Raw genomic sequence first — 115,008 nt, forward strand, 5'->3', positions numbered from 1 at the left:
ATCCTGTTTCTCTCAGGAAAAGCACAGGTCTTGTGCCATTGGAAGTCTGAGGAAGAGGAAGCACGCTCCATGCAAAAGGCTATCTCGCCCGTGTGGAACTCTTTCACAGGATTCAAGACAGCATGTTTTTATTCCAAACTGTAAGCTGCCATGTGGCATTTGTATAACAGAAGACAGGAGAGCTGTCTTTTCTATTATAGTACTGCCCTCGGAACATATAAAAGTCCTACTTTACCACAGCGACTAGAGGAACAAACCTCCAGGTGAGGCCTGCAGTTTTCCTGGAATTACATCTGATCTCCATGCTATAAAATCTGGGAGAAATGGAAGTCCTAGAGCAGCTAAAGAGAAGGAACGCTCCAGGACTTCCATTTTTTCTCCTAGAACACCTACAGGGTCACTGTCACTGCATGCCACTCATCAGCCAACCGTATAAACAAACGGTAGGCAAATCTATCAGCCTGCCAGCTGATCATGCACAATGGGGTTCATTTAAATCCATAGATTCAGGTGGGTAGCCATGTTAGTCTGAAGAAGGAGAATGAAGTTTGAGCCCAGGGGCACTTTTACAACCAACACAGTTTAATTCTGGGCATAAGCTTTCACGTGCATCCACACTTCTGAAGAATACCCAGTATAATATAATGGGTTCAAGATGGTAGTGATCATATTTCAGTACAGCATAGTATAGGGCTGCACTCTAAGACTGCCCACTGGGCCAACTTATATACACTTCAAGGTTCCCATGCTAGCATGCCATTGGATCATTCACATCAAAGGGCTGTGATTGGAGCAGGGCAGCCAGTATTTGGATCCTGCTGCCCATTGTTCCTGAGTCCCCAAGCTCAGTCCTTATGGCTCCAATGAGCCAGGCAGGAACACACATAAAAAGTCTTCACTTGGGTCCACATACACAACACCCAGAATAAAACTTTGCTAGTCTTAAAGGTGCTACTGGGCTTAAACTTCGTTCTTCAAGCAAAACTCAATTATTCAACAGGGCTTTTAAATACAGATAGCTATTTGCCATAGCTATCAGTGTGCCATAGCACGTGTTTACAAACGATGTTTTGGTGTAAGGATAGGGAGTGTGGGCTGTACTAATGTGTAGAGTTTGTACTTCTTCACCCAACGAGTAATTAACATGTGGAATTCACTGTCACAGGAAACGGTGGTGGCTACAACTGTAGATAGCTTCAAGAGGGGATTGGATAAACATATGGAGCAGAGGTCCATCAGCGGCTATTAGCCACAAATTATTGATGGAGCACTCAGTCTGGGGCATTGATGCTCTGTCTTCTCGCTGCTTGGGAGCAACAGTGGGAGGGCTTCTGGAATTCTGGCCCCACTGGTGGACCTCCTGATGTACCTGGTTTTTGGCCACTGTGTGACACAAAGTGTTGGACTGGATGGACCATTGGCCTGATCCAACATGGCTTCTCTAATGTACTGTCCATTGATGTAAGCATGATCCTACTATGTAATTCAGCACCGTTCAATAATGCTTATGCTCTGTTTCAGATTTTTGTAGTCCAAACCCTACTGCATTGTTCATTAGATGTCCCACCCTGTTGATTGTACCTGACTTACACTGTGTCATCTGTCCCAAGAATCAGTGAGAAAGGCGATGTATAAATAATGTCAATTAAATAGTTATGGTATTACAGGGCTTTTTTTAAAAAGCAGAAACTCATTTGCATATTAGGCTACACCCCCCCTGATGTGTAGTCAATCCTCCAAGAGCTTACAGGGTTCTTAGTACAGGGTCTACTGCATGCTCTTGGAGTATTGGCTACATCAGGGGTGTTTGGCCTCATATGCAAAGGAGTTCCTGCTACAAAAAAAGCCCTGGTATTGAATGTGATTGTTGCAGTGGAGCAGCCTGTCCTCCATCAATCTGTCTAATCCCCCTTTAAGCCCATTTCAGGTCTGGAAGAAGTTATCCGTTGCAGAACAAACACATCCAAAGTCCTGTACACAAAATGAATCTTCCCCTTCTGTGCAAGTTTAAAATAAATTTTCCCCCTACAGCACTCTCTAGGCACTATCACAACTTTGATTCCATACCCATGAACACAGATACGGCTGGAAATCCCAGTTCTTCCTGTATGTGTGCAAAGTAAGAGGTGGGGAAAATTCCACCCTTTCACTAAATAAATACTTCCATTGAGAAAATATACAGGAGCCCTGTGGCATCTAAACTGTGAATACTATTTATGAGTCCAAATGTGAAAGTAACATGATCATTCAAGCATGTGCAGGGGGCAGCTAGTCTGTATTATGCGATCTTCTTAATTTTCTTAATCAGTCTTAATTTTCACATTTTTAGCTGTCTAGATCACATGCGTGTGTGTGTGTGTCAGTCTGTTTAATTCTGGCCACTTCATCAACGTTGAGTTTTATGCCGTGCTGCTAGTGCCACCAAGAGGACAAAACTAGTAACTGCAGCTCATCGCCTCTTGAGGACAACAGGTGGTTGAACTTGGAATTTTCGTTTCATTCTTCACAGGTGTTGCAGCACCCAAATGTATGGGCCAAAGCCCAGCAACACAATGGGCACGGGCAAAGTTATTTGCTTGAATTTGCCAGAAGAAATACTTTTTTTGAAACCTCTGCTTTGCATCTGCATGTGTCCCTCAATTTTTTTTTAAAGAAATCTGAATCAAAATGATTTGGAAAATTCCCTCTCTTAAAAATGGCTGGTAGTGTAAATGCCCAAAATGATTAGGAGGTTGGAGCTGCTTTCCTGTGAGGAATGGCTAAAGAATCCGGAGCTTTTTCGGTTCAGGAAAGAGTGGGGGAGGGGGAAATGATCAAGGTTTATAAAATAATGCATGGGGTGAAGAGACCGGACATAAACGTCCCCCCCCCCCTCCATAGATCTCAGAGGCTCAAGTTCTAGAACTGATGAGATTTAGGACAGACAGCAAAGAAATACCCCTTTGCACAAGAACTTGTGGGATTCACTCCTAGTGGATGTAGTGATGACCACAAGTGTAGATAGATCCCAGTAGGCTTCTCTAATGTAGTCTGATGGAATCTGCTTAAAAGCATACGGAAGCTTACATTCTAAATAAAACTTAGTTGGTCTTAAAGGTGCACTTGTCTACTGCTTTGTTTTACAAGTGTAGATGTCTTTAAAAGGGGACTGGAAAAATCCATGGTAGAGAAGTCCATCCATCAATGGCTATTTGATAAGGTGACTAAAGGGAACCTCCACATTCAGAGGCAGCAAACACCTGAAACCCAGTGCCAGAAGGCAACTTTGGGGAAGGCCTCAGCCTCTCTGCCCCACTGGTAGGTCCTGCAGAGCAACTGGTTGGTTGCTGTGTAAAACAGGATGCTGGAGTGGATGGACCAGCAGTCTGATCCAACAGACCTCTTCTTATTCTGTTATGACTCAAGCAATGATTTTGTTTATAATTATTGGATTTTTAAAAGGAAAATCCTGCAGTAGCTACTGGACTACCTTGCACCAATTTGTTCGTATAAGATATACTCAAGGCTTTTTTTGTAGAAAAAGCCCAGCAGGAACTCATTTGGCTATTAGGCCACACCCCTTGACACCAACTCAGCTGGAACTGCATTCCTGTGCATTTCTGCTCAAAAAAGCCCTGGATATACTGACAAGACTGAAGGAGAATATCTCAAAGATGGCAGAGTCTCGTATCAGGTCAGGGAAATGGGGTTACCCTTACATAAAATAGGAATTTCTTCAAGTTTGCTGGGGGGAGGGGGGGGGGACAAACAAACAAAAAAGTGTGTACATTTAAGAGAGAGGAAAACTGTCCTAGTGTCCTATGAAGGCCCGAGCATTTTAGGAAGCCCAGGCTGCAGAGGACAATTGCACAGATTAGTTAAAGGGAGAAAAAAATAGAAGAGGTGAAGAAATTGGCCCCTTTCAGGCTGCCAGGTGCTTACAGTATCCTGGAGAAGCTAATTTAAATCAGTGGTAAATTTTCCAGTTGCTTATATTTCTCATGATGCTTTGTTGGTCCCAACTTCTGGTTTCATTGTAGTATTTTTACGACTGGACTGGGGAGATCCAGTTTCAAGTTCCAAGCCCTGAAATTCATTGAATGCCTTGAGTCTACCTCTTAGCCTATCCTACTTTGCAAAGCTGTTGTGAGCATAAAATAGGGAGTGAGAAAAAAAAAATAACACAATCATGAGCTCCTCAGAAGAAGGCCCATGATTAAAATGCAATAAAACAAGCAATACCACAGAAAACATCATAAACCCATTTTCACTTCAAGATTAGTTATTAGGGTTCGATTCTTGGGATCTAAAATTCTGATCCCTAGAAATGGAGGGTGAGACAGGACTTAGGCCAGAGTTCTGGGTTGCCAACCTCCAGGTGGTTTGAAAAATGCTCAAGCACCGTGTGTAATCAATAATGGCACAAAGACGCTTTGTATGTGCAAGAAGCAGAGTAACACAACATGCAAACTTATATGCAAAATCAAAGAATTCACATCAAATTTCTATTTCAGTTAATTTGTTAAACTTTGAGAAGTATAATATAAAGGCTGAAAAAGCTTCACTCAGTTCATAATATGTGTCATTCCTGTAGTCAGAGGGAATGACCAAAAAGTTTTTCAAAATGGCTGCAGCCTACAGATACTCACAGTGGAAAGTATAACAAATTCACTGACGCTGTAAGACCTGATGAAGAAATGGGACCTCTGTGTCTGCCCTCCCAATTAGGGTTGCCAATCTCCAAGTGGGGGCAGGGGATCCCCCAGTTTGGAGGCCCTCCCCCCCCCCGCTTCAGGGTCATCAGAAAGTGGGGGGGAGAGAGAAACATCTGCTGGGCACTCCATTATTTCCTATGGAGACCGAGTCCCAAAGGGAATAATGGAGAGTTTTTCCACGGGTATCTGGGGCTGTGGGGGAGCTGTTTTTTTGAGGTAGAGGCACCACATTTGCAGCATAGCATCCAACACCTCTCCACAAAAGACCCTCCAAGTTTCAAAAAGATTGGACCGGGGGTCCAATTCTATGAGCCCCCAAAGAACCCAATGGAAGGAAGCCATTTAAAAGTCATGCAGTCCCTTTAAATGTGATGGCCAGAATTCCCTTTGGAGTTCAATCATGCTTGTCACAACTTTGCTCCTGGCCCCACCCACAAATTCTCCTGGCTCCACCCTCAAAGTCCCCAGATATTTCTTGACCCCCAATTATCTTGCACATTTCTCTAAACTTAAGAATATAGATATCTTGTTGCCTTGCAACTCTGCTTTAAACTTAAGAATTTAGATATCTTGTTGCCTTGCAAAGCTCCCTTGTTTTGTTTTATTTGTTTGATTTATATTCCACCCTCCCCACCAAAGCAGGCTCAGGGGATTTTTGAACTAGAAACTTGATGTAAATTCTTTGATACTGCATTTAAGTTTACATATTGTGTTAAACAGCTTCTAGCACAATAATTAAAACAATTTCTTTATGCCAAGAAACTGTTCATTATTGATTACACACAGTGCTTTAGCATTCTTCATAGTCTCCTACACCGTGGTCTTTCCATGTTATTTAAACCTCCAGGTGATGCCTGGAGATCTCCTGGGATTACAACTGATCTCCAGGTGACAGAGATCAGTTCCCCTGGAGAAAATGGCTGCTTTGGAAGGCGGGCTCTATGTATTACACCCCACTGAAGTTCCTCCTCTCCCCAATTCCCAAGGTCCCCAGCAAATTTCCATAGCAAGGTAGGGATTCAAACCTGGGTCTCCCAGATCCTAATCAAACACTAATGCACCAACTAAATCAATGCTGCCTTAGTCACTATCCTTGCTCTGTGACCAGCATGGGCCACAACACAAAGTGCAGGTATGGGATGGTGATTGTAAGACAGAGACCCCCTAAGATAGAAAGAAGTGGGGTGCAAAAACCTTCTCTTCTTCATCTTCTTCTTAGAACCCAACAAGATCTTTATCAGCTGCCCTTCCTCAGATACTCAAATCTTACAGTTCTCCTACGGACCAACATGGCTACCCAACAGAAACCATATTTTGTATCCTTTTGGTTGGCCCTAAGTAAAGATATTGGAAAGAGCCCCGTGGCGCAGTGTGGTAAAGCAGCAGTACTGCATTCTGAGCTCCCTGCTCACGACCTGAGTTCGATCCTGGCAGAAGCTGGGTTCAGGTAGCCGACTCTAGGTTGACTCAGCCTTCATCCTTCTGAGGTCGGTAAAATGAGTACCCAGCTTGCTGGGGAGAAAGTGTAGATGACTGGGGAAGGCAATGGCAAACCATCCTGTAAAAAATCTGCCGTAAAAACGTAGTGAAAGCAATGTCACCCCAGAGTCAGAAATGACTGGTGCTTGCACAGAGGACTTTGTTGTTGTTCAGTCGCACAGTCGAGTCCGACTCTTTGCGACCCCATGGACAAAGTCATGCCAGGCCCTTCTGTCTTCCACCACACTCCAAAGTCTGTTCAAAGCACAGAGGACTACCTTTACTTTTTTTTTTTTAAGTAAAGATATTACATGGCCTTTTTCCTGTTCTGGATTTTGTGTGAGGCCATGAGACTGCTTACTACTTCTTCTTCTCCAGCTCAGTATTTTCCAAAAAAATTGACTTTTTTCCCAATTACCTTGCGGGGAGGATTACAGCTAAGTAGGATGCCTGAAGGGCAACATCAGGCACAGATGGTTTCCACAGTAATTAGACCAGCTAGATGTTTTCAGTTCTTGGTTGGCAAACAGCAGCTGTGAGGTCCCTTACGCTGGTGGCGTCACCCATTCTGCAGCACTCCAATTCACCTTGATTTTGATCACTGCCAAAGGCCTGTTTACATGGGAGAAAGTGCTGGTAGTTTGGCTCCCCCCCCCCTTCCTGCTTCCTTCTGCACATTTGAAGGAAGCAAATAGGGAAAAAAAGTATCATCACTTATAGAAGAACCTGCAAATCAGCATAAATCTGAAGTCACGCTGCATTTTCTTTTCAGATCTGTAGGTGAACAATAAAATCTTTTACACCCACGTTGTTCCATGTGGCACTGTGAGAACTCATAACAGCAAGAAGCACTTATCAGATTTCAACTTGCGAAGGGATATTAAAAGATAATTATCCCTTTTATTTCAATTACACTGAGCACTGGAGAGTCTCTTGCTATGGAAAGATGACAGTCGTAATGGAAGTTAAGGTTTCTCATCAGGTGTCGACTTGGTTTCGAGCTTTATTTAAAAGCTGAAGAATGTTCATTTTCCAGACAGGCAGATGGGGAGTCTTTGCTCACGGCAAAATAATATTTCTTGATCTGATTCTCCATTCGAGATAATTACTAATAAGCAGGCACAAATTCCCTGCACAGATACACATCACACAGTGATCAGGTTGGCTTCCAAGGCACCCTGCTGCACTTCCCAGCTTTTATTTTTGAGAGAGTATATTCTTACCAAAATCGTTTCAAAATACGTGCTGTAGAAAGAGAAGGCCATGTCTCCCGAAGTCTCTGGGGCTGCTGGAATCTCAGAAACCACCACATTAAAACCAGCATGGGGTTATAGGTAGAGTGTCAGGCTAGGATCTGAAAGGTCCAGGTTTGAATCCCAACTCTGCCTTGGAAGCCTGCCGGGTGACCTTGGGTCAGTCTCATGCTCTCAGCCTAAGTTACCTCAGATAATTGTTGTGAGGATGATATATCAAAATGTGGCAGAGGTTTAAATTTTATCACTTTCTTTCATTTTGTTGTTGTGATCTAACATTAAGAGAGCCCTCGAGGCCTGTATGAGAAAGGCCTAGGGGTGCCAACTCCAAGTTGGGCATTTCCCCGGGGATTTGGGAACAGAGTCTGGGTGATGAGCAGCAATCTTGGTGAGGTGTACTGCCACAGAGGACACCCTCTAAAGCAGCCATTTTCCTCAGAACTGATCCCTGTCCCCTCCAGAAGATCTCCAGGCCCCAACTGCAGGTTAGCAACATGTTTTCAGTTTTCCTCTCTCAAGCAATATCCTGACACTTTTGTAAGACTAATGTCCTTTAGGGAAGAACATCTGCTCAAACTAGTGACCTGTGGGATTTTAAAGAAAGGTTACCCAATTTGCTTCTCTCTCTCTACACATGCACTTTTAATGCTGCAACCCCAACCAATTCATTAGCGTCCCTTTGCTTTTAGCAGCTGTTAGAAAGTCTGCCCTACCCTGGATAGCCCAGGCAAGCCTGATCTCATCAGATCTCAGAAGCTAAGCAGAGTCAACTCTGACAAGAACTTAGAAGGGAGACCTCCTTGGAATACAAGAAGACAGCTGCAGATTTATACCTCGCCCTTCTCTCTGAATCAGAGACTCAGAGTGGCTTATAATCTTCTATATCTTCTCCCCCCACAACAGACACCCTGTGAGGAGGGTGGGGCTGAGAGGGCCCTCACAGCAGCTGCCCTTTCAAGGACAACTCCTGCAAGAGCTAACCCAAGGCCATTCCAGCAACTGTAAGTGAAGGAATGGGGAATCAAACCCGGTTCTCCCAGATAAGAGTTCACACACTTAACCACTGCACCAAACTGGCTGGAGGCAGGGGCAAGCTTTATTCAGCCACCTCTCTGAATATCCTCCATGCCTCCCAGTTAGCGCTCAGTCACCAGGGGTCGCCATGACTACCAGGGGCACACACGCTCACATGTGCACGCACATACATGCACATAAAAATACAAAAAAATGGTGGTTGCTATAGAACTGAAATTAGTATGTGCATGCATGTGTGTTAAGTGCCATCAGGTTGCTTCTGACTTATGGCAGCCCCAATGACTGAATGGCATCCAAACCATGCTATCATGGACAGCCCCGGTCAGGTCTTGCAAACTGAGAGCCATGGCTCCTCGATGGAGTCCAACAATCTCACGGTGGGTCTTCCTCTTTTCCTGATGCCTTCAACTTTTCCTAGCCCTGTTGTCTTTTCTGCATGACTCGTCTTCTCATAATGTGACTGAAGTACAATGGCTTCGGTGTAGTCCTTTTAGCTTCTAGGGAGGCCTGATTTAATCTGGAACCAATTTGTCTTATTTGGAGGTCTGCGGTATCCATAACACTCTCCTCCAACACCACATTTCAAATGAGAAAGCGGCAGAGTTTTTATGCAACCCTTAGGCTGCTCTGCAACCCGAACTTGTCGAGTAAAAGTGTTGCCAACTGATGACTTGCAGTTTCTCTGACCACTCTTGCAGCTCTTTGTCTTAAATTAAATTTTTTTGGAAGCGCGACTTGCACCTGTACAGCGGAGTGAGCAAGCCAAGTCATATATTAAAAGTGCACTGTCAGTCCTGTAATCTGGCTAAGAATATAACATTAATGAAGCATCTTGCCACTCTGGAGAAGTATTTCAGTCTCTCTGGAGCCTCCATGGCAGGCAGCAGGCATACAGCCGGGCAATATGATCAGCAACATATCTAATCTTCCATATCTTGTCTGCTGGTCGGCTAGAGCTGAAACGAATGGGTGAAAAAGGGAGGAGAGGGTCCCCTTTGACCCCACCCCCCAAGAGGTTATGCTGGGGATTATGGGACCTGCCTAGATAAAAAAAAAGTTTTGGAGGTGTTGTTAGGAGGATAAAGGTGGTGAACTTAGAACAGGGGTTTCAAACATGTGGCTGTGGTCCAAATCAGGCCCCCCGGGGGGGTCCTATTAGGCTCTTGAGCAAGTCTGCTACCTTTTCCCTCTTGCTTGCTTCCTTCTGCATCACAGCTTGCTTTGCCAGGCTTGCTCAATTGCACAGAAGCTTCAGAGTAAAACCTCTGTTTTCACCATTGGCTGAGGCTCTTCATAAGAACATAAGAGAAGCCATGTTGGATCAGGCCAATGGCCCATCCAGTCCAACACTCTGTGGCCTATATATATATATATATATATATACACACACACACACACACACACTGTGGCTAATAGCCACTGATGGACCTCTACTCCATAATTTTATCCAATCCCCTCTTGAAGCTGGCTATGCTTGTAGCCACCACCACCTCCTGTGGCAGTAAATTCCACATGTTAATCACCCTTTGGGTGAAGAAGTACTTCCTTTGATCCATTTTAACCTGACTGCTCAGCAATTTCATTGAATGCCCACGAGTTTTTGTATTGTTAGAAATGGAGAAAAGTACTTTTTTCTCTACTTTCTCCATCCCATGCATAATCTTGTAAACCTCTATCATGTCACCTCACAGTCGACATTTCTCCAAGCTAAAGAGCCCGAGCGTTTTAACCTTTCTTCATAGGGAAAGTGTTCCAAACCTGTAATCATTCTAGTTGCCCTTTTCTGCACTTTTCCCAATGCTATAATATCCTTTTTGAGGTGCAGTGACCAGAATTGTACACAGTATTCTAAATGAGACCACACCATCAATTTATACAGCGGCATTATTATACTTGCTGATTTGTTTTCAATTCCCTTCCTAATAATTCCCAGCATGGTGTTGGCCTTTTTTATTGCAATCGCACACTGTCTTGACATTTTCAGTGAGTTATCTACCACGACCCCAAGATCTCTCTCTTGGTCAGTCTCTGCCAGTTCACAACCCATCAACTTGTATTTGTAGCTGGGATTCTTGGACCCAATGTGCATTACTTTGCACTTGACCACATTGAACCTCATCTGCCACGTTGATGCCCACTCACCCAGCCTCAACAGATCCCTTTGGAGTGCCTCACAATCCTCTCTGGTTCTCACCACCCTGAACAATTTAGTGTCGTCTGCAAGCTTGGCCACTTCACTGCTTACTCCCAACTCCAAATCATTAATGAACAATTTAAAGAGCATGGGACCCAGTACTGAGCCCTGCGGCACCCCACTGCTTACCGTCCTCCACTGCGAAGACGGCCCATTTATATTCACTCTCTGCTTCCAATTAATTAGCCAGTTTTTGATCCACAAGAGGACCTGTCCTTTTACTCCATGACTCTCGAGCTTACTAAGGAGCCTTTGATGAGGAACTTTATCAGAAGCTTTCTGGAAGTCAAGGTAAACAACATTTATTGGGTCCCCTTTGTCCACATGTTTGTTCACCCCCTCAAAGAACTGTAACAGGTTAATGAGGCAAGATCTTCCTTTACAGAACCCATTTATTTATTTATTTATTTATTTATTTATTTATTTATCCTATGACTTATATCCCGCCCTTCCCATAAAATGGCTCAGGGCGGCTCACAACAAACGATAAAACAATAAACAAAGTGCAAAATTGTTACAATTAAAAAGTCAAAACATTTAAAAACCTTAAAATCTTAACATTAAAACTATACCGTATATTTCACTAAAGTCTGATAAGCTACATTAATCTAGTCAGGCGTAGGCTAGCCGGAAGAGGCTTGTCTTACAGGCCCTGCGGAACTGAGTAAGATCCCGCAGGGCCCTCACCTCTTCCGGCAGCTGGTTCCACCATGTGGGGGCCATTGTAGAAAAGGCCCTGTCTCTGGTTGTCTTGAGACGGACTTCTTTGGGCCCGGGGATGGTGAGAAGGTTTTGCGTCCCAGACCTCAGTACTCTCTGGGGAACGTGTGGGGAGAGTCTTCTTCAATAACTTGTGTTCATCAATGTGCCTACTCATTCTGTCCTTGATAATGGTTTCTACCAACATTCCTGGTATTGAAATCAGACTGACTGGCCTGTAATTTCCCGGGTCTCCTCTGGAACCCTTTTTAAAGATGGGGGTGACATTTGCTACCTTCCAGTCCTCAGGAATGGAAGCATATTTCAATGAAAGATTACATATTTTTGTCAGGCGATCCACAAGTTCAACTTTGCGTTCTTTCAGAACTCTTGGATGTATACCATTCGGACCTGGTGACTTATTAGTTTTTAGTTCGTCAATCAGTTGTAGGACCTCCTCTCTTGTCATCTCAATCTGACTCAGGTCTTCCAACATCCCTTCCAAAATTAGTGGTTCTGGAGCAGGCAAACACTTCTCATTTTTTGCCTGCCTGATCACAGTCTTGCATTTGATTTGCCATAGCCTGTGTTCCTTTTTATTAATCTCACTTGGACTAGCTTTCCACCACTTAAAGGAGTCCTTCTTACCTTTTACAGCTTCCATTACTTTGTTTGTTAACCATGCAGGCATTTTCTTATACCTGTTTGTGCCTTTCCTAACTTGTGGTATATATTTTATCTGAGCTTCTAGTTAAATAGTTTTAAATAGCCTCTAAGCTTCCCCAAGGGTTCTGACTTTCCTTTCAGTTTCCTCTTCACATATCTCCTCATCTCAGAGAATTTACCCCTTTTAGAGTTAAACGTGGTTGTGCTGGTCTTTTGGGGGCAACTCCCTATTTATACAAATGGTCACTGCTCCCAAGCACTTTACATCTCTCACCAAGTCTTGGGCATTACTTAGGACCAAATCCGGGGAGGTTCTGTGACCATCTGATCCATAGCACAGTCATTGAGAGCATCTAGAAACTCAATCTCTTTCTCTCGACCTGAACACGTTTTGACCCAATCAATTTGCAGGTAGTTAAAATCACTTATTATGACACAGTTTTTACGTTTAGCCACTATCTTTAATCCATCCATCATTTTTACATTTAGCCTTCTATCTTTAATCCTTCCTCTTCCCTTGGAGAGGGAGGGGGAGCTTGCTTTGCCAGGCTCTCTCAATCACACAGGAGAACTACAGAGCCAAGCCTCTCTTTCTTCTATTGGCTGAGGCTCCTCCCCCTCCTCATTCCCTGGGGTGGGAGGGAAACAGACTGAGCTTCCTTTGCTCAGTTCCCTCAATCCTATTAGAGAGATACAGAGAAAGCACAAGAAAGAAAGAAAAAAAGAAAGAAAGAAAGAAAGAAAGAAAGAAAGAAAGAAAGAAAGAAAGAAAGAAAGAAAGAAAGAAAGAAAGAAAGAAAGAAAGAAAGAAAGAAAGAAAGAAAGAAAGAAAGAAAGAAAGAACATCTGGGCCCTTTATAAAGTTTGTATCCCTGCTTCCTGGCATTACATTTTGTGACACACATGGCCTGGCCTGACAAGGTCACATTTATGTCAGATCTGACCCTCATAGCAAATGAGTTCCATTATTCAACCCCCCTGTAAGAATTTTGCTGAACTCCTAAGATTTGAAAAATTTCCTAATATTTCCCCCCACAAAAGATGGGAAAATGACGAAAACAGATGGAAATCTTCATCATGCCACTGTAGCCACAAAGGAGAAAGAAATTTAAAAGAAATTTAAAAAGTATGAGGGGAGTAAAGTTTTATTATAACAATTATAATTCAAGAAGCATTTTAATGTAGCTGCTGAGCAGATATAATTTAGTACATCTTCCAGGATTCCTGGCCTGAAGAAAAATTGCTTCCTGACCCTAGAATGGTGAACAGAATTTCCCTGGTCATGTAAGAAAGGGCCATGAGAACTAAGCACTGATGCAATCCTTTCCTCCTTCTCACGATCTGCCTAAATTCACAGAATCAGCATTGCTGTCAGATGGCCATCTAGCCTCTTCTTTAAAACCTCCAAAGATGGAGAGCCGACCACCTCCCAAGGAAGCCTCTTCCACTGAGGAATTGCTCTGTCAGGAAATTCTTCCTAATTTTTAGCCAGAAACACTTTTGATTTAATTTCAACCCGTTGGTTCTAGTCTGACCTTCCGTAGCAACAGAAAACAACTCTGAACCATCCTCTATCTGACAGCCCTTCAAGTACTTGAAGATGGTTATAATATCACCTCTCAGTTAATCCTAGCTTTGGTTTTCACCACACCAAAGATTACCAGGGCCGAGGTCAGACGCACATAAACTGATGAGATGGGCATGGATGAAAGCCAGATGCATGTCGGATTTTATGCAGTTGTCCAAACATCAGCATCTGGCAATGGTCGTTGGCTCGTTCGTGTCCCAAACTGCCACGACTGAGACGCGGACTTTTTTGATAGTACATTAAGTCCGGAATAAGAATACTTCCGACGACTCCTGTGCGTACTTTCTATGTTTGAACGCTCCATTGTAGCCGACTCGTCGCAAGTGCACATCCGCTTCCCTGTGAGAGCCCACTCCAAATGATATCATTGCGCCAGCAATTGTTGACTCAGCCTTCCAACCTTCCGAGGTTGGTAAAATATGCACCCAGCTTGCTGGGGGGGGGGGGGGAAGTATAGATGACTGGGGAAGGCAATGGCAAACCACCCCGTAAAAGGTCTGCCATGAAAACTTTGTGAAAGCAGCGTCACCCCAGAGTCGAAAACGACTGGTGCTTGCACAGGGGACCTTTCCTAAATGAAGGGGGGGGGAGGCAGATCGCCCACCTTTGCTGTCTCCCTGCCAGGGGAGGAGGATGACCCACCTTTGCTGTCTCCCCGCCAGGCGGAGAGACAGCGCCGTGCCCCTTCCATTTAAACACCACGGTGGGGTGTTTAAATGGGGGGGGGGGAGGAAGATCCCCCACCTTTGCTGTCTCCCCGCTAGGCGGAGAGATAGCAAAGAGAACTCCTGGGCTTCCGCTTCCTTTCCGGATGTTTAAATGGGGGGGGGGGGCAGATCGCCCACCTTTTCTGGCACCTTTAAAAAAAAAGCCAAGCACAATATCCCACAGTACTGCGCTTGCGCAAGTGTGGAATGCCATCTCAAAAAACGAGGTCCGGTTGAGACCTCTGATCAACCAACAATGGGACCAACGCTGCTTAGAACTGAAGGATGGAGGGATGTCTGATCAGGAAATTTGTTGTAAAAAAGCTGCGAGGTATAATAGCGACGGGTTAGGAGTGGACTTAATGGTGAGTGTGACCGCGGCCCAGGAGGAGCTGATGTACTGTGGTGGTTATTCATCAGAGTGTTGGACTAGGCCCACAGAGATCCAGGTTCAAATCTCTACCAAACCACAAAACCCACGGGGTGACCTTGGACCAGTCATTTTTTTCTCTCAGCCTAACCTAACTCACAAGTTTGTTTTGAAGACTTGGTGGAGGAAGGGAGAACCACTGACACCACCCAGCGCTCCTTGCAGGAAAGGTGGCACAAAAATGTACTAAACAAACAAATTACCAGAAAGTCTTTCTCTCGCACTCCCTCTTCCTGTTGGCTGGCATCTGAGCTGCCAGCAGGCACCCGGCAAGGGGCTGAATTTTTCTTCAGGGCTGGCAGATCAGGAACCCTAACCTCATTCAAACGGACAGCGCCTAGAACCCTCGAGCGAGAGAGGACTGCAGGGCGCTGGAGAACCAGCAAAGTCTGCTCTCCTGTTAGGATATGAGCCACATTTAATAAGTCAGGAGGTAATAAGCATTTTTAACTACAATATCCCTAGGACAGGGATGCTCTTTGGAAAAGGGGGGGGGGAATTAAGAGATGTTGTCAAAACACAACCAGACTATGAATTAGACTGTCGTATTGTGGCTCATCCATTGGGAAGTTTATTGTCTTGGTGCCTTAAGAAAAAGTGGGATCAGTGTGGGGAGGGAAGAAGGAGAGGGAGAAAAAATAAATTAAAATGTCAGGCATTCATTTGTAAATAGAAAATATGGTGGAATGATTCCTCCGGGCACAGCACGCACTTGCAATGTTTTGATCTGTGGGGGGTGGGGAATCCTTGCAGGAGACAAAGAGCTTCTTATAGGTTAACATTTTTGGAAGACAAGAAAGATTATGCAAATCCCATGACAAAACCAAAGTGTGGAAAATACAACTAATTATGCTGGGGGGGGGGGGATGGCAAAACTGTTCCAGCTGTTAATGGCCTGCACCCACATATCAGAAAAATCACCCAAGTGTAAATACGATAATCTGAATTTCTAATCAACACTTCCCAATTGCATCTGAGGACACTTTTCAAAATAAATTAAGCCTAATTTATCACCCTCTCTCCACCTACAAGGAGGTAGCAAAGCAACACCATGCCGAGCGTTGAAGAACTTGCACTCAAAACATGTCTAATCCGGGTTAGTGTGAACAAGAGTGACTCAAAATATGCCTTTTTAAATGAGGTCTCACAGATAAAGGCAAGCACTGCAGTTCAATGAAATGTCAGGGTACTATCAAGAGGTCGAAGAATGGCAGCTTCAGGAGTGAGATTCTTAGTGCCAGTATGAACTCGGTTAATAGCTGGTTATTTTGGTTACTTGCTGGAATCTGAACACTGGGTCACAAAATTCTGTGACAGCATCCCAGTCCCTCCAATTGAGTCATGATAATTCATGTTACAGCACAGATGGCCAGCTGATGGCTTGCAGAATGGATCCAGGGATCTGGGGACAAGATGTTACCTTTCTCCCTTGCCAGGAGATCTCTAGCCCCATCACCAACCTTCAGGTGGAGACTGGAGATTTCCTTGGAATTACAGTCCATCCACAGACTACATAATTCAGTCATTCATTTATTTAGACGATTTATTCCACTCTTCCTGAAGAAAATGGCTGCTTTGGAAGGCTGCGTTATCCCTCCCCTCCCTAAACCCCACCCTCCCAAGTTCCGTCTTCAATTCTCCAGGTATTTCTAAACCCTATTATTTTGGCAACCCTACTTTAACCTTTTTGTTTCAGGCTTTTAAGCTGAGGGGGGGTGGGTCCATCTTTTTAGCTGGTTTTATGATTTGCACAATGTTTTGCTATACAAATATTTTGTGTGTGTTTTTATTTTCTGTGATTTAATATGGGTTTTTATACGTATGTTGCTGCAGCTCAAAATAACAGACGTAGTTCAAAATCATCTAGCTTGGGGCCCCTCTGCTCAGTGATTCCCTGAAGGAAATGGAAGGTACAGTCCATAACTCTGGGAACAATGTTGGTCCCTCAGTGTTACTAAGAGCCAATGGGGTGCAGCAGTTAAGAATGGTGGACTCTAATCTGGAGAACTGGGTTTGATTCCCCGCTCCCCCTCCACATGAAGCCTGCTGGGTGACCTTGGACCAGTCACAGTTCTCTCAGCCCCACCTATCTCACAAGTTGCCTCTTGTGGGGAAAGGAAGGTAAGGTGATTCTAACCCACTCTGGGACTCCTTAGGATAGAGAAAAGTAAGGTGTAAAAACAAACTCTTCTCCTTTTATCCCTCCCAATCCATTGTTACTTCTTTTGAGGCTGAATTCCTCTATTTTATGAATGTTGAAAGACTAGATTCAGAGAATCATAGAGTTGGAAGGTACCTCCAGGGTCATCTAGTCCAACCCCCTGTACAATGCAGGAAATTCACAGGATTGTAGTAGTTGGTCTCTGCTCTTAATCTGGACGGAATGGAAGTTCTGCTCAGTTTTAGTCATCAGCTTGGACACATACTAACAATATTCCTACCTACCCTCCTGTGGGAGAGCCCAACATGCACCCTGAAATCTTGTTCCTTGGGAAACCCTTCGCCTCATAACAAGATTCCAGGTTGCTGGGAGAAGGCAAGGTAATTGTGCTGGGGGGGGGGGGGGTGGAAACACCATGTGGAAATGTAAATTTGGATCCAAACCAATGAAAGAAATGCTTCTCAAAAGTTGCAAGACTAACTGCATTTTATTGTGACGATGCTTTTGGGCTTGCTTGAGCTCCGTAACTAGATCACATACGAAGCGGCCTTCTGTTTACTGAATCAGACCATCAGTACTCAGACTGGCAGCAGCTCTCCGGGGTTTCACGCAAAGGTCTTTCACATCACTTATTGCTCTAACTGGAGATGCCAGGGGTTGAACCTAAGACCTTCTGCATGCAAAGCAGAATCTCTTCCATTGAGCCGCAGTGAGAGCATGTTTGGTGTAGTGGTTAAGTGCACACTCTTATCTGGGAGAATTGGCTTTGATTCCCCACTCCTCCACGTGCACCTGCTGATGTCACAAGTTCTCGCAGAGCTGTTCTTCTCAAGAGCAGTTTCTGTCAGAGCTCTCAGCTCCACCTACCCCACAGCATGTCTGTTGTGGGAGGGGAAGGAGATTGTAAGTCACTCTGAGACTCTTCAGGTTGCAAAGAGTGGGGTATAAATCCAATTTCTGCTTCTTGGGTGGGGGGAGGTCACACATGAAGCTACCTTATATGGAATCAGACCCTTGGTCCATCAGAGTCAGTATTGTCCACTCAGACTGGTAGCAGCTCTCCAGGGTCTCAGGCTGAGGTCTTCCACATCACCTACTGCAGGGTCCTTTTAAGAGTTGACGCCTGGGATCAAACCAGGGACCTCCTCCATGTCAAGCAGATGCTCTGCCACTGAGGGAGCCATGGCCCTTCCCCAGTGAGTGCTACCCGTCACCATTGGAATACTGCCGCAATTGTCCAGAGGTCCATCAGTGGCTATTAGCCACAGCATATTGTTGGATGTCTGGGGCAAGTGATGCTCTGTATTCTTGGTGATCGAGAGGGGCAACAGGGTGAGGGCTTCTGGTGTCCTGGCCTCACTGATGGACCTCCTGATGGCACCTGGGCTTTTTGGTGTTGGATTGGATGGGCCATCGGCCTGATCTGATATGGCTTCTCTTATGTTCCTATGTCCTTGCTTCCAGCCATTTAAACAGAAACTGTGTAGACCATAGGGAAAGGGGTACAGGTGAGAGGTTCTTGTGATAACCCCAATTTCACTCAGTGACTGTGCATGTGTGAGGACAGCAGTCAAGACTGGCTTGGACACTGTTTCATGTAATCTCAAGCAAAGTCATTTACACCTCCAGGCAAATACTGCCAGTAGGTTAAAATATCAAGCAGTGCAGTACAGACTTTGTCTTTGCTTAAACTGTTGGGCGAGATGACCTTAAACTCTTTTGCACATCTGTCATGGCTCCAATGGCTCTTCAGCTGTCAATGCCAGGTAAAGAGAGCAGAGGGTGGGAAGGGCTGGTGAAGGAACCTGCTTTCTTTCTTCTTCTTTGGATCGTTTCTCAGGAGCAGTTCGAGCTTTCTTCTTAGTAGGGCTTGAGGCCAGGAATGTGGAGATGGAAGAGGTTGATCTAGGAAAGGAGATCCTGAAAGGCTTGAAGGCAAATCTGGGTTTGCCTCTGCTCTTGAATGTGCAAAATGGCTAGGAAATTTATTTACTTTGTCCAAGGATCCTCTGCCTTTCTCCCCAGTAGAGGCCCTAAAGTGACTTACATTGTTCTCATCTCCTGTTTCCTCCTCATTAGGCTGAGAGTGTGTGATTGGCTCAAGGTCACCCAGCAAGATTCTGTGGCAGAGTTGGGATCTGAACCTGGGTCTCCCAGCTCTTAGTCTGACACCGTACCACCCTGCCTATTATTGTCCTGTTGCTCAATAACAGTAAGAATATATATATTTGTATACGTTAGCCATGCAATTGTTTTTAAACTTCCTCAATATTAACTGATTATTTTTGCCTTTTATGTTGGGGAGGTAGAAAAAGTAGCTTACTTGGCAAGCGGGCACTGAAAAGCTTGAATAAGTTTAGAAGCAGGATCTAATTCAAAACATTTGAAAACCACTCACCTCTACCCCATCCTCCTCCTAAGAAACGTTTACTTCCCTTGTTTTATCTGCATGACAACAGTGAGAAGAACGTTATGCTGAGAGACAGTGATTAGACCATCACCTCTGCCCAGTGGGGTTGAAGGCTGAGCAAGGATTTGAATCGAGGTCTGTTTTTAAAATCCAAGATGAAACCCCTACAGCCGGCAACAGGCATGCACGGGAGACTTTGTTTTTGCCCAAACCGCTAAGAGGGACAGCACTTCAGGCCCTGACCTGGGTGGCCCAGGCTAGCTTCATCTAATCAGATCTCAGAACCTCAGCAGGGTCAGCCCCGGCTAGTACTTGGGTGGGAGACCACCAAGGAAGTCCAGGGTTGCTACACAGGCAATGGCAAACTATCTCTGAACACCTCTTGCCTTGAAAACCCCACAAGTTTGCCACGAATTGGATGCAACGATGTCACTTTCCACAACTACAGCAGGTAGCCTACTGCACCGCTCCCATGCAACTGACAACGCTCCACTCCTGAATGCCAGGAACAAAGAGCAAACTGCATAGAAAACAAAAGCAGGGCAGCGTGGGAAGGGTCAGTCATTTGAGGCTGGGCGAGAGACGCAGCAAAATGGGACGCGCTCCATGGTTGGAAGGCGGACAGGGATCGGAGAGGGTTCAAGCCAAACTCAAGAAAAGGCCTTGAAAAGAGTGCAATTACTTCACCTTAGGTGGAAGACAACATGGCATAGCCTGATCTAGTCAGATCTCAGAAGCTAAGCAGGGCTGGTAAGCGGATGGGAGACCACCAAGGAAGGCTCTGCAGAGGAAGGCGACCGCAAACCACCTCTGCTTCTCACCTGCCATGAAAGCAGCCTACTAGGGCCGCCGTAAGTTGGTTGCAACCAGCGTTCTCTCTAAGCTGAGTTGTTGTGAGCTGGCTCACAGTTTTTTTAGCCTCCAGCTCACACATTTTTGTCTTAGCTCAGGAAGGATGGCCTCAGAGTGCGCTAATTTATGCAGTAGTCAAATAGCTTGTTCACATAATGCCAGTAACTCATAAAGTAGAATTTTTGCTCACAAGACTCCACAGTTTAGAAGGAGCATTGGTTGCAACTGGACAGCATTTACATTGGATAAGCATATGGAGCAGGTCCATCTGTGGCTATTAGTCACAGCGTATTGTTGGAACTGTCTGGGGCAGTGATGCTCTGTATTCTTGGTGCTTGTGGGGGGGGGGGCACAGTGGGAAGGCTTCTTGTGTCCTGGCCCCACTGCTGGACCTCCTGATGACACTTGGGTTTTTTGGCCACTGTGTAACAGAGTGCATTGGATGGACTGGACAGGTTGGACTGAATGGGCCATTGGCCTGATCCAACATGGCTTCTCTTATGTTCTTACATATGTGCCTCAGCATGGTGCAGTGGATAGGGAAGGTCAGCATGAGACACACAGGAAAATAAACCAGCAGATGCAGACAGTGCAAATGAAAATTGCATAGAGATTATAATCACTGCAGTGACAATGTACCATTGGTCTTTGGAGGATCAATTAAGCACAACACAGTTTAGGAAAACATGGTATTATACTGTGTTTTATTTGTAAGGAGAAAGACATCAGGAAGTTGCAAAAGACAGAGACAAGAATGGAAATGGAACTTTCAGTAACACCCTGCACCTGAAAAACTGGGAGGAGATAAACCTGTTACTAGTGGAACAGCCAGTACAGAGCCTGCAATGCCGCTTTATCACCTGGCTACAAAACAGCTCATATCCCGTGAACAATGGAGTATTGCTGATGGGGGGAAAGTAGGGCTCATTAAAGTCGTCTTCTAGGAAGCAGTAAAATGTCCTGTTTGTTGGAACCTTCTCAGATTGCATCTTGCCTCATCTACATCAAGTCTGAAGAAAAACTGGGCAAGAAGAGTGTCTGTATGATGGTGGACTCCTGCCTTACTTGTCTGGATCTCCAGCCTATAATTTCCTACCCAAATAGGCAGGGCTTTTTTTTGTAGCAGGAACTCCTTTGCCACAGCCCCTCCCCCCCAAATGTAGCCAATCCTCCTGGGGCCCTGTCCTAAGAGTCCTGTAAGATCTTGGAGGATTGGCTACATCTGGGGTGTGTGGCCTAATATGCAAAGGAGTTCCTGCTACAAAAAAAGCCCTACAAATAGGGCTGATATCAAAGACAGCTGGCTTGACAGATATTGGGTGGTGGTCACACGACCTAGATGCTGGAATCCTGTCTTCTGTTTCTTTACATTTATGATACACATCTCAATTATGAAAATGAAGCAGGAACAAGAAGAATCATTGAATAAAAACACCAGTTGTGAGAAACGGGAACAGGCAGTGATCTTAAAAACTGGTACTTCAAACCACCTCCTCTGCAACAAACAAAGCCGATCTGTATAATGGTTTATTTTTTTCTTATCTATTTCACCTACTTTTGAATTTACAGTTCCCTGGTCAAGCTGTGTGAAACCACATTACAAAGACCTTCCTTTTCAGAGGGAAAGCAGGACTTGCTAGGAATCATACAACTCAGTTGCTTCAGAAATAGTAAGCTGTGTGAGTAATCCAATTGGAAGACTGTTCCTTGGAGCGTTTGGCAGAGCTGTGGGAAGTAAAAATAGACTTGTATGCTTCTGATTTCTCCTCATTTGTAGCAGGTCGCTTGAGGGGCCCAGATGCAATTTTGCTGTCTTTTCCAGAGGAAGACAATGTGCTTCCCTCGACTGCTGCAAGAAAACAACAACAAAGTCAAATAATGTGGATCAGTGGCCAAACTGCACCCTTAAAACTGCACGCATATGTAGACAGATGAGAAATATAAGACTACATTTTAGGGTTGATTTTGACAGGCACTAAGATAGCTTCACATTGCAAAGGCTGTTACAATTTTAACGTAAGTAATAGCAGAATTTTTAAAGTAAAAAAAATACAACCATCATAAATAATTTAAACGTACAAGAACCAAATGGACACCAAAGAGCCAGTTTGGTATAGTGGACTCTTATCTGGGAGAACCGGGTTTGATTCCCTACTCCTCCACTTGCAGCTGCTGGAATGGCCTTGGGTCATCCATAGCTCTTGTTAGGAGTTGTCCTTGAAAGGGTAGCTGCAGTAAGAGCTCTCCCAGCCCCACCTACCTCACAAGGTGTCTGTTGTGTGTGTGTGTGGGGGGGGATGTAAAGGAGATTGTGATCACTCTGGGATTCAGAGTATAGGGCGGGATATAAATCCAGTATCTTCTTCAAAGTTGAACTAAGATGAATCTTTTGACATTTCAATTTTTGTGCATATTAAGCATGGACATTTCCCAACAACAGCGAGAACCCTGTGGAAATATGAACGGTTTCTGGAACAAGGGAGCTATGAGGTTAATGATCTCCAAAGAAACTTTCCAAGTCAGCTGACCAGCTTCAAACTCTTGCTTAAAAATAGGACCCTGCTTATCTCTGCTTAGTGTCACCTACTGTTATGGCTGGTGTCAAGTCTGTCATGGCTAAAGCCAGCAGGAGATGCTCAAGAGTGGTGGCAGCTGTAATCCGCTGGCTCATTCTGATCCTTTAACCTTGGCTAAGGAATGCGGTGTGTTACGGACAGGATCCAATCAGGTTTTTCCCTTGGTGAAAAAAGGAGGACAGGGTCTTCTTTGGCCACCAAAAAGGGAGAAAAGTAGACTATAAATAAATAATAGTTCATACGAAGAGACATCTAATAAACGCAGTGTGGGCTGAAACGCTCAGTATAAAGGGACATCAAATAAGTGATGTACTAGGACTTGCTACAGGGACAAAAGCCATGTGAGACAAGGGTTGCAGCAAGGAGGAGAGGTGGGTGAGATTAAGCCAAAAGGCCTGGCTGGAAGCTAGGTTTCTGCCAGCTTCAACAACTATTCAACTGCGAGTGGTAAACGAAGGACTGCTCCCAACAAGGATGCTGTGCTGCAAAATATACACCAACCTGTGCCCTTGCAGAAGGCAATATTCCTCTTTTCTCCAGAATTAATGTTTGTGGCATCCTTTCCTGTATTTGCATTCGATGGCCCAGGTGTATCTTTAAAAAGAAGAGGGGGGGGGGAAGGGGGAAATGTAAGGACAGAAGAGGTACGTGGCAGGAGATTAAAAGATAAAGCTGCAAGATGTATCCCATTAAAATCAATGGCAAAGCTATATTTCTCTCGTTCGCACATCCTCTATTATTACTTAACTGGATATCCTGCTTTTCTGCCCAAAGGCACTTAAAGCAGCAGGCATGGCGACGGAGAGTAAAGTCACTAAATGCCGCGAAACCACAGACAGTAGGCAACAGGTTCCTATAACCTCTGCATGGCCACAAGATAGTTGCGCTACCTTGGGGGAAGGAATTTCTTTTTTTATAAGCAATGGAATACTGTTGACTGTTTGCAGGGAATATGAACTTTCCCTACAACAGAAGCACAGTTTTGAGGAATGATGCTTGAATCCCTTTGACTAAACCGAAGGTGGGTTCAGCAGTGATTGCATTCGAAGGAATAAAGTTGGATCCTCCCGGCTTTTGTGCTGCTGAAAAAGGGAGGAGGGGACTGACTTTCTCCTGATCGCCACAAAGCCTGTGCTCAAGATCATGGGACTCACGTGGACAAAAGCAATGTTAAGACAAAAGCTAGAATGAGGAAGTGGATTGGGAAAAACTGGGTGGGAAACCAGCACCTGGAAAAGATTACAGTGTGAAATTGCTAAACTTTAGTTCATTCACAAATTCAGACCAGACCCCTCCCACCCAGGGTGGAATAGGGACACAGGATTCGTATCTCATTACAGATGCAAATTTTCTGCTCAGAAGCATTTCTTTCCCTCTCTAATACAGCTGATTACAATTTTGCATTGTTCTTTTGCAACCTGGTTCATTTCTCTGCAATGCTCCTCCCACCTTCAGATTGGGATACATGGACTCTGGCAGCTTTGACTCCTGCAAGTTTATACACCGGAAATCTTGCTGGCCTCTAAAATGCTACCAGACTTGAATCTAGCTCTTCTTCAGCAGACCAGCGTGGCTGCCCTCTGAAAATGCACTGAGAAAGAGGCTCCTTGTCACAGCTCCACAAGACAATCACCTTACCTTCGACAACATCAGATTTCACAATGGTCTCTGCCGCTTTTGATTTCTTGGGTTTCTGAAACAACAGAGGTCAACATAAGGGTATTTTAATGGCTCCAACAATGACAGCATCTTGGGATACACTTGATAATTACAAAGATCTTACATCCTGCTTTATACAAAGGATTTTGTTCCATACACCTACTCTGTGCTTTTCACAGTACTTAGCTAAAAGGTGGTGGGAAGGCCGCTATACACTGCTGGGTGCAGACTGACGGCTTCCTGGAAGTGAGATACAGGGAAGCAACAGGCCCAAGAGGAAGACTCATCCCTTAAGAGCAAAGGGTGCACCTACTCTCTCTAAGTATCCTGTGTTACCTTAGGGAAAAAAGTAAGTTGGGGGACTTGTGACCAATGTTCTCTCTAAGCTGTGGAGTCTTGTGAGCAATTCTACTTTGTGAGCTACTGGCATTAAAGTTGTGAGCTACTGCATAAATTAGTGTGCTCAGGGGCCATCTTTCCTGAGCAGGCTAAGCTAAGACAAAGATGTGTGAGCCAGATGGGATGCATGGGATGGAGAAAGTAGAGAAAGAAGTACTTTTCTCCCTTTCTCACAATACAAGAACTCGTGGGCATTCGATGAAATTGCTGAGCAGACAGGTTAAAACGGATAAAAGGAAGTACTTCTTCACCCAAAGGGTGATTAACATGTGGAATTCACTGCCACAGGAGGTGGTGGTGGCCACAAGTATAGCCACCTTCAAGAAGGGTTTAGATAAAAATATGGAGCACAGGTCCATCAGTGGCTATTAGCCACAGTGTATGTGTGTATATAAAATTTTTTGCCACTGTGTGACACAGAGTGTTGGACTTGATGGGCTGTTGGCCTGATCCAACATGGCTTCTCTTATGTTCAGAGGCTAAAAAAACTGAGCTAGCTCACATGAATTCGTTCTTAGAGGGGACACTGCTTGTGATGGGGCTGAGGATTACATCATTGTTCTGAGAGCATTATTGTCATCTTGTGATTTATGTACGGAATTGAGCTTTAATCTTTTATCATATTATGGTTTAATTCTTAAAATTGTTATATGCTATATGAGCAGCCCTGAGCCCACACGTGGGGTAGGAGAGAATAAAAATCAAATAAATAAACAAATAAATATTCCCCAAATAAGGTTGCCAGGGGTGGGGGAAGGCTTCCCTGGAGCGGAAGGGAAGCCTAGACCATGTTTCTGCCATGGTGATGTCACCTCCAGTGTGGATTGGGAATGATGTTATCATGTTGCCACTGTCATGGTGACATTCTGGTATTTGGCCAAAAACTCTATAGTTAAAAAATGGCTTCTACCATAGAGTTTTTGCCCAAATACCAAAGTACTCCTGCAGTACGACAGTACGTCCAGCGGATTTTTTGTGTTGTGTGTTGGTGTGAAGCACATCAGAAGAGGAGAGGAATAGAAATCGCCTCGGATTCCCGTTCTCCTTCTCTAGGCTTCCCCTGCAATAGCCGCATGTAATCCAGCGCAGTTATTTGTTAACACTGCCTTACTGACCACTCCCAAGCCAACCCATGTCACGATTAAAATCAGCTCGGTCACAGCTACTGGAAGGTGTGACAGGGTGGGTGAGGAGCTAAGAAAGCACCTGGCCGTCACAACTGGCTAGGTCTGCTGGGATGGCACTGTTGAACCTTTTCGTTTATGAGTTCTGCCGCTGGGTTGTGAAGTGGTGGCTGCTGTAATTATTATTTGTATATTGCTGATGGTCACTAGCCAAAATGTCTGTCTTTTGACAGTCTAATGAGCTATAATTTTTATAACTATAAAACCAGAACTCTGCCTCCAAACATCTGTTGATTACATTCATTTTCATTAGGCAAAAGTGTCTGTGGTTCTCCTTGTCTATTGAAGCAGACTGTTGCCAGTGAAAACAAACACTAGGATAAAGTAGGACTTTTCAAGGAGTGTGTGTGGGTAACAGAGTAACTGAAATGTCGAACTGGTCTAATGGAGTGCCTTACCTCCTCTATAGCCTCCATCCTTTCGGCCCCAAGCTTTACACTGCAAAGAGGCGCCCGACGGATTGGGCAAGTATTCCAAAAGAAGAGATAGCTAACCCAACTACAAATACGGGGGTGTATCGGGCCAAGACTTGAAATGACTATTGATGGAAGGTTAAAGCAGAAAGAGCCAAAAGCAGGATGATAGCTGAACATCAACAAGACAAAAGTAATGACTACTGGGGAATTATACAACTTTAAGACAGATGATGAAGAAACAAATTGGTGAAGATTTTCTGTTCCCTGGCTCCATCGTTAACCAAAGGGGAGACTGTAACACAGAAATCATAAGCAGGCCAATACTGGGAAGGACAGCCCCAAAAGAGCTAGAAAAGATTCTTAAGTGTAGGGATAAGAACTGGTGAGCAAGATAATTCATACCCCAGTGCTCCTCGTTACTATGTATAGGTGTAAACATCAGACAATGAAGAAAGCTGAGAGGAAGAAAGTGGATTCACTTGAAATGTGGTGCTGGAGGAGGGTTTATATAGATACAATGGGCCACCAAAAAGACAAACAAGTGGATTCTAGATCAAGCCTGAACTTTCCCTAGAAGCTAAAATGCCTAAACTGAGGCTATTGTACATTGGCCACATTGTGAGAAGAATCACTGGAAGAGATAATCATGCTAGGAAAAGCTGATGGCGGAAGGAAAAGAAGACCCAACATGAGGTGGATTGACTCAGTTAAGGAAGCCACAGCCTTCAGTATGCAAGACTCAACTGAGGCTGCTAACGTTAGGACATTCTGGAGGTCATTCATTCATAGGGTACCACCAAGCAACTTGATGACACTTAACACACATTCTGGGCCTGTGGATGTGCCCCACTTTCTACCCCTGCTCTTCCTTCAGACCCTCAAAAGATAATGTCTAGTAGCTTGGGACCCACATAGATGAAATTGCATGCAGACTGGGGTGGAGAGTCTGCAGTGAAGTGGGAGAAATAGGAGAAAACCCCTGCGCCTCCTTTGTCTGCAGACAGAAATCTGTAAGCAAAGAGGAACAAGGAGGCAATTTTGCTCAACTGCATAAAGACCCTCTGAGCTGCATGGCTTTTTGTCTATGAGGATCCTTTGACTCACAGGAGTTGTCTTTCCAGGGTTCAGTAGGGACTGCTAAGAAAAGAGGAACATGGGGAAAAGTCATATGCTGGCAGCTGACTGAGCACAAATACATTCAGTTGTATCACTGGTTCTCTACAGGTCATGACCCACTTGCTTGCAGGTGGGTTGCAGGAACACACGCAAGGAGACAGACACCCAGCCACACCCTCAGTGGAGCTGACAGGGATGTCCAAATAAAGGTGTCGTGCTTGCCGTACCTACTCCAGTGTGCTGGCAGGTTTACTGGGAAGCCTGGATGTCATTTCGCAGGAGGTCTTCCTGTGAGATATCAGGGCTTCCCCAGTGAATCCTGCCTGTGGTTGGTATGATAACCACTGTCAAAGACTTACAGGTGAGCTGATCTCTGGACAACCACAGTGCCTTGGCCTGACCTGGGAGTCATGGATGTCATCCAATAGAAGTGGCAGTCTTCCTAGATCATGTTTGTAAAGGAAAGTCCTGTCCATCTAAAAAGCCTGTGAATTCTCTCCTGAAGGGATTCAGAGACAAACGGTTGGCATGACCTTTGCAGCACAAACTGCTTACATCTGGAAGAGACAGGAGTCCTACTCTCACCTTGGTCTCCCAATTAACAAATACAAAGGCCTTGAGATTTGCACCTGGGGATGGAGGCGAAATGTCTGCAGTAAGTTTTTTCCCCCTCTCCCTCTTGTAAATCATGTGCTTAGCAACACAGACTGAGACGTCACCTCTCTGGATTCTGATTGGCTTCATGGATCATGGACCTGTCAGAATCGCTGTCCATAAATCTAGTTAGCTTTTGCCCTTCTGTAGCTCAGAGACTAGTTGGCACAAGCAATGCCAGTAGTTTCTCAGCTCAGCCTTGCTCGGCAGCCATCTTGAATCGCTGCTCCCAAGTGGGCTAAGCCTCGCCCCTCGATGTCTCTGAAGACCAAAGCCTCCTTGTTGCTTAATCTAACAGCCTTTAGGTTACACCTGGTAATTTGGAACTTTGTTTTATTATGACAGCTAAGCTGGATAAGCATAGAGTTTGTTATTTTTCTTCCCTCGCAGTCTTATCTTTTTGAAATATTTTTGCACTTTAATAAAATAATTTTAGTTTTATCTTGTGGTGGATTTTTGCCTCCTTTAGCCTCAAAATCTAAGTCCAGAAGCCTTGGACCTTGACCGCCTACTGGATAACATTTTAGTTTTGAGAAACTCAGATTGTAGTCCTACCCCACAGGGCTGACTTTTCTTGTCAACTCCCTGGGAGGCCAGGAGATTTGTCCTTTCATTCCTGTGTCACTGGGAAAAATCACAGAAAGGACTGGAGGCAGATACCTCAGGCTAGAGTGAAAATTAGTTATTATTTTACAAGAGGATACTAAAGGCAGAAGGTGCCCCACTTCAAAAAAGGCTGAGACCAGTGTTCCCTCTAATCCGAGTTAGTGTGAGCTAGCTCACAGTTTTTTAGCCTCCAGCTCACACATTTTTGTCTTCGCTCAGGGAAATGGCCCCAGAGCACACTGATTCATGCAGCAGCTCACAACTTTAAATGCCAGTAGCTCACAAAGTAGAATTTTTGCTCACAGGACTCCATAGCTTAGAGGGAGCACTGGAAACAGCCAGTGGCAGCCTTTCCTGGATTGCACATTTCTCAAAGATGCTATGTAATGTAATATGTAATGCAGGGTGGCATGTACCCTACAAATACAATAATCAAAGATCTGATGAAGTGTATCTGGTGAAGTGTGCATGTACATGAAAGCATATAACCAGCAGTAAATTTTGTTGGTCTTAAAGGTGTCACTGGACCCAAATTTTAATAATCAAAGACTTTATTCTTCCATTAGTTTAAGTAGCCCTCCTGTAGCCTATGGCTCTTCTTCTTGGAAACTTCCGAGACCAAGGCATTAAACTGTGCTGAGCAGAAGGGCAAGAAATTACAAGCCAAATATTTGTCTCTGTTTCTTCCAGCAGATGGCAGCAAAGGATTGAGAAGACTAGCTAGTAAGGGCGGGGAAGACAGGTCTCATCAGGAAAACAACAGAGCGAGAAGGACATTATGTGCTTATTGAGAATTGGACATTTCTACTGCTTCTAGGAATCAGATGGCTGCTTCTGATGTTACACAGCATTCTGAAAGCACGTCTTGGGAAACCAAAAATGGTCCAAGATACACACCTTTGCAAGGTTTGGAAGGACTCAGGTGCAAAATGGAGGAAATAGGAAAATGATAACATCAGAAACAGCTGACAGAATACAAAGTAAAAAGAATTGAGTTATGATGATGATGATGATGATGAGACCTGTCTTCCTGCGCGGACTGCACTGGCTGCCAATCACCTACCGAGTCCAGTACAAAGTGTTGGTTATTACCTTTAAAGCCCTATATGGCCGAGAACCAGCCTACCTAAGGGACCGTCTCTCCCCATATGAACCCCAGAGGGCACTGAGGTCAGTGGGTAAAAATAAAATGACCATCCCTGGGCCGAGAGAGGTCAAACTCCAAAACACCAGAGCACGGGCCTTTTCAGTTGCGGCTCCTGCACTGTGGAACCAGCTTCCGGAGGAAGTGCGGGCCCTGCGAAACCTCGACCAGTTCCGCAGGGCCTGCAAGACCGCCCTTTTCAGACAAGCCTATACTGATATCGACTGCTGAGTTGCTAGGAATAAAAGAACCGCCATCTATAATATTACCATGGAACTATCTAAACTGGCAGAGTCAGCGCCAGAACAGTTTATTGCTGCCAGATACATTTAATGTAACTTAAATTATGTATTTTAACTCAATTAACTGGTTTTTATATGTTTAATTTTTTAATTGTTAAATTTAAAGTTTTATTTATTTATGTTAATGTATGGAATGTTGTTAGCCGCCCTGAGCCGCCTAGGCGGGGAGGGCGGGATATAAATAAAATCTATTATTAATATTATTATTATATTGGAATTATATCCCGCCCTCCACTCCGAATTTCAGAGTCTCAGAGCGACTCACAATCTCCTTTATCTTCCTTCCCCACAACAGACATCCTGTGAAGTGGGTGGGGCTGAGAGGGCTCTCACAGAAGCTGCCCTTTCAAGGACAGAGAGCGGCCTACAATCTCCTTTACCCTCCTCCCCCACGACAGACACCCTGTGAGGTGGGTGAGGCTGAGAGAGCTCTCACAGCAGCTGCCCTTTCAAGGACAGAGAGCGGCCTACAATCTCCTTTACCTTCCTTCCCCCACAACAGACACCCTGTGAGGTGGGTGGGGCTGGAGAGGGCTCTCACAGAAGCTGCCCTTTCAAGGACAGAGAGCGGCCTACAATCTCCTTTACCCTCCTCCCCCACGACAGACACCCTGTGAGGTGGGTGAGGCTGAGAGAGCTCTCACAGCAGCTGCCCTTTCAAGGACAGAGAGCGGCCTACAATCTCCTTTACCTTCCTTCCCCACAACAGACATCCTGTGAAGTGGGTGGGGCTGAGAGGGCTCTCACAACAGCTGTCCTTTCAAGGACAACCTCTGCCAGAGCTATGGCTGACCCAAGGCCATTCCAGCAGGTGCAAGTGGAGGAGTGGGGAATCGAACTCGGTTCTCCCAGAAAAGAGTCTGCACACTTAACCACTACAGCAAACTGGCTCCTACAGAACAGAAAGCGTAGCAGTCAGAATTACAGTCGATAAAAGTCAAGGATGTGCTTTGTGTCTAAAAGCTTCAAAAGGATAAGGGGAAGGGCTGTGGCTCAGTAGCAGAGCACCTGCTTGGCATGCAGAAGGTCCTTGGTTCAATCCCTGCCATGCCCAGTTAAGGATCAAGGAGTAGGTGATGTGAAGACATTCCACCCGACATGATGGAGAGCTGCTGCAAGCCTGAGTAGATAATATCGTCCTTGATGGACCAAGAGTCCACATCAGTACAGAGCAGCTTCTTGTGTGCTTAAGAAAAGCTCTGCTGCTTCAGACCAGTGATCCATCTAGTCCAGCAACCTGTTTCAGGATCAGCGGGCCTGTCTAACTTGTTGACCCTCCAAGTGGGAGGGCGATACTGCGCCCATCCATGTTTTTGCTGCTCAATGGGGGCAGGCAACAAACCTCTCCCCACTCTCGGTGTGGACCCAGAGAAGCAGCAAGCCCAGGAACTTCATTCAGCCCTGCTAGACTGGTACCTTATTACCTCCAGGACAGGTGAGTGATGCTGCTGCTGGGTCATCTCCATCTCCAGGGAGGCACCCAAATCTTCTTGGGGGTAGCAACAGACATTGCCTCTCCCCAAGTGGCTTTCCCCTCAAATAGGAGAAGATGCAACCAGTGCAGTGAGCTAAACTGGTTGAGCTAAACTACTGCAGTGAGCTAAACTACTAAACTCCCACCCCAAAGGAGCCCAGCAGCAGAGTATGCCTGGGGGGCACCTGGCCACCCACGTGGAAACACTGGTTTACTTTAGTACCAGAACAATGAATGCTGCTGCCAGAAACCCACGCTTGTCTGCAGCTCCATTTTCTAAGTGAGGTTTCAAACAGGAACCCAAATTCAAATCTGAAAGAGGATCTTTACAGAAGAAAACTCACACTCCGCAGAATTTTTTAAAAAAACAAAACAAAACCCAAAAGTGTTAAGCAAAAGCGTGTCACAGTAACTGTAATACCGCAACAGTTATTATTACAAAAAGCCTGCTTAGATGACTGGGTTAGGGACAAGAGCAGGAAGAGAGACGTTTCTGGTCTGGAAAAACCAGACAGCGTCAACTTCCTTCCTTTTGAAGAGCTGCAAGTTCTTCTGTCGGACCAGAATGTAGTTGCTGGGCTTAAGCTGAATGGCTTTACGCCATGACAAGGTGATGCTTGGAGCAAGGATGAAAACACACCTGGCTTCAAACACATCTGGCAAGCCACCACAGAGGGCTGGACTAGATAGCCCTTGGTCAGATCCTGCAGCTCAGTACTTATGTACTTCAGAAAGGGGGAGGAGGCTGAGTTCGTGGGCTTCTAGCTATCCAGTCTGGACTGCATATGGGCCAGGTCGAGACCTGAAGACAGGCATCAGCATCCCTGCAAATGATCCTTCTGCCCCACGCTATTACACAGCTTGGACCCAGCTTGAATTGCTTTGCATTTCTGTTAATACATTTTTACCCATCTTGACTGCTAGGAATAGCTGGAAACAGCCAGTGGTAGCCTTTCCTGGCCCAAATGTGGGAAGAGAAGAAGTCAGGGGGTGGGAATTAGGACTGTGCTGGACAGAGCTGGTTCCATCGGAGGCAAGGGGCTGCCCTACCTTCAGTAGTGTTGTTGGGAAGACTTAACAGAATTCCATATTCAGATAGACTCTGTAATTGCGGCAATAACAAAATCAATTCTGTGGGTCATTTTTTTTTTTTACTGTCCCGAATTCTCAAACCTAAGAGCTGAACTGATCTCCCCATTATTTAATCAGGGCTTTGGTCTCTTTAGAAGTGAAATAGTCCTGGTTACTAAGAAATAAAGATAAACAAAACAACTTTGTGTGTGGCGAAATTTCTGGCAGCTGTCGTCCAGTGACATGACAACTTTCTTATTTATTCATTCATTCATTCATTCATTCATTCATTCATTCATTCATTCATTCTATGACTTATATCCCGCCCTTCCCATAAAATGGCTCAGGGCGGCTCACAACAAACGATAAAACAATAAACAGAGTGCAAAGTTATTACATTTTAAAAAGTCGGAGCGTTTAAAAACCTAAAAACCTTAAAATCTTAACATTAAAACTATACGGTATATTTCACTGAAGTCTGATAAGCTACATTTATCTAGTCAGGCGTAGGCTAACCGGAAGAGGCTTGTCTTACAGGCCCTGCGGAACTGAGTAAGATCCCGCAGGGCCCTCACCTCTTCTGGCAGCTGGTTCCACCATGTGGGGGCCATTGTAGAAAAGGCCCCGTCTCTGGTTGTCTTGAGACGGACTTCTTTGGGCCCGGGGATGGTGAGAAGGTTTTGCATCCCAGACCTCAGTACTCTCTGGGGAACGTGTGGGGAGAGACGGTCCTTCAGGTAGGCAGGTCCCAGGCCATATAGGGCTTTAAAGGTAATGACCAGCACCTTGTACCGGACTTGGTATATTATTGGAAGCCAGTGCAGAGCCCGAAGGCCCGGCCGAATGTGCCCCCACCTTGGGAGGCCCAATAACAGCCGGGCCGCGGCATTCTGCACCAGCTGCAATTTCCGGGTCCGGCACAGGAGCAGCCCCATGTAGAGGGCATTGCAGTAATCCAACCTCGAGGTGACCGTGGCATGGATCACTGTTGCTAGGTCGTCGCGGTCCAGGAAGGGGGCCAACTGCCTTGCCCGTCTAAGATGAAAAAACGCGGACTTGGCAGTGGTTGCTATCTGAGCCTCCATCTTTAGGGACGGCCTTTAGGGACGGCTATCTGAGCCTCCATCTTCATAGAGGTAACTGACTATAAATCGACTAAAATAAACTTCTAGGCTCTCCTTTTGCGAGACAAAAGCTTGCTGTCCATAACTCTGGTTGTGAAAGCAGTAAGGAAGAATAAGAATCTGAGCCACAGTGGTAGGGGCAGAGTTGGTTGCTGCTCTTTAGAGGCACTGGCACCGCAGCCATCAACACCAACAACAGAGTTTCACTCAGCAGAGCAGAGGCTTCTGCAGGTGTCAACCCGCAAATGGGGAAAACCAATGACTGCTCGTATGCATGTCATCCCTGTTGTGGTCCTCAGTGCAAGGTTTTGCCAGTTATCGATCCAACAGACTCCTGCACATATGAATGTGGTTAAGATCTCGTTTTAGCCTGAGAGTGGGAGTGGGGAGCCAGAGAGAAGGTTAGTCTGACATGACTTGTTCTGGCTCTTAGTAATCACAGCCGTCCTTCCTGAATGCTCAAGGACTGATTGTTTGATTATTTGTTCTCAAATTTTTCCAGGCATAGATGTCAAGCTGAAAGGTTGGTAGTTACTTGGATCCTTCTTTCCCCCTTTCTTGAAAATCCTTTTTGTTGTTTTTAGCATCTCTCCCTAGCCTAAACTCATACTGAGCTTTAGCTTTCCTAACTTATCCCTGTTAAAATTCATTTTATTTGTTTTAGCCCGTTTTCCAGTCTGTCAAGCTCATCCTGTATCCTCCTGACTTTGCCTTCTACTGTATAATGCTACCCTACCCAATTTAGTATCATTTGCAAATTTAGTAAGCATTTGCCCTATTCATCCATCCAAATTATTTATAAAGATGTTAAACAGACCACACACCCCTGATATAGCCAATCCTCCTGTAGCTTACAATAGGCCCTGTACTAACAACCCTAGTAAGCTTTAGGAAGATTGGCTACAACAGGGTTGTGTGGCCTAATATGCAAAGGCTTTCCTGCTACAAAAAAGCCCTGTTTATATGCCACAGGCAACATACCTTTCCCAATTTGCTCTTCAACCTTCTGTCTTCCATTCTTTTCTTCAGCACTTCTACGTCTTCTTTTGTGCCATTAAGAACAATCACGTCATCTTCTTGAAAAGGAACAGCACACTGTAATAAGAACAAAAATACACAAAGCATGTTTGCGTGGCCTCAGACAACTTCATACTTTATGCTCTTTTTTAAAAAAAGAATATGAATGTAGATTACTGCTTCTAACAGGAAGTTGTCTGGCCCCCTGTGTGGATGATCCATCCACAGATGAACTGGGGGCTTCTACACACTTGGCTGGACTTTCCAGATAAGCTGAATCTTTGAAATGTAACCAAATGAATCCAAACTATCTGGCCTGCTCCAAAAAAGATGGAATGGTGAGAGCTGCTGAGGGTCAGTTAAAGGATAAAAAGATGGGAGGTGAAATCAGCCTACTCAAACCTTTGGAAGTTTAGAGAATCCTGAAGGGGAAATCCTGGGGGAGAGAGTTCCAGATTGATCCTTCCACCATCATTCCTCACAGCCCACTAGAATTTGGTGTAGTGGTTAAGTGCGTGGACTCTCATCTGGGAAAACTGGATTTGATTCCCCACTCCTCCACTTGCAGCTGCTGAAATGGCCTTGGGTTACCCATAGCTCTCACAGAGTCTATCCTTGAAAGGGCAGCTTCTGGGAGAGCTCTCTCAGCCCCACCCACCTCACAGGGTGTCTGTTGTGGGGGAGGAAGGTAAAGGAGATTGTGAGCTGCTCTAAGACTCTTAAGATTCAGAGTGAAGGGTGGGGTAGAGATCCAATATCCTTCTTCTTGTTATCTATTTAACCCAATAAACCACAACTTGTTCAGTTATTAAATTATTCTTTTTTTTTCCTCACATGCTGGTATGTAAGATATTTATAAGCAGTACATTCCAAACACAATAGCACTCAAGTCATATTGAAAAGAATGGAACAGCAGCTAGTCACAACTAACTTTTTTGGGGAAGTCTTAGAATTAATGTTTGAAGCCTCCAAAGAGAAAAGTTTGCAAACTGAATAAATGTATACTTAGGTCTAATTAAAACAAACTTGCTCTCGGGCTTATTTTATTTCTTTCTGGCAGTCAGCAATATATTGTTGCACAGACAATTGAAAACCACCTAGGAAAAGTCCACAGGCATTAAAGGGACACAAAATTCCATTGCAAAAGATCCCCATCCTGAACAACTCCATTGGACAGAATGATAACAGTGTATGAACCTTCCTATGGGGATTCCTAGGATTTTGGGAAATTGGCAATTGGATTTCAGAGTCCTGTAAAGCCACCTAAATAGCAGAAACATAATTTTGCAAGACAAATACATGTATTTTTTTTCCTAAATCTGTATAATGTATATACACTGCAGTCCCCCCCCCTCTGCCCACTATTTGCTCTCTAATCAGAGTTGCTGTAATCATGAGGGGAACAAGCAGGGAGGGCAAGGAAGGATTTTCAAAGCCTGTTCCTGTCCCTAGTAATGGAATCTTTAATTATGTACCAGTTTTAGGGATTATGCTGCGATTGGCCCCATGGAACCTTTACGGTTTGCTTACATCAACTCTTTAGTAGAAGGGCTGTTAATAAGCTGGACTCCTGCTTTGTATGTATGTGTAGCGGAAATTTGATAAGTGGTGAGTCATACAGCCTTCTCCATGAGTCTGCAGAATCCAGGACAGCAGGGGGTTAAATCCTACACAGCATTGTAAATGAAGAACACCTGGGATGGGAGAGCTGTGTAGATAAGCAGCAGGCAACTGTGGAGAGAGGGCAGTGACGGCTTCGGTGATGGCTTCAGTGCCAGATTCAGTGGCAGCTTTGGAAGACGGTGGCTTCCGAAGGCAGAGGGAGAACAACTTCAAGCACAGAAGACAGAAGGGGAGTGAAAAGGCCTCGCAAGGGAGAGGACAAACTTCTAAGCGGTGTACAAGCTGTAGAAAAACACTGCACTCCAGCCTGGTTTCCTGGACAGACTGCTAGCCTCATGAAGTAGACTTTTCTTTCTTCTTATAAAGCTCACCTGGGTGGATGAGGGACATTTTCACTGTTACTCTTTGTTAAAGCTGAATAAAGCTGCATTTCTGGACCACAATTTATTGCTTGTAGGAATCTCTAGAACCATGGGTAATGCAGTATGTATAAGCTTTGTATGTATTTTAGCTCTGGGCCTAATTTTTGTTCATTATAATGGCTTTTAACAACATAATTTTATCATATGTGTTTTGTCAGCTCCCTTAGAACCAACAGAAATTAGAACCGGAACTAAAATACATACAAAGCTTGGAATACCACATTGGGAGCCTAGCTTTTCAAACACCCAGCTATTCACACCAAGTCTTTGAGTTAAATAAGTTTATTGAAAGTGCTGTACTCTTTTCAAGATTCAAAACACACACAATTCAAGAAATCAACAGATACGAGAATGTGATCTATTCAGCTAACAAAACCAATGACAAATTTTAAAAAAAATGACAATAACAAAAACAGTGACAGAAGAATAGATGCTTTTGAGCTGTGTTGCTGGAGAAGAATCTTGAGAGTCCCTTGGACTGCAAGATCAAATCAGTCAGTCCTAAGGGAAATGAACCCTGACTGTTTCCTGGAAGGTCAGATGCTGAAGCTCAAATACTTCGGCCAAAAAATGAGAAGGGAGTACTCACTGGAGAAGACCCTGATGCTGAGAAAGACAGAAGGCAAAAGAAAAAGGGGACAGCAAAAGATGAGATGGCTGGACAGCATTACTGATATAACTAACACAAATTTGAGCAGACTTTGGAGGATGGTGGAAGACAGGAGGGCCTGGCATGACTTTGTCCATGGGGTTGCAAAGAGTCGGACTCAACTGTTGACTGAACAACAACAAACTTCCTAAACAAGCTAAGCAATCCCTTTAACAGACAAGCATGGCTAAACACTCAATCTCTTTTGTAGTAATCAATATCCATGGAGTGATCAATTCCTACTCTACAAGAGTCTTATTGAGGGCTGGTCTTCCTGAAATCCATTCTGTAAGATTCTGATCAAAATGCCCCAATCTGATTTGTTTTAGAAGGAGTTTTTAGAAAGAAACATAGGATGAAATCATATCATTAGAACTAAGAGATAGGATGTTATTATCACTGCTGTTGTATCTTTGGATCACATCCAGTCAAACTGAAGCCAGATGGTGAGGCTGTGGCTCAGTGGCAGAACATCTGCTTGGCATGCAGAAGGTCCCAGGTTCAATCCCCAGCATCTCCAGTTAAAGGATCTGGAGGTAGGTGACGTGAAAGACCTCAGCCAGACCCTGGAGAGCTGCAGCCAGTCAGAGTAGACAATTCTGACTTTGATGGACCAAAGATCTGATTCAGTACAAGGCAGCTTAGCATGTGTTCACTGTGTGACAGGCACAGTAAACCAGTTAATTTATTCACTCCCACAATGGAGGCAAGTTATCAAAGCTACTTTAACCTTATCTGTCCTTACTAATGAGGTCATAAAACTCAATGAGAGGAAAGACTGGAGTTCAGCCAGAGGCTGCATACAGACGCTGTATTAATTTAATTTGATAGAATTTACACCCTGCCTTTCTGCCCTCCTAAGAACCAACAAGGGGGCTGACAAAACACACACGATAAAATTGTGTATTTAAAAACCATTATAACCAACAAAAATTAGAACCAGAGTGAAAATACATACAAAGACATAAAATTCATAATTAAAACGTTGGGTAGGAAGGAGGGATCAGTGAGGGATTGCCAAACGAAACAAAGATGTCTTCACTCGCTGGTGGGACATGGCAGCAGAAGGGGACAGATAAGTCTCCCTGGGGAGAGAGTTGCTGTTGCAATCAAAAAGGCCCTCTTCTCCTGGGCTGCCATTTGCCTAATCTTAGAAAGCAGAGGGCACCTGAACCAGATCCTTGGAAGATGACCAGAGTGGTCAGGTTGGGTTCATAATACTGTATTGACCACAGGGTTCAGGTGAATTAATAATACTGTATCTAAGGTTTATTTAGATCCAGGTGGGTAGCCGTGTTGGTCTGAAGCCATAGAACAAAACAGGAGTCAAGTTGCACCTTTAAGACCAACAAAGTTTTATTCCTAATATAAGCTTTTGTGTGCTTTGTGGAAGCTTACATTCTGAATAAAACTTTGTTGGTCTTAAAGGTGACACTTGACTCCTGCTTTGTTCTAAGATTTATTTATTTATAGTTTATTAGATCTATATCCTATCCTCCCTGCCGAAGCAGGCTCAGGACAACTCACAGGCCAGTTAGCAATATAAAAACATCAATAATAATTCCCTTAGGCTATCGAAGATAGCGGTGGAGCACTTGTGAATCCATATTATCTGATTGCTTTGGTTTACTTGAGCATTTGACCACTAATTGCTTATAAGGACTGATTCTTTTATCAGCTATACAAACAGGAGCTGCTTACATAGACATCAATAATAAAACAGAAGCATATTAATAACAGAAAACAATAAAACATGAAAATTACAGTTGGTGCTACTTTAGTTATATAGATAACTAGGTGGGATCCAGGGGTATCTTCATGATCATGGTTAACATCCAGTGGCTCGGTGATGTTTCCAGCAGGTAGTTTGTACAATCACCCCCTCCAGTTTTATACTCAACGGTTAAATGCAGAGTGGAAAAGTGTAGTCTTGCAGGCCTTTCAGAACTGGGAAAGGTCCTGCAAGGCTTTAACCTCATCCGGGAGTTCGTTCCACCAATAGGGTGCACTAAACTATATAGAAGAATATATGAAATACTGGAATTAATATACCTTGCACTGATTACACAGCAAAAACATGTAACACCTCTTTCCCCCATCCCTGTAGATTGGCTGACTATTACAACTGAGTTGAGGTGGGAGTGGAGGGGAACAAGGCAAAGCCGACCCACTGCAGATCTGACAGCTCTGTGAAACCTGGTGGCCCTCTCCATTGAGCAACTTGGATCACTTCACCTAAAAATCAGAGGGGATTCTCTAATCTGATCTGAACCCCTCTGAATCATACCAGCCATCTTGGAAATGATACATAGGCAATAAAAAAGGAATGAGAAACTGGCCCCGCCCCTACTGCCTCCATTTTAAGAAAATATTCTCATTTGTATGTTGCCAACGCCTGCTTGTGAAATACCTGCAGATTTGGAGAGCGGAACCTAGGAAGGGCAGGGTTTGGAGTACGATGCCACAGAACCCACCTTCTAAAGCAGTCATTTTATCCAGGGGAATTGGTCTCTATCTTCTGGAGATTAGTTGAAATCCCAGAAGACAACCCTGCCTCACCTGGCAACGGAAAACTGAGCTGTGCTGGTGGAGAACTGGCCAGCTGGCAACCCTGCCTGGGGTGGAAAGGATAAGAATGGATGAAGGAAAAAGCTTAAACCCCCCCCCCCCCCAAAAAAAAAAACCCTTGATCCAGCATGGTGTAATGATTAGAATGACAGACTAGAATCTGAGTGGCCACGGTTCAATTTCCCACTCTGCATGAAAGATTGCTAGGTGACTTTGGGCCAGTCCTACCCTCTCAGCCTAACCTACCTCACAGCCATGTTGTGAGGATAAAATAAAGAGAACACTGTAAGCCATTTTGGATCCACACTGGGGAGAAATGGGGACTATGTGAAGTAAAATAAATAAATGTTAAAATAGAGCGGCCCGTATTTGCCGTGGCAGCCAGAGTGAAGGCAACACTAGAACCGTTGCGGCAAAAGCAACAGACAAAAAACCCTGCAATGCCTACCTCTGGTCCAAAGGAAGCAAAGCTAGTGACATCCTGATGGATACAGACATACTATAGGGTAGCATCCACTGAATCCAGTAAATTTCTCTACTTCATCTAACTTTGTCTTCCCAAAATGCATTTCATATCACTATAATGGAAGCAGCTAGGGTTGCCAGTCCCCAGGTCCTAGCGGGGTTTCCCCGTCTCCAAACAGTGATGTCATGGCACAGAATCCCAAATGCAACGATGTCACCACGTTGGGTACATTGCTCGGCTACACTCTGGTTTGAGAGCAAAACTCTACAGTTTGGAGCCAGTTTTACCACAGAGTTTTGCCCCAAAACCAGAGTGTCGCCATGTGATGTCCCTGACATGGTAATATCACTTCCAGGTGATGTCACTTTGGAGACATCCCAGAATGCTCCCCCCGCCCCCAAATCCCCTTGCCAGACAAATGAGGGGACCTGGCAATCCTAGAAGCCACCTCCCACTCCAAACTGAAAATGTTGTTTCTTTGACTTTGAAGATGGGAAATCCCTCTCCCCTTGCTCTTAAATACTTGTCCATGGCATATTAGCTGTCTCTTCCTAAACAAAGAATCTAGATGCCAACCTTCTCCACAACCAGCTTTTGCAAAGATATGAATAAGAACGGGAGAACTCTGGGGATCATGATGAAGTTGATGGGCAACAGATGCAGGATGGACAAAATGAGATTATTCGATAAGCTAATTACAGAATTCAATGCCTGTGGGATGCAGTGGAGGCTGCTAGCATAGATGGCTTTAAAAGGGGGGTTAGACAGAGGAGAGGTCCAAAGGCAATCACTAGCCCACATCGCTGAGGCAATACCAGAGGAAGGTCATGACCTCTTTGCCTTGTTTGTTGGCCGCTGTGCAAAGCAGGATGCTTTACTAAATAGATCATTGTTCAGATCCAGCAGGACGTCTCTTATGTTTATGGGAACTGAGAGGAAGGAATTAATGTCAGGAACTCAGAAATCCCTGTGGCACACAATGCTGTTGTGGAAGGATGGGCCCATCCATGATGCATGGATTGGGGGGGGGGGGGTTGAATCTGCTCAAACTCCAGGTAATGTGAATGAAATGGTGGGGTGGGGGGAGCCAAGATCAGATGTGTCCAGATTTCTCTCTTTGCTGCTTGCTTCTCCTCTGCCTCTGAGCCCCCTCCCATCAGGTCATTCACAGCACTGAGGATCTCTGAAGAACATAAGAACCACCTTGTTGGATCAGATCAGCAGTCCAGTATCCTGTCTCCAACCAGTTCCTCGGGAGAGCCAACAACAGGGTCTAGATGCTAAGGCCTTCCTCTGATGCTGCCTCTTGGCTCTGGGATTCAGAAGATTAGTGTCTCTGAATGTGGAGGTTCCCCTCAGTCACCACAGCTAGTAGCCATTGATAGACATCCTCCATGAATCTACTTAATCCCATTTTAAGCTGTTTATTCCTGTGGCCATCACTGCATCCTCTGGCAGTGAAGTCCACATTTTAGAAGAGGAGGAGGAGACTGGATTTATACCCCACCCTTCACTTGGAGTCTCAGAGCAGCTTACAATCTCCTTTCCTTTCCCTTCCCCACAACAGACATCTAGTATGGTAGGTGGGGCTGGGAGAGCTCTTTTAAGAATTGCTCTGGGAGAACTTGTGGCTAACCCAAGGTCACACCAGCAAATCATGTGGAAGACTGGGGGGGGGGGGATCAAACCCGGTTCTCCCAGATTAGAGTCTGCACTCCTAACTGCTACACCAAACTGACTCTCTATACCAAACTGGCTCTTTTAATCACTCTCTGTGTAAAGAAAGACTATCGTTTTGTCTGTCCTGAACCTATTGCACATAAATTTCACTGGATTCCCTTGAGTTCTAGTGTTTTGAGAGGGGGAAAAAAGTTTCCCTTTGTCAACTCTCTCTACCTCATGCATAATTTTATAAACCTCTATCAGGTCCCCCTTAGTCGTCTCTTTTCTAAACTGAAAAGTCCCAGATTTTTCAGCCTTTCCTAATCAGGAAGGTAATTCAACATGCTAATTATTTGCTGCCTTCCTCTGTACTTTTTCCAGCTCTGCAATGTCTCTTCCTCACAGAGCTTTTAGGATCCATGCGCTGCTTTGTTTACTCTAAATCTTTAAAGCAACTGATGGAGAGTCTGTCATGCCTCATTATGTTTTGCATTATTTATGCCCCTGTCAAGTAACTAAGGACTTATTATGTTTCGGAGGGGTGACAACAGTCTCTGTGTGTGTGTGTTAACCCTTCCACTGCTGGAGTGGGGCTTACCATACCTTTTCAGCATTTTCACCTAGCACAAAGAGGAGGAAGGGACAATAGGAAGCTAGAGTGCATGCTGTCCTGGTAAGATGCTGGGAGTTGTCTATCTCTCTGCTCTTTGACTAAAGCCATCTACCATCTTTGTGAATCTCAAGTCAGAGCCTTCCATCACCTCCTTGGAGGATGTCTGTTGGTTTCTCAAAACCATATTGTTGGGCATTGTAGAAAATGGTATACTGGAACAGATGGGTGCCAAGGTCATCGTTTGCTAAGGGCATCAAAAAAACCTTGGGCCTGCCCTGGTTGGGTTCATCTATGAAGTAAATTTGGATTTGTGGGTCATCATACCAAAGAGTTCAGGGCACATCCTGTATTTGCATGCTTGTAATGTGAGGGAAGCTACAAGAGCTCACCTGCTTTCTGGAGTGATATCTTCTTAGAAAGGATTTATCAGAAAGCTTTCCTGTATTAAAAGGGGATTAGGTTGATTCATGGAGAATGTCTATCAATGGCTACAAGCCACACATAGTGGCTTAGGGGAACCTCCACATTCAGAAGAAGAAGAAGATATTGGATTTATATCCCACTCCGAAGAGTATCAGAGCGGCTCACAATCTCCTTTACCTTCCTCCCCCACAACAAACACCCTGTGAGGTGGGTGGGGCTGGAGAGGGCTCTCCCAGCAGCTGCCCTTTCAAGGACAACCTCTGCCAGAGCTATGGCTAACCCAAGGCCATTCCAGCAGGTGGAAGTGGAGGAGTGGGGAATCAAACCCGGTTCTCCCAGATAAGAGTCCGCACATTTAACCACTACACCAAACTGACTCTCAGAGGCCCCTGATCCTAGAGCCAGGAGGCAACATCAGAGGAAGGCCTTGGCCTCTATGACCTATGGCTGTCCAGAGGAACTGGTTGGTCAATGTGTGAGCCAGAATGCTGGACTAGATGGACCACTGGAAGATCCAGCAGGGCTCTTATGTTCTTACGCTGACCCTTAAAGCTCTGAAGTGCCTTTAAGTGCTTTTTAATCCTTTCCAGATCCCAGATTCAGGAGAATTCTTTTGATTTCAACTATCACCGCAGGAGCACTTTAGACTTATTCATAAAGAAGCTCTTAAATAGAAAGCATTTTCATACACCTGATCTCTCATGTTATTGCTAAGAGGAAGATATTTTCCACATCTGCCTTAAAGGGAGTTCTCATAAAGGGGGTCCCCAAGGCATTCCCATAAAGTAGACAGAGATGAGAGATAGCATCCCCATCGAAGTGCAGCCTCCTGAGACTCTGTACAAAAGGGGACATTAAAAATTAATAGTAAAGTTCTGTTTTTTTGTTGTTCACTGCTCTGCATGTTATAGAAAGGTTTGCTGAAGATGGCAAGGAGGACTGCCATCTGTGGTGGTGGAAAGGGCTGTTAAGACCAGTGGAGGGCGATGCGTGCAGAGGAGGGCAACAAAGATGGTGAGGGGTCTGGAGACCAAGACCTATGAAGAAAGGTTGAAGGAACTGGGCATGTTTAGCCTGGAGAGGAGGCGGCTGAGAGATGATATGATCACCATCTTCAAGTACTTGAAGGGCTGTCATCTAGAGGATGATGTGGCATTGTTTTCTGTGGCCCCAGAAGGTAGGACCAGAACCAATGGGTTGAAATTAAATCAGAAGAGTTTCCGGTTCAACATTAGGAAGAACTTCCTGACCGTTAGAGCAGTTCATCAGTGGAACAGGCTTCCTCAGGAAGTGGTGGGCTCTCCTTCCTTGGAGGTTTTTAAACAGAGGCTAGATAGCACTTGACAGCAATGAAGATCCTGTGAATTTAGGCGGAGGTATTTGTGAGTTTCCTGCATTGTGCAGGGGGTTGGACTAGATGACCCTGGAGGTCCTTCCAACTCTGCATAGCAACCCTGGACTTCCTTGGTGGTCTCCCATCCAAGTACTAACTAGGGCAGACCCCGCTTAGGCTTCTGAGTTCTAAGAAGACTGAACCATCCTGCACCATTCTTGGTGGTCTACTATCCAGCAGCGGCCCTGCTTAGATTCTGAGATCAGACAAGATGAAGTCAGCCTCTGGGCCATCCTTGAGGGTCTCCCACCCAAGCACTAACCAGCGATGACTCTGCTTAGCTTCCGAGCTCTGACAAGACAGGGATAGCCTGATCCATCCAAGTCAGGGATGTTTTGCACCAAGCTTTTAAACACTCACACAAGGATGTTCTTTTTCAAAAGGGCCTTATTCTGCTCACTGCGCTGATTCTTCATTTACTTCATGTATATACTGCTCTTCTCCCCAGTGAAGACTCAAAAGTAGTTGGCCTTGTTCTCTTCGCCTCCACTCTGTCTCCCCAACCACCCTGAGAGGTAGGCTACGCTGACAGTGTGTGACTGGTCTAAAAATAACTCGGCAAGCTTCCATGGCAGAGCAGGGATCTGAACTTGGGTTTCCCATATCATAGGCCATCGCTCTAATTACTACACCACACTGACTCTTTCAGCTTGGCTGAATTGTTGGCTACTTGTTTGTTTGAAGGCCTTAATAGGGAACTGTCCACTTAGCAGTAGGTCTGTCAGCCTAGTGGTTTGTGAGCTGCTTGGATTCTCTTTTGGGAAGTCAGAAAATAACATTCACTTTTTTATCTTGCAGAACCTTCTTTTACCAAGAATCGTCTACTTTGCATTCTATTCTCCTGTGTCTAGCCTTTTCCTCACCAATATTTGCATGAATTACAAACGAAAGCAACACTATCTTGGGACAACAGAGCTGATGGTACCTGTAACCACAGGCACAAGGTAGAGAGAAAATCAGAGATAATCATCACTTAATGGGGCTGGTGTTCTAGCTAATGGTTTTAATTCTGCAGTTTCCTTCCTCCTCCAGCCTCCATAAGCAATTTACTTTCCCCATTACTGGACTGAGGCAACAAGCTGTTACAAAAGACCCGGGAGACTTAAAGGTGCTGAAAGCGCACTTAATCCATTTGCATGTTTCCATTATGGACTTCAGCTTTCAGGCAAAAGCATCTGGCACTGCACTTCTTTCAATCTCCACTTTGGGGCAAACGTCCCTTCTTCCTTGGTGTGCTTTTTTTTCACTCTCCAGAGGACATGTGCAAAATGCTGCCAGGACGGAAAGATCTGCAACCATCAGGAACTTACAGATGACTTGTGTGTGAGGCAGCATGGTCCACCCTACTTGAGGGAGAGGCTGCTGATGCGCACGCCTTGAGAGGTAGAGTCATGCCATTCTGGTGGAGTGATGCAACAGCAACTGTAAGATGTACATTTCCTTGCAGGGAAGGAGAGCAGGGCATGTGAGTATACAAAGGGCCACTTGAAGAATATTGGTTTCAGGTTAGCAGCCTGGATCTTCTTCATAATCTCTGTGCAGGCACTGAGAGCTCACAGAGTTGACCTACCTGGTTGGCAGCTGATGAGACCAGGAGAACAGGAGTTGAACACTGCCCTGGTGAAGGCAGTACTGAGTCTGGGCAGATACCTCAGACCAGGGGTGGCCAAACTTGCTTAACGTAAGAGCCACATAAAATAAACATCAGATGTTTGAGAGCCACAAGACATGAACATCAGATGTTTGGGAGCTGCAAAGCAGGAAGGCAGGAAAATATATAGGGAAGGTGGAAATAAAGCAATTCTCCAAGTGATTTAGAGAGACAAATGCCTTCTCAAAGTCAGCTGATGGGGCAGTGGGGGCTTCGAGAGCCACACAATATGTGGGAAAGGGCCACATGTGGCTCCCGAGCCACACTTTGGCCACCCCTGCCTCAGACATTAATGAAAACCTTCATGAAAACAGATGTCTGAAACCAGGCTGCTGCTCTCCACAAGTCTGGAAGGGCAGAAATTCTGCTGGAGATTGTAGATGCAGCAACCGCCATTACAGAGACAGCTCAAACAATGATTTGGCATGGATGACAAGCCCACTCACGACAAAGGCAAATAATGGTCTATGGCTCACGAACTGTGGAGGCACCAAGCTGTCTTTGAGCACCCAGCCATAGCAAAGGGATTCTAATTCCTTGTGGAAGGGAATGGTCCGATTTTTATCATTTGGTGAAGTGAAGAAACCTGAAGGGGTAATAGGTGGCAGTACTTTTTCAACGTTCAGACACACTGAGGGGGGCATCCAGAGTACAGCCTGAATTCTTAGCAAGGGTGCTTGGTTTCTGGTTATTTACTAAGGGATCTGGGAAAACATCTGATGCTCTGTATCAGAAGATCTGGACTCAGAAGAGTCAACTTCCTCTTCCCTAAAGAAGTAAGAGGAAGGAAGTTTGCAACAATGCAGATGCTGCCTCAGTCAATGAAAAACTGAGCATGATGATATTTCTGGCTCTCAAAGTGCACATCAGCACTTATTTCCTTGTTTCGGACAGGGCCACCTGCAAAATGCTTCCAGGTTAGCTCTAGGAGGTTGTGAACATCACTCTGTTCAGGCATGGAGTCCCATTCGTGTGCCTGAAATCGAGACCATGGAGAATGAGTAGCAAACTTGTCTCACAACTGCAGATAAGGAATTTATATGTGTAATGCTAACAAATTTGCATGGTGCTGCAGGGAGGAAAGCAAGAAGATCCCAGGTGCACCAGGACAGCTACATCATGCATTTATATAGGATTTAAATTTGTTCCAGGTTCAATCACACACACACCCCTCATTTGAGAACTCAATGGACAGCGAGAGATGCTTTCGTTGAGGGAATAAGAAAAGTTTGCATCTGAAATTTGCCTTTGATTTCCATTTTACACATGTCAAAACTGCCACTTCGTGTTGTGGTCACAAACTCAACTGCATCTGTGAACTGACCTCCAGGGCTTCTCTGGTGGAGCCCTGGCACTCAGTCCAATTTCTTTAGTGAAGCCCCGTCAATTAAAACAAACTGGTTTAGGTTTTCAGTTCAGGTGCAGAACTAGAAGAAAAGCAACCAGCAACTGTGTGCAAACCACACAATAAAAGATATAAATCCTATAAAGTCTCTTTGTTGTCTGTTTGAAATAATACCAAAAACACAGAATTACAAAAATGTCGCTAAGGAAAAGGATCCACGAGGCTCAAAAATCAAATGTCCAGAAACTGCTTAGTCCTTTACTCCTCTTGTTCAATTCTCTGTGGAATCCAAATTCCTTGAAAATCCAGGCTCCGGGGATAATTGTCCTTTACGTGCTCGTTGACTTTTGGATCATGTTTTGCATGAGAATGCTTCCTCATAGAGCCAACCTGCTATAGTTTTCCTTTTGACATCAACCACTTGATCACAACTCCATTAGGCACCAGCTCAATCAGCTGAACAAGAGGAGTGAAGGACTAAGCAGTTTCTGGACATTTGATTTTTGAGCCTTGCTGATCCTTTTCCTTAGTGATGTTTTTGTATACTGTGTTTTTGGTATTATTTCAAACAAACAGAGACAACAAAGAGAGACTTTATAGGATTTATATCTTTTATTGTGTGGTTTGTACACAGTTGCTGGTTGCTTTTCTTCTGTTATATACTGTGTTGCCACTTTCTTTGGTAGCAGGTACAGCACTAGGCTACATGGACAGACAAATCCCACAGGAAAGCCTGAGAAGTGAAGGGGGTTGCAGGGACAATGGAAGGGGGTTGTAGCGACAACGAAAGGGGTTGCAGGGAAACTTGCCTGGCTTTAGGGGAACTTTCTTTCCTAACCTCTGTTGTGGTGACCAGCTGGGCAAGGGACATTCATTTTGACTTAGAACCATTTGCACAATCTAGGACCCCTATGCAAAAGACCTGAGAGTAACAACTTTATCCACATTTGCAAACAGAATGCCCAGTACATTAGAGACAAAATCGTTTGTACATTATAGACAAATTGCTGGTGTGGTTTGGTGCCAAAAACCAGGACTTGAATTAGATACAAGCCATGGAAGTGTGGGCCACGCCCAGAAATTTTATAAATATTGTGGCTATTAAATCTCTGATTTGACCCTGATTAAATAGACAGTTTAAGATCTGGGAAGAAAACAGAGAACTGCAGCTGCACAGCAGTTCCTCTTTTTGGGTACCAGTTACGACATCTTGAGGTTAGCTTCAATAGAAAAAAAATGTTTTTCTGAAGGGACTTTTGCAATGTCAAGTGAACCTGGGCTGGGAAAATACTGAGAGGAGTCTATGTTAGGATGTAACAATGGTTAGAGTCAATTACCATATATAGAAGCTAAAGGGGAACATGAAAATAAAGGTAATCAATTAATTATAAGGTAAACTGATATAAGCAAACTGATATATTCATATGTATGAGTGTTGCTATGATGCCAAATAACCAACCAATACTTGCTAAAGTTGTGATTTCTATGTATGAAATAAAAGAGGAAGTACAGAAGAGTATATGTATAGTTTTGAAACCACCCTGCAACAAAGGGGTTCTGGTTTTATTTATTTTTATTTATTTATTTAATCTAATTTATATCCCACCCTCCCATAATGGGCTCAGGGCAGCTAACAACAGTTTAAAAACACAAAGAATATTAAAAACAACATGCAGTAAAATCAATTCCATACATTTTAACCATAAAATCCAAGATGCACGTCGATGTCCCCTCTCACTTATTGCAATAAAGCTTAAAACTCTTTTTCCACTGACCCTGTCCTGTGTGGGTTATTGGCCAAACTCAAAGGGAACACACCTTTGTGTGGTAACACAAGGAAGCCCCACCTGTATTTTTTCTCCCACAAAACTAGCATGATTCCCACATACCCTATTTTGCACAGAAGAGGGAAGAAGAGGGGAGAAGAGGAGAGAAGAGGGGAGAAGAAGAAAGGAGAAAGAAGGAGATGATATTGGAGTTATACCCTGCCCTTCACTCTGAATTTCAGAGTCTCAGAGCAGTTTACAATCTCCTTTACCTTCCTCCCCCACAACAGACACCCTTTGAGGTGGGTGGGGCTGAGAGAGCTCTTACAGGAGCTGCCCTTTCAAGAACAGCTCTGCCAGAACTATGGCTGACGCAAGGCCATTCCAGCAGCTGCAAGTGAAGGAGTGTGGAATCAAACCTGGTTCTCCCAGATATAAAAGTCCGTGCACTTAACCACTACCCCAAACTGGCTTAGCCAAACTTAGCATGTCAGGAAGTGTGGTGCAATATAAGGCATCTGGATGGTGAGTGAGTCAGACCGACACTGACTCATTCCTGTTGTGCATCAGTGCCCAGTGCTAACTTGCATGCATTCCATGGGCCCCAAGCGTGGGAACTGTGTGACTTGAATGGATCAGGTGCATTTGATGAAAACATGCAGTCCTTCAGTGTGTATACCCTAAGCCTATCATAGTGATTCTCTGAACATTTTCAAAGACCTTGAAACTTGAGTTCAAAAATAAGATGTCAAAGCAGAGAACACGGAAATGGTAGCTTGTAAAGCTGATAAACATGAAAGGTTATTAGCTTAGCTGCTGAAGACTAATCCTCACAGTACTGCGGGGGGGGGGGGGGAGGGACACACAGTGGTATGCAGTTACAAACAAGAACACTGAAAAACTGCGGAGGAAACAAACAGGAGTAGAGGTCCATCTGTGGCTATTAGCCACAAAGTATAGAGCAGGAGTGTCAAACATGTGGCCCGGGGGACAGATCAGGCCCTCGGAGGGTTCAGCTCCGTGAGCAAGTCTGCTTTCTTCTCCTTCTCTCTTGCTTCCTTCTTTGTCGCAGCTTGTTTTTCCAGGCTTGCTCAATTGCACAGGAGCTATAGAGCAAAGTCTCTGTTTTCTCCATTGGCTGAGGCTCCTCCTTTGGGGAGGAAGGAGGGGGGAGGGACAGCTTGCTTTGCCAGGCTCTCTCAATTGCACAGCAGAGCTACTGAGCCAAGCCTCTCTTCCTTCTTTTGTCTCAGGCTCCACCCCCTCCTCATTCCCTGGGGAGGGAGGGAAAGAGCCAGAGCTTCCTGTACCCATGTCCCTGGATCCCACAGGAGAGATACCAAATTTTTTAATTGTGTTTGTCTGCGTCCATTATATCTCTGATACCTGGTATTACACTTTATGATACACATGGCCCGGCCCAACAAAGTCTTGTTTATGTCGGATCCAGCCCTCATAACAAAAGAGTTCGACACCCCTGGTATAGAGGGAACACTATGTCTGGGGCAGTGATGTTCTATATTCTTAGTGCGTGGGAGGGGGGGCAACAGCAGGAGGGCTTCTGGAGCTCTGGTCCTGCTGATGGACCTCTTGATGGCCACTGTATGACACAGTGTTGGAGTATACTTGATAATGCAGTTCAGATCTCCCTTTCCTTGTGAGGTGTAAAGTCCCAGGCAAACTTCAAGAGATCAGGTTTTGCTGAAGAAAAAGACTGGAGAGAGGAGGTTCCAAATGTTCACGTGGAGGTGGAGAGACTGGTATATAGACAAGATTGGATGCATGAAACAGCCTCAACCCCATTCACTGCCAATGTCCCAGTCCTTACCAATATAAACTCTTTGCACATGAAATACAAAACCACTTTTTTTTTCTTTTACAGCCATCATCGCAGACTGGGCAAACCAGTTTCAGTCCCTTGTTACCCTGTAGGCAAGTGTGACTCAAGACACATTCTGTACTGACAAAGAGGAGCCAAATTGCCCATTATGCCTTCTAACTGATAAAAGGGGAAGCATCTTTATACAAAGCGGGGTTATGGTTGCATTGGACAGTGGCTAAATAGCTTTCCTACTCCTGATATGATCCAGGAATATAAGGATTTATTGGATCCTTTGTAAAGAAGAAGAAGAATTGCAAATTTATACCCCGCCCTTCTCCCTGAATCAGAGACTCAGAGCAGCTTACAATCTATGTCTTCTCCCCCCATAACAGATACCCTGTGAGGAGGGCAGGGCTGAGAGGGTTCTCACAGCAGCTGCCCTTTCAAGGACAACCTCGGCCAGAGCTATGGCTGACCCAAGGCCATTCCAGCAGGTGCAAAGGGAGAAGTGGGGAATCAAACCCGGTTCTCCCAGATAAGAGTCTGCACACTTAACCACCACGCCAAAATGGCTCTCTTCCATCGAAGGTTCCATCCAAAGAGAAACTCTGTCTCTGTGTTCTATGAATTTATGGGATGTAGCCAGCCTAATTTTATCCTTGGTTGCACTCAGGAGCTATGTCACCGACCAGAAATGCATTCCACTCTAATTTAAAGCTATCAGGTCATTCACTCGCACAACCGTCTGTGGACCAGATTTTCATGAGATATAAGAACAAAGGCAAGTCTAGGCAAGCCCTATCAACGTCAGATCTTGGAAAGAAAACACGGCCGGCCCTGGCAAGTAACTGGAAGGGAGATCTCCAAGAAAATACCAGGGCCAGGACGCGGAGGCAGACATATCAAGCTACTACTCTGAAAAGCATCCTAGCCGCAGTAGGAGGTGCTAGAAGTCACCATGACTTCCAGGCATGCAAGTATATGCGCACGCACACACACACACACACAAAGAAAAAAGAGATACACATACAAAATGTTCAGCAAGGGAAGGAATTAATACAGTGGAAAACAAGGCTGGGGCTACTGTTTGAATATTCATAAACAGTGTAGTACATTTGCCACTACTTTCTAACTTGGCCTATTCTACATCTGTGAAGACATTTTATTTTAGACATCCGCACTCTGCTTTTTAGATTCATAAAAAAAGGATGATTCGGGCAAGATATACTTAATACTCTGACATCTGTACATCTACAAGCATATATTTTTAAGATCTATAGCCAGTACTTAAAAGTAAAGGTGCAAGCACCAGTCGTTTTCGACTCTGTGGTGACGTAGCATTACAACGTTTTCATGGCAGACTTTTTACAGGGTGGTTTGCCATTGCCTTCCCCAGTCATCTACACTTTCCCCTCAGCAAGTTGGGAACTCATTTTACCGACCTCGGAAGGATGGAAGGCTGCGTCAACCTTGAGCCGGCTACCTGAACCAGCACTGGGATCGAACTCAGGTCATGAGCAGAGGGCTACGACTGCAGTACTGCAGCTTTACCCCTCTGTGCCATGGGGCTCAAGCCAGTACTTGGCTCAGTATAAATTAAATCTGGACAGTGCTGTCGGTATAGGGATTCCAAGGCTGGTCGTTTACTTCTTTCTAGGAATGCAACAAGTCCAAAACATTTTGGAATACAGTTTTAAACTGTTCTGCACAAACAACAGGGTACACAATTCCGTCAGAACCATGAGAACTTTAAACCATTTGGAAGACAAAGGAAGTATAACAAGTCTATTTGAGTGTAGCTAAAACGGCTATTGGCTTCTACAGGACAAGGCAAAAAAATACATTTTGAAAGGGCTTTATAAGATCCAAGTTACAGCAATAATGTCAAAGAAAATTTACCCAAGTAAGATAATGGCACATTGGCAGGATCAGTTTACTTAGCTTCCTTAGCTTTTTGGAGCGAGCCATTTCAGAACAATATCAGATTATGCACCCCCCCCCCCTTATGATTTCATCCATGAGAGCTATAATGAGATTCTGGGTTTTGTAATCAATTTATAACCTGATTAAGTAACTTTAATAGTGTATGCACATGGTGAAATATGTACATCTACATGGTGTCCTGTATCCTATGCAGCTTGAACAGATTGTTATCTGATTCAGAGATGGTACATTTTGTACATCATTTTGTACATCATGGAATTAATAGGGTGAGCTTTAATGTTTTACTAATTTTGTTATGTGGGATTTAACCTAATAATTTTGTGGCTATGTCCGACTGCTACATTTCTCATTCCTTATTCATTAAAAAGGGTGACTGAAAAAGCCACTATTACAATCAGTTAAATTCTAAGCTTCCATATGTGGGAATTATCAGCTCATTCAGAATTACTGAGGAAAATAGATGGAGGGGGGTAGCCATGTTGGTCTGAAGCAGAAGAACAAAGTTTGGGTCCAGTTGCACCTTTAAGACAACAGTTTCATTCAAGGTATAAGCTTTTGTGTGTGCACACTCTTCTGCAGACACAATTAAATGGAAGTTACCAACAGTCCATACACATAAGTAGAGGCTGAGCAGTAAATAAGCATACAATATAATGAAAATGTTTAACAGATTCACAGACCAAACAGGAATAACAAGCTTAGTTTATATTGTTACCATGTGTTTGGGTTTAATTTTTCTTTTCGGGGAGGGGGGGACATATTGAAGGAAATATGTCAAAATTGAACATTGATGGGTAGATGTATCCTTAACTGTGGAGTACTGTGTGAGTAATCAACTGAGTAATTACTGTGAGTAATTAACTCATTATGTTCCATCTATCTCCCCTCGAGCATGGAGGCAATTTTACAGCCCCTTGTTCTTTGAAGTGGGGTAACTGCCGGTGTAGAGTTATCTCCCCTGTCCCCAGACCAGAGAAATACATTCCAATATACAGTATGTCACAGAAGTGAGTACATCCCCTCACATTTTGTAAATATTTAAGTATATCTATTCATGTGATAACGCTGAAGAAATGTCACTTGGCTACAATGTAAAGAAGTGAGTCTACAGCTTGTATAGCGGCGTAAATGTGCTGTCCCCTCAAAATTACGCAACACGCAGCCATTAATGTCTAAACTGCTGGTAACAAAAGTGAGTATACCTCTAAGTGATAATGTCCAAATGGGGTCCAAGTAACCGTTTTCCCTCCCTGGTGTCATGTGACTCATTCGTGGTGCAAGGTATCAGGTGTGAAGGGGGAGCAGGTTATCACTCTCACTCCCTCATACTGGTCACTGGAAGTTCCACATGGCACCTCATGGCAATGAACTCTCTGAGGATCTGAAAAAATGAATTGTTGCTCTACATAAAGATGCCTAGGCTATAAGAAGACTGCCAAGACCCTGAAACTGAACTGCAGCACGGTGGCCAAGACCATACAGCGGTTTAACAGGACAGGTTACACTCAGAACAGGCCTTGCCATGGTCGACCAAAGAACTTCAGTGCCTGTGCTCAGCATCATATCCAGAGGTTGGCTTTGGGAAATAGACGTATGAGTGCTGCTAGCATTGCTACAGAGGTTGAAGGGGTGGGGGGTCAGCCTGTCAGTGCTCAGGCATTATGCTGCACGCTGCATCAAATTGTTCTGCAGGGCTGTCATCCCAGAAGGAAGCCTCTTCTAAAGATGATGCATAAGAAAGCCCGCAAACAGTTTGCTGCAGACAAGCAGACTAAGGACATGGACATGGATGGTGTCAAGCGTGGTGGTGGGATTGTCATGGTCTGGGGCTGCATGAGTGCTGCTGGCACTGGGGAGCTACAGTTCATTGAGGGAACCATGAATGCCAACATGTACTGTGACATATTGAAGCAGAGCATGATCCCCTCCCTTTGGAGACTGGGCCGCAGGGCAGTATTCCAACATGACAACGACCCCAAACACACCTCCAAAACGACCAATGCCTTGCTAAAGAAGCTGAGGGTAAAGGTGATGGACTGGCCAAGCATGTCTCCAGGCCTAAACCCTATTAAGCATCTGTGTGGCATCCTGAAACAGAAGGTGGAGGTGCGCAAGGTCTCTAACATCCACCAGCTACGTGATGTCGTCATGGAGGAGTGGAAGAGAACTCCAGTGGCAACCTGTGAAGCTCTGGTGAACTCTATGCCTAAGAGGGTTAAGGCAGTGCTGGAAAATAATGGTGGCCACACAAAATATTGACACTCTGGGCCCCATTTGGACATTATTATTATTATTATTTATTTGATTTATATATCCCGCCCTACCCCACCAAGGCGGGCTCATTATCACTTAGGGGTGTACTCACTTTTGTTGCCAGCAGTTTAGACATTAATGGCTGTGTGTTGCGTAATTTTGAGGGGACAGCACATTTACACTGTTATACAAGCTGTAGACTCACTACTTTACATTGTAGCCAAGTATCATTTCTTCAGTGTTATCACATGAAAAGATATACTTAAATATTTACAAAATGTGAGGGGGTGTACACCCACGTAAGTCCTGAGGCTCCGCGCTGCACGTTGCAGGCATCCTCAACGAAGGGCAGTGAGGAACCTAAGTCCTAGGCTAGGCGAGCTAAGAGATATTGGAGACCCAGCAGATGAGCCAGCTGCCGCCAGCTCTCTAGGCACTATCCCAAAAGTCCCTGGGTCTGCTTCGCTAGTGGCAAAGAGACCTTAGTGTTAAGGGCACTGATTTCCCCCCAAAAGTCCCTGGGTCAGCTTTGCCAGCTGCAAAGCAACCTTAGTGTTAAGGGCACTGATTTCCTCCAAAAAGTCCCTGGGTCAGCTTCACCAGCTGCAAAGTGACCTTAGTGTTAGGGCACTGATTTTCCCCCAAGAAACCAACCCATGTGGTCGCCATGGCTTTCTTTGCAAGAGAAGAGAAAGAACTTTTGCTTAGTTGCAGGAAAAACATCCCTGCAGTCAGCAAGTAGTTTTAAAAATCTCCCCCTCCAAATTCTTAGGGCACCTGAAAAATAGCACATAGGAGCCAGAGAGCATCTTGAAATATGCTGCTAGTTCTTTCTCTTGACTGTGCCTTTAAGAGAATTTAGTGAAAGGAGCAAGAAGCTCTCCCTTAGGGTTAATAATTTGTCCCAGGTCTGAGGAGATAGGCACCCTTCCCAGACGAAAAATTTCCTTTTTGCTTAAGGCCAACTGAGGAAAAGCTCAGGATCTGAGACTTTTAAAAACCTTTTGGTGAACTCAGGACTGCCCCACTAAGGAAAGGTGCAGGGGCAGTGACTTTTGATTGGTTTGGAGGCAGAGGCTAGAGAAAAGCCCCTCCTGAGGAGCCCAGCAATGTGTGCAAGGCCATAAGCCCATGCCACACACATTTGTTAGTGTTTCAGAGGACTAAGAAAGGTCCTGCTACTCCCTCCTTCACTTGTGAGACACACAGAGGTGTCCTGCAAGTTCTTTGCTTCCCAATAGGCAGTAAAGTGCCAGAGAAAGCTCCTGCATCAGTTAATTTTGGTGGCCTGTGGCTAGGCACCTAACAGTGCAGGAAAACCAGCCCTGCAAGTAAGGTAAGAACTTTGAGAGGAACTAAAATGTAAGCCATGGCATTTTTAGCACAGGAAAATAAAGAAGTTCTAAAACTAGAGAAATGGCTAGCCAAGAAAGGAAACAATCCGTGGCTGGCAGGATCTTTTAAGAGCCCCGATCCCTATCAGCTCTTCAGAAGTACTTTCCAAGATCATTGCACAAAGGCCAAGCTTAGTTCTAGCAAGCGAGACCGTTTTGCATCTTGGGGATTATTCACAGCCCTGCAGGATAGCTCAGCTATGATTAAACAGCTACAGGAACAGCTAGCCCAAAAGGAGCAAGGACTAGAACAAACCCTCAAGAATCATGAGACAGAAAAGGAACAATTGTGCAAAAGTAATGAAGTATTTGCCAGAGAGATCATGGAAGAGAGTAATAACTTAGAGTGTGAGCTTCAGCATAAAAGGGAAAAGGTGGACAAGCTTAAGCTTGAGAAACGCGCCTTAACCCTGGCACAACAAGATACTCTGCCAGCCCTAAGACAGGCCCAAACCCAAGTAGCTACACTTGAGCAAGAACTAGAGGAAAGCCAGGCACAAGTCAGAAAATTGCCGAATAGCTGTCTGAGAAAAATCGGAAGGTGCGGGAAGCGGTCAGTCACGAGGCTTGCCAAAGAGAAATAGCTATGCTTAGAAAGAAGTTAGAAGTTAAGAAAACCATGATAGCAACTATCTCGGCGCCTGCTCTCTATGACTTTTTGTCAGACGAGGAGAGTGAAGATGAAGCAGTCGGGAGGGTTAGAGCAGGACAGCCAGCCCCAGCCCGTCTTGTGGTTACTAGAAAAACTACCACCAGGAAACAGGATGGATCCGAGTCTGTAAAGGTAGTGAGGGAAACTAGAGAGTGGCGAGTGGAGGATATTAAATTGGCACATCAGTTCCTTGGCCAATACACCCAAGACACTTCCATTATGTGGATGGCACAAACCTGTAAGGAATACCCGGGGATATCTATCAAGGAACTGAATCAGGTCCTGAAAATGGCCGCCACTGGTCCGGACCAGAAAAAAATAATCCAGGCGATAGAGCGCAGATGCGCTGACGTCCTCACCACCATCTTAGAATGGATGGCTGAAGTAATATCCTACACGTGGGATGGAGATGCCATAAGGCACATCTACTACCACAATGTGCAGAGCCCAGACGAGGCCCCTGCTGCATATTTAACAAGGAAGAAATTCCTAGCAGCAGCAACTAAAATAATTTTACCCAAAGACAGTGGAGAACCAGATTATGAGAATCAAGATTTCATATCTGATGTGATCACAGGTCTCAATATACCCACCCTGGAGTTGTTAGGCATAGCAGCCGTGAGAAAAACCACCTGGAAAGATCTAGAGGCTAATCTCTACCAAGTTGACAAATTTATGTTAAAAAAGAGTCGAATGAAAGCTGACTATGCAAGAAGGGAAATATTTCATGAAGACTACACAGTTAGATTAAATGATTATGAGAAGGAGATAGAAGGGTTCAGGGCTGAGAAACATGAGTACCTAAAAGACAAAAAAAAATCTAACCCACACTCTCCAGGAGGTCAAATGCAGACTGGAGAATGTTTTAAAGCATGCCCAAGTCTCTGAACAGAAAGTTGCTGTTTTAGAAACACAGCTCACTCAGGCACCCTGCTTACTGGAATCAAGAACAAGAGGGGCATGGAGAAGAAAGCCAGAACTGGAAGTTCCAAAACAATGGCCTTGGTTCCAGCTCTTCTTGCCATCCCCAGCTTGCCCCAAGGGTTCCCCTCCACAGGCTTATGCTCCTAGGCAGACACAGTCAGCCTCAGACCAACCCTGTCCTCACTCGGCCCAGCGGACCCCTCGAGACAAAGTCAGAATGGCAGCTTGGTCCCAGCTTAGAGCCACTGGAGCAAACATGAGGCAGTTTGATAAGCAACTCACACATGTGCTGTTAGATGCCCTTTCAGATGCCATGAAGCCACCAGGGCACATGGCTCCCAAAGCCACAGGGTTTGCAGAAAATGGATATAGCTTCCCCAAAGCTACTGCTTTGGAAAATGTTCCCCCAAAAAGAAAAATAGGGAAACTTACAAATCCTACTCAGGAAAAAGATTTAGTAATCAAACAGCTTGCTAAGAAAAATCAGGAACTTCAGCAAAAGTGAGAAGCTAGTATTAAAGAAAAGGAAACTGCCAGTCTCCTGCAACATGTCCTGGAGTCTTGCAGGACCACAGAGAGGAGATATGGCGGGGCAAACCCAGCTGTGCAGCCCCAGACTTCTTTCCCCCATGAAAATGAGAAAACTGTTTCAGTTCTCTTACCCCATAATCATGAAGGAAATGTGGTCTCTGAGCCTATACAGAGTTCCACACTCATGGCGCAAGGTATTCCTTTTAGCAAGGACTTGCTCCAGACACTCCCACATGAGCAAGCTCAGTCCTTTTTGCCAGAAATTTTCTGTCCTTAGCTCATCCCATTTGGGGAGCTTGAAAGCCAGAATTCTGTGGAACTTCAGAGAATGGTAGTCCCACATGGGTAGGCAAGGTTCCTTTGTCTCTGAACCTCCCCTCACCCAAAGGAAAATCTAACTTATAGACTTGAATGTCTCTTAAAACAGAGAGACCTGGCTTTGTAAGGTTTAAAGGTGAGAAAGACATCTTTTCCCTTGACTAAATAAGGAAACATAAAAGCAATGATTTGGAGATCTCCTGGAATCCCAGGAGGATTCCAGCCTGCAGAGTCAGTTTTCTCTGCAAGGTAATGGGAGTTTGATGTAATATCTTCAGTTTAACCCTTTAAAATGCCAGAATCAAGTACCTGAGAGAGGTTGAGCTAGTTTTTGTTAATTCAAAGCACTCAGAGCAAAATGTAAGAAACTGACCATTTTAACTTTCAAATTGGCTGAATGAAAATCTGTGAAACTCCCAAGTTCATCTTTCTCTCTTGCTTATAAAGTCAGAAAATATTTATTGCCTCAGTTCTATGAATCTTAAATGGTATAGCCTCTGAGCTTGTACAGAGTGCCTACAGATTAGCCCAAATAGAGCTGGCTAAAGTATTGCAAATGCTCAGCACTCTTCCATCAGGAAGAAATGCTAATTGTTCTCCCTCTTGCTCAATGGAATCTGTAGCAGTAAAGATTTGATAAGTAACTAAGGCAAAGGAATAGAGTTTTAAATGCATTGCCCTGAGAAATTACATTTTTGTTTATCTCAGGTCTCCTTAAGGTACAAGCAACTCAGTGTCTTTGAGAGAGAGCTTCATTTTCTTATAGACCTATAACTAGCCAGTGGCAAGAAAAACAATAGTTTTTGTTTGCCACCATTCTTGTAAAGAACTTTTTGTCCCAGTATCTTCCAGTGGATTGCTGGCTAGGAAAACTTTTTGCAGAGCCTCAGAAGAGATCAAATTAAGTGTTTGTAACATAAGAGGTTAGATTGAGTCAGATTGAGGTGACAAAAGAGGAGGTCCTACAACTGATAGACAAATTAAAAACTAATAAGTCACCGGGTCCGGATGGCATACATCCGAGAGTTCTGAAAGAACTCAAAGTTGAACTTGTGGATCTTCTAACAAAAATCTGTAATCTTTCATTGAAATCTGCCTCCGTTCCTGAGGACTGGAAGGTAGCAAATGTCACCCCCATCTTTAAAAAAGGTTCCAGAGGAGACCCGGGAAATTACAGGCCAGTCAGTCTGACTTCAATACTGGGAAAGTTGGTAGAAACCATTATCAAGGACAGAATGAGTAGGCACATTGATGAACACGGGTTATTGAGGAAGACTCAGCATGGGTTCTGCAAGGGAAGATCTTGCCTCACTAACCTGTTACATTTCTTTGAGGGGGTGAACAAACATGTGGACAAAGGAGACCCGATAGATGTTGTTTACCTTGACTTCCAGAAAGCTTTTGATAAAGTTCCTCATCAAAGGCTCCTTAGAAAGCTTGAGAGTCATGGAGTAAAAGGACAGGTCCTCTTGTGGATCGGGATATAAATCCAATATCTTCTTCATCAGGGGTTGTCAACTAACTGGCTATTGGCTACTGCACTAGTCCAGCCCTTATGGTCACTGCAGAGCCTCCCCTTTTCTGAGGTCATGTACCAGCTGACCACCTGTCATCCACCCCTGTACCTCCCATCCCCTTAGGGTCTAAGGTAGTCTATTTAACCTCTGACCCAACTCCACTCATGTGTGCTTCTAGCAGTATCCCAATTCCGCTGTCTAGATCCATCACGATTCTAAGGCCAAATTTCGGGTCCCCTCTCCCACGTCCTCTTACGTCGCCATTGGAGCCTTCTTGAAGACTACGATTGATAATTATCACCCTGTTTGTCTATCCATGTGTTGTCTCTATATCTCTCACTATTTTTCTTAGGACTGTATGTATGTTTCATGAGCACATTGCCTTGTATGTGAGTTCTATATTTTTCTGGAATAAATTTTAATTGTTTTACTTAATTAGAGTCCCTAATATTTTTAAGCATTAATTTCGGGCCGTGGAATCCTGGATACACAGGTAAAGGATCCTGATTAAGCCAGGTGCCCACCTGACAATTCCCCAACTTCGTTTTGAGGGCATTTTGGCTTACAGACCGAGGGTCTCATTCAGTATAAGGCAGCTTCATATATTCATGTGTTCAACCCTGCTTAGCTTCTGAAATCTGATGAGATTGGGCTCACCTGGGCTATTCAGGTCATGGTGAAAACCACATACATTTTAATGTGTTTTTGATCTCTACACTACCTTGAGTGCTCTTGCTATCAGGTGGCATGAAAATAATTGCTAATTAACAAAATGTGCAAATCAGACTACAGTCTGCAGCAACAGAGGACGACAAGAGAGGATCAACTCATTCGTTACGGCAGCAGCCTTTATGAAAATGGTGAGAAATGACTGTTGCCGAATCTACAATTTTAGCAAGAACTAGTAATTGTAGGATTTTTTTGGGGGGGGTGTATTGTAGCCTTCCCTCTTCCTCCAATCAGCTCAAAGTAGCACACCAAGGTCTCCCCTTCTCAATTACCTTCTCTTAACTATTCTCTGAAGCAAGTTAGGCAGCCTGAAAGAGAATTACTAACCCAAGGTTGCCAGTTAAGCTTCAAGGCTCAGCAGGGATTTAAACATGCTCTCTCCTCAAAACCCATTTTTTAAAAAGGGTCCTGATTCTCTAAAATGTTCTTCATCCTTTAAGTAACATGGAATGCAGGAACCTCTGGGATTCCACAAGCATACTGCCTATAGCTGACCACAGTGTTCCCTCTAAACTGTGAAGTCTTGTGAGCAAAAATTCTACTACGTGAGCTACTGGCATTAAAGTTGTAAATTACCGTATAAATTAGCTTGCTCTAGGACCATTTTTCCTGAGCTGAGACAAAAATGTGTGAGCCGGAGGCTAAAAAATTGTGAGCTACCTCACACTAACTCAGCCTACAGGGAATACTGCTGCACCAAGGCTTTTTACATTTACTATATTTAGTTGAACAACAGCAATATAATAAAAATACAGTTTTGATATCCTGCACATACACTGTTTTGATTTTTTCCTGCACACAGCTTTATCCAATGGCAGATCTCATATTCATTGTATTTATTGCATTTATACCCTGTGTTTCTCCTGGTGTGGTGGAATGGCTAAGAGCATTGCATTTTAATCTGGAAAACTGGGTTTGATACCCTGCTCCTCCACACAAAGCCTGTTGGGTGACCTTGGACCCATCACAGTTCTCTCAGAACTCTCTCAGTCCCCCCTACCTCACAAGGTGCCTGTTGTGGCAAATGTAATCCCCTTTGAGACTCCTTAAGGTGAAAAAAAGTGGGGTATAAAAAACAACTCTTCTTCTCCCCAATGGGGGCCCACGGCAGCTTACATCATTCTCTTCTCTGCCTTTTTAGCCTTACTACAACATTTGTTTTCTTTTTAGCTTCATTTATATCCCATCTTTTCCCCCAATGGGGTCTCAAAGCAGCTTACATCATTCTCCCCTCCTTCATTTTTATCCTCACCACAAGCCTTTGGAGGTGGGACAAGCTAAAGCTTTGTGACTAGCCACTCAGAGAACTTCCACATCAGAGCAGAGATTTGAATCTGGGTCTTCCAGATCCCTAGGCTGACACTCTAAATCAGGAGACCCCAACCCCCAGGCCGTGGACCGGTACCACTCAGTGGCCTGTTAGCAACCGGGTCATGAGTTGTATAATTATTTCATTATATATTACAATGTAGTAATAATAATAATAATAATAATAATAATAATAATAATAATAATAATAATAATACATTGGATTTATATCCTGCCCTCCACTCTGAATTTCAGAGTCTCAGAGCAGCTCACAATCTCCTTTACCTTCCTCCCCCACAACAGACACCCTGTGAGGTGGGTGGGGCTGAGAGAGCTCTCCCCAGAAGCTGCCCTTTCAAGAACAACTCTGTGATAGCTATGGCTCACCCAAGATCATTCCAGCAGCCATAAGTGGAGGAGTGGGGAATCAAACGCGGTTCTCCCAGATAAGAGTCCGCACACTTAACCACCACACCAAACTAACAGAAATAAAGTGCACAATTGTATCATCCCGAAACCATCGGCCCTGCCCCCCTGTCCCTGGAAAAATTGTCTTCCATAAAACCGGTCCCTGGTGCCAAAAAGGTTGGGGACTGTTGCTCTAAATCACTATACAGCGCACAGGCCCATTTCATCATATAAACCTCTAAAGCCAGCTGCTTCATTGAAATAAAAATAACTTCAGGCACAAAAGAACTATAAACGGTAAAGTGAAATTGTTTAGAATAGTATGAAGGCAAAGACGTCAAATTCCTTTGAATGCTCCATCATTTCTACAATATCCCCAAGGGATCCTTACAACCTGTCATGATGCGGAAAGTTTCAGCAACTGGAGAGTTAAACAAAAAACACAGGATTTCTTCCCCCCACTTCACATTGTTTTCTGTAGGCTGCAAGCAGCCCAGAGGTTAAAGCCATACCAAGACTATTTATAATCAACAGCGATGCCATATCTACAGATCTCCTTTCACTGGTTTCACTGCCTTAAAAGGCTTCCAGAACAAGGACAAAGAAAGAAAATTCCAAAAAACCCAAAAAACAAAAACCCACACATGTTATTTTAAATTATGCCATATGGAATATCACTGCTGCTTAGTTCTAGAACTATGGAATCCAACAGCTTAGGATAACCTGCACTCACCCTATTTTTTAAAATATATTAAATATTAACTAATTTATGAGATAGGAGATTTCAGCATTAGAAACAGAAGAACTGCATTCTAAACACACTTGAAGGGCAAAAGACTGCAATTTCCTCATTTCTTTTGTCTCTCAACATCTGCATTTTCCAATATGCATTTTGAACGTTACATGTATCCTCAAAAGCTATAACCTGCTCTAAAATTCTGAAATTTAAACAAAATGACTGAGGTCTAGTGACTGGCTCCCATGCAAGCTGTGTTGGGTGAGGTTTCTTATTGCCAAAACCTAAAGAAAAGAAGAAGTTTTGCTACATTTTATAAGCAAAGCCCTTGAGACCACCAACCTGTTTTCTTCACCTGCCCAAGTCTATAAGCTTTTCTATCACAGCAAGTTAGAGACTGGGAAAATAGCCTGTAACCATTTACTCATGCATACAACTAAACATTTTGAGAAATTACCAACAGGGCAGCTGGTCACCATTTACACTTCTCATTCATGATTAACAAGGACTTCAACTGAAATTGAAAAACATGGCGTTGCTGCAGGCTCAGGTATTCCCTCTTCCACCTTGAAATGTTTGCTACAGATAGTGCACAGTGATGCCGGATTGATACTCTAGGGCATGACGCCAATGCCATGGCACGGAACCAAGCTCTAAAATGGGTTTGCAAAGCAACAGTTAGAGGCAAAGCAGTAACAAAGGCAGTCCAATTCAGACATCAGGAAACATTATGGTTAGCAAAAACCACAACAAGAAGGGAACTGGCATGTGAAGAGTTGAGGAGGAGGAAGGGAGGTGATAGGCACCAAGCCACAAACAGAAATTGCCTCTGAATTGTGCCACTAGGTGGAGCAGAAGTCCACCAATGGCTCTTAGCCACAAGGTACACAGATGGAACACTATGTCTGGGACAGGAATGCTCTGTATTCTTGGTGCTTGGAGGGGGAAAGCAGTGGAAGGGCTTCTGGAGTTCTGGCCCCACTGGTGGACCCCCTGATGGCATCTGCATTTTGGCCACTGTGTGACACCATCTGTTGGACTGGATAGGCCACTGTCCTGATCCAACATGGCTTCTCTTATGTTCTTTTATATATGCACACCTGCATGAATTTCATGCAAATTTCCTATATGAAAGAGCTTTCAATGTAGTAAAATCAGAATACCTGGGTTGGTGCTTAGATTCATCATGAACGAGACTGCTGGTAAATTCAGCCCAATGCTATCTATTTATTTATGCATTTCAGTCCACTCCAGTACCCCTCCAATGCTCCCATCTGGTACCTTTGCAGTACAAACTGACACCAGGTAACCTTTCTATGTAAGCAACAAGCAGAACACAGGCAGTGGCCGTGATTGAGACTGTAATCCATGAATGCCCAGCCTGCAAATTCCTTTAACTGGCTACCAAGGATACCAAAGTATTACATGAATGGCGTCCATCAAACATTGTAGGAAGCAACAGAAGATGCCACTTTCATGTAGCAAAGGTTCCCAAACACAATCCTTACCCATCTTAAAGTGGGAGAACCAAGGGCAGGAAAAATGGCAGGAACTTGCTAAAGTCTGAACAAAATAATGATTGCGCATAGCAGCACGGCTTGCAATATGGTGTCTTGTGCCAGTGGCACTCCATGAGCGGAGAGCTGAGCTTTCTAGCAAACTTCAATGTGGTGACACCTCATGTCCTGCCGTGGCCTGACCTTGGACTGCAGTTCTTGCCGGCTCTCTGTCCAAACCCCTCCCTTTTGTTTCTTCCTCTCTGGGCGGTTTACAGCACACAGCAGAGGCACATTGTTATTTGTCAAGGCCATTTTCGAAGGGCTGCTTTTAAGTCCCCAAAGGGACAATGCTGATGTGATGCAGAGGTTGCTGCTAGAGTTGAACCCATAAAGAAACGACGACAACAACAAATAGGGTGATCTCCACTGTTGAGCAATCAGCTGTTGTTGCTCATGATTTCCAGAACTCTTGACTTGGGGAAACAGCAGGCTAGCTAATCAAATCTCAGGCAAACAATGCTGGTAACAAATGAAAAGTGGTTTCCACCCCTTAACGTCGTTGGTCTTAAAGGTGCCACTGGACTCCAGCTTTGTTCTTCCACCCCTTAAGGTGACGTGTCTCCCTTCAGTGGGTCAGAGGAATCTTAAAAGCAGAAGCAGCATTTTGCAAACTTTCTGTACTGAAACTACTACATTTGTTACCCCTCAACGCCCTCTCCTCTCAAGCTCTTCAGTGACAGTGTTCTATGACATCAGAGCCGTTGTGTTCTTCCCTTTTTAATTATCCTTTGCAACAGGGCATTCCTGCCTCCGTGTGACACGGCCCCTGCTCGCCCTACAGCAGCCAGCCATCTCCCCCCATCTCCCTGGCTCTTAACTCTCACAACAGGGTACATAAAGTCCATTATGCTAATCTATTCTTGGCTCCATTAGTCCCTTGGCAGCAGCCCGTGATCTCCTGAGCTGGCATGTCTCTGCCCTGCTCAGAAACTCATGCTCCTGGTTTCACAAAGCTTCCTCCTCCCTCCTCCTTTTCCTTCCTCTCTCCGAAAGGCTGCTGTGATGCCAGAGCGGAGCATTTTACGGACTCAAAGCAGGCGCTTGGGGCTCCGGTGAAGAAGATGCTTGTTTCTCTGTGTATGTTTACACAGTAAGCCGATCCCTTATGAGCTTCTAAGTAAACATCCTATTGGGACTGGTTTTCTTGCTGTTTTTTATTCAGCCCGCACAGGCAGACCCATGCAGGGACGAGATGACTAATGCAGAGATAGGAGCCGATGGCAAAATGGATGCATCGCCCAGCTAGTACTCTATGGGAAGGATTTCGACACCATGAATTGGGGGAAAGGGCAGTCTCCTTTGCTGAAGCCCGGGACATGCCAGTAAGGACTGAGCAGATTTTATCTTTTGTTTCGTTGACTCCATTGATAGCCTGACCTTCTCAGGAGAGCCAAGGTAGGTTTATAACATGATGTCTTTTAAAATGTATGTGTGTTTTTGTTTCTGTTTTTCTGCTTCTGCACCCTCTGCTTTAAAAAAGCAATTTGCAATCTGGGGAAATAAACCTGATTTTAAGCAGAAATGTTGAGCTTCATAGGAAATATATAGGAAAACATAGCTATATAGCTAAATGGAAGTTTATACGGTTATCAAACAATGAAATTCAGTCATCACAGCGGCTGAAAACAGCAGTCCTGTGAAGTTTCACATTTTACAGACTGACGCTGTTTAAGCTAAAGAATGCTTTCAAAGTACGGGTTGAAAGGGCTGGGGGAGAGAATTCATACTAGTAAATAAATACCAGAAATCTGTTAGGAATTTGAAGAGCTTCTCAGACTTGTCCTTCTGCTACGTTTCTCTCTTATTGCCAGATATATCCAGCACCTAAGAGTTCAAGGATGGAGAGTTTACCTCTCTCTGAGCTCTTAAAAGCACACACTGAGAGTCACAAGATGGTTCAACAAAGCCAAGTTTGTGTAAGAATATGTGCAGAAAGGTAAAAACACGCAACTGTAAACAAGGTTTTTTTTTGGGGGGGGGGGGCTGGGTGTTCGGTTTTCTTTTTGCTAAAACAGGATTGGAAACATTAACCAGAAATAGCTCCACAAGGGAAAGCCAAGTTGCCAGGGTCAGAATTTTCCTGTTTCTCAGGAGAGATTAGAAATACACTAAAAAGACTTTTTTAAAAAAAAAATTACACCTTGCTTTCCCAAAACACTCTCTTTGGTGCTACCTAAACCAAAATTAGAGGCAAAAAAATTAAATAAATAAGAGAGTGAGACCATGACTTAATGCAGTTTTCATCACAACAGAGGCACAGATGGCGATTTCTCTCATGATTCGAACAAAATGAAACAGTAGTGAAGGTGTGCTAACCTATCATCTCTTGCCTAGCAAGGACTAACACCACTCTGCCCTTGCTAGAGGGAAAGCTAGCCAAGACCAACTCCGGCCTTAAAAGTACTTGATCAAATTCGGGAGATAAATGCATTGTTTTACAAAGGAACTAAGATCAGAAGTCAAAGAATGGTGCAACTAGGTTCCGCATGCCACAGCTTTGCATTTGGGCTTATCAAACCACAGGGCAAAGATACACACACACACACACACCCCATGGAAGTTCAGATTCAGGGAAGCTTGTAGTATAGCAAAGATGGGCAAGTGGGGGAGCGGGAGAATAATTTTTGAAAAGGAAGCATCAAACGTTTTTGCACGTTACTCAATAACTCTTTGGATACCACCCCTTTAAACAAGGCAGACACTGTAACCCCTCCCCCCCTAAAAAAAAAGACTCCTGTAGGCGGGGGATTGAGGATCTTTAAAAAGAAAAGTAATCATAATAAACAGGAGTCTTACTGAACTGACATGGGAATGTAAACAGAAACTCAAACTGGGTAGGATGAGGTTAGAAATTTAACACTAAGCCAGAGAATGGTAAAGGCAAGAAAGAACAGCCATTTCTTAAATGCACATTTAGGCATGTTTTTTCTCAATATCTGTATTCAGGAAAACATCCTATAAAATACTAAGTTCCATAGACACAGGCTACATCTCTAACCAGATACTTCATTGGGGTGGAGCGCACAGGGCGTGGTTTGCTCCTTACACACAGTGGCCACCCATCTTAATTCAAACACTGCTTTCTCTTCCCATCTCTCTCCAGGTAGACAACACATTCCTCTGAACTATGGTTAGGAGAAAACGTCTGGATCACGGAAGATGAACCAACTTGAGGCAGTCAAATCTGGGTTTTTAGTATGCATTGTGGGCTGCCTTTTCATCTTTGCCTTCATCTACATCAGGAATACAATCCCCAAGGAAGCCAATAAGCAAAAACCATCGCTGGAATTAGCCGAGTGCGGCTTCTACCCAGATGAGCTTTGCTCGGCTCTCTTTGAGGGCAAAGATGCTGCTCCTCAAATTGGCTACCTGTGCCAGAAGGTTCTTCATGGCCAGAGTATGTCCACCTGCATACAAACTCCTTGCAATTGTTCAACGGTCCACAAGAGACTGCACTTCATTACCAGGCCACTGTCGGAAGAAGAAGGGAACTTCTCTTTGGCATACATCATCACCATTCACAAAGAGCTGGACATGTTTATCAAGTTACTCAGAGCCATTTATATGCCTCAGAATATCTACTGCATCCACATTGATGAAAAATCACCACGGGATTACAAGGTAGCTGTGCAAACTCTGGTTAATTGCTTGGAAAACGTTTTTATCGCTTCCAAAAGAGAGACTGTTGTCTATGCTGGCTTTTCTAGATTGCAAGCAGACATCAATTGCATGCATGACTTGATTCATTCCAAAACTCCATGGAATTATGTCATTAACCTATGTGGGCAGGATTTTCCCATCAAAACCAATAAGGAGCTGATGCAATACATCAAAAGCAAATGGAATGGTAAGAATATGACTCCGGGAATTGTTCAGCCGCCTCATATGAAATATCGAACGCACACAAGTTACAATGAATATGTACACGCAGGAAAATCTTACGTGTATCCAACAAAGAAGGTGAAAAGCGAGCCGCCCCACAATTTGACTATCTATTTCGGGAGCGCCTACTATGTGCTCACAAGAAAATTTGCAGAGTTTGTACTGACTGATGAACGTGCAAAAGATCTGCTTGAATGGTCAAGGGACACCTACAGTCCTGATGAACACTTCTGGGTCACTCTGAACAGGCTGCCAGGTAAGCAGAATTTTTTTAATACTACAAAGTATCCCCATGCCTTTAATACTCAAGTCCATGAGAACCAATTGGGAGCCAGAAGCCCATGTGGCAAGGCAACTTTCTCATTTGGCCCTTCAGCATTCATAAAGTCGCAAACTCACAATATTCAGCACCAAAAGGCTTGTACAACCTCCTAGATATTATATCTGAAAAATCCCTGAATCTACAGAACCTGTTTTTAATACAGGGTCGTTCCCCCGCGTCTCATTGTCTCCCATTTTGCTGGTGGTTTGCCATTGCCTTCCCCAGTCATCTACACTTTACCCCCAGCAAGCTTGGCACTCGTTTTACCGACCTCAGAAGGATGGAAGGCTGAGTCAACCTTGAGCTGGCTACTTGAACCCAGCTTCCACCAGGATCGAACTCAGGTCATGAGCAGAGCTTGCACTGCAGTACTGCAGTTTACCACTCTGTGCCATAGGGCTCCTTTTTAACCTATTTGCTATCTATAAAAATTATGCTTTTTTAAAGTCAAGAAAACCCTTAATAAACCCTTATGAATTGACAATTTCTCTACACACACAATGCTGAAAGCCCAAAGTATCCCCTACAATGCTTCTCCTGGAGAGAAAAGGGAACCCCAGAAAGAGCATGAGAGAGGAGTCACAGTTTCACCACTGGGCGGAGAGGAATCAGGCACTTGGCATTGGTGAGCAAAAAGAAACCCATTATATCCCTGTCTTCCCGTATTTCAGGCTAAGACCAATGCTTCAAATAGGCCAGTTTCACGTGATTCACTTTCGTAGCACATTTGATCCTCCCAAAAGGAGAGATCGGGAACGGAAGGAACGCTTCCACTTTCATGCCTTGAGGTGCCCAAACTGAGTCTGGCAGCCGATTGCCTGGGCAAGAATTTGCCCAAAGCAAAAGCCTGCCATCCTGCATCGAGGAAACCGCATGAGATTGTGGGCATGGAGTCAGAGATCCCCACCCCCACCTCCATCCAAGGTCTCCTTGGAGCACCACCTAGCTTGCCGTCTCCCATTTTGCTGTCAGTGATGGCAGAGCTGGCAGTGCTGCTCTCTGTTGCCTTTGCCTCGGGCTCTTAGAATGCTCCTGCCAGGCTAGTTCTTGCAAGCAAGGGGTGATGTAAAGGCTGCCAATGCCACTCCCCTGCGCTGAAGCATTTACCACCACCACCACCACCCCAAAAATAAGGCATGATGTGCCCTAGGCCGGGTAGTTCTTTTACAACTTAGCAGAGCTTTCGCAATCCTCTTTAGATGCCAAGACCTGTACTTCCTCCTTGACTGGTTGCCAGGGGAACCTCCTATGCCTTCACAAGCGGCCTTTGCTTCGGAGTATTTTAAGACATTCTGAGCCCTTCCCTAGTCCCCAACCGAGCCTCAGAAATAGAAGCTTTTTTTTCTTTCCCTGAAGAGAACTAGGAATCACGAGACAAGGCAGAACTGAAATTGCAAGAAGACCTAACAGAGCATGTGTGGGGGGGAGGGGGCGGGGAGAGACTCAGCATTTTAAATAATCGACCCTGGGTAAACGCTGCTTTCTGATGTGACTGTCAGATGCTCCAGGAGCCACGCCGGATGCAGAGTGGGATGGAAACATACGAGCCATCAAGTGGAGTGATAAAGAAGGACAATCGCACAACGGCTGCAAAGGTAACACAACAACCGAACACGGCACAAGCTCACCTCAAGGCGCTCTGTGCGCTCCTCTCTATGGCAGGTTCCGATGAGACACCACACCTTCATTTGCTTGAGCACAGCTTGAGCGGGCAAAATCCCCATCCAAACAGATTACACAACATCAGAACAAGGAAGACGGATCTTGCCAATCTATTACCCATTTCTATGGAACCAGAGTCACTGAACAGCTTTCTAATTTTTATCTACAATATACATCTTGATATTTACAAAGCGTGGGAAATTCCACCAGGTAGCAAGGGATCAAACTAATTTGAGATTCCTCCTGCAATTGTAACACTGCGGTTATTTATACACATTCTACTTAACAGGGTGGTTTTACACTGTGAAGCTGATTTGCATGCACATCAGTGTGGCAGACTGTCCATGGAAACCAAGGTTTGAATCTCCACTCTACCAAGGGAGCTTGTTGGGTGATCTTGGACCAGTCACACACTCTCAGCCTAATCTGCTTGGTAGGGTTGTTGTGAGGAGGAGGAGAGAAGAATGAACTCAGTTGCCTTGGGGCCCCAATGGGAAAAAGTGGAGTGTAAATGGTCAATTAAAAAAAAACCTTTGCCAAAGGAATTTTACTGTGATGAGGCAGTCAGACAAGATGTTTTCTCCAACTCAGATTTCATTTCCCCTTCTCTGAAATTTCAGAAACAGCCACAGTTGAAGGAGGGAAACAGGTATCTGGAGCTGGATTCAAGTCCAGTTGCACTTTAGAGACCAACTACGATTTTTGTCCTCTAAGGCTGGTTTCTAAAGTACTACTGGACTCAAATCTAGCTCTTCTACTGCAGACCAACACAGCCCACTCTCCTAAAGTGATCTTCATGGATAACTGGAGTAATACTCTCTCTATATATTTATGCTGGGAAAGGTTTGGCTGGTAGCATTTGCATATTGCAATATAGCGGTGGCCTCCCATGATACAAACGTGTTGCAGAAGTGACTCATAACAGGGAAATGACCGAGTAATGTTATTAATGGAAATATGAATAAAATGAGGAAGCATTACTCAGAATATATTCCAGAAAGCTGGGTTTCGATGATGCAAACAACAGCAGCCTGTAACAAACATGGCGAGATGCCTTCATTTTGCAAGGACTGAATGAGAAATCGTTTATTGAGAAATCTAGCTAGATCCAAGAGGGCAGCCGTGTTGGTCTGAAGAAGTTGAACAAAGCAGGAGTCAAATTGCACCTTTAAGACCAACTAAGTTTTATTCGGAATGTAAGCTTTCGTGAGCTCCCTAAGCACACTTCATCAGATGAGGGGGTCAGGTATTGTGGGCTGAAATACATACAGTTTGTTGTTTAAGAGTGCAAACTGGCTGTGCTCACATGATACAACAGTTTGGCCTGGCCATTTGGTCTGGATAGCCATAAAAGGTAATAAAGTTCCCTGCCAATTGGTGTTTTTGCAAATCACAGAAAGACATGTATTTCCTAGTTGTAGGCTACCTAATTTACTTATCAGCATCAATCTATACATTATAAACATCATTCTAGTCAGGCATTGGAAACAAGAATACATAAAATGAAAATGGGTTAGGTATATGCAATGAGATGAATAGCCAATATCCCTTATTTGAGTATGTCAATATAAAACATTATTCTGATACACTAGAGAAAAGAGAAAAACATTGGAATACTGTGGATGTATAGCCATACTCACTGGAAGTGGGTTTAGCATGTGTAAAGAGATAATCTAGCATCATACTCTTGTCACTCCAGAGGCAAAGGCAGGGAACAGACCTCCCAATTACTTGTCCATCTTTCCTTCTACCCACCACCAGCCATTCCCTAACTGCTTTTGCAAAGAAGACAAGAAGCTCACCCCACCCGGGAAATCTAGTATGACTTTTCTTGCTCCTCCAAATACAGCCCCTGTACACTGTCCTAGATTCATACATGTAAGAGATCCCCCGACTCTCAACAGCTGGATTATCCAAACTTTTGATCCCAAGGGCCACACGAAGATACAGAAACCATTTGGTGGGCTGGGCCAGGCTTGGGCCCCATTTTACAAAATCCGGCCTAAGAAACAGGGTTGAGTACTGTTCAAGAGGTGGGACTGGAACTTTTAAAACTCTCAAGCCCCTCTTCTTAAGAAGATCCAATCCCAGCTCTTAGTGACAGCTTTCAGCACATGTTGAAAGCTCTGACAAAGGAGCGTTAGCATTTATGTCCCAGGATACATTGAGCTATAGTTTCAAAATTTAACTTATAATCTGTATAGGTTAGGCGACCTTCTTTTATTTCACAGCGAAGCTTCAGTGCCCATGCTGGCAGGGCCCAATCAAAGAACATGCACACACGTTTATATCTCACACGCTCAAACCACGTACAGATTCACATACAGGCATTCCTTCTCTTAGTTGCACATGGACCTTTGTAATTAAGTACAGCACCCTCACGTGTGAAACTTAAGCAATGAATGCCAAGATAAAGCATACAGGGAGAGTCGCCTTTGTTTTCCATACTACTTCTGCTCTGACCTCTATCAGGGAATCTCCCTAAGCCTGACCTAACATCTGCCTTTATGATGCCTTGCCTTACTCAACATTGCCCAAGGAGACAGTAATTACAAGTTAAAAATCTGAGTTAATAAAACAATCGAAGGGGAATGACAATGGGACAGATGGAGAGTGATATGGGATTCAACAGGAGTCACACAATGGTCAGACCCCATCCCTAACCTGTCATGCCCACTCCATATTCTAGATTGCATCAAGCCTTTGATTGGCAATTTATGGTTTTCATTTTTTTTTTGCAGGTCATTATGTCAGAGGCATTTGCGTTTATGGACTTGGTGACATAAAATGGATCATTGAATCGCCTCATTTGTTTGCCAACAAATTTGAGCCAGAAACCTACCCACTTGTCATGGAATGTCTAGAAAGGCATTACCGGCTTAAAGTACTCCAGCAAGCTGAAGTCCCATTGGAAGAACACTGGGCTTTACAGGAACATTCTTATATTAATATGAAGCCAACCATCTGAATCAACTATGACCAACATCAGAAGGACAAAAAGACAGGAACCAAAGAACATCATTTTGACAAATATGTTACAGATATGAAATCTGTCTGAAGCAGCACCCTAATTCTATATCTTGGAACCACCAACAACATTACATGGGGAATATAATTATTCACAGAATGAGGAAGAGGTATATACTGGCATCCGCTATCTTTAGCAATGTGGTCTTGAGGACATTTGGGTAGAAATGCAGTATAAAAATACCATAAATTCTCCAGACACATTAATTAGGTCTGCAGCATTTAGTCAATTGACTGGTTTATTAAAAACCTTTTTAAGATTTCAGGAACGAAGTTTCCTTAAATTTATCTGGCAGCAGATGTTTTAGAATGCTTAACAGCATTTTCTAAAAATTCCAAGTTGTCTGCATAGGCAGTTCTATGAAATATAAAAAATATCAACACAAAGTACATAGAAAGAATCTAGGAAGAAGACTCAAGATGAAATTTGGTGTTCCATAGGCCTCTATTTGGACAGAGGACAAATTAGGAAATTTACTGCAAGGAAAACAATCAAAGACTAAATGAGAGTGAATGTGAACAAAGACATTATGTTGGATCCAACACCGGAGCTCTTGTATAAGAGAAAAGCAAGAAACAGACAACGGTAAAGTTGAGATAAGCCAAAATTACTATGTGCCCACTTGAGTTTCTGCTTGCATAACTTGTTGTGGCACCAATTTCTGGGCATTATAAAGATATGGAGAGGAAAGATCTTGTGCAAGCGGAACTACAGAAAGTCCATTTAGGCTTCTGCTCGTGCACCACTGGATTCAAACAGTTATACAGGAATGCTACTGATCTCAGTGGAATGGCAAAACATGGAATTGGAAGTTTACAAAGCAGCTTGAAAGGAGAGCAGACTCATTCAACAACGTTTCATAGCACTGACTACTCACTGTCACCTAATTTATTACATGTAATCATGACTATGAAGACTGAAAAAAAAGGGGGAAAGAACCGTACACATGGAACATTCCCTTTTTGTGCACTCATGTTTTCCAAAGCTGTTATCAATGTGCGTCTGCATATTTATTATTCTTTAAAATTTAGCTGAATTGTTCTAGAATTGTTTTAGAATAGATGTGGCCAACAAGTCAGACCATAAAACAATTTTATATTAACAAAATATACTGGCCTGTAGTTTTGATTAGAAGAGATAGGGAAATTGGGTTTCAGACATTTTGAGAGATGAGCCCCACACCTTAATTCAGATATTTCAGAGTTTGATATATCATGGTCCCATCATGCTGAATACCTGCCCCCCCCCAATTGTGGAAATATTCTGGAAGGTGGCACCAGACTTTGTCCCTCCCCCCACAGAATTTTTAAACATCTGTCATCCCTGTTTTAGCACACTTTTTTTTAAAGGTATCATTTACTGGTTTTTCAACTACTTGGATTTCTTCTGTCATAGAGTAGCAGATGAAAGCTACATAAACTGCACAAATAAAGAAGCAGAGTAGTTTGTATTACTTCAGACCACAGGTGTAGGACACTGGGTTTGATCCAACTGGGATTTCTGCAAGATAGAAGAGATTTCTCGCCATGGAGTGGGGCCAAGGTATTCCACCAACTAGGTTCAGGGTCACCAGCTTCAGGGTGTCTGGCATCCGATGCGAGGCCCCGCCCTGTTGCTTGCTTGCACCCTTTCGCCCTTGTCCCCGGTGAGGGCAAGTGTGGTGGTGTGGATCCTGCGCCTCAGAGCACGTATGCAGCCTGAGTGCTGTCGCTCAGCCTCCTGGGTCTGTGCTTTCGTGCAATCTGAGGCACAGGAGCCGTGCCTTGCTGTCGTGAGCAGTGAAGTGGCCAAGTTTGCGGATGACACTAAATTGTTCAGGGTGGTGAGAACCAGAGAGGATTGTGAGGAACTCCAAAGGGATCTGTTGAGGCTGGGTGAGTGGGCGTCAACATGGCAGATGTGGTTCAATGTGGCCAAGTGCAAAGTAATGCACATTGGGGCCAAGAATCCCAGCTACAAATACAAGTTGATGGGGTGTGAACTGGCAAAGACTGACCAAGAGAGAGATCTTGGGGTCGTGGTAGATAACTCACTGAAAATGTCAAGACAGTGTGCGTTTGCGATAAAAAAGGCCAACTCCATGCTGGGAATTATTAGGAAGGGAATTGAAAACAAATCAGCCAGTATCATAATGCCCCTGTATAAATCGATGGTGCGGTCTCATTTAGAGTACTGTGTGCAGTTCTGGTCGCCGCACCTCAAAAAGGATATTATAGCATTAGAGAAAGTCCAGAGAAGGGCAACTAGAATGATTAAAGGGCTGGAGCACTTTCCCTATGAAGAAAGGTTGAAACGCTTGGGACTCTTTAGCTTGGAGAAACGTTGACTGCGGGGTGACATGATAGAGGTTTACAATATAATGCATGGGATGGAGAAAGTAGAGAAAGAAGTACTTTTCTCCCTTTCTCACAATACAAGAACTTGTGGGCATTCGATGAAATTGCTGAGCAGACAGGTTAAAACGGATAAAAGGAAGTACAGTACTTCTTCACCCAAAGGGTGATTAACATGTGGAATTCACTGCCACAGGAGGTGGTGGCGGCCACAAGTATAGCCACCTTCAAGAGGGGTTTAGATAAAAATATGGAGCACAGGTCCATCAGTGTGTGTGTATATATAAAATTTTTTGCCACTGTGTGACACAGAGTGTTGGACTGGATGGGCCGTTGGCCTGATCTAACATGGCTTCTCTTATGTTCTTATGTCCTCACCTATTTCCCTTGCTGAGGAGATGAGGGTGGAAGAGAGGGCCCAAACTGGAGCCCCTCAAGGATGCACCCTAGGCATCCACCTAGGGCTGCCGAATGGATGGGCTGGCCCTGATCAGGTTCATGTGCATACATTCAAACAGAGGGCAGGATCCCACAAATCTTTTTCTGCTAGAATTACTGCTTTCCTCAAGAGGTCTTCCCCAACGTGAGAGGTTTTCCCAGAACAGCCTCTTGCATTGTGGAGTCCTAGATGTCAAAATCTAAAGGTGAAATCAGTCAGATGAACAGCTATCTTACCGGAAACAGATGGGAGATGTTAAATTTCCGTTAAGATGAGCAAACTGCACAGGGAATCTGCTGCTAAATTGAATTGCATTTTAATGGCTCTATAGATCTGTGTTCCCCCTCATCCAAACTAACACTAGAAGTCTAAATTGCAAACAGAGCATTTTATGATTGTGTGTAGCTGCTAAGTGGGAAAGTTAACTTCCTGTAATTGCTTCCGTTCATTTTCTAGAATGTTTTCCTGCTCAGAGAGCAGAAGCAAGGTTCTGTTATAACACGGTTTCAGAGATTCATTCCTCAGATAACACAGCTTATTGGAAGTATTTGATTTCTCTCTTGCTTCTGGGTTCTGTCACTCTGTCCCCAAAAGGCCACCTTAATTTTACAGTTCAGCCTTTAACACTTCTCCTGCAGCTCAGGCTATGCATTACATTTGGAAAGCTATCGTTCTTTTCTGAATGCAGCTGCACTTTTTCCTAAGGGGAGAACACCACAGTGTAGTTCAGGGTCCCCCTGGCCCCATTGTTTTCTCCCCCTTTTTCTATAAAGAAAACCTACCCTGCCTCCAGCTATTTTTAATTCTACTGGAGAAAATTTACAGGTATCAGCATTCCGCCCCCCCCAACCCACCCCAAAACTGGAGTACAAGTAGGTTGGTGGTAGTTCTTTAGCACTGGCAAAAAAGAGAAAGATGAAAGGGTTAAAGGTCCTTTCCACCCTGTCCCTGACCCATCCTTCCTCTTGGAAAAGCTGCCCCAACAGTTGCATTTGGGAAAGGGAAATGCTGTTCACCACTTTGGCATCAGGCAACAATTGTTCTCCAGGCTGGTTTGGCCAGGGATACTGGAGGGTTTTTGTGGGGGGTTTTGTTATCTTTTGGGTGTGGAGTGGGTGTCACTGGGGGTGTGGCGGGGAGGTATTTGTGAATTTCCTGCATTGTGCAGGATGTCCATTCCAACTCTATGATTCTAAGAGCAAGATCTGAGCCCAGTAGCACCTTAAAGACCAACAAGATTTCTGGGACATAAGCTTCCAAGAGTAAGATCTCCTAAGGACCTTTGACAGCTATAAATCCTCTTCGTCTTTAAGGTGCTACTGAGCTCGTATCTTGCTCTTCTACTGCCGATTGACATGGCTACTCATCTGAAAATCATGGCTCCTCCTCTGACCAATTGATAGGACACAATCCACCACACTGGATCCTGTCAAAGGCATCCATGTATGAAATGCAACTCCATCCCTGCCCAGTCTTACAGGGTTGGATCTTTTTGATGGGATCCAACCCACAGTTCTTGAGTAAGCCTCGCGATCCTACAAAGCAACACTCATGACACTTGCTAGAAGGACTGATATTCCTGTTTGTCATCTCTGGCTGAATCACTTAATATATTCAGTATGTCAATTGTGCAGGGACATTACACACACACACACAAACGGATACAATCCATGTCAGTGACCTCAACCACTGCTATTACTGAAAAAAAGTGTATGTAATCTCTTCACAGCCAAGTGGATAAAAAGAACATGCTTCTAGCAAAAAGATGAGTGTTAAAAAGTGCTCTCTTCAAACAACATAACCCTGTTGAAAACGGGAACAGAGAAATCCCTTTTTAGTAGATTTCCCAAATACAGAGCCAACATAGTTTTGGAGTTCAACGAAGGCTCCCTCTTGCTGAATACAGAAGAATTTGGCAATCATTAATGGCTTCATTGCTGTGCTCAGCAGCGAGGCATGCTCCATCTTTTCAGAAGCCGAAATTGCAAGCCAGAGAACAGGAGAGGCAGCATTGAATGTGTTATGCATAAGGGGATTTCCTTCCACAACTTTAGAAAGGCATTCACATTCCCAGTGAGACCCAAGGGGTTAAACATCGGACCTCCTGTACAATACCTGGATTAAGGCTGAGACTGCAACCATCTTCAAATGCTCTCATCTGTGGCTTAACCAGAAGGTCATCGGAGCAAATCATTAAACATTTTTTCCACAGCAGTGAGAGAGGCCACTGGCACTCAAGCTCATTTTTGATAACCTCTATTCGGCGCTGGTCATCGGCTCATTATTTCCTTGGGAAACCAACCCCTCACATCCAGTCCTTCTCAAACATCTTTCAAAAGTTGTTTTTTTTTTTTTTAGGGAGGAAAAGTTTGGCATACAAAATTTATGCATTGCATGTTATGTAGCAGGCACAGGTCAAAGATCACTTGGTGTGACCAGTCACTTGCCAAGCAATTAACAATAGCTTTCCACCCCTCCTCCTCTGTTGCTGTTGTCTTTCTTATCTTTCCCTGTAAAGACAGCAAAGCAGTTTCCTTTATCTCTCTCTTTTATGTAGAGGAGGCAGACTACAGATGCACCATTGGGAAATGGCAGCACCAAAACCCCTGCCCATGCATCTTCTCCTCCTCCAAGAGCCCACATGGACTCTCTTGCTCTGTAAGAGAAAGGAGCATGATGTTGACTCTTTCCCTTCTTGAGCCATAGCTGCTATCTGCCGTCTTCCAGGGGAAACACAAAGGTAATTACCCTGTCTACCTTGCAGATCAAGTTGCAACTGGGGGTGGCAATGGTTTGCTTTGGAAAAAGTTCTCCCCAGCTACCCCAGAACACTGCAAACTTGCTCTGAAGTGGAGTAATTTTTGTGCAAGCTGCTCTTTCATGTTTGGCAGTACCCAAGAAGGAGGGGAGGCAGCATGATGTAGTCTGCTCTCATCAGATCTCGGGAGCTAAGTAAGGTCAGTACGGGGAAAGCAATGGAAGACTAAGCAGCGGAAGGCAATGGCAAACTACCTCTGCTTCTTACTTGCCTTGAAGGCCCCTTGATGCAGGAGCATTTATGTACGTAGCTCTGAAAGGTGGAGGTGGGCGGGGGGGGGGGGGAGGAGGAATCAAGCAGTTCCCAGAAACGTAAAGTCTGCCCACAGCCCAGTCATACAGAAGGCAACATGTTCTTTAAGGAAACAAATTCTTGGTAAAAGCAATCCCACTGGTTTTGAAAATATGGAAATGGGCCAAAAGCCCATATGCAACTGTAATAAAAATGGAACTTTTTACAATCAATCACCCATAAAGCATCTTGGATAAACGAAAAGGATTTCAAAAGGGAACACAATGCTGGTTTTCTCCTGATAGTTGGTGCACCGAGATTTGAATGTGCTATACTTTTATATCATCTCAAACAATAAGAACAAAATACTGCACGGTGGAAAGAGAACAATAACATGCTTGACTAGATTGGAAAAGTGTCCGTCACTGGGATCAAGTGCCTTTAAAAGTGGGCAGAAACCTGGGACAGATTCTCCCTCCGCTTACAACCCGTTTTGTTTTTCTTACAAAAGCAAAGAGCTCCCCATATACTTAGATGGGTTTCAACCAGGGTCACAACTGAGGTGTGCGAGTGGGGAGAAACCAGCTCCACCAAGGCACAAGAGACTTCAGTGTTAGCGAAAGGAGGGCAGAGTGTGTCTTAATATCAACATCCTTCTCAACCAGAGCTCCCTGCACCGAGGCGACAAGGGAAAGTTATGGAAAAATCTCTCGCACAAGGCATTTTTGTGTTCAGTTCTGCCCAGTGTGATCAAGGAAAGGAAAGGAAGGAAAGGTTCCCTGTGCAAGCACCAGTCGTTTCCGACTCTGGGGTGACGCTGCTTTCACAATGTTTTCACGGCAGACTTTTTATGGGGTGATTTGCCATTGCCTTCCCCAGTCTTTTACACTTTCCCCCCAGCAAGCTGGGTACTCATTTTACCGACCTCGGAAGGATGGAAGGCTGAGTCAACCTTGGGCCGGCTACCTGAATCCAGCTTCCGCCGGAATCGAACTCATGTCATGAGCAGAGAGTTCAGACCACAGTACTGCTGCTTTACCACTCTGCGCCATGGGGCCACTAGCGTGATTAAACTGCCTCTTAAAGAACTGATGTTCTTTAAACATGGCAGCTAACATCAATGGCAGCAATACAATAGGCAATGGATCAGTGATGATTACAAAGGCCCTCTTATCAGCTGCCTCTTCTGTGAAGTACTATTTCAACTATCAACTGGCCTTAGATAACTAGTCATGAAGGAAAGCAAGACATCATAAAACTGGAAGGAAGGGAGGAATGTGCATTTGGAGTCGGTATACTTTTGCTCGCCATGGAACATTTTAAGAATGCTGCCTTTGTATAGTCAGCCGAGATCGCCAAAAATTTAAACACTCAAGCAAAGATGTTTAGCATTGCAGCAACGGGCACTGTTTAGGGTTGCCAATCCCCAGGTGGGGGCTGGGGATCCCCCAGTTTGGAGGCTCTCTCCCTGCTTCAGGGCTATCAGAAAGTGTGTGCGGGGGAATGGCTTCTGGGTTCTCCATTATACCCTCTGGAAACTGGTCCCCATAGGGTATAATGGAGAACTGGTCCATGGGTATCTGTGGCTAGAGGTGGGTGTTTTTTTTAGGCAGAGGTACCAAATTTGCAGTATAGGGTGTCTTTCCTCAAACCCCCCCAAGTTTAAAAAAGACTGGACCACAGGGTCCAATTCTATGAGCCCCAAAGGAATGTGCCTTCATCCTCCATTGTTTCCAATGGAGGGAAGGCATTTAAAAGGAATGTAGTTCCCTTAAATGCAATGGCCGGAACTAACTTCAGAGATCAGTCACGTTTCTTCCCTCCTGTTTCCCGGAGCCTCCTGGTAAGTACCCTGCCAGCTTGTCTGCCTCACCTGGCAACTCTTGGCACCAGAGATCACAAAAGCTTTCCTGAAACTGTATATGCCTCATGTCTGCTCCTATCCAACTGTAAAAGCCCCCTGGCCTTGACCACTTTCCAAAAACACTTGGGAGGCACCAGGAAAGGTTTTGGCACCACACTGGGGATCTGTTTTAAAACAAATAAACAAGCTACCTGCTGTTTAGCAATACAAAACGCAATGCCAATATTTAACATGCCTGAACAAATGAATCTGTTAACAGGAAAATAATTTTGACCTGTGATATTTAAGAAACGCTTATGTGTTATAAATGGGCTTTCTGAGCCCTGAGACACTAGTGCGACTCAGAACCCCCAAGGGCATAGAAATGTGACAGTATACTTTCTTGTGCATATATTATTAGTCAAAATTGAGGCAGTCATGTCTATTGCTGTTTAGTGGGCTTCTGCAGATGTGTGCTGGTAATTCAATTCACTTGTTCAGTACATCAACATGTCCTTGAACAAGAAACAGTAGGCCACATAATACTGAACAAATGACCTAGTTCTATGTATAGCAAAGACATCTGCACAGATCCTGCTAGAAGTTCTACTTCTAGCACCCTTATCATAGAAGTTCATACTCCACAGAAGAGGCAGCTGATAAGAGGGCCTTTGTCATCATCACTGATCCATTGCCTATTGTTCTACTTCTATGTAGCACCCATATCACCACTGTGTTATGTTCATAAAGATAAAGGTAGTCCCCTGTGCAAGCACCAGTCATTTCCGACTCTGGGGTGATGTCGCATCACAACATTTTCACGGAGTGGTTTGCCATTGCCTTCCCTGGTCATCTATACTTCCCCTCCACCTTCCAACAAGCTGGGTACTCATGTTACCGACCTCGGAAGGATGGAAGGCTACAGAAGTATAATTGTCAATGAACTGGAACTCTGGCTCAGTTCTTGTTCTTTAATTAAACATCACTCAGGCTCAATATTAAAGAACTCTAGGCATGCACTATGGGTTGAAAAGATCAAAAGGGAAAAGGGAAACATCTGGGAGTTGGCAAGTTGACTTTGTGCCTTTGAATAACAGAGACAAACAGTGCCACACCATTTGGCCACTGGAAGGTTTGTAGCCTAATACAAGCCTCACTCCTTCTTTTGATGCTTTGATTTACTGGAGAGCCAGTCTGGTGTAGTGATTAACTGTGTGGACTCTTATCTGGGAGAACCGGGTTTGATTCCCCACTCCTCCACTTACACCTGCTAGCATGGCCTTGGGTCAGCCATAGCTCTGGCAGAGGTTGTCCTTGAAAGGGCAGCTGCTGGGAGAGCCCTCTCCAGCCCCACCCACCTCACAGGGTATCTGTTGTGGGGGAGGAAGGGAAAGGAAATTGTGAGCCGCTCTGAGACTCTTCGGAGCGGAGGGCGGGATATAAATCCAATATCATCTTCTTCTGTACTACAGAAGGGAAGTATTCCGTCCCAAACTGTTTCTTTTCCGAGTCATCTGTTGTCACAAGTCCATGTCAAGATAACTTCGGTAGTCTGATTTTTGGATTGGCTAAAGGGCCCCAGCCTATTCAAATCTTAGACTTTAAGAAGTTTAGCATTCCTGTTCTCTCTTGTTAGTTGTAGTTGAAGCAGCCAGCTTCAGCTATCTGGAGGTGGTGGGCTAACCTCACCGTAGGTCAGGCACTTCCCTAATGCACATACACACAAAATCCTCTTTGGGCAAAGAGACTTGAAACACTGACTTCCTTCAACAAAGAACAATAAAAACCCGTAAGTCTGAACTAATGCCTTACTGTGTAGTTAGAACCTTAAATGGTTGTCTTGTTGTCTTCTTTCTTACTGCTATGTTCCTTTAAAATATTCTTGCACTCAGATACCCTGGGTTGGGAATTCTTGACAATAACATGATAGGATCGCTAACAGAAGAGATACTGTGAATCACAGCAAAAATATTTTTTAAAAAGAAGCATATTACGGTGTAGTGAAATCAGGGGGGGGCAGCTGCCAGGGATCACTGCCTCTGGTGGGGCCCGCGGCCATTCACCCTCCCTACCCAAGCACCTCCCCTGCCATCTGTCTGCATGCCCCTCCCCATCCACTTACTTTAATTGCTCTATCACTCACGCTCCCTGCTGCCCCAGGTTATTGAGGAAAGGTGGGTGGATGGTGCACAGTGGTGTAATATTGTGGGTTTCTCATTCTCTCTGCTTTCCATTCCAGCAAGGGAGCTGTGGCTTCCCCCCTTGCCCCAGCCCTCCCTGACCTGTACCCTCTCCTTTTAATCTTTACTGTCCTAAGAAAGATGATGTCACCAGGGGTGCCTTCTGACAACTCTTGGGACATCAAATGTGGCCTGTCACTTACTTTTCAGCCTTGCTGGATCCCATGGCCACTGGCCTCCCCCACCCCCCTTGCCTACGTACTGTAGCTGCAGCTGCTCTTTTAGTGCTGAAAAGGGCCAACCCCATGTTGCGTCAGCCCCTGGCCCTACATGTCCCTCACGGTTGCCTCTCTCCTTTCCAAGCAACAGCATAAAATTCCCTCCTGGCTAACCTGGTGCTCACTACTCACCACTGCACTAGTCTCAGTCCAGCAACCCTACTTCCTTTACCTTCTAAGAGCAGCCCAGATTCCCTCTCTTTCCCCATAATTGCCTTTCTCTGTTGGCTGAAACTTCTAGTCTTCACCCTGACCTGAAGGATGCTCCCCTCCTGAACCCTGACTTGGTGATTTTTACTGACAGGTCCTGCTTCTGCAATCCTTGGGGCCTCTTTTATGCTGGGTACGCTGTTGTCTCTTTGCGTAATACCTTGGATGCTTTTTCTCATCCTTCTATCTGCTCAGCTCAAGAGGCCAAACTTACTGCCCTTACTTTTGTGTGTTTACTTGCCAGTTTGGTGTAGAGGTTAAGTGCGCAGACTCTTATCTGGGAGAACCAGGTTTGATTCCCCACTCCTCCACGTACAGCTTCTGGAATGGCCTTGGGTCAGCCATAGCTCTCGCAGGAGTTGTCCTTGAAAGGGCAGCTGCTGTGAGAGTCCAGCTCTACCCACCTCACAGGGTGTCTGTTGTGGGAGGAGAAGTTATAGGAGATTGTAAGCCGCCCTGAGTCTCTGATTCAGAGAGAAGAGCAGGGTATAAATCTGCAGTCTTCTTCTTCTTCTTCAGGCCACTCAGTTGCTATCTGTGTTTACAGCAAATATGCTCATTCCTTGTTCATGCTACCAGCATGATTTAAAAACAGTGCGGATTTCTGATGTCTGTTTTCTATTTCTCATGCTCAAGTGGGTTGTTGCCCTTCTAGAATCTATTCTGTTATCCAGCGCTATTTCTGTCACTCACTGACAAAAATATGCAATCTATCATTAAAATTTGACCCCAAGGTAGCTAATATAACTCTCGTATTTAAAAAGGTTCCAGGGGAGATCTGAGAAATTACCGACTGATCAGTCTAATGCTGATACCAGGTAAACTGGTGAGATTAAAGAGAGAATTAGTAGGCATGCCGATGAACAAAAGCCATTGAGGATCAGCACAGATTCTGTAAGGGGAGGTCTTTTCTCTTTTAGAGCTTTAGAGTTCTTTGAAAGGGTGAGCAAAAATGTAGACAAGGGTGACCCAGCAGATGTTTACCCAGGCTTCCAGAAAGCTTTAGATAAAGTTCCTCATCAAAGCCTCCTAAGTAAACTCAGCAGTCATGGGATAAGAGGACAAGTCCTCTCGTGGATTAGAAGCTAGTTAATTAACAAGAAACAGAGAGTGAGCATAAACAGGCACTTTTGCACACTGGAAGGTGGTAAACTGAGGGGTACCACAAGGCTTAATCCTAGGCCTGGTGATTTTCAACTTGTTCATTAATGATTTGGAATTGGGAGTAAACAGGGAAGTGGTGAAGTGTGTGGATTACGCTAAATTGTTTAGGGCAGTGAGAACCAGGGAGGACTGTGAGACACTCCAGAGAGAACTGCTGAGACTAGACAACTGGGCATCAATGTGGCAAATGAGGTTCAATGTGGGCAAGAGCAAAGTAACATACAACAGAGCCAAAAAATCCTAAATGTGCGTGGATGGAGTCCGAACTGGAGGCAACTGACCAGATCCGATATCTTGGGAGTCACGGTAGATAATTCTCTGAAAGTGTTGACTCAGTGTATGACTGCAGTAAAAAAACAACAACAGAGGGGGTGGGAGGCAAATGCTATGCTGGGGATTATTAGGAAGGGGACTGAAAACAAATAAGCCCCTGTATAAATCTACAGTACAGCCTCATTTAGAATACTGTGAACAGTTCTTGTCAACGTACCTCAAAAAAGATATTATAGCACTGGAAAAGGTGCAGAAAAGGGCAACTAATATGATTAAGGAGAAAAGGGCAACTAATATGATTAAGGGATGGAACACCTTCCCTATGAAGAAAGGTTAAAGAGATTAGAGCTTTTTAAAGCTTGATAGATGTTTACAAAATCATGCATGGGATGGAGAAGGTAGAGAAGGAAGTACTTTTCTTCCTTTCTTGTGGACACTCAATGAAATTAATGAGAAGCAGGCCTAGAACAGATAAAAGGAAGTACTTCTTCACCCAAAGTGTAATGAACACATGGAAGTCACTGCTGCAGGAAGTGGTGGTGGCTACAATAAGCTTCAAGAAGAAGAAGAAGATATTGGATTTATATCCCGCCCTCCACTCCGAAGAGTCTCAGAGCGGCTCACAATCTCCTTTACCTTCCTCCCCCACAACAGACACCCTGTGAGGTGGGTGGGGATGGAGAGGGCTCTCACAGCAGCTGCCCTTTCAAGGACAACCTCTGCCAGAGCTATGGCTGACGCAAGGCCATTCCAGCAGCTGTAAGTGGAGGAGTGGGGAATCAAACCTGGTTCTCCCAGATAAGAGTCCGCACACTTAACCACTGCACCAAACTGGCTCTCCAAGAGGGGAGTGGATAAACATACGGAATAGAGGTCCATCAGTGGCTCTTTGCCACAAGGTTAAGATGAAATACTAGGTCTGGGACATAGTGATGTTCTGTGTTTTTGGTGCTTGGAGGGCAACAGTGGGAGGACTTCTAGAGTTCTGGCCCCAAACACCTCCACCGAGTCCTCCCACTTTTGTCTGTATAATGACAAGCATACTGGATATTTACTTAAATGGATCAAATCCTCTTAAAAATGCATCATGGCCTAACTTGAAGCTGTCTATGCTTGTAGCCGCCACCACTTCCTGTGACAGTGAATTCTATCGCTGGCTTTGGATATTATCTTAGCATCAAAAGGGGCACTTGCACCTTAATTGACCGGAATGCTGTGTATATGCTAATGATCCCTATAACGACACCTTGTTGTGTATATGCCAATGATCCCTATAACAACACCTTTAATACAACTCGACATATAATAAAAATTGCCCACTCAGAGTCAAGCCATTCCAATGACGGGTTTTTAAGAGGACTGATCCGCTTAAGTAAACAGTCAGTGTGTTTGAGCTGTTTAAGTAAACAGCCAATGTGACATTCACACTGAAGAATGAGCAGTGACTCATAGAATGAGCTGAAGAATGAGCAGTGACTTTTCTATAGTCACATACATAAGAACATAAGAGAAGCCATGTTGGATCAGGCCAATGGCCCATCCAGTACAACACTCTGCATCACACAGTGCCCCCCCCCCCAAAAAAAAACCCAGATGTCATCAGGAGGTCATCAGTGGGGCCAGGACACTAGAAGCCCTCCCACTGCCCCCCCCCAAGCACTAAGCATACAGAGCATCACTGCACCAGACAGAGAGTTCCAATAATATACTGTGGCTGATACCCACTGATGGACCTCTGCTCCATATGTTTATCCAATCCCTTCTTGAAGCAGTCTATGCTTGCAGCCCCACATTTTCTTCACTGCAAATTACTAAGTCATCAGGCTAGAAGGGAGGAGGTATTTGAGATTTTACTTTATTTTGTATGTTTAAATCACAAGGCAGAATACAAATAATTGCAAGGGTGGTCTTTATTTATTTCACTAACAGTCCACCTTCCTTGCCAAGATTAAAGGAGCATTACGCAAGTTAAAAACAACACAATTAAACACTATTACACACATAATTCAATGTACAACTGTTTCATTTGTTGCTTGACTAGCTCCTTGCATGCAGTTTATGGGTTTTTAGGCTGTTGGTTTATTTAAATTGGACAGTTTGCATCAGGGTGTTTTTATACTTTTAGGACTGGATTTTACAACTGCCACCCCTGAGGATTTACCAAAAGAAGAAGTGGCCGAAACTTCAAGCCAAAAAAATAAGTAAATGAAAACAACTCACACCTGTTTTTGAAGAACAGCTTTAGACCATTTTGTCTTTTCAAAAGTGTGTCTAAGATTCCTAGAGGACGTTTCAAGAAGCAGACAGCCACTGATGTGAGTGTCCTGCTCTGAACCGATTGTTTCACCGGTTAATGCAATCTTGCAATGCAAGTGCATAAGGTAACTTGGAGATGTTCCTGTGTTTTGTACCTAAGGGGGCTGGCTAATCATTAACACTGTCTTCTGAAGCCCCGTCACATAACCATAGCTCTTTCCAAAAAGGGAGGGGGGGATCTATAATCTGTACACACTGTGAAACTTTCCCAGGGTTTGCAATAGGTTTTCTTCCCTTGCTATAATGAAAAGTGCACACAGAGAAAACAATGACAAGAAATTACAAAATGGAAGTAGGCTAAAATCAATTGTTGCATGAAAGCATTCTAAAGCAGGGGCATCAAACATACAGCCCGGGGGCCAAATCAGGCCCCCAGAGGGCTCCTATCAGGCCCTCGAGCAACTGGCTATCATCTGCTTTCTTCTCCCGCTCTCCACAGCTTGCTTTGCCAGGCTTGCTCAATCAGACAGGAGCTATAGAGCAAAAACTCTGTTTTCTCCATTGGCTGAGGCTCCTCCCTTGGGGAGGAAGGGGGGGGAGGCAGAGCTTGTTTTTCCAGGCTTTCTTAATTGCACTGCAGAACTACTGAGCCAAGCCTCTCTTCCTTCTATTGGCTGAAGCTCCTTCCCCTCCTGGTCCTCTGGGGAAGGAAGGAAAGAGCCAGAGTTTCCTTTGCCCAGTTTCTTGGATCCCATGGGAGAGAAACAAAGAAAGCATCTTTAAGACCAAAGAGTGCTAACGTTTTAGGCATGTTTTAAGTTTTTTTTAAAAAAAATATTTGTGTTTGTCTGTATTCTTTATAAAGTGTATATCTCTGCTACCTAATCTTAAATAGGTATACACATGACCTGGCCCGACATGGCCCAGCCCAGCCCAACCTGACATGGCCTGGCCCCAAAAAGGTCTCATTTATGCCAGATCTGGCCCTCATAACAAATGAGTTCAACACCCCTGTTCTAAGGGCTGATGTCTCCAACAGAAAGGGCAATCTACTATCCTCCAGTCTAAGGAGGTTTCCTCTAATTTGTGGTTCTTCCAATGGAGGGAAACCCACTTAAATTGGAGGAAAATTCCTTAAACTTTAATTTGGAGGATGGCTCCTTAGATTGGAGGAAAGCTTCTGGCTTGAGCCAAAAGAAAATGGTGGGTATAAATATTTAAATAGATGCATTGTGCTCAGTAGAGTGGTAAAGTATGACCCCAAGCGGGCAGCCATGTTGGTCTGAAGCAGCAGAACAAAGTAGGAGTCAATGTGCACCTCGAAGGCCAACAAAGTTTTATTCAGAATGTAAGCATGCACATACGAAAGCTTACATTCTGAATAAAACTTTGTTGATCTTAAAGGTACACTTGACTCCTACTTTGTTCTTCAGTATGACCCCAGTATTTGCAGAAGCCTGCTGATTTGGGGGGGGGGGAGAGGGGAGGCAAGCGGAGCAGAAAACATTTGTAGGTTCCTTCCAAATACCTTCTGCAATTGCTCAGCTTTTTTTTTTACCTCCTCAAATCCCATATGGTGTGTTTCTGACCTCTTCAGAATATTGTGGCATACTGATTTCAGAATGCCCTTCACCTCCTCTATTTGCATAGTGAACGCTTAGGTTTTAGTGCCATGCAAAGAATTATTTCCCCTGGCATTAAGCTGACTTTAAGGGAGGGGCTGTGGCTCAGTGGCAGAGCCTCTGCTAGGCATGCAGAAGGTCCCAGGCTCAATCCCCAGCATCTCTGGTTAAAGGATCTGGCAGTAGGTGACACGGAAGACCTGAGACCCTGGAGAGCCACTGCTAGTCTGGGTAGACAATACTGACTCTGATGGACCAAGGGTCTGATTCAGCATAAGACAGCTTCATGAGTACTTTTCTTCCTTTGCCCCAGCTTTAAAGGTATTACTGCTTGGTTCTGACCATATATTGATGTCTTTCTTGTACACATCATGTGATTCACAAACTGCCCTGAAGCCTGAAATGACTGAGAAGTGCAAGACGGAAAATTTCAAAACAAATTTTCCTACCCCACCACTTTGTTACTGAAATAATGTCATTTATACTGTGAGTTTGTGTGTACTGCAATGCAAGTCTTTCTCAAAGACTTGTCTACACACCTTGTTGGTTGACTTCCCTTCCCTCCCCCTCCATTCTGAGATGCAGGACCAGCTTCTTTCCACTTAACTAGTCAAGTAAAGAAGCTTCTGGGTCTTTTAGCACTTCCAAAAACTGAGAGCCAGTAGATGGAGCAGACAAAAAGCATGCCTAATCTGAACACAGTAACTGAATACTTAATTATTAGGCCGTTAATCAAAGCACATAGTAGGAGCTGTATTGGCATTCTGCCATAGAAAGCAAGCATTATACACACATTAATACTTTGCACTAAAAAATTCTCACTTCTGAGTAATCTAGTTTGAACTGAAACCCCTACCAAAAACTCCAGTTCAATGAGGTTAACTGACTGCTTTGAAAAATACCTCTTCTCAGCCAGGATACTGCCCCTGTTTCTTATTTGGAAATACACTTGGAGCTCCCTAGCTCACCTGTTCCCCTCCATCAGGGGTGGCCAAATTGTGGCTTGGGAGCCATATATGGTGGCTCTTTCACACATATTGTGTGGCTCTTGAAGCCCCCACTGCCCCATCAGCTGGCTCATTTGTCTCTTTAAATTACTTCTCCAAGCAAAGCCAGCTGGCAGCTTAGAGAACAAATTTAAAGTTAAAGTTGCTTTCTTTCCATCTCCCCCATCTATTCTCCTTCCTTCCTTCCTCCCTACCTCCGATGTTCATGTTTTGCAGCTCTCTCCACTTAGAGCTGAACTGGCTGTATGAGCAGTACCATTAAAGTCTTTCAGCTCTCAAACATCTGACATTTATTCTACGTGGCTCTTACATTAAGCAAGTTTGGCCACCCCTGCCCTCCATCCATAGTCTTTTCATTTGCACTCAAGTCTCTTGTCCTGTATAACTATAACTAGGTCCAGAATCAAACTCCAAATGGAGCTTTGGCCTACTCAAGACTATGCCCTGTGATTTGGGAACCAACAAAGTCTCAGTTCTGTATACACCACTGCATGTTTCCACTGCCCTCCCAACTGGTTCCCAGACCCCCTAAACCCAGGAAACCAGACACTGGTCAATCCTGCACAGAAAAGTAGCTAAAAAAGCCAGATCCTCCTATAACTCTTTCGGTACCTCTTTGGCCTCTTGCCTCTCTCCCTTCTTGAGTGGTTTACATTACACTTTGCGTGTGTGTGTGTATGTGTATGTGTATGTGTGCATGTGGCTCTTAACATGGGCATTCTAGTGCTGCATAGTATCGCTGACTATCTTATACTACTTGTGAATGCCGGACTCCGCTGATTCTCCAGGCCAACTGACTATACTGTTCCCATCAATACACTTGTTATGGCACTCTATCTAGGTTCTCAATAGTTGCTAGATAAAAATATGGAGCAGAGGTCCATCAGTGGCTATTAGCCACAGTGTGTGTGTGTATACACACACACACACACACACATATATATATATATATATATAATTTTTTTGGCCACTGTGTGACACAGAGTGTTGGACTGGATGGGTCATTGGCCTGATCCAACATGGCTTCTCTTATGTTCTTATTCTGACTGCTTTGAAAAATACCTATCAAATTCCAAATGGAGTCAGATAGGATCACAGAGCAAATTTGATGTAGTGGTTAAGTGCAAGGACTCTTATCTGGGAGAACTGGGTTTGATTCCCCATTCCTCCACTTGAAGGTGTTGGAATGGCCTTGGGTGAGCCATAGCTCTCACAAGAGTTGTCCTTGAAAAGGCAGCTTCTGTGAAAGCTTTCTCAGCCCCATCCACCTCACAGGGTGTCTGTTGTGGGGGAAGAAGATAAAGGAGATTGTAAGACACTCTGAGACTCTGATTCAGAGAGAAGGGCGGGGTATAAATCTGCAATTCTTCTTCTGCAATATTTCTTTCAGGCTCACAGAGGCACCTCACCACTTCATCAAAAATCCATTCATTCATTCGTCTTCTATACTGCTCTCCCTGCTAGCCATCCACAATTCAGAAGGTTACATTTGCCCATCAATCTCTGATTTTGTTATATTTATCTCCTTCACTATGTTTTGCCACAGAATTAAACCCAAACAAGTGGTGACCATGTGAACTAACCTTGTTATTCCAGTTTGGTTCTTGCATCTGTCAAACAACTTTATTAAGCTGTATCCAGATTTGCTACTCACCCTCTACCTATATGTCTGAACTGACAATCTCCACTTCAATATATCTGAAGAAGTGTGCATGCACACAAAAATTTATATCTTGATTAAAACTTTGTTGGTCTTAAAGGTACCACTGGGCTCAAACTCTGTTATATCCTCAGTTCAGCTTACATGCTACCTTCCAAAAAGACAAGCTATAAAATTCTGTCCTGAAAGACAGCTTCCTTACACCAACCTTTGACTGAGAAAATGTTGCTAAGGGAACAAAGATAAATAAAACCACACACAAAAAAAGAGGGGGGAGAGAGTCAGGTAGGAACAACACTTCTAAAATGTGGCAAACCAAAATACGATTGTAATTTAAAACCTACTATAAGGCATGTAACATTCCTTCACAATAACCTACACATATTTATCCAATATCAGGATCACTTTGACAGAATCAACCTGACCCAAATAAGGAATAACTCTAATGTATTAAGACTGTGATCGCTACTGCTAAAGGTTTAGTGGATTATCCTACCACTCCACTCAGCTAAATTAGAAGCCTTCCTTCGAGTTAATTGGCTATTCCCCAAGTGCAAGAACCTTTCAAGTTCAGAGGAGGTTCCGCAGGCGGGAGCAAGGCTTCACGCCTCCTGGAAGGCCGCGGGAGCACCCACGACACTGCTATCATCTGACTTGTGCAAAGGAAAAGGAGTGTAAACGTTTGTTTCACGTTGGGCCCTGCACTTTAGCCCCACTGCTGCACTGTGCTTTTTTGTGTGTGTCTTTCTGGAAAAAAAAAAATTCTATCACATCAAAGCTTGGAAACTAAGCAAGGCCAGCCATGGGTAGTCTTTGGGCAGAAGACCGCCAAGGAAAACTGGGGTTGCTGCACAGAGGCAGGCAAAGCACCTTGTTCATCTCTTGCCTTGAAAACCCCACGGATCAGTTGCAACTCTATAACACACAATTATTATTAAGTAACAATGCTAGCTCTGAATGATAAAGCTACCATTGCCGCTTCAGAACTGATGTGTCACACACGATGCCTGAAATGAAATGTTTGACACATGAAAATGACACTCCTCAACAGCAACGCTGCTCAAGTTTCTTATTTTAATCACTCTCTGGGCAGGCATCTGCAAACTATTTTTTTAAATAGAGTACTTCATAAGTAACCAGTAAACTGGAACAAAGATGCCATTCCAAACATACACAGCGTTTTCAGGAAATGGGCTTATCTTCACTGTGCAAAGGTATTAGTTTTAAGCAGATTACTAAAATATAGAAAAAGCTACACCCCTATCTGAACAGCTGCAAAAATCTATTACAGATACATAAAACTTCACAACTGAAAGAGTGATAGGTCTGCTATTAACTTCTAATAAAAGAAGTAATGTCTCCATAGGATCTATATTTTGGAGCACAGGAAGAATTAAAAGATTTATAGGCTCAGAAAAATGACCAGATTCAAAGGTCACATGATATAGGATGCCTATATTACCTACACCACAGTCACACACTTCTATCAGAATATGGTATCTTAAGATACCTGCCTTCCCAAACTCCAGATGGTAGGGCATTATGGTGCACCAACATAAAGGCATACCTCTAATCAGGGCTTTTTTGGTAGAAAAAGCCCAGCAGGAACTCATTTGCATATTAGGCCACACCCTGACATCACCATTGTTTCATATAGGGCTTTTTTTGTAGAAAAGCCTAGCAGGAACTCATTTGTATATTAGGCCACACCCAAGACCGGAACTGTGTTCCTGCTCAAAAAAAGCCCTGCCTACACAGAGAAACAGTCAAATATGAGCGATAACTGGGGAGCTCACTGGGTGGAAGAATATAAATTGAGTAGAACAAACATCTCGTGCTCTACAGATTGTGCTGCTATAATCATACTTAAATAGGCATTTCTTAATCATTCTTACAGCTTCCTGTTTGGTAACCGAATAAAGGAAATCCAAGGAAAGATTGCGGAACTGTAATCTTCACTCAACAAGTCTATCCTAGCGGGAAATATAAGATTCCTCTCTGACTGATATGAAGTAGCTCTCTTGGATGTCCAAGTATGTAATTTTAACTTTAAGAGAAGAAACCTTCATCTAGGCTGGAGCACAAGAGATGGTTGTCTCAATTTATCCTGGAGCTCAAAGGAGAATTATGTGTCAGAGCTGTAGATCTGATGCTTCTAAAGGGAATGCCGTGAGCTATGAAACATGGCAAGGAGATAAAACAGGGTCAGATGACCTAGAAGGGGTGTGATCAGGAGAAGGTGCTGAATGATTGCAACCATGAATGTTAGACTAAATCACAAAGATACAAAGCAGGTAATGAATAAAACAAGAGTGCTTAATTACCCTCTGTAGTACCACAGTAATGGAGCCTCACTGTGTATAAACTACAGCCACAATACCCATACTTAGTTGTCAGCTGAACAATGCCTCCCTCCAGCTAGAAGGCAGATTTAGATAGATCCGGGAGTTATCTTTTTCCAAAAATCTTCCTTTTGTTTTGGGGGGGGGGGGCGCAAGGGAGACAGAAGCAGCAACTGCATACACAATGCCTGTCACATCAGACAAAGAGAACATTACAAGATGTTACTTCTTTTCCTGCTCTGGACGCACTTGCATTGGGGTTAATTTCTCAGCTATGCACAAGGAGGCGGGGTATGCTTGGGGGAACAGAGCTAATTGCCACTTTAAATAAAAACAACACATTATATACCCAATACATAGCAACCAATGCCCGCTGGACCCATTTATTAAACCTCAGTTGATCTTAAGAAGGTGTTATCAGTCATGCTTCTGAGAATAACTTGTCATCTATTATCAACACCGTTCTTTTAACCACAGAGAACACAAAACCAAGAAAAAGACATCTTTCATGACCAAACTGTCACTTCTGCCTAGAACCTAAATATGTGGATTGCTCTACAAAGTTTAGTGTGTGGGAGGGAGGAGGAGGGATTAAGGTTACAAATCAAGGTCTTAACAAGAACATTTGAACTGAAGGATTGGTTTTCAACATGGCAGCGTATCTACGCACTTCACAAAAGCTTTAAAGTAACTGTTCATTGTAAAGTTTCAGGTGGGTATCCATATTCATCATCATCATCATCCCTTTTATTGGCATACTCAGGCATAACATAAAATAAGGACAGACAAAATATACAGTCTAAGATTAAGACCAATAAACTAATCAAATTTATAGTGAAACATGCCCCGCATAGATTTTAATGGACTTCTCCAGAAATTTACTAACAGCCCTTGTGATTTCTATTTCATAATCTTTCAGTAGATGGCGGTAATCAATCCCATTCACTAGGTTACAGGGAAGGAGAGAAAGATTTCCAAACAATTCTCTCCAGGGATTAGAATATCAGTGACAATCCAGCAATATATGTTGGATGGAATATCAGCCATATTAGTTTGCAGTAAGATTTGAGTAAGAGCAAGATTTGAGTCCAGTAGCTCCTTAGAGGCCAATGAGATTTGCAGGGTGTAAGCTTTTCAGAGCCAAAACTCCCTTTGCCGAGTACTTTGTCTGCTTTCTGGAACAGGGAGCTTTGACTCTCAAAAGCTTACACCCTGCAAATTTGTGTTGATCTTTAAGGTACTACTGGACTTAAATCTTGTTTATTGTAAAGATGATACTCTTTCAGGCCAGTAGTACTAGGATGCATGCCGACTCACTGCAGAAATAAGCCTGTAACTGTAAAAAAAATTTTTTTTGGGGGGGGGGGGGGCTTCTTGTCTACTGTTACACTGCACTCATAAATACAATAAAGCCCTATGTGGCTTGGGACTGGGGAATCTGAAGGATCATCTCCTCCCATGTTCCTGCCCACAAATTCAAATCACAGGGAGAGGCCTCTTGACAGTCCCATCAATCAAACAACCTCACTCGGTGGGTACAAGAGAAGCCTTCTCAGTGGCAGTCCCACAATTACAGAAGAACCTCCCCAGGGAGATGTGCATGGCCTTTACACTTTCAATCTTTAGAAGGCTGCTGAAGGAGGTTTTTAGGACCACACTTGATTAAGTTACTGGTGGTGAGTGGTAGAAACGGCAGTCAAGTTGCAGCCAATTCATAGCGGCTGTGTAGGGTTTTCAAGGCAAGAGAGGCTCAGAGCTGGTTTGCCATTGCCTGTCTCTGAACAGCAACCCTGGACTTCCTTGGTGGTCCCCCATCCAAATACTAACTAGGGCCGACCCTGAGCAGTCTGACAAGACTGGGTGAGCCTGGGCCACCCAGTCAGAGTGATTAGGTTACTAGCAGTCCTAAATTGCAATGTTCAATTTTGGTTTTTTATGTGTTTTATTGTATGCATTTTATCTCTATTGTAAGTACCTGCTGACAGAGATAGACAGCTGCAAATTTGTTCTGGAGCAATACCATTATATAAGAGGCAACAATTCAAGGTACAGCCATATCAAGATTACTGCCCACTAGGACGCATCACTTCCCAAGGAGTATATGGCAACTGCTTGCAGAAGAAACTGGCAGAGGTAGCCCAGGTGACATGGTTGTGCTCGCTGGACTGCATCCAATATTTCAATCTCCCTGTTTACAATCAACAGTCACTTCAATTAAGTCTCTGTGTAAGACGAAACGTATGTAATACTTCTGTAACAATACACTCATGATGAAATCAAACTCATCCTGTGAACAACTACTAGAAACAACCGTAAATTATTACTGCATTACAGAACTCTCCAAATAATCCCACAAGCCAGGAGTCTCCAACTTTTTGAAGACCGGGGGCACTTTTGGAATTCTGACGGAAGGAGATGGGCGCAACGGCAACATGGCTCCCACAAGAGGTGGAGCCATCCACAAAATGGCTCCCACAAGAAGCAGAGACAATCAGCACACAGCTCCCACAAGAGGCAGAGCCAACCACAAAATGGCTCCCAAAAGAGGTGCAGCGAATCACAAAATGGCTCCCAAAAAAGGCAGAGCCAACCACAAACCATCAGGGAATGAGGTTATGCAGAACTCTAACAGTAACTCTAAAACATTTCAGGCAGAAGCTCAGCTTGACAGGATGCTGTTTAAAATAAACATAAGAGAAGCCATGTTGCATCAGGCCAAAGGCCCATCCAGTCCAACACTCTGTGTCACACAGTGGCCAAAAAAAACCCAGGTGCCATCAGGAGGTCCAGGACACTAGAAGCCCTCACACTGTTGCCCCTCCAAGCACCAAGAATACAGACCATATTGTTTAAAAATATTTTCTTGCAAACATACAGCTTATCTTCAGTTATGCAGCAAAGATCCTTGTGCTGTGGTGGCACTGGTCCTGAAACACCTTCTCACTGACATCCTGCAATAGCCCTCCATCCAGCCCTCAAACTGATTACATTTTATGTGTTTACTACAATTTCTCCTGCCCCTCCTCCATGGAACTTAAGAGTGGTATACTCTTCCCTCTTATGTTTTATCCTCACATCAACCCTGGGAAGCACAGCAGTTGACTCAAGGTCACCCAGTGAACTTCATGGCAGAATAGGGATCTCAGCCTGGACTCCTGGATCCTAGTCCAACATTCCAACATAAACATTACAACACACTGGCTTTCTGTCAGCATTTGCCAACAGCAACAGCCTGCCAGACCACAGCACAGCTGGCTAATGCTCCCAAAGACACTATTAAAATGACTCAAAGGATGAGGGCCATGAAAAGTGGCAGGGTAGGAAAGAAAGCCCACACCTAGGTCTCCAACTACTTTTGAGGGCCTGGAATTGGATGTCAGAACTGGAAAGGGGAAGAGCCACTAGAAACCCTTGAATGCAGGCAAAGACCCAGGCTAAAAGCTTTGTTGATCCGTTCTCTCAGAATTGCTCCTCAACAGGGCCTTGTTTTTTAAAAAAAGTTATTGTCCACTATGCAAGTGGAGAAGTAAGGGGCTGTGGCTCAGTGGTACAGATTCTACTTTGCATGCAGAAGGTCCTATGTTCAATCCCCAGCATCTCCAGTTAAAGGGACCAGCAGTAAGTGACGTGAAAGACATCTGCCTGAGACCCTGGAGAGCCACAGCAAGTCTGAATAACTAACAGTGACTTCAGTGGACCAACAATCTGATTCAGGTAGCTTCATGTATTCAGTTTCCTTAACTCCACAGGAATGTGAACCCAAATACCACGTACATAACAACCACCAAATACCATGTACATAACAACCACCAACAATATCTATGTAAACAAGCTACCATGCAATAATAGCTCTAAAGACACCTATAAAGCTATTACTGCATGGTAGCCCATTTACAGAGATATTGTAGGCTAAGACAAGTCTCCCCTATTCTATAACCATGCATTGGATTTTTCCTATCTAAATGCAGAACTTTACATTTATCCCTGTTCAAATTCATTTTATTGGTTTTAGCCCAGTTTTCTAGCCTGTCAAGGTCATCCTGAATCCTGTTTCTGTCTTCTTCTGTGTTTGCAACCCCTCCCAATTTAGTATCATCTGCAAATTTAATAAGCATTCCCTCTATTCCTTCATCCTTCATCCACATCACTGATAAAGATGTTGAACAAAACAGGTCCCAGGACAGATCCCTGAGGCACTCCACTTGTCACTCCTCTTCAAGAGGATGAGGAACCATTCACAAGCACTCCTTGGGTGCGATCTGTCAACCAGTTACAGATCCACCTAATGGTAACAGGATCCAAACCACATTTTCCCAACTTGTCAACAAGGACTGTATGTGAAACCTTATCAAAAGCCTTACTGAAATCAAGATAAATGATGTTTACAGCATTCCCCTGATCCAGCAAGGTAGTCACTTTCTCAAAAAAAGAGATCAGGTTAGTCTGACATGACCTGTTCTTGAGAAAACCATGCTGGCTCTTAGTAATCGCATCCATTCTTTCTAAATGTTCTAAATGTTCCAGGACATGGTATTTGACCATCTGGAAAATCTTATCCTGTACACCGAACTGTCTTATACATATTGACACTGGTGTTAATTCAAGTTGGGAGGGACAGTGGCTCAGTGGTAGAGCATCTGCTCGGGAAGCAGAAGGGCCCAGGTTCAGTCCCCGGCATCTCCAAAAAAGGGTCCAGGCAAATAGGTGTGAAAAACCTCAGCTTGAGACCCTGGAGAGCCGCTGCCATTCTGAGAAGACAATACTGACTTTGATGGACCAAGGTTCTGATTCAGTATAAGGCAGCTTCATGTGTTCATATATGTTCATATAAGTTGCAATTACTTTATTGCATGCCTTACACAGTTGATTTTGTAGTCTTTCAACTATTCCAGAAGAGTGACACCTTTTTTGTGTCAAGAAAGTGTTTCTTGCCAATGGGTTTACGTTATTTGGCTGTAATGGCTTCACATTGATACTTGACATATATCATATAGGTTACTATGGCTTTGCAGGGACACATGTAATATCAGTGCTGGAATATAGTGCTCAGAGGCTTCATGAGAGAGGCGCCGCAACCCTTTTCTCTGACTTTGAAGACCAAACACTTATCAGGACCGCTGCAGGAACAGTTCTAGTTTCGTTTTCAGTAGAAAGATACCTAGCAGCTGTGTGTGGGGGTATGGGGCTAGGTTTAAAATGCTTTTGCCCACTTTTCTTGTGCGCCTAGAATTGTTTACATGTATTAATGGCCATGCACAGTGTATAAGTACCCGAACCCACCTTAGGTGGACAGTTCTAACAAAAACATCCTTTGCTGTGAACATGTATCTCTTTCAATAAACTCCTTATCTGATTTACATCAAAGAGGCTGAGTTGATGAGAACTGCACAGAAGCTGACACTTTGCCTTTCCAGCCTACATCTAGTTCTACGCACAGAATCCAACATACACTCACACAAACATCACATCACCACAGTGCCTTTGTTCACAAAAGCAACTTCTAAGTTAAAGCACCATACAGCAGCTATGGGGGGAAAACACCACAAAGAATCACATGAAACGTGCAGCCCACAAAAAACAAAAATAAGCACTGACTGGAAACTCAGTGTGGATGATGACTGAGCTTCCCAAGGACACTGTCAATTGTCTAAACTGGTTTGCATTGTCTATTTATGACACCTCTATGATCAGTCAGTTCCCACAGAGGTCCTGTCCCCACTGGGACCAACAAATGGGGGAAGGGGCAAGGCTACAAAATCCCAACTGTTGAAGATGCCATTATGTCAGGCTGGAGAAGAGGTACAGGAAGATCAGGAGCTAAGGAAGTAAAGTGTAAGGATAGTTTTGGATTCATAGGCCAGAGATCCACTCCTCATCCTTTTTGAGCCTGAAGGCAGTTTAGGAATTCTGACGCAGGGTGATGAGTGTGACCACAAAATGGCTGCCACTGGAAGTGGAGCCAACTACACACTGTCAGGGAGTGAAGTTATGCATAATTTTAGTAGTAACTCTTCACATTTCAAGCAGAATCTGCATTAGTAGCATGCCTTTAAAATTGACCATGACAATATTGCTTTAAAATATTTTCTTGCATACACATAGCTTGCCTCCAGTAACATAGCGAAGGCCTTGTGCTGTGGTGGCAGCAGCTGCTGAAGTTCTGTGAATCTTGCACAGCCAATCAGATCTCCAATGGCCAATCTGAAGGTCTGCTTGCAAAAGCCCAATCTGGCCCCACTCACTTTCCAGAAACACTTGGTGGGCACCAGAAAAGGTGTTAATGGGCACCACAGTGAAAAGGTGAAAGGCAAGGGTAAAAAGGGCAAGTTTCCTCGTTCAGGAGAAAACTAGACACCACTGGGACAACAAAGTGAAAGGTGATCCTCTTGCATTACTTTCATAATGCCACTAAATACAAAAAAACCAAAATGCTCTTTACGATGAACACTCTCACTGAACTCAAAGCATGGAAGATGAAATCCAGGGGAAACTCCTCCTAATTTTACCGATTCCCAGCAGCAATCTAACCAGTACTTACGCAACTACCTGTGTTACATGACTTGCAGTTCTTAAAAGGATGTAAGCGTACACACTTCTGGGCAGGGGCACAGCACAAATTTACAAGAGATGACTTGGTAGGAGAAAGAGGACAGACAAAAACGACACTTACCCTGTGACAGGTTTCTGCTTTAATTTCTTTGAGAGCCCGTTCAGACAACACACAACCGCAGTTCCGCAAGAAGCAAAACCTGGCAAGAATAAAATCCGAATTAAATAATAAATTAAAATCCAAATTAAATAACATATATATGTATGTATGTTAAAAGACATATAGCAGAAGTTCAAGCTAGCTCAAGTTAGGACTGAAAGCCATACAGCTTAAAGTAGTTACAACTAATGTTAATCTCCATGGGACCTAGGCTGTAATCTTATGCACAATTACCTGGGAAGAAGTCCTATTTAAACTCATGGGACTCACTTCCAAATATAGCACAAGTGTTCCAAACCACAACTAGGCCACAAATTTGTAAGCAATGGACTGGGGGCTTTTCATTGTCTACAAAAGCTAGTTGCCAGTTACAGACAATTTAGTTGGTATATGCAAAAGTTCCCCCTTGTGGATATTTCTGAAAGTACACAATAAGAAAAGGACTATATAGAATGGCAGTCTGCATTATTGCATCAGTGCAGTGATGAAATTCAGTAATAATGAATCAATCACATTCACTTGTATAGATGTCTCAATTCCAGATGTTGCTCATATGCTAAAAAGCAATGTAAAGAGGGAAATGTGCAGATGAGCACCAAGCTACAAATTGATTCAGATAGATCACAACCAGTGTTCCCTCTAAGCTGTATTAGGGTGAGCTAGCTCACAGATTTTAAGTCTTTGGCTCACACATTTTTGTCTTAGCTCAGAAAAAATGGCCACAGAGCAAACTAATTTATGCGGTTGCTCACAACTTTACTACCAGTAGCTCACAAAGTAGAATTTTTGCCCACAAGACTCCACAGCTTAGAGGGAATCAACTGATAAAGAAATTGCTGAACTATATGAAGCAAAATTTGTTAAGGGAGTGACCCAGAATACATATTTTCTTGCAATCAAACAGAAAACACTAACCTATGTCTTCCATTCATTTCCAGTCCCACAACAGGGCAAATAAAACGTGCACTCTGGATGTCATCATATTTATCCCCCTTTGTGTTCCCCTTGTCACCTGTCCAGGCTGGATTGTCTGTGAGGTTTAGTTCTATGACATTCTGAAAGAAAATATATAGAAGTCTTAGCTAAGCTCTTTTCACTCAAGTAACCTGCACAGCACAACCAAAGATATCACAATCCTCTCTACCATTTGAACATTAAGAAAATCACGTGCTGAATCACTTGGGGCTGAAGTCCTAATCTGGAATGGGAAAAAAAAATCTGTGCAAAACTGATGGAACCTGCTTCCTAAACTAACAGATCTATTCAGTTCTAACAGACCTCACCGGTAAAGATTAAAGCCCCAGGATTAGGGAGACCAGAGTTCAGATCCTCACTCTTCCATTACACTTAGGAGGAGACCCTGTCACTACTTCTCAGCCTGATCTAGATGCCAGGGTTGCTCTGAGGATAAAATGGGGTGGGAGAGAACTAAATATGCTGCCCTGAGCTCCTTGAAGGAAGCGCAGAATAAAGATCACTTAAACAAGACACAACAAACATCCTTGAAGTACTGATGCATATGTTCTGAACACACCATGAGCATTAATGCCCAACTTCTATTGCTGTGTATGTAAGTACTGTCAAGTAACAACCAACTTAAGGTGATCCCAGCAAGGAGCTTTCAAGGCAAGTGAGAAGCAGAGGTGGTTTGTCCTTGCCTTCCTCTGCAGAGTCTTCCTTGGTGGTCTCCCATCCAGGTACCAACCTGGCTTGGTTTCCAAGATCTGATGCTACCTTCCTTCCAAACTTCTAAGTTTACTATATAACAATTTAACAATACTGTGTGAAAACATGACAGACAGAACATGACAGAGACAACAGTGCTGGAACTATTGTCTGCCCAAAAAGAAAGATAAAAGGTGATAGGAGACACAGGGTTAAAGAACAGACAAGAAGAGAGAAATATGCCACTCCCTTTGAAATACTCTTACAGCATCGGGATAAATATAAAGGACTTTTATCTAAACTGTATAAATTATTTACAAATAAATAATAACTGAATAAAACTAAGTTGGTCTTAAAGGTGCAATCGACTCCTATTTTGTTCTACTACTTCAGACCAACACGGCTGCCTACTTGGATCTGTATAAATTATTGTTTGACCTGCAAAAGAACCTGTTTCGCAACGGTATTGCAGAAAAGAAATGATCCAATTCAGATTCTTTGAATGACAGTTGAGAAACCTCTTCTTCAAAAGGATATGTCCTTTTCAATCCCATTATTGACAAGCAGCCAAAGCACAAACCACAAAAGGATATGCAGGAACAGAAAACTTAAAATACAATCCAGAGATAGAAGGGAGATGCTTGAAGTCACACAGGTGAAACTAATAATGACTCTAAAACTTCAAAGTCTTTTCTCAAAGGAGGAGCTAAATAATCTCTCAAAATCCACAACTTGGAGAGGTTCCTCTGCCCAAGGGTAAACTAAGAAAGAAAGAAAGAAAGAAAGAAAGAAAGAAAGAAAGAAAGAAAGAAAGAAAGAAAGAAAGAAAGAAAGAAAGAAAGAAAGAAAGAAAGAAAGAAAGAAAGAAAGAAAGAAAGAAAGACAGACAGGGAAGAGGGAAGAACAAAGTTGTAAGCAGCAATAGATGAGTTTAAAACATCAATTGAAGGTTTCAAAAACTTTGATAACTTAGCTTTTTAATCAGAGACAAAGTCACCGCCGTCCTTAAGCTTATATCTTTCCTTCAGCAGCCATTGAGGGCCGCTTCAAAAAGGTGCCTATGGAGGAGCAGGTTTGTCCTTGTGGTGCAGATAAAGTGGAAACGATTGACCATTGTTTGTTTGGGTGTGGCCTATACCTAGGCATACACGCCAGGTACATTTATTCTTTGTTGGAGGGATGTCTCGAGTTTTCTGATTTCAAAATCTGAAAGAAGCTGTTATCAGATTTTAACCCCCAATTCACAATTAATTGTGCCAAATTTATGGCGGCAGCTAGGAGAATTCGTGAGGATTATGTAAAGAAGGGGTCTTGAACTGACTGTTTTTTGAATATTTCCAAGCTTGTATTTTACCTTTTCTTAAACATCTGAGTACTTTGCATATCACCACAAATGCTATTGAAACTGATATAAATACAGAGACCATGCATAAAGTTGCCAAATTTTGTTCCCATGCAATCAAATTGCATTCTATGGTTCTTACAAGCCAATGCCGAGGTAACAGATTGTAATTTTAACCAGTGTATTCTAGTTAATATTTTTCTGGAGTTGTATAATCTTTAAATTTTTTTATCATATGTACTATATCTATTAAGTTAGAAGATGTTTGACCAGTACTGCATTATTTGTTATATCTCATTATTCATACTAATGTCCTATATTTTATTTTCACATTTATTTTTTAAATATCTTATGTTTTACCTATTTAGGTCCATCTTGATTTTTACAATTTTTCTGTGGTTGTTGGGCTGCATTGTGTTGTGTATTTGGTCATGGACCGTAATAAAGCAAACTGAACTGACCTGCAAAAGAAGACCCCGTTAAGGGCTATGAAAGCTTGGATGAAGGATTGTGAAGGTAGATTATCCGAAGAGGACTGGGAAGGTACTTGGAAAGCACCAAGTTTTAACTCCAAAATATCTACAATTAAATTTAATGCTTTTAAAATATTATGTAGATGGTATTTTACCCTGATGAGACTTTCTCGATTCTATAAATGTTGGAAGGGCTGTGGACAAGTAGGTGACTATATACACTGTTTCTGGAGTTGTCCAGCACTTATTTTTTTTTCAGAATGAGGTGCTTTCACAAATAGAAATAATAGTTGGAATACAAATCAGTAGAAATCCAGAAACTATCCTTCTTGAAGCAAGTCAAATGAAGGTTAGATAAAACAAAACAAGTTACAGTGTCAACATTATTAGCAATTGCTAAGATAAAAGCTGCACATAAATGGAGACAGAAAAATGGGCCTAGGTTGGAGGAATGGTATAACGCTATTTGGAACCATTTTGTGTTGGGTAAATTAGATCTCTCTTAAGGGTTACAAAATGTAGTTACTTATAAAAAAAAATTTCAAACAGTCTGGTTTCTGATAGTTCAGTTTTTTCAAGAGAGAAATTCTGTCATCTAATCTTTTTTTTTCAGGAGCTCTTATTTTTTAAAAAGGATAAATGACTTTTAAATGATAATAGATTAAAAATAGTGAACAGGGGAATAATGGGGTACTAAATTATAGGAAAAGAAATTCTGTTTAGGGTTTCAGATTGGTTGTAATTTTGTTTTATATTTCATATTATCTTTTGTGTTACTAATGTCTGAAATAAAATAAAAAATAAAAAAGAGAGAAAAAGCACCAAATAGGAGGCGGAGAGGCAGACATGCTCCTGCCTTACTCCTCCTTATGATATCCAGGAAGACACCCCTGTACTTATTCCCAAGCCATGCACCCCTGGAATGTGATATTGCAATGTAACCCTAGAATATTAAATATGACACAGCAATGCCCATTTGAATTGGAATGGTCTCTCTTGCACATAACTGGAGAGCCAATTTGGTGTAGTGGTTAAGTACACGGACTCTTATCTGGGAGAACCGGGTTTGATTCCCCACTCCTCCACTTGCACCTGCCAGAATGGCCTTGGGTCAGCCATAGCCCTGGCAGAGGTTGTCCTTGAAAGGGCAGCTGCTGTGAGAGCCCTCTCCAGCCCCACCCACCTCACAGGGTGTGTTGTGGGGAAGGTAAAGGAGATTGTGAGCCGCTCTGAGACTCTTCGGAGTGGAGGGCGGGATATAAATCCAATATCTTCTTCTTCTTCTAAGAGAGAAAAATCCAATTCCTTCTTGGCCCAAAGCAGGCTGTGGTGTGGTTCTGGTTCACAAGCCAGAACAACATGTGGCCAGCTGAAAGGTTGAGAAGGGTCCATCTTTCTGCTCCTGGGAATGAAAATGTTCCGGGCCCAGAGAGGGGACAAATGTGGGCAGTGCTATAAAAATTCCTCCACTCTTTTGGCAACCTTTAAAGTCCTGTTAAAGAAATAAGAATGACCCAAGAAACCTCCAACACAAATAAATGGCTTGTCTGTTATTCCTCAGGGCAAGACAGCAGAAACACGAAGGTTAGAGGCTAAGTACTCATCTTGTTGTGAATGTGTGGTATAACCTGTAAACTGATATCACAATTTTGACTCTTAACAAAGTTTCTATTTTTCTTTAATTAACTGCTAAGGCCATCAAAGTCAACCAGTCCCCTGACCACCTGATGGATGCCCATCCATGTTTGACCCTAAGAGATAAATCTATCACCTTTTGGGAGCTTCAAAGGAACCAGTTTTGGGGAAAACAAGGCCATAAAGTCATTTGGCCAGTGTAATTAAAATTCCTATGTTGGGGTATGGATCTATGATACGAATGGTCTCTGATTGGATATTACACATATGACACCTCAATTTTCCATTGGTGTGACACTCTGCCCCCTCATTGGGTAGTGTAATCGCTGGATGTGACGTAATTTACCCTAGAAAACAGACAACCCAACCTGTCGGATTTAGGATCCTGGTAGATGAAGAGAGGGAAAAAAAAGGGAATTCCTCCATCCTCTCCTTTCCCACCCCTTCCTACCTGCAACCCCCCTTCCTCTCAAGAGAAATCTCCCTCCAGAGGCCTTGCATTTCCTCTGACTGAGTTTACCCTGCAAAGATCTAGGTATTATATCACCTTCCCCCACCCATACTGATTCAGCTAAACTCTTTGTATTCCTCTTGTATGCTTGACAGTTTGATTGGGATGTAACTATTTGAAAACCTATGCTATAATAAAATCCATTATTAACCAAAGGATTTTCAGTGGTCTATCTCCGTAGACACAGACATAGATCCCATTCACCTCACCTCTCATAGGCCTACCATTTTGAGCTAAGAAATATTAATATTCCCCAGTAAAAAGTTGTTTGAGGTGTAACACTTATGCTTGCTAAGGTTCTTGCAGCTTTGCAGCCTCTAGCTGTGAGCTTTGCCTTCCTCTCAAGGGGAAGAAAAAAAGATACTCTGGGGTGTGGCTTTTTTCTCTCTCTAATGAAGTTCCATGTGCTTCTCCTTTGTCCTTTGATCCTGTCTGACAGACTTTTAGTTGATCCACTTGTTCCTTGCCCCATCCGTCATGATGTTCTTGGTGCTTTACATATTATTTATTTATTCATTCATTCAATTTATACCCCACCCTCCCCACCAAGGCAGCCTCATTTTACAAAAGGGTATAATTCTAGAGAAATCTTTAAAATAAACTGAGCATATTTTGAGGAATTAGGCATGATTAACTGTCTCTGAACTGTGCACAACAGATATAGCCTTCAATACAGAAAGTTTTACCTTTATACTCTTGATATGGGATGCAGCCTCCACAACAGCTTTCTCAGAAGATTTATCCAGCAAAAATTCAATGATTGCATCTTTGTTATACAGCCTACAAGAAGAAATGCACTGTGAAAGTGGGACTTCACAATCAAAATTAGGATTTTTTTTAAAACTGGGAAAAATACAATCATACCTGCCAAGTTCACACGCAACTATGGGTCTGCTTAGTTTTTCCTGACTCAGAGTGCAGTAATACCACTGGGCCACTAATTCTGCATTTTTGTCAACCTAAGGAGTAAAACAACATGCATGTCAAAGAGGCAAAGAATTGCTCAAAGACAACGTATTTTATACCTATCTTTAGGAACCCATGTCTTACAAGCAATTCATATTCAATGTGCTTAATAAACACACAATTATTATTAGCATACAATAATTATTAGCAATCAAGTATATGGTTAGTGTTACTTAAACTAATCATCTGCATAACTCTTGGCATTTCTAGCACTGATGTCCAGATTCACCAGTGCTGGGTGGGATGTTCAGCTGTCACCATTTTTCTAGCCAAGTTGTATAACGCTATATTGCAAGTTCTTACTAAGTACAAGTCTGATGGTATTAACCCAGCATATGAATTCCAGCTCAGTAGCTTCTCACTGGAGTCTTCATCTGAAACAGGGGTGGCCAAACTTGCTTAACATAAGAGCCACATAGAATAAACGTCAGATGTTTGAGAGCTGTAAGACATGAACATCAGATGTAGGTAGGTAGGAAGGAAGGAAAATAGATGGGGAAGAGGGAGATGGAAAGAAAGCAACTTTAAATACATTCTCCAGGCCGCTGGCTGGCTTGGCAAGATTATTTAAAGACAGAAATACTTTCTCATGAGGTGAGATACTTTCTCTGATGAGGTGGTGGGGGCTTTGAGAGCCACATAATATGTGTGAAAGAGCCACATGTGGCTCCTAAGTCACAGTTTGGCAATCCCTGATCTGAAACATTTTAGAGACTTTCCCCAATAGAATGTGCAAAACAAACCTAAGAAGCTTTGTTCCTTTCAGAGTAATAATAATAATAATAAATTTTTATTTGTATCCCGCCCTCCCCGCCGAAGCAGGCTCAGGGCGGCTAACAAGACATGGTATAACCATGATTTACATAAAACAATTTTAAAATACAGTTAATAAATACATTTAAAAAACGGTTACATAAAAAGTTAAAACTACAATAAATTAAGGTGCTATGTTCAGTAAAGTAGAGTTACCAACCTACAGTTGGGGGCTAGAGATCTCCCAGTATTACAATTAATCTCTAGACAACAGAGATTAGCTACCGTGGTGAAAAATGGCGGCTGTGGAGGGCAGTCTCTATGACATTATACCCTTCCTCCCCACTCCATATCTAGGGTTGCCAAGTCCAATTTAAGAAATATCTGGGGACTTTGGGAGTGGAGACTTTGGGGGTCGACCCAGGAACAAGGGTGTGACAAGCATCATTGAACGCCAAAGGGAGTTCTGGCCATCACATTTAAAAGGACTGAACATGTTTAAATGCCTTCCCTCCATTGAAGGATAGGACACCTTCTTTGGAGGCTCATAGAATTGGGACTCCCTGGTCCAATTTTTTTGAAACTTGGAGGGTATTTTGGGGAAAGGCATTGGACACTATGCTGAAAATTTGGTGCCTCTATTTCAAAAAACAGCCCCCCCCCAAGCCCCAGATACCCGCGGATCAATTCTCCATTATACACTATGGGAATCGGTCTCCATAGGGGAAAATGGAGTGCCCAGCAGACATTTCCTCTCCCCCCACCCCCCGCTTTCTGATGACCCTGAAGCAGGGGGAGGGCCTCCAAATCGGGGGATCCCCTGCCCACACCTGAAGATTGGCAACCCTATCCATATCACATCCCAGATTTGCAACCATTTACCAAGTGGGAGTTGGCAATGCAATGAGACTTGGGGGGGGGGGGGGGCGCGTTAGGTGGAAAGTATTCATCATCCGTTTTCCAATCAGCAGTTCTCCCCAGTATGTACTTTCAGGGAGGCAAGGAGAGGAGGGGGACAGGGTGAGGGAATGGAGGGGCTTCACCCTTCCAGAATGGGGAAACACTGACGGGTATTCCCAAAGTGTCCCTCTCCTAGCATGTTAGTCCTGTCCGACCCCTTCCCACGCCTCCTTTTTACCTTCTCGACCTTCTTAGGCCCCTTCACCAGCTCGTGCCTCTTGGGGATGGTTCCTCCGTCGCAACCCATCTTGTTCCCTTCAGACTCCTCGGCACACTTCCGGCTTTCCCCCACAACAAAGAAACTTCCGGTCATAAAAGACAAGCTTTTCCGGCGCAGAATCAAGGACAGAAAAGGGACAGTGGTGATGACGTAGCCTTCCCGCGTTGCTAACGAGCCCCTAGCAACGCGACTAGCGCGTTCGAGGAGGAGGCGGAGCAGGCGCGAGAGGTCCTCTGATCCGTGGTAGTCGGGTTTACACCGACGTAGGCGTGATTGGGCTTGGGCTGCGCGGTGATATTAATAGCTCGACCCCAAATAAGCTTAAATTATTTGTTTGCACTTTTAGGCAACTTTGAAAGTAAACGCTAGTGAGACTTATATCTCAGTAAACGTGCAAAAATTTGGGTCTGCTGCTGCCTTAAACGCAGGGGTGGAATTCTAGCAGGAGCTCCTTTGCATATTAGGCCACACACCCCTGATGTAGCCAATCCTCTAAGAACTTACAAAAAAGAGCCTTGTAAGCTCTCGGAGGACTGGCTACATCAGGGGTGTGTGGCCTAATATGCAAAAGAGCTCCTGCTAAAATTCTACCCCTGCTTAAACGGATTTATTTGGGTTCAGGTAGATAACCATGATGGTATGAAGCAGGGATGGCCAAACTTAAGAGCTACATAGAATAAATGTCAGATGTTTGAGAGCCGCAAGGAAGGCAAATAGATGGAGAGAAGGAGATGGAAGGAAGCAACTTTGAATGCATTATCCAAGCCACCAGCTGGTTTGGCCTGGAGAAGTGATTTAAAGAGAGTAATGCCTTCTTCAAGCTGACCGATGGGGTTGGGGGGGGAGGCTTCAAGAGCCACACAATATGTCTGAAAGAGCCACAGTTTGGCCACCCCTGGTGTGAAGCAATAGAACAAAGATTGAGTTCAGTGGCATCTTAAATTAAACAAAGTTTAATTCTGGGTATGGGCTTTTGTATGCATGCATATATCTGAAGATGTGTGCATGCACAGGAAAGCTGATACCCAGAATTAAACTTTGTTGGTCTTGAAGTATTTATTTGGCGGCTAAGCTGTGTGGTACTCATATTCATGTCTTGACTAAATGTGCATGCTGGATTGCATCTTCAGATGGGCTTGGAAGTAAGCTCCAGTCAAGTCAGGGAGAGATCGGCGTTAAAATGCCTGGGCTCGGATTACAGTTCTTGGGCACATTTATTTGGAATAAATTCCAAATTTAAAGACTGCAGTTCCATGCCACTCACTTTGAGGGTAAACTTCATTACACCTGTTGAGACATGAGTAAACTTAAAAAAAAAAAAAAAATCAAGGTCTGTGTCTTATCCGTTTCATAGAATCATTTTTGCCAATGTAGAAATTACCTTCAAATTCCCCCCTAGCATTCCCACCATCATTTTCCTTGTGGACTGGATAATTGTGTAGTAATATGCAACTGTTTGATTATTGTGTCAGTAAATAAATAACCCAGCTGGGTGGGGTGAGAGAGAAGACAAGGGAGTTTTTTCAAGAAAGGGTGTGTGTGTGTATGTATGTGAACATGTCTGCTGGCTTCTTCCTCAATTCAGTGCAACTCCTGGTGTTTGTCTTGTGATTCCTGACCCCAGCTGTCTTTATCTGCTACCCTCCAGTCCTGGCCTGGACACTGGTGAGGTGGTAACTCTTGTGGGGAGAGGAAGGAAAAGAGATTGTAAGAAGACTGCAGATTTATACCCCACCCTTCTCTCTGAATCAAAGTCCCAGAGCGGCTTACAATCTTCTATATCTTCTCCCCCCACAACAGACACCCTGTGAGGTGGGTGGGGCTGAGAGAGCTCTCACAACAGCTGCCCTTTCAAGGGGATAGGGTACAGTGGGCTGTAATACAGAGTAAGCTACTCTGAGACTCCAAGTGAAGGGCAGGGTATAAATTAAATTTCTTCCTCTTCCTCTTCTTTTCTTCTGTTTTTGAAAGCGTACAGTTATATAGTTATACTGGAATAAATGCTGTTATTTTTTAAGGTGCCACTGGACTCCTGGTTATTTTGCTGCTACAGTTTAATATTACCCATTTAGAATTACTAATAACAGTTCATAACATTCCAAGAATTCTTCCACATTCTTTTGGCTGATGTCCTTTGTGAAAAGCCTGAGAATCATTGATTTTTGAGGTGAATGAAACTGATTTTCTCCAATTCCAGTAACCTTTATTGGCATAACAGCTGATTTTCTATTGATGGTGGCTTGGATCCTATGATGTCATTCCCCTTGTGCTTCTTTCTGGGGGCTGTGGAAGCTTTCCTTCGCTGTGGGATTCTCTTCCTTGACTGCCAGCACTTTCATGCCTACAAGGCTAATGTTTTGCAAGGAGCCTTTGTGCATACAGAAGTGGTCGTGGCAGAGGAAGTGAGCACCACAGCAAAGGAAAACTTCTGCATCACAACTTGAGCAACAAGCTAGGGTTAAGAACATAAGAGAAGCCATGTTAGATCAGGCCAATGGCCCATCCAGTCCAACACTCTTTGCCACACAGTAGCCAAAAAAAATTATATATCCACACACTTTATGGCTAATAGCCACTGATGGACCATATTTTTATCTAACCCCCTCTTGAAGGTGGCTATGCTTGTGGCCGCCACCACCTCCTGTGGCAGTGAATTCCACATGTTAATCACCCTTTGGGTGAAGAAGTACTTCCTTTTATCCGTTTTAACCTTTCTGCTCAGCAATTTCATCGAATGTCCAGGAGTTCTTGCATTGTGAGAAAGGGAGAAAAGTACTTCTTTCTCTACTTTCTCCATCCCATGCATTATCTTGTAAACCTCTATCATGTCACCCCGCAGTCGACGTTTCTCCAAGCTAAAGAGTCCCAAGCGTTTCAACCTTTCTTCATAGGGAAAGTGCTCCAGCCCTTTAATCATTCTAGTTGCCCTTCTCTGGACTTTCTCCAATGCTATAATATCCTTTTTGAGGTGCGGCGACCAGAACTGCACACAGTACTCCAAATGAGACCGCACCATCGATTTATACAGGGGCATTATGATACTGGCTGATTTGTTTTCAATTCCCTTCCTAATAATTCCCAGCATGGCGTTGGCCTTTTTTATTGCAAACGCACACTGTCTTGACATTTTCAGTAAGTTATCTACCACGACCCCAAGATCTCTCTCTTGGTCAGTCTCTGCCAGTTCACACCCCATCAACTTGTATTTGTAGCTGGGATTCTTGCCCCAATGTGCATTACTTTGCACTTGGCCACATTGAACCTCATCTGACACGTTGACACCCACTCAACAAGCCTCAACAGATCCCTTTGGAGTTCCTCACAATCCTCTCTGGTTGTCACCACCCTGAACAATTTAGTGTCATCCGCAAACTTGGCCACTTCACTGCTCACTCCCAACTCTAAATCATTTATGAACAAGTTAAAGAGCATGGGACCCAGTACCGAGCCCTGCGGCACCCCACTGCTTACCGTCCTCCACTGTGAAGACTGCCCATTTATACTTACTCTCTGCTTCCTATTACTCAGCCAGTTTTTGATCCACAAGAGGACCTGTCCTTTTACTCCATGACTCTCAAGCTTTCTAAGGAGCCTTTGATAAGGAACTTTATCAAAAGCTTTCTGGAAGTCAAGGTAAACAACATCTATCGGGTCTCCTTTGTCCACATGTTTGTTCACCCCCTCAAAGAAATGTAACAGGTTAGTGAGGCAAGATCTTCCCTTACAGTCCCATGCTGAGTCTTCCTCAATAACCCGTGTTCATTAATGTGCCTACTCATTCTGTCCTTGATAATGCTTTCTACCAACTTTCCCGCTATTGAAGTCAGACTGACTGGCCTGTAATTTCCCGGATCTCCTCTGGAACCCTTTTTAAAGATGGGGGTGACATTTGCTACCTTCCAGTCCTCAGGAACGGAGGCAGATTTCAATGAAAGATTACAGATTTTTGTTAGAAGATCCACAAGTTCAACTTTGAGTTCTTTCAGAACTCTCGGATGTATGCCATCCGGACCTGGTGACTTATTAGTTTTTAATTTGTCTATCAGTTGTAGGACCTCCTCTTTTGTCACCTCAATCTGACTCAGGTCTTTCAACACCCCTTCCAAAATTAGTGGTTCTGGGGCGGGCAAAAAGTTCTCATCTTCCACAGTGAAGACGGAGGCAAAAAATGCATTCAGCTTCTCAGCCATTTCCCTATCCTCCTTCAGTAATCCTTTTACCCCATGGTCATCCAAGAGGCCCACTGCCTCCCTGGCTGGTTTCCTGTTTCTAATATATTTGAAGAAATTTTTATTGTTGGTCTTTATGTTTTTTGCAATATGCTCCTCATAGTCCCTTTTTGCCTGCCTGATCACAGTCTTGGATTTGATTTGCCACAGCCTGTGTTCCCTTTTATTAATCTCACTTGGACTGTTTTTCCACCGCTTAAAGGAGTCCTTCTTACCTTTTACAGCTTCCATTACTTTGTTTGTTAACCATGCAGGCCTTTTCTTATGCCTGTTTGTGCCTTTCCTAACTTGTGGTATGTATTTTATCTGAGCTTCTAGGATTATACTTTTAAATAGTGTCCAAGCTTCCCCAAGGGTTTTGACCATATTTACCTTTCCTTTCAGTTTCCTCCTCACATGCCTCCTCATC

At 43.9% G+C, this 115,008-nt stretch overlaps 2 protein-coding genes across 3 annotated transcripts; one reads left to right on the forward strand and one right to left on the reverse strand.

Annotated features, from left to right (window-relative positions):
- Positions 1–20,843: 20,843 nt before the first annotated feature.
- RTF2 (replication termination factor 2) lies at positions 20,844–110,484 on the reverse strand. 2 transcript variants are annotated; one of them, XM_060230753.1, is made up of 9 exons: positions 110,329–110,484; positions 108,336–108,430; positions 108,158–108,251; positions 102,761–102,900; positions 101,807–101,885; positions 34,875–34,988; positions 24,383–24,437; positions 23,246–23,338; positions 20,844–22,017 (listed from the first exon to the last, which is right to left on the reverse strand). In XM_060230753.1, exons 1-9 carry the CDS (start codon positions 110,461–110,463, stop codon positions 21,830–21,832), a joined length of 993 nt encoding a protein of 330 aa, XP_060086736.1. In that variant the 5' UTR covers positions 110,464–110,484; the 3' UTR covers positions 20,844–21,829. The 2 variants fall into 2 exon arrangements, with proteins under 2 accessions (XP_060086736.1, XP_060086738.1); XM_060230755.1 differs by having other exon boundaries at positions 20,844–22,014; positions 110,329–110,482.
- On the forward strand, positions 68,679–75,587 carry LOC132566072 (beta-1,3-galactosyl-O-glycosyl-glycoprotein beta-1,6-N-acetylglucosaminyltransferase 7-like). Its single transcript, XM_060230752.1, has 3 exons — positions 68,679–69,724; positions 71,290–71,385; positions 74,194–75,587. The coding sequence occupies exons 1-3, from the start codon at positions 68,746–68,748 to the stop codon at positions 74,418–74,420; spliced, it is 1,302 nt and encodes a 433-aa protein (XP_060086735.1). The 5' UTR covers positions 68,679–68,745; the 3' UTR covers positions 74,421–75,587.
- Positions 110,485–115,008: the final 4,524 nt, after the last annotated feature.

This window comes from Heteronotia binoei, chromosome 2 (genome assembly GCF_032191835.1).
Source record: "Heteronotia binoei isolate CCM8104 ecotype False Entrance Well chromosome 2, APGP_CSIRO_Hbin_v1, whole genome shotgun sequence".
Classification (NCBI taxonomy): Eukaryota; Metazoa; Chordata; class Lepidosauria; order Squamata; family Gekkonidae; genus Heteronotia; species Heteronotia binoei.

Coding starts and splice junctions, on each gene's coding strand:
- LOC132566072 (XM_060230752.1), top strand. CDS start 68,746: ATGAACCAACTTGAGGCAGTCAAATCTGGGTTTTTAGTATGCATTGTG. Junction 69,725..71,289: donor CACTCTGAACAGGCTGCCAG/GTAAGCAGAATT, acceptor TGTGACTGTCAG/ATGCTCCAGGAGCCACGCCG. Junction 71,386..74,193: donor ATCGCACAACGGCTGCAAAG/GTAACACAACAA, acceptor TTTTTTTTGCAG/GTCATTATGTCAGAGGCATT.
- RTF2 (XM_060230753.1), bottom strand. CDS start 110,463: ATGACCGGAAGTTTCTTTGTTGTGGGGGAAAGCCGGAAGTGTGCCGAG. Junction 102,901..108,157: donor CCCATATCAAGAGTATAAAG/GTAAAACTTTCT, acceptor ATTTTCTTTCAG/AATGTCATAGAACTAAACCT. Junction 101,886..102,760: donor GAAATGAATGGAAGACATAG/GTTAGTGTTTTC, acceptor TATTCTTGCCAG/GTTTTGCTTCTTGCGGAACT.